Source organism: Perognathus longimembris, chromosome 6 (assembly GCF_023159225.1).
Source record: "Perognathus longimembris pacificus isolate PPM17 chromosome 6, ASM2315922v1, whole genome shotgun sequence".
NCBI classification, from domain to species: Eukaryota; Metazoa; Chordata; class Mammalia; order Rodentia; family Heteromyidae; genus Perognathus; species Perognathus longimembris.
The window spans coordinates 76,922,184-77,062,350 of record NC_063166.1 but is presented as its reverse complement, the minus strand read 5'-3'; the positions used below and the strand labels follow the sequence as shown (position 1 = coordinate 77,062,350).

Below are 140,167 nucleotides of genomic sequence, written 5' to 3'. Positions count from 1 at the left end.
GCTCCTGGGGCCACAGTGAAACCCACTGGGGAGAACAAGGTGGGGCTGCACAGGCAGAGAGGGAGTGCTGGCTGGGCCTCTACATGAAGAAGTGAAAGGTCCAGTCTGAGATTCAAACCTAGGAGCTGTGACGCAAGCCCATATCATGAGGATGGAGCGCGTGGCTTTGAACCTCCCATCCAGCAGGAACCCCTTTGTCAGAGAGCTGCTGTTTGCCTCCCTTCCCGGTCAGGCTGGGTGTGTGAACGTTGTTTTCTTTCTGTACCTGCAATCCGGTAACTTCTCCCCAAGGGCCATGCAAGAGGTGTGGGGAGTCAAGTGACCTGGATTGAGCAAGTCCTCGCCTCTCTCTGGACAGCGGGGGCAGAGGATACCAGCGGAGCCCAAGGCCAGGCCACAGCAGGCTTTGGGCAAGCTGGATGTGGGGGGGGAGGGGCAGTGCCCACTTAGTAAACAGCCACAGTGCCCCCTTTCCAGAAGCTTTCCCTCCCTCCCTGGTCCATCCTTCCTGGGTTTCCACCCCCCCTCTGCCCTCCCCAGCTCCCTACCGTCCTGTGGCCCAGGTAAGCCCACTGCACCTGCTCCCCTCCAATCAGAACACCAGCCCCCGCCCCCCCACAGCCCCCTGCAGGGCCCAGTGAGGTTCTGCACTAATTCCTCTTCCTCAATCAGATGCTCTTGTGGCCTCTCTGGCTGATTGCCCTTTGTTCCCTGCCAGGCTGCACCCCTAGAACACGCTCAGACCCGCCCACCGCAGGGCACCGCCCACCGCAGGGCTCCGCCCACCTAGGCCGTCCTCGCCTGTGCCCAGCCTGACTGCCCGGCCCCGCCCACCTGGCTTCGGAATGGAGCAGGGTCTAGACCCACAAAACCATCAGGAGCAGGGGACACACACACACACATTCAGAAAACACACATGATGCTAATTCAATCCACACACATGCACAGGAGAGAAGTATCAGCCAGCCTTGAGCAAAGAAGCCAAGAGCGAGCTGAAGGCCCTGATTTTAAGCACGCACGTGTGCATACGCATACACACACATACACACACACACACACAGCCAAGATGGTTCATATTTTGGTCTACAAGCTTTTTCTGTCATAAATACTCTTTCTGGAAGTTTCTTTCCTTTGGCCTGGATAGACTGAAAGTCATACTGAGGATACTAGAAGGGATCAAGACACATGAACAGCAGCAAGGTTCCTGGAAAGGATGGGCACACTCCCCAGGACACACATGCACACGCGTGCACACGTGCACGCACACACACGAATGTTCCAGCAGGAGCTCTGGGCTTCAGCCACCACCCCCCCTTCACCCCACTCCCAGCTTCTCGGATGGGCTGGTTGGTGCCCAGGGCCCTAGGCCTGAGCAAGCACAGATAACCAGGCAAATCTCATTTCCAGAGCCTTCTCGCCTGGTGTCTGGCTCCCACCCCACCCCATCAGTGAGCCTGGGGCTGCTCTCGCCCACTGCCCCCTTCCAGGCCCACGGCAGCAGTAGGTACCATGGCCTGGCCTTACCAGTCCTCAAAGCCACTGTGCCCTTCCTGGGAAGGAACAAGGGGAGAAGCCAGTTCTGCCCCATGGCCCCTGACAGCCCTGACCGCCTCCCCTGAAGCTGAAGTTCCTGGGGAGGCCTTCGGATCCCATCCCGGTCATCTGGCTGCGTCCACTCCCAGCTCAGTGCCCAGCGTGGGTGGAAGGGGTCCCCTGGGAGCTGCTCCCCTGGGAGGAGAGTAGGCACGATCTGGACTCTGGGCCTTTCAGCTCCTGCATCCGTACAGTAGTGGACCCCCAGAGGCTGTGGGAGCCCTGAGCTTGGAGGGAAGTCAGGAGGGTTGTCTCCCGGCCTCTACCCTGCCTCATGACCACAGCAATGCCCCAGCCCTGGCCCTCAGAGGCCCTTAAAACACCCACTGCCTCCTAACCCGATGGCAAGCTGGTGCCGCCCCCAGGCCCCCTGAACAGCCCCATCCTGGTCCAGTCCCGGAAATTGAAGAGTTAATACTCTGCACAGCAGGGGTTCTGCGAGGACCCTGAGGCCCAATGATTGGTAGCGGCCTTGATTCCAAGCTGGTAATTAAAGACAGAAGCCTCACTCTTGGTTCTGAGGTCCCCCTCCAACCCCCCCCCCATACATAGGTAACCTCACTCCTGTCCTCCCCTGGTCCCATGCTCTCTGACCTGGGAGCCTGGAGGCACAAGGGACTCCGGCCCGTCACAAGCTGGAGTCTTTCCCCCAGTTCTGGAGATGAGCGTCCTATTGGAGCCAGGCGCTCTGAGAGCCAGCGTCACCCCAGCCCCGGGAGAGGGAAAGCAGTCCAGCGGGGGGGTGGGGGGATTGGGGGGTGGCAGCTCTCTCACCTGAACCCTAGCTTCTGCTGCCACTGGGCCCCTGCTGCCCCACGGCAGCCCCTCCATCATCCACACAGACGTCCCACGACGATCTCACGGCTGCCCTGGCTCCAGAAGGGTGGATGGGCCAATGAGACCATTGTGAGCCAGCACGGAGCCCATGCATCTGCTGCTCCCCCATGATGCTCCCACGGAGCCCCCACATGTGGGGGGGTAGGGGTCAGAAACAGAGGGGAGAGGTGACTAGGCCCCTGTTTGTCTCCTCCTAACACTTCTTCTAGGGAAGAAGATAGCTTAAAAGCCTAGAAAATGGGGAGGAGGCTCTGCTCCCAAGGTGGGTGGCTTGGTTAGTAACCTTGGTTACTAACAAGGCTACTTTATCACTGGGCTAGTTGGCTGGCAAGGATGACCCACTTTTTCCCCCACTCTGCCCCACCCCAGTCCCCAGCCTTGAGGCTAAGCAGCCCACCCACTGAGTGGGCACTGCAACTGGCTGAGGGGACAGGAGAAGAAAGCAAGGCCCTCCTCCCTCCTCTGATTGGTCAGCAGGAGGCTTATAGACAGCCAGCTCCTTCAGTAGGGAGAACACACACATACATGTATGCACACACAAGCCAAACAGTAGCCCACCCATCAAAACACCTGCTAGGGAAGAGATCACAAATACGACAGCAGGAGCAAAACAGTATAGCAGAAAGGAGCATATGATTTGGGATGGAAGAGAGCCAGAGACTGGATTTTAGATCTGCTGTGTGGCTTTGGACCACTCACCCAACTTCTCTGTGCCAACTTTGTGTAGCTGGCAGGTTAGCCATACTGGCGCAAAGACTCAGGAGAGATGGGTGATCCTGGAACAGAAGGAGCAGCTCGAATCTACAATCCCTCCCCTCTGTGCGCAAACACGTAAACACACACACACACACACACACACACACACACACACACTGAAAATCTGGTTCAGCCCTCCTTCTATATCCCCCCCCAATCTCTAACTGACCTCTGACCTCTGACCTCCAGGAGACTCTCAGAATGGTGCAGCACAGAAACCCCTGCCCTGCCCTGGGTCTGCTCCCCGGGTCCCCCACCCTGTCTGTCTGAACACCCTCCCCTCTCTCACCCCAACCCCTTCCCTCAGGCTGCTCCTCAGGGTCACAGGATTCTGGTCACCAGGGGTGGGCTGGATGGCCCGAAGAACAGTCGCCACAACCAGAATAGGGCAGCAACCATGGCAGCCAAGACAGCCCGGGCGCTACCTCCCTAACTGGTGGGGTGTCCAGGGGTCACAAACAGTGCAAGTCCAAGCAGTAGGGGCTTAGGAGTAGAGTGGCTCCCTCCTAACTAGGCTGGGACCCCAGGCCAGCGGTAGGCTCCTCCCCCTGCCCCTCCCACCTCTGTGTTCCCTTTGAACATCAGCCTCCTGCCAGACTCCAGCTCCAGGCCCAGTATTTTATTCCCCCCACACCCGCCACCCCCATACTCTGCTCTGAGGCCCTCCGGTGAGATCCACACAAGGATCCAGTTCTCTCCACCCCCAAGAACCCCCAAAATTCAGGATGAGGCCAGGGGCTGGGAGAGGCTGCCCTGCCTGACTGTATCCCTTCACTCCCGCCCTAATTAGTATTCCGAAGAGAGCTGTCTCCAGCAGGCCCCAGGATTTGTTTGCCAGCCGGCCAATTCCCGGTCTCCCCAGTTCAGAGTGAGTAATTCTGTCCCTCCCAGGCCCATTTAAGGGAGTGAATAATTAGTTACATTCAATTAGGCCTCTTGCTGCTACTGTGGCTCCTGCCTGCCTCACTTGGGGGGACAGGCTGGCTAATGAGACAGCACGTCTGATACAGGGGAGCAAGTTAAACACAGCCAGTCCTCACCCCTCCACAGGGCACCGGCATGGAGGGGAGCAGGGAGGGCCCCACAGGGCCTTCCTTCCCTCACGGGCTGGCGGAAGAGAGACAAGATGGGGATGAAGGCAAAAGAGAAGAAGATGAGGGGCTGGGAATGTGGCCTAGTGGTAGAGTGCCTGCCTTGCATACATGAAGCCCTGGGTTCGGTTATATACACAGAAAAAGCCGGAAGTGGCAGTGTGGCTCAAGTGGCAGAGTGCTAGCCTTTAGTAAAAAAGAAGCCAGGGACAGTGCTCAGGCCCTGAGTCCAAGCCCCAGGACTGGCAAAAAAAAAAAAAAAAAAACCAAACCAAAAAGAGGAGAATGAAAGACATGGAGAGCAAATAGTGTAGGCACAGATTACTCAGGAGACTGAGATCCAAAGGATCGCAGTTCAAAGCCAACACCAGGCAGAAAAAAAATCCATGAGATTCCATGTCCAAAATAACCTGCAAAAAGCTGGGTAGAGGCATAGCTCAAGAGGTAGAGGACTAGCCAAGTAAGCAAGATGAATGAGTACAAGGCCTTGAGTTCAACCCCCAGGACTGCGAGAAAGAAAGAAAAAGAAAGGAAAGAAGCAGGGAAGGGAGAGAGGGAAGGAGGGAAGGAGGGAAAGGAAGGAGGGGGGAGGGAAAGAGGGAGGAGGGAGGGAAGGAAGGAGGGAGGAAAGAGGAGGAAGGGAGGGAGGGGAGGGAGGGAGGAAGTGGCAGGAGAAAGAGGAAAGGCAAAGAAGCTCCGGAAGAAGAGAGAGAAACTGCCTGTAGGTCCAGCAATATGGGAGTCCTCACATAAATCAAGATCCTGCCATACAAAGGAATCTATGCAGCGATTAAGAAACATGTTGTCGATCTATATTTATTGGCAGGGAGAGACAGAGATGTCTGCTGTACACAACTAAGCAAAGAAGGCTGCTTATCAAACAGTACATGTAATAATATCTCAGGTTTTAAAAAAAATTCTTTTGGCACCAACAGCAAGTCTGGAAGGACCATCACTTGTAATTGGCAGGATGGTGGGAGGCTTATTGGGGGGGGGGCCTTATTTTCCTGTCCCTGTTTATTGCTTTTGATGGGGAGTGTCTGATGCATGAGTATGTCTTTTGTAATTAGCCCAGACAATAACACTTGTTCCAAAGAGAGCACAAGTGAGGTGGAGGAGCTGGAGAGAGGAAGGAGGTGGGGACAAGGCAAGAAAGAAGCAAGAGGGAGAAAAGGAGGGGGGGAGGGGGTGCTGGAAGGCCAGGCAGTCACTGCGAGATGGAGTGAGCCCTGGGGCCCAGAAGGCTGGCAAGTAGCTGGGTACCCAAGGCCCAGCAGGAGGTGCCAGTCAACCGAAAGAGCTAGGGACAAGGAGGGCGGGCAACAGCATAAAGGCTGTATCCCTCAGATCTGCTCGCAGAACCCACCTGCAAACACACACATACACACACACACACGCACATGCGAGCACACACACGCACATGCGCGCGCGCACACACACACACACACACACACGGCTGCCTGCTAATCTCAGAGGACTCCCTCTGGAGATGCCTCCACCCCACCTCCCACCCCCAACCACAGCATGGAGTTTTCTATCTTTTCTTCCTGTTGTGTTTTTTTTTTTCCTTTAAACAAATTAAAACTGCATCTCCGCACCCCTGCCGCTGGTTTGTAATTTCCTGAGAGTCACCCTGGGGGAGAGAGGTCCTGGGGGCATCGTCTCTAATAACTTCTGCTGCCCAAGGAATCTGAGGCGCAGCGCGCTGTGGACGGAGCCTGCAGGCCGGCGGGAAGGCCGTCTTTCCCGGTGGGCGCACACGGGGCTGGAGCTTCAGGGGGATGGCTGTGGGATTCGGGACTCAAGTGCACCCAGCTTGGTCGTCCTGGGACCCTGTCACCCTGCGTGGGAGTGCAGCCTGTCTCCCCAGAGCGCTCTGCAGCCTCCTGGATGGTTGTAAAGAAATAGCCTGTGGGGGACAGTGCCTGAGCTGGCTGTGAACCCGCGGAGGGACCTGAAACGAAAGGGCTCCGCACGAGGAAATCCCAAGTCTTCCAATCTCAGCCGTCTCTCGGGCACTCACTGAGAGGCTTTTTGTTGTTGGGTTCTTTTATTTCTTAATTGTGGGATTCATGGTGTTGGGAGATTTCACAGAAGAAGAAAAAAATCTGAATTCCCAGCCACACTCCATCTTTCTTCTTCTGGGGTGCCGTGGAACAGAGCTGATGGATGCTGACCCCAAAGACAGCCGAAGCCGCTGCTGTCTGGGGCTCCCGCTGGCCTCCCTCTCCGAGCCCAGGGCCAGCATGGGGCTTGGATCTCTGCCTCCTCTAGAGGCTGGCTGCTCTGCCGGCAGCTTCCCTCCACTTGCAAGAAGCCACTCTTTCTTTAACTTGCTTTGTGTTTTGTCTTGAGTAGCAGAGGTAGCACCACAAGCTGCAGGTGTTCAGCCATGGAAACCATACCCCAGCCTTGTTGATTTGGGTTTTGAGATAGGATCTGACTGACTTTGCCTGGAGCCGCCCTCAAGCCTGAATTCCACCTCCAGAGTAGCTGGGATTACTGTCATGCACACCCCTGCCTGGCCCAGTCCTGATGGGCTGGCTGTCAACATGTGCCTGTTTTCCTACCCACTGAGTAAAACCCTGGGCTTCTGGACCCAGCTCCGCCTTGAGAGTGAGACCTTTGCCAAGTCATCGGGCCTCAAAGCCTGGTCTGTGAAATGGGTATTAGGGGACCACACGGCTGTGGGTTGTCATGGCGACTGAAACATCACATAGGAAGTTCTTAGGGCCGTGTCCAGCACTTAGTAAGCTCTTAGCTTGTCACCGTGCACTACCCTCACATGGGGCACACAGCTCGTGTCTGCTGAGGAACGTAGTGCTGAGAGAAAGACCTGCACATGGTGAGGCAGCAAAGGAGAGGCTGCAGAAGGCTCCAGTGAACAGGTGGGAAGGCCTCCCCTCCAGAGCCCAGGCCGGTGGGAAGCCAGCTCAACAATGCCGACCTCAGGACTGCCAAGTTGGTAGTCAGTTGTCTTTGGATGTTACTTTGGCGCCACCTGCTGGCTGCTGTGTGCCTCACACCACATCCCAGTCAGCACTCAGGCAACCCAGACATGGGGTTCCCTGTATTTTCAGGCCTGTGGGACTCACAGCTCACCTCACCTTCCTGGCACATGGGGGACCTTCTTGAGTCTACAGAAAGCTCCTGGCCCAGCCGCATTAGAGTCAGCACTTGCTCAAGTTACCAATTCCCCACTTCTTCCCTGTGAGACACACTAAGAGACACAGTGAGGCCTTCTTGGACGCAGGCACTGCAAACACAAGGGAAACTTCTCCCAGCAGCAAGAAGAAGAGGAGCTGGAGAGAGAGAGGAAACGACAGGGCATGGGCAGTGGACCGGAAAGGTGAACCCCAGTGCAGAAGGCCCACTACGGCAGGGGTAGGGGCTCAAGTTCATCGTTCGGATGCTCCTAGGGGACCTCTACCTGCCCTTGGGTGCCGAGTTCATGATATTGTTGTAAAAAGGAAGTAGGGGACACATGGAGGCACAAACCAGGAACATTTATTAGCAAAGCAAATATAGAAAGGTAGTAGTATACAACTTAGGGCTGGGGGGCCCAGAATTCCCCCCCCCCCAATTTGTCCCTCCAGAGGAGCCTGGGGTGTTTATCCTGCACCCCAGGTTGGTTGCGAACACGCTCCCAGGAACTCAGTGTCCCCGGTACACCCCAGGCGTGCATCCTCACCAAGCCTCTCTCACCAGGGCAGCTCTGAGCCCCACCATTCAAGGGCAGCCACAGACAGAAGCTACCTAGGCAGCCCCATGGAAGCTCAAAGTGTGATCCCTGGACAGCAGCCTCAACCACCCTCGGGGAACTTGCTAGAAATACACATTCTTGATCCCTGTCTGTCCCAGACTTGCTGAGCCAAAGCCCTGGAGGTGGGGCCTGGCAAGCTGCCCCCTAACAGGTGGCTCTGCTACAGGTTAAGGCCAAGCACCTCCGACCTAGGAGCAAACACTGGAGTGACCAACAGCCTCGGCTGGCAGCCGTTTTCCAGGTAAGGAAACTGGGAAGCAGAGTGGCAGCTGTGATCTCAGGATCCACAATCGCAGCTGCGGGGTCTGGGACCTGGGCAGATGAGGGCTGGTGCCTCTCTCTACCACACAGGCCTGAGCGCCACTTGCCTGGGATCTAGGTATGGGGGGGGGGTGGAGAATTAGGTCCCAACGTTCCCCTCCCCACACCTCTACCTGGCTCCACTTTCTGCACCAAAGGCCTCCACCTGGTGCCTCCAAATGGCCCTCAAAGCACTTCTGGGAAGCCTGCCAAGCTGGTACCCGTCTCTTGGCTCCCAGCTGCCCTTGTGGCCTCCACTGGGGCTAGTCCTCCTCACCCCTAGCCTCCAGGTAGCAGGGCCAGGGGAGAGATCCAAAGCAGTTTCCCACTGGGAAAGGCTGGGAGGCCTGGGCTAACACCCCCACCCTCAGTCTTTGTGCCTGGCCTTGGGATGGCACTTTGCATGGCTTACCCTCTGCCTCCTCCGGCCTCCTCCCCCTCCCTTCTGCTCCCACTCCATCTGCTGCTCCTCCTGACTAGGCTCCACCCCCTCTCCCCCCCCCCCCCCCCCGCCGTTGGCACAGTAGGAAAAGAGAACAGGATGGTCTATTTTTATCCTGGGATGTTGCTGGGGGCGGAGAAGGGGCACCATCTGACAGAGCAGCAGCAGCTCAAGGAGCAGTGGGGAGGTCAGAAGGCACCGGAAGTCCCAGCCTCTCCCGGTAAGGAGCTAGACACATAGGTTCCAGAGGGTCAGTCCAGCTCGGTGGGGGAGAGGGGGACGGCTTAAACTCAGGGCCTGGGTACTACCATCCCTCAGCTTTTTCACTCGAGGCAAGCACTCTACCACTTGAGCCACAGCTCCCCTCCTGTTTATGGAGAGGGCAATTGGGGATAAAAGTCTCCCACTTCCCCGCCCTGGCTGCCTTTGTGTGGTGATCCTCAGATCTCAGCCTCCTGAGCAGCTAGTCATAGGAAATGAGCTCCGGGCCCATCCCCTCCCCTCCTTCCCCCCCCCCCCCCCCGCCCGCATCTTTTCTCCCTCCATAAAAAGCAGCAGAGCTGCAGAAGCCCTCTGCCTGGGAAGGCTGACTGGGAGGACAGGACAGGAGGAAAAGTGGGGAGAAAGCCTTTTCTTTTTTCTTTTTTTAACAAAGCTGATACCAAATGTGAGCACCCACATAGGATCTGCCCCGAGGGGCAGCCGCTGGAGGACATTCTTTATCTCAGAAAATGCCCTCATTCTGAGCGGCTGACAGCAAATTAAACGGCTCATGTCACCCAGCACGTCCACCCCCGGTTTTCCTTTTACATGTTTGATGATTTTTTAATTACATAAGCATTATGCCAATTGACTCTCCTTTGGAAAAAATAATGAAGCATTATGGGAAAGCTAGGTCTCCCCTGGCCCAGACATTACTGCTCTCACATGTAAGTTTTCAGTGCATCTTTCCAGGGCCCTTGTTTTGCCTACATAAATTATATACGTTTTATATGTATAATATAGTGTATATAGTATATATACCCTATATATAGTATTCACATCTATGTCCACAGATATCCTTCTCTCTGCAGCGGTGTGCCCATGATACACCATGTTGCATACAGTCGTGCATTGTGGTGCTTTAAGTTTCCGGACTTGCCGCCTGCCTTCTTGACAGTGGGTGCAGTCCGCCCCCCACACGTGGTGCTGTGGTGGCATCAGGACCCATCTCAGAGCACTGAGCCGCTGGGCTGGGTCAGAAGGTTTGATGGGTGCTACCCGGTGCCCCCCCACACACCCTCCCAGTCTTTCCTCCACCTTCAAAAGCAAGTGGTGAGATTGGATGGCTCCAGGACAGGCATGGAAGTTCTAGAAGGTGAACTGTGGTCTGTGTCTGTGCTAGGGCCCCACCAGTGCCCGCCTGCGGCGACTCCAGGCTCTCCAGCCCTGTGCCCCATGCATGCTGGCGGGAAGGCCGCGTCCCGGCAGACCCGGCCTCACTGCCTCTCCTGCACTGAGATGCGGCTCTCTTTGCCATCCTCCTGGGTAACGGGCTGGCACCCGAGCAAGGTCTCCTGCACGGGGGCTGCAGGGTTGTGGCCGGGGATGTCCTCCATCTCCACGGGGCCCTTCCATGCGTCCTGAAGGTGGAGGGCCTGGGGAAGCCCAGGGGTGGGGTCAGCCCAGCCACGGGGCCACCCAGCCCACCCCTGGGAAGGGGATCCCCTCCCCCAAATGGTGGGGCTGATTCCTTGGGTGCTTCCTGCCCCCTGCTGGCCACAGAGCAGGCAAAAAGAAGCTTCTAGAGTGGGGGCCAGTGGATCTGCCTCTCTGGTCCTCCACACTGGACCCAGACACAAGATCCAAGGCAAAAGTCGGGAGAGAATAAAGAAGAGCCTGGGTTAGGCTCGGCCAACGGTGCCAGGGTCAGCACCATGGGGGAAGGTGTGTGTGGACTGAAGGATTCTAGGCTGGCCCGGCATGGCGGGGGGGGGGGGCGGGCAGGGGGAGCAGGGGCCAGTCCTGCTGCCACCCCACTGGCCACAAAGACAGACCCTGAACCAATTCTCCTGCTCGTCTTCCCAGGTGATCAGAACCCCGCCCAGGGCACTAGAGCTGACCTACCTTAGCCTTCGGCTTCCTGACCGCCTTCCCTAGAGGGAAAAGGAAGAGCTGGGCATTGGGAAGGCCGGAGCGGCCTCCCTCCCCACCCTCTCCCCACCTGAAGACTCACGGACACAGACAGCTGCCACGGCGAGGGCGCACAGGAGGCCCATCACGACGGGGATGGCCAGCAGGGCTCTCCTCCGCGACGGGGGGCCTGGGGAAGCAGAGACCTGAGCACGGTCCACCCACAACGGTTCCCGCCTCCCCTGCAACACCGCGGTCCCCTGTCCACCTCACAACCCCTCCGGGGAATGAGCTCACCCACGCCCGCTCCCGATGTCCGCCACGTCATCTCCCTACGTCACCTGGCCCTCCGGCAGGTTCATAGTGGCTGACGCCATTTTTTTTAATGCTTTGAGATAGCTAGCAGTATTTTTAGTTGGGGGGGGGACAGGAGGGTTCATGTTTTAAAAATCTGGACACTATAGTCTCTTACCAGTAGGAAAGGCCACTCTGGGAGAAGCCAGCACCCACGGGGAGAACTGAGCAGCCGTGGTTGGCCAGCCCACTTCCCAACACGCCCCCCCTTGGACACTGGGGGCAGCTCCACTTACGTCTGAACCGTTCCATTTGTTACAGAACAATAGAGGGGGAGAGGAAAGTATTTCTTCTATCCAATCAATAAACAGTGGCCCACAGGTGACGCTCCCCCCCTCCCCATGTTTTAAATAAAATTTTATTGGAACCAGATTAGAATGGAGTGAATGGGGCAGAGGTCCTGTAAATGCAAGGTTGGATCCTGTCTTTATTTATTTCCAATTCTGCTGTTCATTATGATTTTTTTCCTGCTTCTTTGTGAGTTTATTTTTTTTTTAACATCGCATCAAAATCTTGGTTACTGCATTTGTATGGCACTATCCTAAATGCCCTGTCCCAATTGCCTCTCATACCTCACCCTGGTTCCAGGCCTGCAAAGAGGAAAGTCCATCTTGAGAAAAAGCAAAGAGAACATTCTATCTCACCCATGACCTTTCCCACTCATGAAACGACCTGTCTGGGTCTCTGTCGTTAATGGAGTTTGCAGTCTGTGCTCAAGCCAGCCTTCCTCATTCTGAAATCAAAACTGAGGCTTATGGGGGGGGGGGGAGGGAGGGAGGGCAATGCCACAACCTGCTGCTATCTAAAGACGGGGTGGCAGGCGGCAGCCTTGGAGGGCCGCCGAGTTGCAAGAAGCCATGCTAGACGCCTGCACCAACCTATAGGAGACACTGTGCTCACCCCATCTCATAGATGAAGAAATGAGACTCCAAGTGGCTTGCCCAGGCTTTCAAGGTAAGCGGCAAAGCTGAAATACCCCGCCCCAACCTGCTTCCACTTCACCGACACACACCCCCCCCTCAGTCTCTGTGTGCCTCAGTCTCCCCTTCTCCCAGACTCACCACAGATAACGTCGGACTGCTTAGTTCCTTGCTGCAGCGTCACCAGGTCTCTGGCGTCACAGCTGTGCAAAGACACACGTGCATATGTGTTGGTGTGTGTGTGTGTATACACATGCATACATAAAAAGGAATAGTATGGTTTCCAACCAGAAGAGAGAGGCAGTCAATTATCAGCAAGTCCAGGTCCACTGAGCACGCATGCATTTCAGGCAGCAGCCCATGTTGGTTATTAAGGAATGCCGGGAACTCATAAGTGCATAGGAAAGGTTATTCTACATCTTAAAGAGTAGTAAATAGGAAAGTGGATAATGAATGCCAGCTCTGAATGAATGCCAGCTCTGATGAATGCCAGGATGAAGTTCATAGCTGCAAAGGCTGGAAGGGGGAGACCATGAGGTCTGTTTAAGGCAGGGCAGCAACAGCAGATAATTCTGTGTCAGGCGGGGTTAGGGGGACGGCTCTTCAGAGAATTGGAGGGTGCAGGACAATTGAAAGATGTCCAGCGGTAGCCAAAGCCGGAAATGTCCCACAGGAAGCAAAACTGGTTCCGGTCAAGAAGAGCTGGTTTAAGGGTCTTCTGGGAAGATTTCTGGATGGGAAGCTGTGTATAGAGAGTACCACAGGATGTCAAGCCGAAGTGCACCGCCGCTAAGTGGGACAGTGTGCGGGAGGGTGGGCGGGGGGGGGGGGCATGCAGGTGGCATGAGGAGTCTATGGGAAACCAGATGCTGATCTTCAAGCCAGATGACCTAACTAGTGAGGGGTCAGCAAGCTCAGGGAAGGAGAGATTGTAGAATGCCCCGCTAGGAGCTGCCACATGAAAGAGGACACCTGGAAGAATGGGGTAGGAGACAGAGAAGATTATGGCAAAGGAAAAACCATTAAAGGTGGGAGATGAAGAGGAGCTTTAAAGCACAGACTTCATTCAGCCTTACATAAGAGCATTTAGGTTACAAAATGTGCATGCTCAAATGCAGGGCCTTGTGCTCTTGCTTGACTTTTTTTTTTGCTTAAGGCTGGCACTCTACCACTTGAGCCACAGCTCCACTTGTAGCTTCTTGGTGGTTAATTGAAGAGAAGAATCGCATGGACTTTTCTGCCTGGACTGGCCTTGAACCATGATCTTCAGCTCCCAGCCTCTTGAGTAACCAGGATTGCAGGTGTGAGCCACAGTACCCGGCTTACAAAACATACTCCTATGTCTTCATCTTCAAGCCTTGAGAAAGGAAGTCATTCTCCTCTTCCAGATAAGGATGCCAAGGCTCAGAGGGGCGACAGTTGCTACCAGCAGCCTGAAGGTCAGTGTACATGGATCAGACCCTAGAATGGGAGCCTCAAGTCCCCAGGTGACTCTCACCAGTGAAGAGCCATTGAACAATGACGATGCAAGGCACTGATCCAGGTATAGGGGACAGATCAAAGAAAAGAAAACACCGTGTCTGAGACCAGATGCTGGTGGCTCACACCTGTCTTCCTAGCTACTCAGGAGGCTGAGATCTGAGGACCTTGATTCAAAGCCAGTCCAGGCAAGAAAGTCCCTGAGACTCTTATCTCCAAATAAGCACAAAAAAAACAAAAAAGCCAGAAGTGGGGCTGTGGCTCAGTGGTAGAGCACTAACCTTGAGCACAAAAGCTCAGGGACAGCACCCAGACTCTGAGTTAAAGCCCCAGGGTGAGCACAAAAACAAAACAAGTGGTGTGGTAGTGACTGTCATCTTAACTATGAGGGAGTTGTCAGTAGGACCACAATATGAGGCTGCATGGGTCAGGGGGAAGCACAAGACTCTATATGGAAAAAAATAACTAAAAGAAAAACATCTCAATGTGGGGCTCAGTGGGGCTCAGTGGTAGGGTGCCTGGGATGGAGGAGACGGAGCAGGACCATGCCCGAGAAATAGAACCACAGATGTGAGTGACCCGGTCCAGGGAGGGCCGGCAAGGCGATTAGAGAGGAAAGCCCAGAACAACGCCCCAGAAAACCAGTTAGGAAGCATGAAGGAAGCAGAAAGCTGAGGAAGGGAAGCCGGGGCAGGAGAGTAATCAGAAGACCCCGAGAACACAAAGAATGGGAGATCAGCAGTGTCAACTACACCGAGAGCAGACATGAGCAAAGCAGAAAGGGTCAAACGCAAGGTCACTCCACAGACAGTTCACAAGTGGGTGAGTGTGCGCAGCCACGGAGGAACAGAGATGGTAGAGCAGGCATCTGGAGAGACAAAGGCAGCTGGTCCTTGTACCTTGTCCAGGGGCGACACACTTCAGAGGCAGATGAGTCATTGGAGAAGAAGCCAGCAGGGCAAGGTTCACACACCGTGTCATCCATCTCTGTAGCTGGGAACGGGGTAGGAGAGTACATTAACCACCTCAGTGGCCCACGTGTCTAGCTCTTGGGGGAACCAGTGAACAGGCAGGACAGGAAGAGCTGCTGCCTGGAGCTCCTTGCCCCTCAGGGCTGCAGCTCAGCAGGGCTTCTCCCATCCCTTCCCTCTGCAGGCACCAATGCTTGGCTGGAAGCAGAAGGGAGAAGATCCCGTTCTCCGCTCAGGAGCCTCCAGCCCCTCCACCTCTGGGGCTACATGCCAACTGTGTCAACTGCCCAGATCGCCTTTGGGCAAGATCTCCTGGCTCTCATCTCCCACCCCTAGGGCTGATTCCCAGATGGGCCACTAACCAATCTGCTTGACGCCAAAGCCAGGGCCACACAGGGTGTGCAGGGCACAGCTCTCACATGCATGGCCCATACAATGTTGACCCTCCTCGCAGGTACAAACGGTGTCTGTCTCTGCTGTGCCTTCCTTCAGGATCCGGAGCCCTAGATCTGAGTAGAGAGCAGAAGAAAGGATGGGAACCCCTTTGCTGGGCTGAGTTTGGCTAGCTCTTCACAATGCCTTAGACCTTTTCCAAATACAGGTAACAACTTATTTAAGAAAAGATCCTGCTTAGCAGCTAACACTAAGCCCTGGACTCAATGTCTAGTACAGCCAAAAACAAAAAAAAGGAAGTCAGTCAAGCCAACCAGTTGACCAATCAGAACCGACTGGCTACTGCGATCTGAGTTGCTGTGTGGTCAGGAATATTAGCTAACCTGTAAGCCCCTCCCCTGCTAGCCCACCTACTGGAGTCACAGTATCTGTGCTGGTGACAGCGGGTGTCTCGGTTCCAGGCATCTGAGAATTCTCCTTGGCTGCATGGCTGGCATTGTGTCTCAGTGGATTCAGTGCATTCATTCACCACATTCTTTCCTGGAAAACATCAGGAACTATGGCATCTCTGGCCGCTCAATGAATCACATCCTCTACTGAGAGCAGGGGGCTCAGAGATGAATGTCTCCGACTCTCTGTGATCTGGTTGGGGAAAATGGAAGAGATAGGACCCCAAAGGAGAGAAGGCAGAGGTTTCCCTGGCAGAGAGAGAGCCTAGAACATTCTGACAGCTGGGCAGAGTGGGGGAAATGGGTTGTTTTAGACCCGAGTTCACGGTGGGTCTTCATCTGCCAGCAAACCCAGAGGGATCCCATTGTGGGCCTAGAGGGTTGGCATCTCACCTGGTGGGCACAAATCACAGCACTGGTTGTTCAGTAGGTACTGATTTTCTCTGCACGCAGTGGTTGGCTCTGCATAGACCTGAAAACACAATTGTGCAATTGGTAAGGATCTTGAAGTCTCTGCTGTTGCCTCCTTGGTGGGAAGGTTAAAAGTCAGCCAGGACAGACGCCGCCACCGATGCAGAAGTCCAAAGCTAAAAATGGAGCCCCGCAGAGTACCGGGTATGTTTGTTTTCATCTAAACTGTCAAAAGAATCTGACTGTGAAAGAGTCCAGATGATCATTCTGGTGTTTTACAAAAGCCATAGCACTGGATTCTCTAAACGAATGGAGCTGCTTAACTCCTGGGTCTCCTCTTCCCCAAGATCCAGTAGGACCTGGAGTCTTCAGTACCTCCCCCGGGAAGTCCTGAGGGCTAGCTGGCTTCAGTTCCACCTCCTCGTTCTTCTTCCCTTCCTTCCCTCTCCACGCTCGTCTCCATCTCCACATCATCGTTCACTCGGCCCCTCCCCTATAAACTGCTAAGATTGTGAAGTTAGAAAGGTGAACCCAGCTTCCGTTTTAGTGGTGAGAGGATGGATCTAGTGCCTGGAGTTCCCCTGGAACAGAAACCAAAGATCTTAACATACCCTCTTTTCTCCATCAACTTAGTTTAGACGTCATTTCAGTGACATCCGGGTAGCAATCATGCTATTAATTGTGCCTTGCTAATTTAATTACATTTCTTTTAAATGAAAGCCTTATATCTTTGCTAGTATCACTTCCCATAAATAAAAGGAAACTCTAAAAATAAATCCAGCAGAAACAAAACATTGACATTAAATCCCAGTTGGTTGCTTTGCTGGCAGAAAGTCAGCCCTCCACCTCAGCCTACTCTTAATTTTGGTTCTAAAAAGGACTCACAAGCCTTTGAGAGGTGTTAACTAGATTCTAGTTCCAGATTTCCTCCTTTAATAAATAAGAAAGAGCCTAGCTACTAAGGAGGCTGAGATCTGAGAGTCGAGGTTTGAAGCCTGCCTGGGCAAGAAAATCTGTTGATTAAGCAGCAACGTGTGTGTGTGTGCGCGCGCGCGTGCACGTGCCACACGCACACACGTGCACTCACACACAGTGAGAAATATTTTTAAAGAGAACTACACAGTGAGTCTGTGTTTTAGATCTAAGATCATCCTACACTCAGAGAACAGCCAATGAAAAGAGCAGAGAATCAGACTTTAGGTTCCAAACGTTGTAACACATACTAGTTAGTTTGTGACCCTCTTTTCCTTATTTCCTCAATGTGTTCCTCATTTCCTTATCTTTAGGATGGAAACAATAACATCGTCCCTGCAGGTAGGGTTGTAAAGATGAGGAACACTACACACACACAGCCTGGCACGGTGTTTAGCCATAGTAGGTGCTCATTCGCTGGCAGTTTGACTTCTCCTTACTGGGATGCCCAGCACCCTGGCTAACTGGCAGACTGCTAAGAATCCAGCTGACTGGTAGCTCTCTCGTTCAACTTAGGTTTCTGAGAAAATTACTCCATGCAATGCATCTTACCTCAACTAGGGAAGACTGCCTGGAGGGGGCATCCCAAGGCGCCACCCTCGGAACCAGAACTTGCCAACACACCTTCAGAGCAATCAAGTCCTTGGTCACATGAGAAAAACAGCAAGTTCCCAGACAACTTGTCATTTTCCACTCCTCATAGCTGTCTCACTGTTACCAAAGGCGTCAGGAGCAGGACTCCTGCCACATGACAGGAAGAGTCAGGAATCAGACAGATGTTGGCTCAGCCAGGCTGAACACTACCTAGCTAGGAGACCTTGGACAAAGCAACTCCCCTTTCTGAGCCTCAGGTAGCTCACCTGTATGAAGGAGTTGGGAGAAATCAGATAAAATAAGAGAACATTTGCAGTGTTTTGCTTAGTCTGATGTACAGGGAGACCCCGATAAACAGCACCTGTTACTGCTATCACAGCAATCTGGGTGCTACCTGCAGCCTAAGCTGGGGGGAAGGGGGATAAGGTCAGACTCTGCTCTTAAGGAGTCCTGACCACCCTTCCACATCTCCTCCCACAAGGCCCTTTGCTGCTTCTCTCCAGCTCCACCTTCTTCCGGCCTCCCTTCTCCCTGAGAACCACTGCCTGGAGTGAAAATGAAAGTTTGGGACCAGAGCAGTTTCCTCACTCACTTTTTGCTCACTACCAAATTCCCACACCAAGGGTCATTTTTCTGTCCAGGCCCCAGGCCAGAATCTATAGTCCCTGAGAGCAGGGGGAGGTTTGGGGGAGGGGTGCCTGGGGGCTAGGATGAGAAGGCCAGGTACATGGGGGATTCCCAGCCCTCAGAATGAGGAACTACAAAAATACATTTAAGCCCAAAGTGAGTCAATGTGAGCTTCTAAAAATCCCGGAGACATGCTTGGTTGGACCCCAGCCATTCTGGTGCTTGGAAAGACCCCTGCAGGTCTCTTAACCAAAGCTTTCTGTGGTCCCAAGACTTCCCTAACTCATCTTGAATTCAAGAGACAGATGCCTAACCTTAGAGATCTCCTCCTTGGTTTGGGGAGGAGGCCAGGTGTTAAGATCACCTTCCCTTCTCAAAAAGAAAAAGTAGCTGCGCCTGCACCCATTCCTTGTTTTCAACTGCCATGGAACAGGCAGCCCCAGCTGGCAAGGAAACGATAACCAGGAGAGACTGGCCTCTGTCCACAAGGGGAGAAGGGACTGGAAAGGGACAGGAAACAAGAGAGACCAGCCCCTTCCCTTGGCCGGCCTTCCTCCCTGCCCTCTGAAACCACTTCCAGGCTCCCTGCACAGCCCCCGAGGCTGCCCCAGAACCCACGCAGCTTGCTGATGGCACCGAGGTGGAGGCTCCACGCACTCCGCGGTGCCACCGTGGCACGGGCTGTGCCGGCAGTGCCCTCCCCACGGACCCTCTGTGGACTGCCCAAGATAGAGGGGAGGGGCAGCCTGTGTCCCGGGGACTCTGCCCAGCTCCCACGCCCCCAGGCGCTCCCCAAAACCATCGGGGACGTTCTCTTCCCCGAAGTCCTGCTTCTCCTCCCTTCCCACTCCCCACTCTCAAATCTCAGCCGCTCCCGGGGTGGCCGGGACAGAAACTACTCACCACTGTCAGCAAGCAGCACCAGAGGACGCCCTGCAGAGGCGGCAGCGGCGGCATCGCGGCAGCGGGAGGGAGGGAGCGCGGCCTGGGCGGGAGCGCGGCCAGGGCGGGGCCTCTAGTAGCCCCAGCCCCGCCCTGAGGCCCCGCCCCGGAAAGGGGCGTGGCCTGCGGGGACCAATCGCGGCCGCCCCCAGGTACTCACCGCTCGGGATTTCCCCGGGTCCTTCCCGGGAATCCGATTCTCCCCGGGGATCTTCGGGACGCGCTCCGCCCGGCTGGCCCCTGGCAAAGGTCAAGTGCCGGGCTCCTGCGGGGGGCCCCGGAGACTCCCGACCTCCCAGGGGGCGGGGGGGGGGAGGGGAGTCCGGTGGGTACCGGGGAGCCACCCAAGGGGACACCCCCTCCGGGTTGCTCCCTGCCTCCGGGAATCCCTGCAGAACCGAAAGCGCCCTGGCCGGGATAGAAAGGGCCGAGGAAGTCCCCGCCGCCACCCCGGGAGACGGGAAGGCCGCCGCTGGAGCGCGGGGAGGCGTTTCAAGGAAACCTCTGTCCCAGCTGAGTTTTGTTCTCTTGCGTAGGAAGTCCCCTCGCGGGGACGCAGCTCCTGGCCTCCGCGTCCACCCTGCCATGCATCCGTGTCCTTCCCAGCTCCCATCCTGTGCCCGGGGACGGGCACTTATTGCGGGGACCAGCCCTTGGAAAATGTCAGAAGACTCGAGCCCCTCCATGGTACCTCCATTTCCTCAGGTCCCTGTCCCCTAGTACTCCCAAACCATTCTTTTGTTTGTGTGCCTGTACTGGGAGCTTAACCCTGGGCTCTGTCCCTGAGCTTTTTCACTCAAGGCCGGTGTTCTACCGCCTGAGCCACAGCTCCACTTCTGGCTTTCTGGTGATGAGTCGAAAATAAGAGGCTCTCGGGCTTTTGCTGCCCAGGCTGGTTTCAAACTGTAATCCTCAGATCTCAGCCTCCTGAGTAGCTAGGATTACAGGCGTGAGCCATCAGCACCCAGCCCAAACCATTCTCGAACCAGTGCCACACAGATCGCATGGGTTCTGGTCCTGGCTTTGCCACTGGTGCACTGAGTCCGCATGAGCCTCTAGGCCTATCCTCAAAAAACCCAAGGAGCTCAAACTAGATAACCCTTGGGATGCTGATCCTGAAGTTCTAGGCCAAGTCAGGAGGCCAGTCTGCACAGACAGGGGAAGATGGAAGAAGAGAAGGGTCCCAAGGAAAGAACCCACTCCTTGGAGCCTTTGCTGCAAAGGCTGTGTGGGCAGCCCTTACGGATTCTACTGTGGATTCTAGCCACCATCTTCTGTCACCTCCACAACTGTCCTAACTCAGGACATCATCTTTCATCTTAATTCAGGACATCATCTCTCATGCTGCCTGAGCAGCTCTACTCACTCAGTGAGGAATTGAGTGGATTCAGTACTAGCCTCCATCACAAATTGGAATTGGAGGCATGGGGTACAAAGCTAGTGGTCTCAATCCAGACCTCAAACGTCAGTGGCCCCTTGGATAGAAAAGATGGTAGTCAGTTATAAAAAGGCCAGAAGCGCTTAACTCAGCACCTAGAGGCCTTTGTTAAAGCCACCCAGACATGCTCAAGATGAAGAGAAAATTAAACTATCTTTTCCTTTCTTAAAAAACCCCTTTGAAGAGAAAATAAAAAGCACATTTTTCATCCCCTTGGGAGAGGGCATTACTATAATCACTTCAGCTATTACTTATTCCTTATTTGCTTGATTCCAAAATTGGGCCCTTCACAAAACTGCCTGGGGAAGCAAGTACACAGAATTAAAACATTAATTATATTATATAAAACATATCATAGCAGCAATTAAAGCATCTTAAATTAATGTGTGAAAGAATAAATAGTAGCCTTCGGGTTGCCCCATGGGGCGCAGACCAGAGAAGAAAAAGGGAAGATATTTCCGTACTTGCACTTCCTGAGACACACTGGCAGCAAGGCCCTGGAAAACACAAAATACTGTTGGGCTGAGAAGTGTGAGGGAGGGAGCTGGGAAGGTGGCTAGTGGTAGAGCGCTTGCCTAGCATGCATGAAGCCTTGGGTTCGATTCCTCAGTACCATATACACAGAAAAAGCCGAAAGTGGTGCTGTGGCTCAAGTGGCAGAATGCTCGCCTTGAGCAAAAGAAGCTCAGGGACAGTGCTGAGGCCCTGAGGTTCAAGCCCCAGGACTGGCAAAAAAAAAAAAAGTGCAAGGGAGGATGACAGCTAGGAGATGAATTCCGGTGAGGGAGCCAATAGTTGAGAGTCCCATCAATCAGGGATCCCCTGAAGGATTAAGCAATACAAATAGAGCAAAGGAGTGAGGATTCTGACATCACAGAGGAAATGGCCAGGTGAAGAGCATGCCTGGAGGTCAAATGTCCACAGCATTACCAGAATCTGGCGATGTGTTCCCTCCCCTCCCCCTGGTTTGAATTGGCTGGCAACATCCTCAGTCTTAAGCTCACAGGGCTGCATAGCACCAGGCTTCCCGATCTGCATCTCTACCCAGCCACTTGGTGCTCCAGCCCTACTCCCTAGATACATACCAGGCCATTGCTTCCGACTGACGAGCCCATCTCCCTACACCTCATCCTTCAAGGCTTGGCTCAGATATGCCTCCCCTGGGAAGCCCTCTTCAGCAGGCTCTGTCCAAACCCCATGGCTGCTCACCAGAGTAAGGCCGCAGTTCCACTGCACTGTACTTCAATTATTCTGTTTATTTGTGGAACCAGTGTATTGAAGCGACTCAACTCCGTGGGGCATAATAATGAGCCTTTTTTCTCCTAATCTCTGCCTTCAGTCATGCTGTGTTGAATTTCCTTTTTCCATCCCTTAATGACATCTTGGCAGATTGCATTACTTTTGGATCACTTTGTGTTGTTAAACCTCCATCCTCCCAAACTTTATTCTCAAACTCAATTTAAATCTCATTTTCTCTTCTCCCCTATTCATCTAAGGATTGATTTGACCGAAGGTCTTATCTTCTAGGAGTAAAAAGCAGGGGAGAGGGAAGAGGGCCTGGTTGAAGACTCACTGTGGCAATGCACACCCCTCCTTGTGAACATGGGGGCGGGGAGAAGGAAATGGCAAATAACTCTGCGTTCAACCTCTCCCTCAAGAATGCTCGCTCCCCCGCCCCTCTCTGTGACCTTCTTGACCTTTCTTGTGTGGAGTTGCAAGGGTTGGCTTGTGGTTTCTATTGGTGCTGTCCCACTGTAGAGACCATCAGTTCAGGCCTGACTTCTCCTGCCTTGCCAGCCCATCCCCTGGGCACTGCCGCTGGTGGGTCAGCCTGCATGGGTGGAACATCAGAAAGGTGTTCCAGCCTGACAATGACTGTAGTGTCCACTTGACCTGCAGAGCATAGGCGTCCTCACCTTCACGACAGCCCATCTTCCCTATTCTCTTCTCCCCTGCTCAGATAGGCCTGGAACATAGCCCAATAGACCATGCGGGGACCTGCTTTTCAGACCCCCTTCTGGCAGTCACTCTCCATCTCCCCCAAGGGATTCCCTCCGGGGCCGCCCCCACATGCCTTTAATTGGGAGGAAAGGGGATTGCCTCTTGCTATTCTTCCCAATAAATCCAAGACCTCCCCACCCCAGGATGAAATCAGGTTTGGGCTCCTGGTGTAGGACCAATTCTGCCTCCTTTAGTTAACTCTGGAGGGAGAGGATCTGGTGAGATAGAATACAAAGTGCCAGGGCCTCTTGGCTTTAGCTGTGGGCCTTTCTGCCAATTCCTAAGTAACAGGCAACGCTTGCTCTACAACTTTTGGACGGGCTACTCCTCACATCTCACTTAACTTGTGAAAGGAAGGAATAGTGTTGTCCTGGGGCCTGCCCAGAGCTCAGGCACATGACAGAACTGCCCACATGTTTGCTGAAGGAATGCAGAACTATAAAGCAGCACTACTGAAGAGGAGACTCCGTCTTAGGGACTCCGACTCCATTTTTAATCATGACACATGGCCCTAGCCCATCCGGAGAAGATGACTCCCATAAAGTTAGAATAAACCATCGTAAACCTCTGACTACGTTCAGGGTTTACTGAGATAAATTCTCCCAAAGGGAATGAAGGCATTTAGTTATCTAGTTCCTCTTTTACTGACCACACCCTTCCAAGTGCCATGACTGCCCACGACCCTCACCCTTTCTTGTTTGCGGAGAGTAAATCTGTAGCTGTCAAATTGTAAGAACCCAGAAAATAGATCGTAATTTTTCTTTATCTGGCTTAACCACCCGCGCTGTGGTTTTTTGCTATAAAAGTTATCCTGTAAGGCTGAGTGGGGTGGCAGTTCAGTTCCCAAGCCTGACTGCATCCCTGGCCAGCCAAGTGTAGGAACTCTTTCAATAAAGTTGTTTTCCCTTTTTCAACTTTGTTGCTGTGGGCTCTTAGTTCCGGACGTCTATCTGAGGGCTTGCTGGCCTGCCCCCTGACCAGGTGGGGCTTTTCCCCACTACACTGTGAGCAAAAATACTTCCCTTTAGCTCAGCAGAGGTGGGCTGGGATTTGTCAAAGGGAACTAAGAAACTTAAGAAAGAACCCAACCAGGGGCTGGGAATATGGCCTCGTGCAAGGGTGCTTACCTCCTATACATGAAGCCCTAGGTTCAATTCCTCAGTACCACATACACAGAAAAAGCCAGAAGTGGGTGCTCTGGCCCAAGTTGGCAGAGTGCTAGCCTTGAGCAAAAAGAAGCCAGGGACAGTGCTCAAGCCTGAGTCCAAGCCCCAGGACTGGCAAAAAAAAAAAAAAAAAGAAAGAAAGAAAGGAAGGAAGGAAGGAAGGAAGGAAGGAAGGAAGGAAGGAAGAAAGAAAGAAAGAAAGAAAGAAAGAAAGAAAGAAAGAAAGAACCCAACCAGAAATTTGGAAAACCCAAGAGTCAACAAGACAGATTCGTGAGTTTGACAGTTTTGAATTTCTCTGTTGTAGTTTGGTTAAAACCACTTACTAAGCCAGGTGCAAGTAGATCACACCTGTAATCCTTGCTACTCAGGAAGCTGAGATCTAAGGATTGTGATTCACAGTCAACCTGGGCAAGAAAATCTATAAAACTCTTTATTTCCAATTAACCAGTTAAGGGCAAGAGGTGGAGCTTCGGTTCAAGTGGTAGAGGGCCACCATTGAGCAAAAAAACTAAGGGACAGCATGTAGGCCTTAGGTACAAGTCCCAATACTGGCACGCGCGCGCACACACACACACACACACACACACACACACACAACTATATGCTGACTTAGCTGATTCTGTCTCTCACACAGGATTCTAAGAACTTGGGTCTCCCCAAATTCTGGTTGCTAGAAAAAGAGATGGCTTGAGTTGCAAGGGAAAGGACCCAAACTCCTTACTGTGTTTGAGGCCCCTATGACTAGCCTTCTGTGGACCTCTCCCTCCACTGCCTGTGGGAACCCCTCATTTACAGAGCCATAAGGTAGACCTTAGAGAATTGGGATGCCATTCTCTGTCCCAAGGAATGCTGAAAGCGGCCCTGACAAGACCTATTGTGCTTAGCATTACAGTGACCACAGTTTCTGCCCTCCTGATAATCTGGATCTTCACTTGACCTTGGAGCTTTCAGGTGGCCTGTTCAAATTGGCCATTTACCACTCACCTTCACATCCGGTTTTCAGGAAGTCATTAATCCTAGGATTGCTCCCCACACTGTGGTGCTCTTATCTCTTAAAGATAGATGGCTACCTTGTTTTCTGCGTGTACTCTCTCCTGTTTTTGGTAATGAATAGCCCTGTGGATCTGTTGCTGGAGTGAGGCAGCAGGTCCCCTGGTACCCGAAACCAATTCCATGGTCCAGTCTCCATCATTGCTTTGCTCCTGGCCTTGCTTCCGACTGCAGCGGGACTAGGCACTCGGGACAGTTTGCAACAACTGCCCACTTCTTTGCTACCTCCAGCCATTCAACCACCCCCAGCTCACTCCTCAGAGCTTTGTCCGCATCTCCCCAACCCATCATCCATTCTCCTCCTCCCCAGTCCTCCCCAGTCAGGTGTAAGGCAAGTGATACCTCCTTGCGGAGATCTGCCCTGACCATGTCCCCGCTTTTACCACTGCCCTCCCTGAAGAAAAAGACAAAGCTCATGAACTCAGTTCATGGGATTGACAAGAAGGCTAAAGAGCCAAACTCAGACAGGACCTCAGGAGGTAGGAGAGAGAAAAGACAGCCATAGAAAAGTTCTTACAACCATTTCTGTGCTGGCTAGCCTCCAAGAGAGTTCACACACACACACACACACACACACACACACACACACACATTCATGATCGCTACCTCCTTAGTCTCCTCCCTCATTGTACCAGGGTTGGTCTGTAAAACCACAGAAGCCTGCACCAGTTATGGTAGTTCACTGTGACTTCAGGTATTAAAACCCTGAGTCTCCCTGCTCCTCTTTCTCCCAGATGCCTACAGCTGTCATAAAAATACATAGGAAGCTGATGAAGGAGCCCATGTGACAGGAACTGAAGCTGCCAGCCATCAGCCACATAGGAGACCTTGGAAGTGTTAGCATTTCCCTAGCCTCATGTCCTCAGCTCCTCCCACTAGCCCCCAGATCCACCCATACCTAATGAGCCACTCCTACTCTCTACCTACCTAATTCCCCTATACCCCCAGAGAGAGAAGCTGCCACCTGGATAAGGTGCAGGTGCCATGTAGCTCCCTCTCCCGTGGGAACTATGACCTCCTTATGAACCTTCTTCTCCTGTCTGTGATTACCTCCACATGGTCCCCTGGAATGGCCGGGACATATCCTTTCATTGGTGCTGAACCCAGGATAGGTTCCCCAGTAGATTTGCTTCCCCATTTCTGGGAGGGTCCAAGCTGCCCCCCGGGACCTAATCTGCTGTCCTAAGCCCACCCAGAGGACAACCGAGGTAACTTCTCCTGACCGAGTGCTCTACTTCCATCCACCACGACAACAGATTTGAACCTCCAACCAGAGTGAGTGATCATTTAACTGGGGGCTCTGATCCGACTTACCATAGGGCCACAGGGCCGTGGCTTCAGAGCCACACAAAGAGAACAGAAAAAAATCTTGGCGCCAAGTTCTGAGCCCCACTCCAGGCAACTGTAGCATCTGAGCTCGGTCTGGGACACAGGAGCTGAACTGGTTTCTCAAAATGTGACTTCTCCATTTCCTCGCTGGATAATCTGTGAAAATTTTTGTTTGCTGGAAAAGTTTTTTGTTTTCTAACTGATCACATGGTTCTAAAATATGGGCAAAATAATATCATTTTTCCGCTGTAATTCCAGAAAACTTACATGGCCAATTTAAAAAAATATATTCTAAGTGTGCCCCAAAGCTTGTGCACAACTGTCTGTATGTCTGTCTGTCTGTCTGTTGGTAAGACATGTAAAAACTGGCATCATGATTTCAAAATTACTTGCTTTTGACTACTATTTTAACTTACTTTAAGTCTTGTGTTAAACTGATCTTTGCAGCCTGTGGGTGGAGTCACAGTGAACAGCCTGGACACAATCCTGACTCTTATCACCAGACTCCAAGCCAAAAGAAAAAAACCTCAGGTTTTAAACCCAAGCTGATCATGTTTGGGTGCAAGCAAATGTGTCTAAGAAAAACTCCAAAAGGTTCAAATAGGCAGCATGTGGTATAAGTACAATGATGTAAAACCAGTGTGTTATTCTTTATGCTAAAAGTCAAGTGTACATCTGATCCTGACAATTCTTTGGTATAGACTAAGATTTTGCTTCTCCATTTTTCTCTCTTATGCTCTCATAAACTCTTTAAGATCAAGGGACCAGAGTCATTTTGGAACGAGTGTACAAATGTGGCTGCTAACCTCGATTTTCCTGACCCAGGATTGATATTTTGCTTTATAGGATGCAGGTAGACATGTGTGCTAGCTGTGTGGACTGTGGCAGCCTGTGGCTACAGGAAGCTGCCTCCACAGTCTGCTCCCAAACTGCCTGGTTTCACTACTAGTGATTCCTTATTCTCTCTCTCTTGCATGGAAAACTGCTCAGGGAATCTAGGAGTCACTGGTGGTGTTCCTGTGAAGATTTTGACAGGCCCAGAGTGCTCCTGCCCTGGCTCTGCCCCCTCCCCCACAAGATTAGAGTTGGGTTTATAGCAGGCCTATCATGACAGAGTTGTAACTGAGACTTACTCCAAGGTTAAAAGCATCAGAGTTGTGTTTGGTGGCCATAGGGTTGCATTGGGGTAGCATTGGTGTCTTCCCCCTCCATGTCTCAGAACTGTCATGGCTGCTGCCGAGAGCAGACTTGGTTGACCTTTGGTCAGGGCTTTATGGAGAAGTCAAAACAGCCCACTTGCCTTGCAGAATTCCTTCCAATTGCTGTCATAGTGTGGCTTTTCTACCAAAGATGGCATCTTCCTCCTTTCTCTCTTCTTCCTAAACCTAGACATATACCAGGCCCCACACCTAAAGAAGGCCCAATTATATGGAGGAAACAGCCTCAAAAGCCAAAAGTCTGATAAGTTAACCACTCCTAGCCAAGAGTGGTAATGAATGCCTGTAGTTCCAGCAATTAGGAGGCTTGAGGCAGGAGAATTGAGAGTTCAAGGCCAGTCTTTACTACATTCGTAAGTTCCACACAAGCCTTGGCTTCATGAGACCCTGTCTCAAAAGAAAACAAGGTCAAACAAAACACAGCTGATAGTGCACTGGCCTAATTAAGGACCTGAGTTCAGATCCTAGTACTACCAAAAATTAAATACAAATACATTGAACCCTGAAGAAAGACCCATGAGAAGTACATGCTTTCAGTGAATCAGTGGAGAAAACATTGGGACTCATGACAAGAGGCAGAATTTGCCATCTTTTCCTTCAGCTATTGCCCAGTGCCTAAGGATGGTTTTCTTACTTTCTGTTAAAAAAGAAAAACTCTTTGTCCTGTTCCTTATGTAGCACCCTACTGGCTCCCTGCTCTCTATCTCAAGCCCTTGTGATCTTTGGCCCTGGGGCCTTTTATAGTTTCAAGAGCATGTTTAGACCTTGATAGAGGCAGGCTATGCATGCCAGAGTAACCCCTGCAAGCAGCCTTCTTTCCACCAATGACAGAAAAGGAATTGGTGGATAAATGCCCCAATCCCCCCTCGCCCTGGGTGTCGTGGCTAGGAAGTGTGTTCTGTACCCTTTCCCCACGCAAGATGAAGCTGCAGTTGCTCCCAGTGTGACTTGCTCATTAGCCCACCCTGTGAGAACTTCTCTGTTTCACTTCCCCATGCACCCTTTATGGTTTCCTGGGGTTGCCTCCTCACAAATTACTGGTACTCAAGTCTTTGTCTCTGTTTCTCTTTCTGGGAGACTGCAGCTAAGACACTTTGATTTGCAGATGGGGAACTAGCAGTTGGAGGTGATGTGGTAGGTAAGACTGTGGCCTCTCACGTCAGAGACCAGGATCCAAAACCTTGTGCCACCAGCTGAGCCTTCAGTATACTCCTAGCCTCTGGTTGTTCCTCTGTGAAACAGATATAAGAGCATACATGGATATGAGGAATAAATTGTGTCGTTTTCTCATGATGTCTAGGAAAAAAATGATAATCACTGATACCAGAAAAACTGATTTCTAGAGAATATAGGTAGCCCACTTATGTTTACACAGGCACCTGGGACTCTACTGTCCCATTTTGGGAAGACTCTCCTGTTCTGTCTCCCATGGGCCTAGTGGTTTCTCTTGTCCTGCACTTTGAGCACTCCTAGACTTTTTTTTTTTTGCCAGTCCTGGGCCTTGGACTCAGGGCCTCAGCACTGTCCCTGGGTTCTTTTTGCTCAAGGCTAGCACTCGGCCACTTGAGCCACAGCGCCACTTGTGGCTTTTTTCTGTGTATGTGGTGCTGAGGAATCGAACCCAGGGCTTCATGTATACGAGGCATGGACTTTTGTCACTAGGCCATATCCCCAGCCCCTCCTAGACATATTGATGAATTAGATATTTTTCAGTGCTGTCCTACAGAACTTCCTGGGATAATGGAAACTCCATATTTATACCATCCAATATGGCAGCCATTGGATTATGTGTGCCTGGTGAACACTGGAATGTGGTGAGTGCAATGTGGATTTGTGTTTATCCTTACTTTTAACAAGTACAAAGAGCCACATGAAGCTATTGGACAGCTCAGGGCTAGAGATCGGGAGTTGAGAAATAGCAGACTGAATCTCTCTCACTTCTTTTCTTCTTCCCCTGTTCTCTCTCACTTCCTATCTCCTCACACAGCCTGAGCTATTCATCCCCTTCCTTCCAGTTCCCTGCCTCCTCTTCTTTTGTATGAGTCTGGGTTCCACAGAAGGAAGCAGCAGGGATGATCACACCCAGCAAGGTGAAACAAGTTCCTTTGTAATCCCTGAGCTGAAAGACAAGACGAGTACCTGCTATAAATACAGCTGAATAAAGATCTTTCTCCAGATGGCTTCCATTGTTCCCCTCTTCCCTTATAGTATTCGTGCTGAGATAATTCCAAGCTTCTCAGATCCTCCATAGTTATAAAACATACCATTACCTCATTTTCATTTCATTAGATTTACAGGTCACAAGACTACTTTGATCTAAGCCAAGTTCATCATTAATGGTTTCACAATAGCAGTTTCAGTATAAGTCCCCCCCCCAACTTCCTACTTATGAATTCTTTTATCTCCTGCTTCCTACTTTTGACTCTCTAGTCTAGACAAGGGGGGCTAATGGAGCTCCCCTAACGCTAGTGTGCAGTCTCACATCCCTGAGGATGTACCCTGCATCCTCTGCTAGCTTCACAGCAAATGCACTAAGTGTGGTCATTTCTTTCCAAGCCATCTCATCCCAATGGATAGCACAGAAACAGTTGCCTGAGTTATACATATGATCCACCATTGGCTCCCCATGAATGCATTTCCATAGTGCCTTTTATTAGCTGTAGGGTGCAGTGGAATATACGGGCTTCGGAGTCCCATAGACATGGCTTTGGATCCTGTGTCACTTAACAATAGGGAAACTGAGTCTCAGCTTCATCAGCTGTGGGGTAGAGGGAAGAGGCATTTTGCAAGGTAGTGCCTTTCTAAAAGAAGCAGGCCACTGGATTCATTAAGAACAAGGATGCTGGCTAGGTACTAGTGGCTCGGGCCTATGGTTCCTAGTTGCTCAAGAGGCTGAAATCTGAGGATCGTGGTTCAAAGCCAGCCCAGACAAGAGAGTCTATGAGACTCTTATTTCCAATTAACCAACAAAAAGCCAGAAGTGGAGTTGTAGTTCAAGTGGTAATGTGCCAGCCTTGAACAAAAAAGTTAAGGGACAGTGCCCAAGACCTGAGTTCAAGCCTTAGTAGCAGTCCTCGCACCCCTACTCCCCACCAATAAAAAGGAACAAGAATGTTGCCACAAGTGCACTTCTCTGTGGCCTTGGGTAGTACTTGGGCAATACCGCTGAACCTCAGTGTTCTCATATATAAAGTGGGCTGATATGACCTGTGCTTTCGGATACTGGAAGAATTAAGTAAGGATATAAAGTTCTCATCCACTTGCCTGACTCAAAGAAAGTACTCACCCCTTCATGTGGGCTGAGAGGACCTCTTACCCCAGCCATCGACTACTTTTTTTTTTTTTAAGCAGATTAAGTGTTTTATGTGAGGTGGATTTTTCTGGTTGTCTGGAGAATTCTATGGGCCCTTCTCAGAAACAAAAACAGACCTGTAAATGCATGAAATATGACAGTGTCACAAAGGAAACCACCTATATTGGATCTCATACTGCCATACTGCCTCTCTTCTTTTGAGAGCCAGAAGATGAAACTAAATTATCACCTACACCATGATTTGGACTGGTTCTTTTAGGTAATCTCTCTTCTCTCAGAATTCTGAAGCTCCCAATAAGGAGAATGACTGCTATGAAGCCCAAACTAGGGACATAGATCATCCCAAGACACCCTGGGTTGTGTGAGGAGAGGCCCTTGCTCCAGCCCCTTGCCACCCCACAGACAGAACTGTCTGCCTTTCAGCTGGAACTGCCTGACCAAGTCCTTTCTGATGTCCTGATTCCCAGAAATCAGAAACAACAACAAAAAAAGAAAACGGTGGATTTAGATCACTTCGACCACTAAGGTTGAATCCGAAACACACATCCTTGAGATTCAGGCTCTTCCTACCTGGCCGGTTCCCCAGTCATAAACTGCACAAGGGAGACTTACCATCTTCCGCTTTAGTTCCTGTGAAGGGCTCTGAAAGTTAGTGACACCTGGGAAATGGCTTTTTGCTATGTTATCTCTGCAATTTTAATTACCCAGTCCAGTGGTTTGCAAACCTTAGAGAGCTATTTTGGGGGAAAAAAATAGATTCTCATGCTCTCGTGCTCATATTTCTAGCACTCAGAAGGCAGAGGCAGAACGGTGGTGAGTTGAAGGCTAGTCTGGGCTACATAGCAAGATCCCATCTCAAGCAAAACAAGCAACAGCAGCAAAATACATTTTCTCCATTTCTGCCCAGGAGTCACAGAATTAGAATCTCCTAAAAATCTCCAGCAAGCACCAACTTGCTGACCTGTGTTGTTCTCTGATACTATCATTTGCTTCTCTGTGTGATTATTTGCTGAAATTCCACAACAAAGAGACAAATTAGGCGATTGATTTTTGGAGAATTTCAAAGGAAAGGGGCATTAATCAACTTGATCTGGTCATCTTAATAGCATACACACAAGATAATTTTCTTTATCCTATAATAATAGACGCTTATGATCCTAGCTACTCAGGAGGCTGAGACCTGAGGATCATGTTCAAAGCCAGTCTTGGCAGACAAATCCAAGTAATTATTATCTCCAATTAACCAGCAAAAAGCTAGAAGTGAAAGTGTGCTTCAAGTGATAAGAGCCCCAGTTATAAGTGAAAAAGTCAAGCAAGAGTGCAAGGCCCTGCATTCAAGCTCTAGTACTAGCACACACAAAAAATAAGTTTTGGGGAAAAAAAATTTCCCAAGTATATTTCATGCAATTGTTGAAACAGAATGATTGAATGATTTATCAAAAGTAACAATTAGCAAAACCATATGAATTGCTTCAAAAAGTGGGTGATATTATTGCAACAATAGAGAGCCCTAAATTTGACCCTCTTTTAGAAAAGAATGCTATATGACAAAGAGCCAATGCACACACTTGGAGATCCAGGCCTGATTCTGGGAGCTTTGTGTTGTGATATGTGCATACTACCTCCTTTTAACATACTTCTTACTGCTGAGAATATGGCCTAGTGGCAAGAGTGCTTGCCTCGTATACATGAAGCCCTGGGTTCAATTCCCCAGCACCACATATACAGAAAATGGCCAGAAGTGGCGCTGTGGCTCAAGTGGCCGAGTGCTAGCCTTGAGCAAAAAGAAGCCAGGGACAGTGCTCAGGCCCTGAGTTCAAGCCCCAGGACTGGCAAAATAAATAAATAAATAAATAAATAAAACACTTCTTACTGACCTCATGATGCATGCACTATTCTTACCCACTCTCTGCAGCTGAAGCAAAGGAGTGGTAGAGAGGTTAAAGAATAGCCAAAGTTTTCCCAGCTAGGATGTGGGGGAAAGGAGAAATGAACCTAGACTATTAGGATCAACACCTTAGGTTTGAATATACCAAGATATTATAAAATGATAAATTCTCCCCCAGAGACTTGAGTCAAGGAATTCAGAGCAATGGAGATCTGTTTGCTTGACCCACGAGCTAACCTCCCTATTAAAATGAGAAGCACAGGCAGGTCCTAGGGGGCTGTCCAGTCCAGTCGAGCTATAGTCCTCTGTCTCCACTCTCCTTGCCTCTCTCGGCCAGTCCCATGGTCCAGGACTCTCATCAGAGCCAGCACTAACAAATGTGGATTGCCTTGACTCTTATCAGTTCTTATGAGTCCTTTGAGAATTAGATGTATTCATCTTTCTGCCTAGAAAAATGCATCTATGTGCATAATGTTGGAGCTGGGGGTGGCTAGTCAAGAGTAGCTTTAGAAAAATAAATTCTGGCTGAAAATCAAAACCACAAGGAAAATTTTCAATCTAATAAGAATAGTTATTATCAAAAAAGATTAGAAAAAAACAAATACTGGTGAGGATGCAGAGAAAAGGGAACTTTAATACTCTGTTGGCAAGAGTATAAATTAGAACATCTATTACAGAAAACAGTATAGAGATTCCTCAAAAACTAGAAATAGAACTACCATTATCAGAAATAGAAATCCCATTATCAGGCATAATCCAAGGAAACTTTAATCATAGATCCATCTGACAGAAATCAGGTAGCATCTACCGCAGCTGAATTTCATTTTATGTCAAACTTTGAGCCCCCCAGTGAAATGTTAGAAGCTACACAATAGTAGAGTATCCTTAGGCTTGATGAGAACTCCTTATCCCGGAAGACACTGCTAATTGTGAAAAGCACATGTCTGAGCACAAAGCTACAAAGTTTCATTATGGGCATGTAACATACTCTCCATAGGACCACGAGCAAATTAAATGATCTCATCTTCCGCATCTGTAAAATTGGCATCCAATACATAGGGCTATTTTGAGACTCAAATGAGATTTGTAAGGGATTTAGTGTAGGGTAGGCATACAATAAATGTTACCTATTGTGTAAAGCAAACATCTAAATGGAAAAGCACGAAGTCTGAATGTGTATTTCTATGTAACACTCTCTCCCTATAGACCTAACCAGCTCCTCTATCATCAAAGACTCATCACATATTGTGTTATTATGACATGTTTAGCACTCATATTCTCTAATGGATTGTGAGCTCCCTGAGGACAAGAATTTATCTGCACAACCAAGCACATAGTAAGCACTCTTTAAATGCTTATCAAGTGGATCAATGAATGTTTTAGCTTAAATTGATGACTCAAGTGCAAGAAACCAACCATATTTTGAACTGAGCTCGATTATCTTGATAACCTCATGGATTTTCTTAAATTTTCATACTCTAGGATCTATTTTACAGAAGAATGACAATGAACATTTTGGAGCATCTATTTGTCTTTGTACTTTCACAGAGTCTATTATAAAACAGTCATTTCGATGACCATCTTACCTGTGAGGAAACTAAGGTTCTAAGTCACTCTGAGGGTTCCTATTTCTTTCCATGACAGCACTTACAGTTTGCAGTTACTCAAGTATATATATATTTTTCAGTACTAGAGTTGGAACACAGAGCCTTGCTTGCTAGGGTAGCTCTCAATCACTCAGTGACACACACTCCCAGACTTTTTATGCTTTAGCTGTTTTCAGATAGAATCTCCATTGCACCCCTGCAGGGCTTGGACAGCAACCCTCCTACTTATGTCTCCCCTGTGGCTGAGTTTAGAGGCAGGGTCATCGCACAAGACTGTTTTGGTTTGTTTGTTTTGGGGTTTGTTGGTGTGTTTTTTTTCCCCTAAATTCTATCTTTCCGCCAGACTAATTTCCAAGAGAGCAGCCAATCAGCTAGGTAAGCACATTGCCATGAAAAATGCCTATCAACTAGGTGGATAACAGTAAAGTTACAAGGCCATTAGAGATAAAAACAAACAAACAAACATTCAGTGGGTAAATGAGTGAACCTATGAGAAACGGAGCCTCCGTAGTTAAACTTCCACAGCCAGAGTTTTGACTCTGCACGCGCTGCTCAAAAACCCTAAGACTCTTATGGAGGTCTGGGGAGTTTCCAGGCCTGCCTGGTTCACACAGCCATGGCTGTGATTACTGGAGTGCATTTGGGATTGATTGAGAAAATTTCATTCCCTGCGACGAACACACTCTATAGACTGACTGGGGGGGGGGGGGGGAGGGAGGACGACAGATGGGAACACAGCGTTTTACACGCTTGGCGGGGGTCGGCAGTGACATTCTGGGGAATTCGCTTCTGACACTGGACCCGACTGTTGCACGGAGAAATAACTCGAGGAGAGCCCGTGACCGCGTCTTCAGAAGCCCGGGGCCCGGCGTCCGGGGGTGGGTAGGGCGTCCGGGGAGCGCGCGGCCAACGCAACCCATTTAAATGTAAATTGAACCACGGCTTCCCTCGCTCCCTTTGTCCCCGGCCAGTCCGGTTCCCCGACACGCACCGGTGCAGCAGCGCGGGGTTGTGTTTTCGGTTCGACGCGACGAAACCCAGATATTTTGGGGAGGGGGGGGGTTAAACGTTCCATTTCCACATTTTAGGAGGAGGCCCGCTCACTGGAAACAGAAGGCTCAGCCCAAGTCCGCCGAGGGGCGGGCGGGCGGCCAGGGACGCCGTTACTAGGCAACGGCCCGGCGTTCCCAACCGTCCCCCGCGGCCTCCCGCCGTCGCCCGCGTCGTCAAGGAGACAGACGCCTCAAGTCCGTCTTGCCGTAAACACGCGCGCTCTTGCGACACCGCCGTGCCTTCCGCTGCGTGCGCGCCCTATATCCAACACCCCCCCCCCACCGTCACTCTCCGCCCTGGCCGCCATTGCCTCGTGCCCGCGCCGGTCGGTTGGTGGAGTCTTTGTCCTACGGCGGGCTGAGGCGACAGCGACAGCTGAGGGCCTGAGGAGACGGAGCGTCCAGGATCCCGCCGCCGTGCTGGTAACGGTGAGTGCCGGGAAGCGGTGGCCGTCCGCCGAGGCGTAGGGTTGACGGGCCGGCGGTTGAGGGGAGGCTGAGGCGGGAGGGCCGGTGGACGCGCGGCCGCGGCCTCTCTTCTCCCGGGCGCGCGCGGGGCCTGCGCATGCCCGGAGCGGGGCGCGGCCGCCGCCGCCGCCCGCTCCCGTCCGGCCCAGGCCCGGAGTCGGGCCTGCGCTGGCAGTCCGCGGTGGGCGGAGGTCGGCGGACGGCGGCGCGCCGGCGGTGCGCGCGCGAACTGTCGGTGGGACCCCCGGGTCTCCTGTGTCGAGCCGGGCCGCGCCCCTCCTCGCTCCCTGCGGACGCGCGGCGGTGGCGCAGGCAGGGTTCGAACCCGCGCTTGGCGGCGGCCGGTTTCGGGGTAGCGGGGGTGGGGGGGGGCGTGGGGTCACTGCGCGGCGTCCTGGGAGAGCTGTCCCCGTCACGTCGCCGCCTCGGGGAACTTCCCTGACGGCACCCGCGAGGCTTCGTCCGGTCGTGCGACACCCCGCCTACCCCGAGGACGGGACGAGGACCTGGGTCACACCCCGCTGGCTCCCCCGGGGTCCCGACGCGGGCCCCTTGCGCTCCCCAGTAACGGCGTCTCCCCGGTGTCGGCCCCTCGCGTCGCGCCCCGACGGTGACCCGCCACGCACGGCTCGTTCCTTTAAGCGGACCCTCCCCGTGGCTTTCTTAAACGCATGTGTTGAGAGCGGGAAAACTTCCCTCGCCAGTCCCGTAACGGGAAGCCCGTGATCTCCCTCATGCTCGTAAACAAAACGATAATAAACACCTGTCTGTTAAAACCAACACTGCGTCCTGGCTCCTCTTGAAGTTCCTCCGCACCCCACACCTTGGGAAACGCTGCCCTAGCAGTTCCGGGCTGGTTGTGCCGTCCCTGTGGCTTTCATTCATTCGGTAAGCCGAATTCCCCACATCCCCTGCGGCGTAGCACATCCCAGGAAACGGTGAAACGGCATCTCCGGGGTGGGGGGGGGACATTTCATAAACCTGTTATTGCTGACTTGGAAATGGTAGCCCCCGGGGGAACTGCAGGAACTGTCCCCCCTGATGTGACGACTCCTGGGTTCTTCCTACAGCACTGTACGTACAGCAGTTCCACCGATGGTTGACGTTTCTGGCGACTTTGATGGAGTTTGGGTGGTTTTATTGGGTTTTGACGACTCTGGATTTAATGTCCTCCGTGTGAGTCAGCCTGGATGTGAGCGCTAACTTTGTGTCACCTGTGCCTACCCAGGAAAGGCCAAGCTTTGCATTGTGGAAATGGTGGAGGTCACTTGGCTATTTGTTAGGGTCCGTTCTTTCCTTCATTCTGGTTTATTTGCTGTCCTTCAGCTCATCTAGATTTTTTAAAAAGCCAATCTTAACATAAAACATAGAAACGCCAGTTTTCTTTTTCATGTGTGCTGGAGAAATATTGTAAGATTTGGCGAAGTCTTTAGAGATGCAGGCTACTCAGTGCTTGTGAACACACTTAAAAGTAGGCATTGCTAATTTGTAAATTAGTCGTGTGTTCTTAAGCTCTGTTTTTGTGTGAGAACACATTTGCTTGAAATTTGTAAAGGAAATTGAGAAAAAGCAACCCAGACCATCACTCCCTATCCCCACACACATACACCATAGTCTGTTTTTTGTTTCAAGTTGTATTCTAACGTGATGCTTATATCCCTATAACTTCAGGTGGAAACCAGAAGGATCAAGGTTCAAGACTAGCTCGGGCAAAAGTTAGTGAGACCTCCATCCCAACACCACCAACAAAAAAACTGCATAGTGGCTGGCTCCTGTCATCTCAGCTGTGAGCTCGCAAGTAGAATTTGGTCCAGGCTTGTTGGGACAAAATATTCAACATCCTACATGAAAAATAAAGTAAAAGGGGTTAGGGGTTGTGGCCTAGAAAGTGCCAGGCCCTGCGTTCAAATCCATTACTGCCTCCTCTCCCCAAGAAGTCATATTCTTAAGTTGCTACCTTGGTATAATAACAAAGTAGGACTTGTATAAGAATAAGGTATTTTGGGAGGCTGGGAATATGGCCTAGTGGCAAGAGTACTTGCCACGTATATATGAAGCCCTGGGTTCCTCAGCACCACACATATAGAAGAGGCCAGAAGTGGTGCTGTGGCTCTAGTGGCAGAGTGCTAGTCTTGAGCAAAAAGAAGCCAGGGACAGTTCCTAGGCCCTGAATCCAAGCCCTGGGACTGGCCAAAAAACAAAAACAAAACCAAGAATAAGGTATTTTTTCAAGGGCTGGGAATATGGCCTAGTGGCAAGAGTGCTTGTCTCATACACATGAAGCCCTGGGTTGGATTCCCCAGCACCACATATATAGAAAATGGCCAGAAGTGGTGCTGTGGCTCAAGTGGCAGAGTGCTACCTTTGAGCAAAAAGAAGCCAGGGACAGTGCTCAGGGCCTGAGTCCAAGGCCCAGGACTGGCAAAAAAAAAATAAATAAATAAAAGTATTTTTCCAAAGCACTTTTGTATAGTGGGGAATTTGACTTTACTCGAGTTCAGTTCTAAACTCCAACACATGGAGCTTTATCTGCCAGTGCTCAAAGCTAAAAATAAACATCTTTTAGGAAGGCTTGAGAAGCCTCAGGAGAAAAAGTTTGATATGAAATTTCATTTTAAATAACCATTGCAAGCATACCATGTCTGTGGCCTGCAGATGGCAGTGCTTTTGTAAGCTTGTTGCTATAGAAAGACTGGGAATTAGTTGTATTTTTGAGAGTAAAAACTTTTGAAGTTTTAGCAAGGATTTAGTAAAAGGATTTGTCCCATCCATCCCAGGGGACCATGCGGAGATAGTCATGGACAGGAAAAGGTTCATAAGGAGGTTTATTAGTGGGGCCATATCTCCCATGGGAGAGGGAGCAACATGGCAGCTGCATCTTATCCAGGTGGCAGCTTCTCTGGGGCTAAAGGGGAAGTAGGTAGGTCTTAATGGGGAATAGAAGTGGCCCATTATAGTTCTAGGGCAGGGAATTTAGGTGTGCATCGGGGGGCTAATGGGAGGAGCTGAGGACCTAAGGCGGGGGAAATGCTAACATTTAGTATAATAATATAAAGTAAGGAAAAATGAAAAAAAATTGTTGTTCCCCGTATATAAAGTGGGAGTAAAGATTCAAATGGTGGCTTATACTTAGGGACTTTATACTTGCCGAGTTGGGAGAATTCGCCCTAAATCTTAAGAGCTTGGTTTTGGATTGGTAAAGTGGGTTCTGTTTACTCTCCTAAAACATGGAGTATATGATTTAGGGGGATAATAGGTGATTTGGGGACTTTTAACAAGTATGCCTTCCAGATCCGGTTATCTGTCTCTTTAACCATCCTAAAGAGTTTATAGCTTTGAGTGTGTACCAACATACACACCAAGGCTTGAATTCAAGGCATCTTACTCAAACTCAACTTGTTTGTTCACAGCTGCCTCCTTCAATCTGGCCTTTTTGCTGGTTAGTTTGTGATGGAATCTTAAGGACTTTTCTGTTGAGCTACCTTCAAATTTCAGTCCTCTAGGACTCAGCCTCCTGGATAGAAAGAATTATAGGTGTGAGCCCCCAGCACCCAGCTTTTTTTTTTGGAGGGGGGGTAGTGGTCTTAGTATGGAGCTTGAACCCAGGGCCTTAGGTTTATTAGGCAGCTATTCTACCACTTGAGGCATATACCCAGAGTTTATAGCTTTTTAATATATCACAAGAGTAGGTAGATGTAGACAGCCTCTACTGTCTTTTATTTATAACTTAATATCTAAAAGTAGGTGTGGTTGGAAGGGAACTAGTTAGTCTAAAAAGCCCGTAAAAAGGGAAAACCTTCAGAGGAAATATATTTAGCTTTTAGTTCCCTTCATTTACATTGTTCTCTTGTTTTTGAGTCTCTTCATGGAGAGTAGTACCTCTATTCCTATAAATTCTTGGTTGCTGTTAGTTGTAGTGATAGAACACACAGCTAGCAGTACATACAATAAATGTCAATGCATTTGCTCTTGCCAGTCATCTTGTATCAGATAGTAAACACCCAGGAAAGTAACAACTTAGTGTTTTCTTGTCCTGTTCCCCCCACATTTAGAAGATCACATATGTAGTAGAACATATTAAAGAGAAAATTATTGATGATAAAAGGAAAATTAGGAAATGTTGAGGCACAGTGGGTGTCCTTACGCCAGAACTTCTCATAGGTGTTTATATGCTACAGATTATATGCAATGTGCATGTCCAAGGGAGTACAATCTTATTATGCCTTTTTCTCCCATGAATGACTTGAGATGATAATGCTCCCCCAAATAGACTGCGTTCTACACCCTTATTTACTCTTTGTACCTTGTGATTTATTGATGATTATCATGTGTCTGAAATAAGTACTTTTAAAGCTCAGAGTTACCTTGTGCTGAAACATTTGTCCTATGAACAACATATACATTTGTCTAGACGGTCCATTCTTTTTTTTTTTTTTTTTTTGCCAGTCCTGGGCCTTGGACTCAGGGTCTGAGCACTGTCCCTGGCTTCTTCCCGCTCAAGGCTAGCACTCTGCCACTTGAGCCACAGCGCCGCTTCTGGCCGTTTTCTGTATATGTGGTGCTGGGGAATCGAACCTAGGGCCTCGTGTATCCGAGGCAGGCACTCTTGCCACTAGGCCATATCCCCAGCCCCAAGACGGTCCATTCTTAAACTGTTGAATTGAAAAGGCAGTGCCCAGGGGCTAGGAATATGGCCTAGTGGCAAGTGTGCTTGTAGCCCTGGGTTCAATTCCTCAGCACCACATATATAGAAAATGGCCAGAAGTGGCGCTGTGGCTCAAGTGGCAGAGTGCTAGCCTTGAGCAAAGAGAAGCCATGGACAGTGTGCTCAGGCCCTGAGTCCAAGGCCCAGGACTGGCAAAAAATAAATTAATAAAATAAAAATACCAGCATATCTAGGCACTGGTGGCTCATACCTCTCATCCTAGCTTCTCAGGAGGGTGAGATCTGAGGATCAGAGCCAGCCCAGGCAGTAAAGTCCATGAGACTCCAATTAAAAGTCCATGAGATTCCACTAGAAAACCAGAAGTGAAGCTGTGGCTCTAAGTTCATAGAGCAAAAGAGCTCAGGGACAGCACCCAGGCTTTTGAGTTCAAGCCTCACAACCACCAAATACATACAAATGCACATGTACACACACACATATACCGGCATACCTGCTGCTTTTAAAATAGTGGTTTTGTTACCACCAGATATGAATATAGGATTATGGTCATTTTCATTCTTTATCCTATCACTTTTTTTAAAAAAAAGGAAAGAGCTAACAGGTCAGGTGACAGAACAGAAGACACTGTATGAAAGGAAACGTACTCATTACTTGACTCATGTAATTGTAATCCCTCTGTATATCATCTCTATAATAACAAATTATAGATTAATTATAAAATAAATTTCCCTTCTAAGAACTAAAACTTTTCCTAACCATAAGACTGAACTCTTGTATATAAGACATTATTGACAAACATACTTAAGTACTAGCTGCTTAGTTAGATTGGATAACGAATGTCTTATATCTTTAGTTTTAGTAGTCCCTACTTTGCTTCTGTATTGGTTGCATTATTGAATATTAAATCAGTGCTGTAGCAGCTAGTGAGCAAATACTGAGAATTTTGTGGGGGGTTTTTTGTTTGTGTTTTTTTGGTTTTTTTTTTTTTTTTTTTGGCCAATCCTGGGCCTTGGACTCAGGGCCTGAGCACTGTCCCTGGCTTCCTTTTTGCTCAAGGCTAGCACTCTGCCACTTGAGCCACAGGCACCACTTCTGGCCATTTTCTGTATATGTGGTGCTGGGGAATCAAACCCAGGACCTCATGTATATGAGGCAAGCTCTCTCACCACTAGGCCATATCCCCAGCCCCAATACTGAGAATTTTGAATTACAAGTAATTTGACTTTGAGTATAGCCAATTATGCAGTTGGACTTGGAGATACTAAAAAACACAATTTTATAGCATCTGTTTAGGGTGAGAGATGATACAAGAATCTTTTTTCCAAAATTTCATACCAAAAGAAAAAATATATTAGAAAAACAGGATCTTAAAACTTTTAAAACATAGAACTATAAATATATAATCGAATCTCTTGTAGCCACTGAGAAACTAACCTTAGGGCAGCACTTAGCAAACTCTGACCAGTCTCTGGGCTTGGGAATATAGCATGCATGGGTCCCTAGTTTCAGTCTCCAGCACTATAGGGAAAAAAGGAAGAAAAGGAAGGAGAGAGAGAGGAAGGGAAAGAAGCTGGGGGGGGGGTGTGTGACATACACTACTGTGGGGTAAATGTTTCCAAAGATATGGGAACTTTTTTCTTCCTGCATGTATTACATCCTGCATGTATTACTTCACACTACCTGGTCAAGTGCTCTGCCACTTGAATCATACTTCCTGTTTTTGTGATAGTCTTGCTCAGGCCAGCCTGGACTGGGGGTCAGCTTACTTGTGCTTCTTTGTGTCACTAGGATGCCCAGTTATGTATCACAGTGCCCAGCCATTGTGCCTCCTAGGTAGCTAAGACAACAGGCTAGTTCCACCCCACCCAGCCATTGGTTCTGATGGTAGCTTACCAACTCGTTACCTGGCTAGTCTTGAATCATGACCCTCCCAGTCTCCGCTTCCCAAGTAGAAGGATTACAGGCCACTGTAGCCCTCAAGAAGCAAGACTTCAAGCCCCATGTGCCAAGCAATACTGACAGCTCTGTTTTGCAAAATTTACAACTTTCATTAGCTAAAGAAATAGATAGCATGCTATCAAAAAGAGACAAACTCGATTAGTATTTTTTTCTTCATTTTTGCAAACTGGATAATTGGAAGAAGCAGTTTAACACTTGGGGTGGGGGGTGCACATTCACAGGTCATGGGGCTTAAACTCAGCCTGGGCACTATCTCTGAGCTTCTTTTGCTCAAGGCAGTGTTCTACCACTTGAGCCACAGCTCTACCTCCAGCTTTTTCTGAATGGTTCATTGGAGATAAGTCTCACTGACTTTCCTGCAAGGTCTAGCTTCAAACTGAGATCCTCAGATTTTAGCCTCGTGAGTAGATAGGATTACAGGCGTGAGCCACTGGTGTCTAGCCAGATTACTTTAAAACATAATCAGATGAAATTAAAGTGGTAGACTGCCCACTCCTGTGAAAAGAGAATAGTGACCTTATAATCATTTATTATTAGTAACTTTAGTACTCTAGAAACATTAGTTGATGATTCCATTTCCTCTGGAATTAGCAGTGTGCTTATACTTGTTATACTGTTTGTTTGGTTTTGTTTTTTTGCCAGTCCTGAGGCTTGAACTGGGCCTGAGCACTGTCCCTGGCTTCTTTTTGCTCAAGGCTAGACCTCTACCACTTGAGCCACAGTGACACTTCCAGCCTTTTCTATGTATGTGGTGCTGAGGAATCGAACCCAGGGCTTCATGTATACGAGGTGAGCACTTTACCACTAGGCCCTATTCCCAGCCCCACTTGTTATACTGCTTAAAGGGATTACATGTTTACAAATTTTAGTGATTTTTTGTGACATTTTCTTTGTAATATGGATTACTTCCTTATGAGCACTTGTTTAGGAAGATTACTAATTGGTAGACCTAACTTATAATGTATAAGCTAAAGAATAAGTAGGTAATAGAATAATAGTTCCTACGTGGATCACCTGAGAAATTTGTTAAAACTACAGATTCCTAGGCTTAATATTCAGATTCTATAAGTTTGAGATAAGGCTTAGAGTTTGATTTTTTTTTTTTTTTTTGGCCAGTCCTGGGCTTTGGACTCAGGGCCTGAGCACTGTTCCTGGCTTCTTCCTGCTCAAGGCTAGCACTCTGCCACTTGAGCCACAGCGCCGCTTCTGGCCGTTTTCTGTATATGTGGTGCTGGGGAATCAAACCTAGGGCCTCGGGTATCCGAGGCAGGCACTCTTGCCACTAGGCTATATCCCCAGCCCCTGATTTTTTTTTTAACTATCTTTGCAGATGGTGAGGATAAATCTTCACTATATATGTGTGTGACTGAACACACATACACAGGTATGCATGTATGAGTAAATGAATGAAGAGGAGTAGAATTAGTTTACACAACCATGCATAAACTAATGAACTGTACATTTAAAAATAGAGACAATGGTGGGGGTATACGTCAGTAGTAGAGTACTTAGCAAGCTTGAGGCCCTCACTTCCATCTCCATCTCTACTGAAAAAAGGGGCAGGTGATCATTTTTTTTTTTGTTACATACTCTTTTAAAAAGAATAAGGAAGAATAGTTTGCACTTTCTTTCTGACTGAATAGTAGATTGAGCTAATTGATGGATGGCTATTAGTTACTGGCTCCCCTGGTCACTAATCCATTTTACATCCTTTTATTAAAGGTAAAATATGACCTTTTATCATTTTTTCTCGCCTATTTTTTCAGTATCAAACTAATTTTCTCTTAATAAAATTACTATAATAGGAAATATTTTGAGTAGGTTAAATATTGCCTCTGACTTTTAGGAAACTATACATACGGTAAAAATTCATTAATTTGGCTTGTCCAGTATTCTTTGGTAATTCAATCCATAGCCTTCTAACAGGCCCTCTTCCACCAATATCTTCCTTTTCTATAGCAAAGGGTTTTGCAGCCTACATTTAGTCTTATTTATTTATTTAGCCAGTCCTGGGCCTTGGACTCAGGGCCTGAGCACTGTCCCTGGCTTCTTTTTACTCAAGGGTAGCACTCTGCCACTTGAGCCACAGCGCCACTTCTGGCCATTTTCTGTATATGTGGTGCTGGGGAACCGAACCCTGGGCTTCATGTATACGAAGCAAGCACTCTTTGCCACTAGGACATATTCCCAGCCCTACATTTAGTCTTAACATTCACTTCACTTGCCATCCATTTCTCTTCTTCCTATCCCCATGTTCTCAATTAAACTTATAGTTTCCTGATTTACTATGTCCTTCACACCAGCCCGTACTTTTGAATGTACTAGGATGACTTTTTCTGATAAACTATTTATAATCAAGTTTTAAATGTTACTTTTAGGCCTTCTCTGCATCATCCTCAGATCACACATATATGTTCTTCACAGTCTTTTTTGTGCCCAGCTCCTCTCCTCTGCTACATATAAACAAAATTAGCCCTCATTATCTCTGCCATAATCCTCCTTTGTATTGTAATTGTTCTGTACATGAACCTCTAGCTCATTCTCACTTTCACTCTCTCTCTTTTTTCTTCCCTTTCTTTTTCTTTTTTTTTTTTTTTTGCTGGTCTTGGAGCTTGAAACTCAGAACCTGGATGCTGTCCAGAGCTTTTTTGTGTTCAAGGCTAGAGCCCTATCCCTTGAGCCACAACACCCCACTTTCAGCTTTTTCTGAGTAGTTTATTGGAGTCTAACTGACTTTCCTGCCTGGGCTGGCTTTGAACCTCTATCCTCAAATTTCAGCCTCTTGAGTAGCTAGGATTATAGGCATGAGCTACCAGCACCCAGCTCTACCTCTCATATTAAACGTGAACTCCTTTAAGTTAGGGACGTAAGCCAATACTTGTTATCTTCATGTATCTGAGGCCTAGTACTGAAACAGAATTAGGCCCTGGGCCAGTCTGTCCTCTCAGGGCCAAACCAACATGTCCCCTGCCCTCCCACACCAGGATTTAGCTCACTCCAGTCACCTATGCAATCAGGCACCTCTGGCCAGGAGCACATCTGCACACGCACCCAGGCTCAGGTCTGGCAGATGTGCACATAAGGGACTTAAGAGGGAATTACAATTTTCCTGTCCCAATTTTTCTTGATCTCCTGTAAGAGCTCCCGTGTACTTAACAGTTGTACTTAAAATCAGTGTTCCAGGTTAAGGCAAAGCTGAAAGGCAGGAAGACTGCCTTAGTTCAGCTATGGGCTTAATAAAGCATTTGGTTGTTTCAATGATTATAAGAGGTCTTTATCCCTTTGAGAGGCATTAGCTCTTAATGGGCTAATTCATTCTACCTTTTTCCACACTTACTAAATAACCAAGTATCACCAGTTTCAACAGAGATGTAATCCTTTTAAGTTGTTCCCTTTTCCCTGCCAGACATGCAGATTCTGATTCCAGAGTTAAGGCTTCTCAAAGTGTTTACTAAAAAGTTACTTTTTGGTGTATGAAAAGAAACCAGTTAGCCATGTGGTTCAAAGCCAGCCCAGGCCAGAAAGTCCCTATGAGACTCCTATCTCCAATAAGCCACTCAAAAACTAGAAGTGGTGCTGTGCTTCAAGCCTTGAGCACAAAGGCTCAGGGACAGTGCCCTGAGTTCAAGCCCCACACTGACAGAAGAAAAAAAGGAGAGACAATTCATTAGAAGTTGAGATCCTAATTCCCACTAAACCTTTTTTCAGTGTGCCTAGTAGCAACTGAACCTTCTAGTCTGCAGGAAAGTTCAGGAAACTCCCGCAATAAAAGGCTGGGGAACCTAAGTGCCAGTGGCTCCCACCTGTAATCCTAGATCATTGTTTGACTGGGCAGCCCTCACAGCAAAGTCCATGAGGCTCTTATCTCTACTACCAATAAGCCAGAAGTGGACCTGTGGCTCAGGTGGCAGAGCACTAGCCTTGAGCAAAAGAACTCAAGGACAGTGACCATATACTGAGTTCAAGTCCCAGGACCAGCACAAAATAAATGGGTAAAAGGCTGGGTAATTGCAATGATTACAGGGGACACCCCCTATAAAATCACTGCTTGTTTATTCATTCTATTCATTGAGATGGAAGAAAACATCTGTATTTAAGAGAATTGGGTTAAGGATTCTTTTTTTTTTTTTTTGGCCAGTCTTGGGGCTTGAACTCAGGGCTGAGCCCTGTCTCTGGCTTCTTTTTGCTCAAGGCTACCACTCTTCCAACTTGAGCCACAGCGCCACTTCTGGCCTCTTCTATATATGTGGTACTGAGGAATGGAACCTAGGGCTTCATGTTTATGAGGCAAGCACTCTTGTCACTAGGCCATATTCCCAGCCCCGGGTTAAGGATTCTTAGTAAAAGGAATTTACAAGGGTATGGGGTAGAATTTGCCCAGAGCAATCATTGCATTTGTTTATTTTCTTCCTTTCCAGGCACAGAAACAAAAAAACGGGAACCATTACTAGTATTCCTGGTGATTCTCCATTAAAATGTATTGTAAAGAATTGGAACTTTAAGGAAGAATGATTAAGATAAATAATGTGTGGCCAAACAAAAGAGTAAAATGTTCCAAAATTGGGCCTTAAAAGAATCCAGTTGGGAGCCATTGTGGTGGTTCAAGCCTATAAGCCTAATTACACAGAAGGCAGAGATTTGAGAATCCTGGTTGAGAGCCAGCCCAGACAGACAAATCCTGGAGACTCTCATCTTGAAATAAGCAGCAAAAAGCCAGAAGTAGAGGCGTGGCTCAAGTGGTAGAGAACTAACCACAAGTGGGAAAAGCCTAGTAAGAATATAAGGGCCTGAGTTCAAGCCCCAGTACTGGCAAAAAAAAAAAAAAAAAAATCCTGTTGCACCTTTGATATTTTGAGCCATTAATGCACTTTTAAATTGGTTTCAGTTTCTGCAGTTTTTCTCAGAGAAATTTGAATTCTGTATTGGTAATCAACAAGTAAGGAACATTTCTGCAAGGTTTATCTCAGTATACTCCTATTTTTGTATGTCATTTTTGTGTTTGTCTATTAATAGTCTTGTGTTTATAATTGATTTAGTGAAGGCTACAATTTTTGACACTGTGGTAACAGTCCTATTAGATATTTAGACTTGCTTGGTTCAGCCATCAAGATAACCCTCTAACATAATGAGTCCTAAACAGCATTGGAAAAAAATCTGCTACTGGATTCCAATTTACCTATTTTGCACTTAAATTGGTGAGCCTAATTTTAAACTTTTTTTTTTTTTTTGGCCAGTCCTGGGCCTTGGACTCCAGGCCTGAGCACTGTCCCTGGCTTCTTCCTGCTCAAGGCTAGCACTCCGCCACTTGAGCCACAGCGCCGCTTCTAGCCGTTTTCTGTATATGTGGTGCTGGGGAATTGAACCTAGGGCCTCGTGTATCCGAGGCAGGCACTCTTGCCACTAGGCTATATCCCCAGCCCACTAATTTTAAACTTTTATATGTATTGTATGTATATTATGTATGAATATCTTTGGAATGGTTAAACTTTGGTTATAAAGTTAATGTGAATATTCAGGGTTAAAAAAGCAGGTATTCATAGTCACAAAACTGGCAACTCATACCTGTAATCCTAGCTACTCAGGAGGCTGAGATCTGAGGATTGTGGTTCACGGCCGGCTCAGACAGGAAAGTCCATGAGACTTCTCTCCAGTTAACCACCCAAAAAGCCAGAAGCAGAGCTATGGTTCAAGTGATAGAGCATAAGCTTTGAGCAAAAAATCTCAGGGACAATGCACAGGCCCTGAGTTCAAGCCCCAGGGGCCAGCAAATAAATACTCCTTTGTAACATTTACAAAAAAGAAAAAAAACTGGATTACAGGAGAGATTTTATTAAGATAATTGTTTACATTTGCTGCCAATTTATCAGGATTTTGACTATTTGGAAAACTGTCCTAACTAAATCACTTAGGACTGATTTAAAGAAATGATTTAAGTACCTATTTATATAAAAGTCTTTTAAGTGATTTTTAAATTTTATGTGTTTTATTTTCTGCTGGTTTTGGGGCTTGAACTCGGCCTGGGTGTTGTCCTTGCACCTGTTTGTGCTCAAGACTAGTGCTGTACCACTTTGAGCCACAGCTCCACTTCCAGCTTTTTCTGAGTATTTTATTGGAGATAAGAGTCTCAAGAACTTTTCTGCCCCACTGGCTTCAAACCACGATCCTTAGATCTCAGCCTCCTGAGTAGGTAGAATTATAGGCATGAGCCACCTGTGCTGACTTGAGTGATTTAATATATTTTAACACTCTACTAGAAATCTGTGGGCTCTGTGAGTTAATTTTTTAAATGTTGTGAAAAAAGTTTTACAGGGTTTAAGATGTATAAGTTTAAGTTTAATACATGCAAAATGACCAGCATGTGCTCTCTTTAGTATGAAACCCACTTGTACATTATAAAATAAGCTCATTTGTAGTTATCAACATTATTCCCTTAAACTTGTAAGAGATCTAGAAGCTTTGGTTTTTGTTAGTGCTGCAGTTATCTCACCTAAGCCAAAGATAAAGCATATGTACAAAGGATATATATATGTGTGTGTGTGTGTGTACACACATAAAGGTAATCCATATATATACATATAATGTACAATACATATATATGTGTATACATTGGCTACACAGTATATCTGTAATAAATACTTTGTACTTAAAATTCATTTATTCTGAAGGCAAAAATAAATGGGGCCTTATATATTAATGACAAAATAGGTAGAGATATAAATCGTTATTCTTCATACTAGAATAAGAGCCAGGTGCTGGTGGCTCACACCTGTAATTCTAGCTGCTGAGGAAAATGAAATCTGAGAATCATGGTTTGAAGCCAGCCTGGGCAGGAAATCCATGAGATTCTTATCTCGAATTAACCACCAAAGAGCCAGAAGTGGAGGTGTAGTTCAAGTGGCAGAGCACTTGTCTTGAGTAAAAAAGCCAGTCAAAAGTTCAAGGCCCTGACTTCAAGCTCTAGTGTACACACACACACACACACACACACACACACACACACACACACACACACAGAGAAAACAAAGATATAATTATTTCAATTAGAGAATAGACTATAGATAATCAAGAGGAAATGTATGGTATTTAAAGTGGGCTAACTTAAAGGATTGATTTAGAAACAGAGCAAGCATATCCTTTTCTTATTCTTGTTTTATTTCTCATTGCAATATCCTTGATTTTGCAGTATATCATCTGTCATCTTCATGAACACAGCTTAAGCAAGCAGCCCTATCATTTTCCCTCCCAGTTTTGGGAGTTTAATTAATGTGATACCTGTTGTCTTTATCAGTTTGGTTTTCCATGGACATTTTTATCTTCATGTAATTCCAGTTTAGTTATTCATTTCTGGTTGTTAGTTGGTTTTGAGCTAAGCCTTTTGGAGAGCTTTATTTCATTTGTAGGCAGCTACTGAAAGCTTACAGGCTTCTGGATTCTTTCAACAGTCAATAGTGGTACTATCATTTAAGCATTGTGATTCATACTGCTTTTGTTTCTGACTTCACTGTTTTTGGTTGCTGTAGCCTGTTTAGTATAAAATGTAGTTTTCAGAAAAGAGAGTTGTTTTATGATGTTAGAGTTTTAAAAAATCAGAGCCAGGCACCATATAATCTTAACTGCTATAATCTTAACTGCCTATCTTAACTGCCTAATCTTAACTGCTTAACTGCCTATAATCTTAACTGCTCAAGAGGCTGACATCTGAGGATTGCAGTTCAGAGCCTGCCCAGGCAGGAAAGAAAGTGAGACTTATCTCCAGTTAACCACCAGAAAACTGGAACTGGCACTGTGGCTCAAAGTGGTAGAGCATTAGCCGTGAGTGAAAAGGCTCAAGCCAGGCAGGCCCTGAGTTAAAACCCCATGACCCACCAAAAAAAAAAAAAAAATCAGGCGAAGCAGAGTTCTTGGTACTATGAATGAAATGTGTATTTTTATCCAAAGACCATTGGATGAACTCTGGCATGGTCGTCTAAAATAAAATTGTGAATTAGGTATTATGTCATTCTTTGACAGTTCGTCATCCCTTTTATGATTTTAACTTGCTCTATAAATTTCCTTTAAAGCACCATGTTTTCTAGTTTGTTTTCCCAGTTTCTTTCCCTTTATGTAAATGCTTACAAAAAACTTTAACCGAAAAGGGCATTTAACTTGTCAGACCAAGGTTATGCATCTCTTGATGATTGTGATTATTTTGAATTGCATTCAAATTTCTAATGTAATTACTGAACTTGGAAGTATCATCCAGGTTAAAGTGAAGAAGACACTGAGACTGACTTTGGGTCTTAGAAGCAACTGACCACAGTATAGTAGAATTGGGAAGAAACATCAGTTCCCCATTTCTCTTTGAAGAAGGCATTCCATCTCTAGTTAGAAAGACTCTCAGATTGCCACTGCCTTCTTGTTGATTATTTCTCCAATCATACTTCCCCATCTCATGTATAGGAAGTTCTTCAAATTGTCTTTCCACTTTCCTTGCTTTTACATTAACATCATTTTTGATGGTATCAATCATTGAGGTTGATTATATAGCTCTAAGAATTTTAGAAGGAAATAGTGATTAGTACAAAAGCTTCTTTACTACTAAAAGTATTTGCATTTTCAAAGGAAATTTTGTTTAAATGAACCTCCAATTGACAGGAATTCACGTTTTCTAAAAGTTCTGTTTGTACATGTCAGGATTTTGATGGTGATGTTGATTATTGCATTTTCACAACTTCTAGCCAAAAACCTCCCAACCCTAACTTGAGCAACCCTCTTGAACAAAAATTCATACCAAAAAATTGCAGATCTCATTTTTAACCAAGTCTCTGTTAAAATGGATATCAAAGGAGCCCTTAAATTCAAGTCAGACACTTGACATAGCATACTGAGTGTGCTAACCTCTAAAATAAAGTTTCAGGGGTAGAGATATGGCTCAGGTAGTACAGGGTTTGCCTAGTAGTACAAAGCCTTGAGTTAGGTGTAGAGATCTTCAGGTTTAGAATGTAGCTGAGTGGTAGTGATTGCCCACCATGTGCAGTGCCCTGGTTTCTGTCCCCAGTGCTACAAAAGAGAGGAAGGGAAGGGAGCAAAATTGCTAGTATTGAATATTCTTTAATAACCTTTCAAGTTATTGCAGAAAAAAATAACACTTTGAAAGTAAAATATCTTTATTGTTAGAACCAGTTTTGTCTCAAAGACATATACAGTCACTTTCGTCTTCTAACTCCAATATGGGACACTCATAGAATTGGAGACAATGTAATACTTTAATGGGCAGAATCAAATTATTGTATTAAATGTAAACTTACCAACTAAAGTAGTGCTATATGGAGCTGGCACACACCTGTAATTCTAGCACTTGGGAAACTGAGATAGGAATAGTCTTTTTAAGGCCAATGTGGGCTACATAGTGAAACCCATCTCAAAAACAAAACAAGGACTGGGATTGTGGCTTAGTGGTAGAATGTTTGCCTAGCATGCATGAAGTCCTAGGTTCCAGGTACCACATAAACAGAAAAGGCCAGAAGTGGTTCTGTGGCTCAAGTAGCAGAGTGCTAGACTTGAGCAAAAGAAGCTCAGAGATAGTGCCTAGGTCCTGAGTTCAAGCCCTAGAACTACCCAAAGAAAAAACAGGGGGCCCATGTATTCTGTGTTCTTACCTAAATGCCTACTAGGTCTAAGCAGTATTTAGATGAAAGCCAGGTGCTGGTTTCTCATGCCTATAATCTCAGCTACTCAGGAGACTGAGATCTAAGGATCGCAGTTCAAAGCCAGCCCGGGCAGGAAAGTCCATGAGACTTTTATTTATTTTAATTAACCACCAGAAAACTGCAAGTGGAGCTGTGGCTCAGAGTGGTAGTAGCGTACCAGCCTTGAGTGTAAAAACTCAAGAGATGATGCCCAGGCCCTGAGTTCAAACCCCCCAAATGACAAAAAAAAAAAAAAAAAGATAGACAGATAGAGATGAGCTGCTATTATTTTTGTTTAATTCACAAGATCATTTAATAATATATAGGATCAAGCTGGTGAAATACTTCTTTAAAAGAAATGATTATATATCCAATGTATTTCAGTGATACTTTGAAAGCCATTTTAATCCAAGATAATATGTTTTGCTATGAATCATAGCCATTCTATATTGGAGGGTAGGACAAAGCCAGTGACTAGACTAGACCTGTAAACCTAAACAGGTGTTCTTCACAATTGCAAGTAAAATAATTAGACCCCATAATACTTGTCTTTATGTAGCATTTAATTTGGACATTTGTGAGCTTTAGAGTTGTACATTATAAAACCACCTTACATAGTACCAAAGCTGTGGTCAGATATTATTGGCCAGTTTGGGGTGGTTTTTTTGTTGTTTTTTTGTTGTTGTTGTTGTTTTTCCCCAGTCCTGGGGCTTGAACTCAGGGCCTGAGCACTGTCCCTGGCTTCTTTTTGCTCACAGCTAGCACTCTACCACTTGACCCACAGTGCCACTTCTAGCTTTTTCTGTGTATGTGGTGCTGAGGAATTGAACCCAGGGTTTCATATATGCTAGGCAAGCACTCTGCCACTAGGCCACATTCCCAGCCCTGGCCAGTTTTAGTGCAGAAAATATTGAAGAAAGTAGCAGTTTAGGTAGAATATACTTTACTGACTATTTAGATTTAGATGAACTTCAGTTTTACCAAAGCTATCTTTTTCTTAAGCATCATAACAACTTCTGATTTAAAATGGAAATGTAAGTCATTCTCACTCAAAAGTTGGCAGTATAGCAGGGTACAGTCTATTCCAGACTACTAAGTTGTTACTGATGTGCCCTTTTACATGATAGGAAACTGCTTGGGATATTTTTAATGCATAATTACTATTTTAAAGCACTCCAATTATTTGAGTGTTGAGTATCATTTGAGTCATTAGAAATGCTATTGTTTAAGACAGAAGAGGAGCAAAACTACAGCAGGAAGCATTTTGTTTTGTCATTCATCTGAAATATGCAAGTTTTAATGCTTTCATTTATTTGTAAGCCTATACAATTAATCAGGTTGGGGGGGATGGATTGGCATATTTCCTTAAATACTGCATTGATTCTTAAAACATGGTGCTTTTTTGTTTTTGTAACATATGGTATGCTTTTGTTTCTTTTAGCAAAGCAGGCTTTAACTATAAGCTTGTAAGATTCCACTAATCTCTCTCTCATCTAGTTGTATGTTCTGTAGTTTTCTCTAATGAAAACTTCTTATGAGGAATGTTTTATTACCTAAGTCTACTTTACCAAATACCAATTCTTTCTCTTAGGTACTTATCTGTGAAGATTATAGATTTTAATAGGTCATATTCTTTGATTACAAAAAAGTTAATTTTCTTCTTTCCTTCATCTCATTTTTGAAGATTCTAGCCAACGGAATTCAGTGCAAGACATTAAAAGGAGGTCCTGCTTCATGAAATATTGAAAGTTTTAAGACAATGGATTTCAGTTATTTGTAACATAAAGGAGAATTATTTTCCCTTGCTATTTTTTTCCAAACCCTTTTTTTCTTTCTCCCCCCCCCCCCAAAAAAAAAAAATAACAAAAGCTTACATGTGGTTTTCCAGTACTTTAGAAAACAGCCTTTTCCTCTCTTTGGATGGGAGATGTTAGGTTTAGAACTTTGCAGGGTGTTAAAGCTTGACATGGTCAATTTTATACAAATGTGTGTTAGCTAGAAAACTGAGGGACATTCTTTACCAAGCCATGATATTGTAATGCCTTAACTTAATAAAAATTGTTTAAATGTGTCTCTGCTGAATGGATTTTCTTACACCATCTGGTTGTTGTTGTAGTTTTTTTTGTTGCTGTTATTGCTGTCATTTAAAATGTGCTGATGATCTTGTTTTTATTCCGTAGCATTGAACAGATGGGTTGATTATTCTTTTCAGATATTAATAAGGCAGCGGAAAGAAGAAATATGAATACGGCTCCATCAAGACCCAGCCCCACACGAAGGTAAAGTACCCTGAAGCAGTGAGTTACCTTGGGAGAGTTGGGCTCTGGGGAGTTAAGCCCAACTTCGTACATCAAGGGTCTTTTCTGCCCCCCAACAAATCAGAAACGCTCAAGCAAACAATAAGAACATGAACCTGTGTGAAGGGCCTTGCTCAAGCTTTTTTAAAACATACATCAGGAGATGCAGAGGAAGCTTTGTGTTTTCCGTGGCAAGCCCAGCAAGTTCAGCTTGCAACATGAGTTGCAGGCAATTGGAAGAGGATAAACCTCTGTCTTTGCCCTGTTCACCTGTCAATGGGAGCCTCCAAAACAGTAGGAATGCCCCAGGGTCGCTGGTGTATGCCATGCTGCATTGCAGCAGGCAGCAGAGATTCAACTCTTCATTCCAAATGGCTGCCGGTCCAGATGTTAACCCGGGTTTATTGGAAAGAGCTGCCTAAGAGATTGCTGCTGTGCCTGTGCTGCAGATCCCCTGTGCTTGCATGCTTGGGTTACTTGTTTGAGGGGAAATAAAAAGGGCAAAACGTTCTACCTCTTAAAAGTCTCCCTTTTTCTTAGTTTTCCTGGAAATAAGGGACATTCCTGGAATGTACCCTTCCTTCAGTATATACAAAAGGTAATCCCAGTGTGTTCTCTCAACATACAAATCAAATTGGCCCTTTCTTTCATGGAAGAACATTACCAATATTGCCATTTACACCAAAGAGAAGTCTATTATATCCAAACTGGTTCATAACAACATGCAAGTGGATGCAGTATGTGCAGTTGGGTGTGGACTACAGATATGTATGATGTGTCATGTCTGGTATCTCTTCAAGGCTTAAGTGAATACTCAATATGGATTTTGCCTCTGCCCAGTAAAATGCCATTTTCTACAGAAACTACATACCTAAATTATATCCCACAGAAAATTACATCTCCTACAGTGAGCTAGCTAAACACTGCAATGCAAAACAGTGAAATCTCGGTACTGATATTGTAACAGGACTTGGGGAAATACCCAACTAACTAAGCACACATAATATATAGCTGTTTGATTTTTATAAAAAAACACCTACTTTTTTCACCTACTTAGACAAAAGAATGACTTGTGCGATTCATGTATATACTCATACTTGGATATGAAGGGAGGGTGGGTATTTTCTAGTTACAAAGAAAATGTGTGTGTTCTGCAGAGTTTGTGCAGGAAATGCTGATTTCAGTTGGATTCTTTGTTCTTTCTGCTCACTCAGAAGAGTTGAACTAACTATATCTGTAGTAACACTACAGCTTTCATGTGAATGCCCTGTATCCTGGTTTATTGCAGAAGTGAGTGTATACATTGGTATATTTTCTAACACCATGAAGTATACCTGCAGCTTACGATACTATACTGGTTGATTTGTTGGTACATATCATTAGCGGAATAGTTCATAGAATGTCTGCTTCCATTAGATCACATCTAATTAAGCTGCAAATTTAGGGCAGCCCTGTCTGTATTGTTCCTCTTTGCCCCAGTAAACATGAAATTGGGGGGCTAAGAGTACGCATCTAATGGTCAGAAATACAGGGCTCCTGTTGGAAGCTGCAGTAGCCAAATGAGTTGAAAAGAAACTTGATGTGTGTCCAATTTTCAAAGAGCACTAATGTGTAAATTTTTCTTAGTGAAGCAAGAGGAGTTATGGAATTTCTAACTAACAATATAAGTGACTCCATTAGTAAAATCTTCCCACTCTGTTTTCTCTGTAGTGCATGTAATCTGTATGTAATATTATTTGTGTTTTTGAAGAAGGAAAAGTAAATTAGGTCTTTATTTGGACTGGAGGCATGGTAGAGTACCAGCCAAAAGCAAAAAAGTGTAATGAGAGCAAGAGAGGCCCTGAGTTCAAGCCCTGTACATACACATGCACAAACATACACACACACAACACATTGCTACTTAATTGTAGATACTCAACAAACATTGCTGTTTTAGAAACTCTCTTGTTACTAGGATATTAATCTAAAAAGATTAATTTTAGCCCAGCCTAAAGTACAACTCCTTTATTCATCTATAGGGGAATAGCTTTATGCTTTTTTACAAAAATGGCTCTCCACAGGTAAATAGGCATTGGAGAAGATCTTTTCAAATGAGCTTCTTACCAGATATTACAAATATACACAAGTCATTTATGTACTTCTCAAATGTTGCCTTACTCAGAACTAAGTATGAAAGGAGACCATTTAGATTTGGATAAAGCAGTGGCTTCTTTTTATATTAGCAACCAATAGAAGGGATAGCTAGGCTAATATAATTCGATCAGTAATCAGTGTTCCCTTTGGCAATATGTCTCTCTGTTCCTCAATGTGTTATTGAATATGATGAAGTTCCTTACAGACATACTTATTTACTCTAGGGAAGAGGGATAGTCACATATAGTAAAATTTGTTCTGAGCAAGGTGTCAAAACGAAAACCCCCGTAGTACTAATTGATGTTGTTTAAAAAAAGGTAATAGGGGGCTGGGGATATAGCCTAGTGGCAAGAGTGCCTGCCTCGAATACACGAGGCCCTAGGTTCGATTCCCCAGCACCACATATACAGAAAACGGCCAGAAGCGGCGCTGTGGCTCAAGTGGCAGAGTGCTAGCCTTGAGCAGGAAGAAGCCAGGGACAGTGCTCAGGCCCTGAGTCCAAGGCCCAGGACTGGCCAAAAAAAAAAAAAAAAAAAAAAAGGTAATAGGCTGGGAATATGGCCTAGTTGTAGAATGCTTGCCTCGTATACATGAAGCCCTGCGTTCGATTCCTCAGCACCACATATATGGAAAGAGCCAGAAGTGGTGCTGTGGCTCAAGCGGTAGAGTGCTAGCCTTGAGCAAAAAAAAAGTCAGGGACAGTGCTCAGGCCCTGAGTTCAAGCTCCACAACTAGCAAAACAAAACAGAAAAATGTATAAAAAGAAAAAACTGTTCGGAGTAGAAGGTCTTTGGTTTTTACCATTATAAAACACCTAGGAGCCAGGCATTGGTGGCTCATGCCTGTAATCCTAGCTCTTGAGGAGGCTGAGGTCTGAGGATCATGGTTTGAAGCCAGCCCAGGCAGGAATGTCTGACTGTCTCATCTCAGATTAACCACACACACACACGCACAAAAAAAGGCGGAATTGGAACTATAGTTTAAGTGGTAGAGTGCTAGCTTTGAGCAAAAAACAAAGAACTCAGGGACAGTGCCCAGGCCCTGGGTTTAATCCCCAGGAATCACATGCGTACACACACATATACACAGCTGGTATGCTGTTGAACAACTACAATCCCAGCTACTTGAGAAGTAAAGACAGGAAAATTGTGATATTGAGCCAGCCCCAGAAAAGCAAGAATTGGTAAAATGCTTAGCATGTGTGAAGCCCTAGGTTCAATCCCCAGTATCACAGGGGGGAAAAGTCCAGACAAATTGAATATTGTATTCAAAGTAAAGGACTGTCTCAGCATGGTAGCTCAAGCTACCAAGCTACATGGGAAGTAGAGATGGAAGATTGTTGTTCAAGACCAGCCTGAGCGTAAAAGTTCTCGAGACTATCTTAAACAAAGGCTTGGTGCATTGATACACACCTGTTATCCCAGCTAAAGGGAAACATAATGCCTGGACATAGTGTCATGTGCCTGTACAGCCCCTTTAACATGGAGAAGTGCAAGTAGGAGGATCACCTCAGGCATAAAATGTGACCCTACCTCAAAAGCTTGAGGAGGTTTGTCTCCAGTGATAGAGCCACCGGACTAGAAAAGGTGGGACCCAAATGGTCATTTCTCTGATTATACTTTGTCTTGAAATACTCAGTACCCCAATAGAACAGAAGTAAAATGCAACAAGTAGGAAAGATGGGTGACTGGTTAATGTGGAAGGGGCAAATCACTTATTTGAGGGTGTACTATCTATTTGGATGCTTCCCGTTAATGCCTTGAAGTGATTATGAATGTACCAATAACACAAATGCCTTCATTTGGCAGCCCTAATGAGTGTTGTGCGCCCAGTCATAGGGGATGCCTTGTTCATAGGAAGAAAAAAACAAAAAATCATTTGTCTGTGACAGGTATTTTCTTAAGATGTGCTTATGTCTCAGTGCTTCCTACTCTTAATAACAAAATTTTGTCTTTAAACATACTGACAAGACCTTTATATCGCCTTGGTTTACTGGACTTTAACGTAGAGTGTCAAAACGCCTAGATATATCCTTGGGAATTTTCACAAGCTTATCACCTCTTCAAGTGTCTCTGTAAACCACAGTTCTGCTGGCATTGCTCAGTGATGTGCTTCCCTAGTGACTCCAACTGCCAAAGTTTAACTGTGACCGTGTTGACCCAACCTAGCACAGAACTCTGCATGAGGGATCCCTACTGGATCACATTTTAGCCTGAATTCCTAATCATTTAACCCTTGGACTACTTGATAGACTGCTTTGTTTATACTGCGTAGTTACCTAAGTACCAGTTGTCTCACGTTGATCCTGAGTTTCAGTATTATCCTAATAATGCTGAGTCTTTATTCATCAAATCATGATTCTGGTTATGTCTTAGACATTCTCAATAGCTATCTTCAGTATAATACTGTGGCAAACTCAGTCTTATATCATAACTATATGCATACTTGGCCTCTGAGTATTAGAAATAAATGTATTTCCCAAACCTTCCCATATGACCTACAGAAGAACAAGTTGAATTTACTTGTCTGTGTCAAAGCCCTGAAGAGGATTTGAAAGATGTTAAACATTGCGTCTCTGGTGGAAGTCAATGGGGATTGGCTCACCAGAAGTAACATGGACATGTTTCCATCATGGCTTCAAGTGCTTGCTACTTGTCCATAAGGGCCTTAATTCAACAATTCCTTGCTTCTTGAGTGTGAGATAGCCCTAACAATAGATGTGCCTCACTATGTCCCAGGCTATGATTGCTCTACAACAACACTTGAAGAATCAACAATTGTCAGCAAGTACCATCTCCACCAACAGAAACATCATATTTGGACTTGCCTGCTTCCTAGGGAAAAGCATGAGCACTTAGAAGTTTTGGATCTGGGGGGCTGGGGATATGGCCTAGTGGCAAGAGTGCTTGCCTTGTATACATGAGGCCCTGGGTTCGATTCCCCAGCACCACATATACAGAAAACGGCCAGAAGTGGCGCTGTGGCTCAAGTGGCAGAGTGCTATCCTTGAGCAAGAAGAAGCCAGGGACAGTGCTCAGGCCCTGAGTCCAAGGCCCAGGACTGGCAAAAAAAAAAAAAGTTTTGGATCTGTGATGTACGCCATATGCCACCTGTGTCTCATGGCACAGTTCTGCACAAATCGTATCTCTAGCAGCATGGAGCCATCATGATGAGAATTCAGCATCACATAGCAACCAGCCATTTAGTTAATATTTGTGGACAATAACTGACAGAAGCTGGAAATGCTAAGAAAATACTTTCTCAGAGTCAAAAACTTGCCCTCCAAAGGAAAATATTCCAGTGAACAGAAAGGAAGAACGGACAACCTGTCCTCAGAAAAGAGAAAAAAATGGAGGAGACCTTTCTCCCTGACAAGTACAGCCAAGGCCAACCACCTCCCTGGATCTGAGGTTTCAGAGGCTTGATGAAGAGCAGCTCCACAGTCTTCTAAGATGACTGTCAGTTCTTGGTCTATAAGCTCTCAAATGCCTAGTACTCAACAAGCTCCTTTAGTTCCCAGCAAGAGAAGCACACCTACCAGCCATCTGAGCCACGGTTTTTCCTTCACCTGTTCTGCCTTACCTCTAAAATGTTTCCCAGTGATATACCTGTATTTTTCTCATAGTGAAGAACATTTTACTCTTTTTCCCCTGCTGAATTGATAGGAACTTGACAGCCAAATTTTACTTGTGTTTGTTCAGTTTGTGGACTGTAGTGCTGAAATTAACTGCTGTTCACTTTCCTTTTAGCTTTTAGTTACATGGTACTTGAGGATATGCTACACTGGTTTTCCTTAGTAATGCACCTCCTGTGATGATACTGTGAACTGTACTGTGCTCCAGAGACCTGTTTGTAGCCTACTTAATGAGGTCAAATTTCTCATGCAGGGCGCTCTGTCCTCTGCGCACTCAGCATCCTATACAGTGTGCCACCCTTTTCTTAGCTGTGTTCTTGTTTGGAAAAGATGGTAGGGTCAGTAACAGGAGCTGTTTTCCTCTGAGAAATTCTTTGTTTGGTTCCCAAAGTGACCCTAAAAGGATTTTTGTTTGCTTTTTTCTCCAGAACAACAGTATGGAAGACCATTTTACATCTTTTGGAGAAAGGAAAAGGAGCTTTACTCTTTCATTTTAGAGCGTAATTATCTTCCTTGACCCTATCTCCACTGTTCCTTTGGTTCTTTTTCCTTATGAATATCACTCCTTTCTAGTTTTACCCTGAAGGCAACTGAAAGAGAATTAGTGGTTGAGTTGTACATGAACTTAAGATACATTGAGGGTCTTGTTTTGACATAACTGAAAACATGGAGTCAGACTTTCTGAAAACTGGGTATGGTCATTCTACAGGGATAGACTCCTGACAGGTAAGTAAAATTACAGGCTCATACCTGTAATCCTGGCTACATAGGAGGCAGAGATCTGAGATCATGGTTCAAAGCTTACCCAGGTAGTCTATGAAACTCTTACCTCCAATTAACCACCAAAAAACCACCCTAAATGGAGCTATGGCTCAAGTGGTAGAACAGCAACCTAGAGGAAAAAGGAAAAAAAAATTAAGGGACAGCAACCAGACCTCTATTCAAGCCCCTATCCTGGCACAAGACAGAAGCATGGTGTTTGTCTTTGCAGCTCAATCGTAGAGTACTTGCTAACATGTATGAAGTTCAGTCTCCAGAAAAGAAAAAATAAAGAGAGCAGCATGGCATTTATAATTGTCCTAAGTCTGTGAAAAACGTGCACTGACATGATATTCTTAGCCATATTTCTAGCAGCCCAAGGCTTTGTGTATGGTCTGTGCTCTGTCAGGTTCATGATATTTCAGGCCTGATTGCCAAGAACACTTAAAATCTGATTTCACCTCTGATGACTACTTCCAGCTGTTCCCTAAAGCAAGTTTATCCACTGATCATTAATAATCCAAAAATACTTACCACTTGTCACTTTTTATTGGATCTTGAATATTTGCCCCTACTGTACACTACATCTTATGTTACATATGTTAGGGTATTATTGGATAGAATAGGGATAGTTGGAACAATCATTAAGAACTAATGTTTACTGTCTTATTTAAATCCCCTGGTCTGCCATATTTGCTCCAAACCAAGAGTAATAGTGTACCTTCAAATGTGACAAAAGTGTGTGCCTGTAGTGCTAGCTGCTTGAAAGACTGAGACAGATCATCTGACCTGAGTTCCAAACCAGCCTGGGCAAACATAGGACCTCCACCTCTAATGAATAAGTAAGTGTGTAGAAACAAGGACTTCCCCCATAGAAGTGAAATTGGCATTTTAATTATTTTCCTGTACCTGTGAAGGTGAAGTTTTCCACCAAGCTGATGACATTGTAAAGAATTCCCAGTATGTATAGTTGTGGTAAATGACAAAAGAACAAAATAGTGGCTAGTGGCTTATAACTTAGAAAATAATTCAGTTTATGAAATATTTAATAATGCCTTCAAGAGAATTACTGTTTGGTAGGGAAGTAGTGGAAACAGTACAGTTGAGCACTACTTAATGAAGAGAATATGTTCTGAAAAATAAGATGTTAGACAATTCTGTTTTGTGAACATAAAAGGGTATGCTTACACAATTACAATGGCTACATCACTAGGTGATACATAGAAGCTCTTGAGCAAAACATAGAACATAATTACAAGACAGTCTAATAAGTGCAGTGTTAGAAGTATGTACAGACATGAGCTTCATTTAGCACATTTATAGAGCATCTCTTATGTGTCAGAAATACTGCTACCTGGTGGATTTGTAATGCAGAAATGACCGCTTCTGTAGAGCTTGCAATGTAGTAGGATAGACTACTGAATTAGGGAGTAAATGAGTAAATTATATTTCTGTGCCAAGACCTGGGAAAACTGTAAATTCACTCCTCCTGCTCAACTGAAGAAAGTGGGAAAGATCTGACTATTCATAAAGGAAAGGCTCCTAAGATAAGAAAGTGGTGAGCTTGGGAGAGGGATGTGAAGTTGGAGAAAGTGGGAACTAAGATCATGAAGGACTTACCTAGACTTAGAGATTTTGGGTTGAATTCTAAATTCTGGGAAAGTAAAGAATGGTTTTACATTGGTTTGGGAGTAAAGTCATTGTGAGTTTACTATCATTGTTACCAGTGGAGGTAGCAGAACTGATAGCAGTTTGGGAGAGAGAAAAGAAAACAAAGAGGGAAAGTAAAGCCTGAAGAGAATGATGGCATATAGTTCTCTAGCATAATCCACTGAATATACCATTTACTGGGGTAGGAAGGACAAGAACAACCTATTGGGCCAGGCATCAGTGGCTCATGCCTGTAATCCTAGCTACTTGGTAGGCTGAGATCTGAGGATCTTGGTTCTGAGCCAACCTGGACAGAAAATTCCCTGGGAGACTCTTCTCTCCAATTAACCTTTCAAAAACCAGAAGTGGCACTGTGGCTCCAGTGGTAGAGTGCTGTCCTTTAGCACAAAGAGGCTCAGGCACAGCACCCAGGCCCTGAATCAAGCCCTACAACCAACAACAACAAAAAGATTCAGGGCAGGTTTTACAGAGGAGGTATTCTGTAAAGTAGGTCAGACATAAGACATTATACAAAGGCAAATAACAGATCAAGATGAGTAATAGAGATACCGATTCTCTGAGAATTGAGCAAGAAAAAATCAGCAGTTACTAAGAATTGGGAAGATTGCCTAGAAGACATACACTTGTCCATGGAGATTGCATGATGTTTAGACTAGGAAAAATATTCCAAGTAGAAAAACCACATGAATAAAAATAGAGACTATACGTTGTATGGACCCATAAGAATACCCTATGTAAAACAGAAGATTGAAACAGGAAGGGATAATAGAAATGAGCCAGATTTGTTATGGATTGGTCCCTGGGGTTATGAGATACGCTAAGGGTACAGGTGGAAATGAACCTTTTAGATTTGTAAGTAGGTATTCATGTGTTGAATGAGTTGGAATCCAGATTAGTTTTTGATGCAGTGGTATTTGGAGCTGTGGTACTAGCATAAAAATAAGAGCCTGGACTGGGCATATAAATCTAGAGGGGATGGAAAGAAAAAAAAATGAGCAGAATTCAAGTGACTGAATGGGAACAGGGGAGCAGGAATCAAAGTGAACTTCCTAAGCCTTGATAACCAAAAAGATTTTTAGCAGATGGGAGAAAATTAGAAATGAGGCTGATTAACTTATAATGGGAAATTTTTTATTTTAAATGCATTAGGAAAAGTTTCCAGTAGGGTGAAATGTCTCATTAGAACATTGAAGTCAGCAAGGCACACCTGTCTTTGACTTTCAACACTTTAAAAGAAACTTTGGCAAAAAGGAACTAGGTTCTATAGGGCCTTAGGTTGAGACTACTATTCAATAAGGCTGCAGGACAAGAAAAATTGTTCATGATCCTTTACTGTGTGTAACATATTGTGCTTGGCTTGGTTTCTTTTTCCTTCCTTGTCCTGCTTAGATACTTTTGAGTGATTTAAGGATGGCTCCTTGGATCACTTTATATGAGATTGTGCCTTTTGTTCTTTTTCTTCTTTTTTCTTTGAGTGTTGGCCCTTCCTGTGTGCTTCTCCTTTGCAAAATCTCTTTCAGACAAGTCTAATGGGAGAAAATAGAATTTGGGGAAGGTCACTTTCACTCTGAAGATCTATTAAAACATGATAATTTGATGTGTAAATACTGAATTACTCCTTGGACCCTGAACAATACTATGACCCCAGTCAAATCCTTTGGGATTTGTTCATGTATTCTCTCTTTGATGTCAATCTTTTGAAATTCTAGAATGTTCTAAACCTTATTTTCTGGCCAGACAAGTTACTCTGCCTAAAATTTCAGTCACATTCTCATTGCCATGTTTTAGAGGAAAAATGTTTGGAGGGTGGAGACTTTACTATAAAAGAGCTCAAAGGTTGGCTACTTTCAATTTCATTGTCTTAGCATCTTCTTGCTACTTCCCACAGAGATCCATATGGCTTTGGAGACAGTCGAGATTCAAGACGTGATCGATCTCCAATTCGTGGAAGTCCAAGGAGAGAGCCCAGGGATGGCAGGGATGCCCGGGATAGAGACGTTCGAGACTTACGGGACCACAGAGACAGCAGAGACATTCGGGATCACAGAGATAGCAGAAGTATGCGTGATGCTCGGGACATGAAGGATCTCAGAGGCTTTCGTGATCTAAGAGACTCTAGAGATTTTCGAGATCACCGGGACCCCATGTATGACAGATACAGAGACATAAGGGATTCCCGAGATCCCATGTATAGGTATGTGCCCCGCCCCCTGAGCTGCATACTTTTCTGTTCAAAGCTGTATGTGTGCGTTGCTAAACTGATTAAAAGCTCATTAAGGGCAATGACATGAGCCTTGTATTTCCAGTGTCTATGAAGTACTAGATACAGTGCTTAATTTTACTGGACGTGAGAATGGTTGATGAATTATGCTTAGTCAATGAATCTGGATCTCTGTGACATCATCAAATGAAAACAGAAACGGGGGGGGGGGACAACAACAAAGCAGGGAGCTAATAAATACATGGAAGACATTCAACAGCATTAGTCATCAAGAAAAGCAAGTGAAATTCCTCTTCACACCTAGGATGGTTATCTTTTTTTTTTTTTTTTTCAAAAAACAGTATTAGCAAGATATGGAGAAATTGGGACCTTCATATTGTGAAATGTAAAAATGGCAGATAGTCACTTGTGGAAAATAGCTTGCCAGTTGCTCAGTTAAAAGAATTGAAAAGAAGGACTCAGTTACACATGGATATGTGTACATACAGAATTATACATATAAGCTAAAGGATAGAAACAATCTGACCTCTCTGAAAAGTAAAGCAAAAAGGGTTGGAAGTGTCACTCAAGTGGTAGAGCCCTTGCCTACCAAACATAAAGTCCTAATTTCAAGCTGTAGTACTGTTAAAAAGGCAAATGATTGTTACACGTTTTACTACAATGTTAAAAACATAAGGAAGCCAGGTGCTGAGACTCACACCTGTAATCCTGGATACTGAGGAGGCTGAATTCTGAGGATTACTATTTCAAGCTAGCGTAGACAGACAAATCAAGACTCCTCTCCCTCTGCTTAACCAGCACGAAGCTGGAAACAGAGGTATGCTTCAGGTGTTAGAGTGCCAACCTTCCTCAAAAAAGCCCAAAGGAGAGCTGAGTTCAAGCCTCAGTATTGGCACCAACAAACAAAAAGAGAAGGGAGCATGAGATGTTCCTCCATAAATATAAGTTATTCTGCATTTATTACATGTCATAGCCGGGCTGGCAATGTGGCTTAGCATTAGAATGCTTGCCTATCATGCATGAAGTCCTGGGCTTGATTCCTCAGCACCACATAAACAGAAAAAGCCAGAAGTGGCGCTGTGGCTCAAGAAGTAGAGTGCTAACCTTGAGCAAAAAGAAGCCAGGGGGACTGGGGATATGGCCTAGTGGCAAGAGTGCTTGCCTCGTATACATGAGGCCCTGGGTTCAATTCCCCAGCACCACATATACAGAAAATGGCCAGAAGTGGCGCTGTGGCTCAAGTGGCAGAGTGCTAGCCTTGAGCAAAAAGAAGCCAGGGACAGTGCTCAGGCCCTGAGTCCAAGCCCCAGGACTGCCCCCCCCCCCCAAAAAAAAAGAAGCCAGGGGCAGAACTCTGGCCCTGATTCCAAGCCCCAGAACTGGCAAAAGAACAACTACTACATGTCATAACCACAGAAATGATAACTAATGAGTCCCAGATACAAGTCTCACTTGTCTAACTCCAGAATCTTGTGTCTCAGAGGGACCTAAGTCTTAAAGAATTCTCTTGGTTTTATAGACTAGGATAGAGTTCTGACTTGGTGAACATTTTCTGAACTTTTCAGGAGAGAGGGCTCTTATGACCGATACCTGCGGATGGATGACCATTGCAGGAGAAAGGATGACGCATACTATGACCGGTACAGAGACAGCTTTGATGGACGAGGCCCCCCTGGCCCAGAAAGTCAGTCTCGTGCAAAAGGTAAAAGAGGAGAAATACTCTGTTTCTGTCACCGGTAGGACACTTTACAGAAGAAAAGGATGTAAATAACTACTTGGTTAATGACTTGGCCAAACAAATGCATTAAAAGAAAAAACAGGGCTCTGCACTCTGGTTGCTCACACCTATAATCTTACTTGGGAGGTTGCAATTTGAAGCCAGCCGTGGACTCCCATCTCCAACAAAAAGCAGATCAAGAGAGAGGTATGACTCAAGTAGAAGAGGCCCTGAGTTAAAGCTCCAGTATGGAGTTTTATGAAGACAGTTATGTGCTGCTTTTTTGCCCAAAGCTAGCACTCTACACTTGAACCACAGCTCCACTTCTGTCCTTTTTGTTGCTTACTTGGAGATAAGATTCTCACAAACTTTCTTGCAAAGGCTGGCTTCAAATTGCAATCCTCTGAGTTCAGCCACTTGAGTAGCTAGGATTATAGGCATCAGCCACCAGCTCCCAGATCTTTAAAGATTTTTATATTATTTCATATATACCTGGCCAAGTAGAGATGTTTAAGAGCCCCATTTTTAAAAATTTTTTATTAAATTTTGTCGACAAGGTATTGTGCAAAAGGGGTACAGTTCCATTTTTTTTTTTTTTTTTTTTTGGCCAGTCCTGGGCCTTGGACTCAGGGCCTGAGAACTGTCCCTGGCTTCTTCCCGCTCAAGGCTAGCACTCTGCCACTTGAGCCACAGCGCCGCTTCTGGCCGTTTTCTGTATATGTGGTGCTGGGGAATCGAACCTAGGGCCTCGTGTATATGAGGCAGGCACTCTTGCCACTAGGCTATATCCCCAGCCCCCATTTTTAACTAGTTACAAAAATTTAATCACTTGCATTTTGGTTCAGATTAAATACAATAAAATTTTGTCTTTTGGGACGGCGGGGAATGGTCATAAGGCTTGAACTCAGGGCCTGGGTGCTGTCCTGAGCAACAGCAGCGCTGACTAACATTTAAAGAAATATGCACTGATTGATCCTCCTTCCTTTTTTTTTTTTTTTTTTGGCCAGTCCTGGGCTTGAACTCAGGGCCTGATCACTGTCCCTGGTCTCTTTTTGCTCAAGGCTAGCACTCTGCCACTTGAGCCACAGCTCCACTTCTGGCCATTTTCTATATATGTGGTGCTGGGGAATCAAACCCAGGGCTTCATGGATACAAGGCAAGCACACTAGGCCATATTCCCAGCCCTTTCTTTAATTTTTATTTATTTAGTTCCCTTGGTTTTTTTTGTCTGAGACAGGAACTTTAACTCCGTATTGGATGCTTTCACTCATTGCCTGGCACTCTGCCACCTGAGCCACACCTTTAACCTCTGTTATTTATTTCTGCCACTTCTAAGGCTTGAATTCAGGGCCTCACACTCTTGCTTAGCTTTTTTGCTTAAGGCTCTACCATTTGCGCCACACTTCCAAGTCCCAGTCCTTTTTTAGGTATAACTTCATAGCACTTTCTAGAAATCAGTTTGGTAGTATATATCAGATAAAGAATGAAAGTGACCATGCCCTTTGATCCAACAGCCTCCTTTTAATGAGTTTATAATAAAACAGTAATAATAGTCATTATGATTGGGAAGTAGATTTGAAGATTGATTCAGAGTCCTGTGACTAGTTTTAAAAAGATAGTCTTATAGTAAATAAGATAGTCTTCATTTAAATTTTCTCTGCTGATGCCTTGCAGAGCGTTTGAAACGCGAGGAACGGCGTAGAGAAGAGCTTTATCGTCAATATTTTGAGGAAATTCAGAGGCGCTTTGATGCTGAGAGACCTGTGGATTGTTCTGTGATTGTGGTCAACAAGCAGACTAAGTAAGAACCCTTTGCCTAGTTCTAGTAAGGAGAGGCGTCAACACAGAAATTCAGGTTCCTACTTGGGCTGATATTACTCTTACTATAAGGTAGAGTTCTTGGAGCTGTTGGTGACAGAAAACCCAATTCAAATTGGTTTTAGCCTCAAAGGAGAAATTTTCAAGTTTGCTTAACTGGGAAATTGAGGCCACATCCAGTGTGAGACTGTGTCATCAAGACTTGTTTTCTCCTAGTACCTCTGTCTGGCTCCCCTGGTGTTGCCCTCATTCTCATGCAAAAAGCAGAATGGCACTGACCTAGTGTGTGTCATTGTAACTCAGCAAACACACTGGAAAGAGAGCTATTCTTTCCTAGTTGTGCTACTGAACTCCCCTGGTTTACTTTCATCCGTGATCCTGTCATTTTGGCCAGGGGCAAGTCCTGTGCCTATCCCTAGAGCACAGGTAGGCTTGGCCATGTAGAACCAGGTGAGCTGTGAGTGGGAATGGGGGTAGCCATTATCCCAGAAAAGCAGTAGCTCCCCCTTGGTGGGGCACCTGAGATCCCTCATACTTTGAAAGCACGCCTCTACGTTTGTTAGCCAGGAAAGAAGCCTGCTTTCTAACAGGCCTTGGCCTTGCAGAAGTGTGAGGTGACCACGCTAACCAAGCAAGAGTTTGTAGCACTGTTCCCTTCCACCTCTTTACATTCTCTCCTTGAGGTCATAAGGGAGAAGGGGGCAGAGCAGTTTACAGGCTTTGTAGGTGCTATGTTCTCTTACCGAGATGGTCAGTAAATAAATTCATGTGTGTTCTTGTGGTTTGGAGTCATAGAGCTAATTTCAAGGCAGTGACTAGGGAAATAGGTGTTGAGACACCAAGCAGCGGTGGAGTTCACAAACTCTGGCTTGCCTTGTTCAGAGACATGTTATTTTGAATATAGGTAGCCTTTTCTGAGCACATGACAATAGCCTTCATTTTCTGAGCCCTTTGTACTACCCCATGCTAGGGACTTCTATACAAATTATTTTTAATCTTCACAGTAATTATATTCCATGGTATAATGATTGGTACTGGAGCTATAATAGTAATAAGCAGACACACACAGCGCCTTCCACTTTGTAGAACTCAATCTAATGGAGAAGATGACAAAAATAAGTAGGGAAAGAGTCTTAATGAGAAGAGAGTATGGCGATCTGATTTAGATTGGAGGAAATGTCAAGGAAATGACATAGGAGCTGAGTTGTATTGTTCCTATTTGGTTTAAGACAAGAAGTACAGCTGGTAAAAGGAAAGGGACTTGCTTAAAGCTTGACAGCATTGCAAGCAAATATTAAGGCCAAGATCCAAAGCTGTCTTTGTAGCACTGAAGCCAGTGCTTTTTGAGCTGTACTATGCAGTCTCCCAAAGATAGGGAGCCACAAGTATTAATTAGGCAACAGGTTTGTGTTAAGGGAGGACTAACCACTGGACCAGAGAATGAAGATCAAGAAGGTTATTAAATACTGTGCCACTGGAAACGCCTGTGTGAGCTTGGGCAAAGTTCTAGAAGCCTAGAATCCTTGGAGCCTCACGAGTGCATGGACAGTGGGCTAGAGTTTTTCTCCGTGGGAGTGTTTGCAGCTGGCACAGTAGCATAGAGATTGTCGGCCAGGGACTGTTCACCTGTAACCTGTTTGTTCTTACAGAGATTATGCTGAGTCTGTCGGGAGGAAGGTACGAGACCTAGGCATGGTTGTGGACTTGATCTTCCTAAACACAGAAGTGTCACTGTCACAAGCCTTGGAGGATGTTAGCAGGGGAGGGTCTCCCTTTGCTATTGTCATCACCCAGCAACACCAGATTCACCGTTCTTGTACAGTCAACATCATGTTTGGAACTCCACAAGGTATGAAGGCCCAAGTAGGTCAGAATCCTAGAAGTTGTTACTAGCACATTAGTTCTGTACCATATTCATAAGAAGTAGGTTTAGGACAAAACTTGTATATTTCACTAGGAATATGGTAGGGTCCTTCTCTGTGTGCATTCAGAGGTATTCGCATAGTCATTGACTTGTTTCACATCCTCTGTGATGCAGTGCTGGTCCTGCTGGTCACTCGTCCTTAACAGTGTACAGTAAGTATGCTGGGAAAGTAGAACAACTAGTTTTTGTATAAGGTAAGAGTTGTAGCATTTGCTGATTTCTGTGGTGTAAATATTCCCACTGTCCCGTTTAAAGCTACAACATGAAGTCACTGAAGGGAGAGTTGGAAAGCAATGCACACAGTTTGCTCACCTGTGGTATTCAACTCTGGCATGCCTCGGCGCACATCCCACCCTGAACAATGGAATCCTTGTTTTCACAGTCTACTGGCGAGGAGAACAGAGGCGCTGCGAGAATAGGGGGAGGTTCCGAGCTCCTAAGAGGCACAATTTTGAGGACAGGTCCTCCAAAGTAGCTTTTAGTGTTTTGATCCTTGAGCAGTGAGATTCAATCATCTCATACCTTACTCAGTGCTCCTCCAGGCTCCTCCAGCCCAGATATTTCCTTTCACCCCACACCCAAACTTTGGGTGTGCCCATTGTGCCTGGATGTGGCCCTAGAACGCATAGTGATCTCCAGGGAGTTGTTTGCTATGGCTGTATGAGCGCATGCATGGGTCTGGCCAGAAGCCCTTTGACCACTGGTGGGAAAGGGAGTTTTTTGAGGGCCACGGGTGGATTTTAATCTGTGACTTTTGAACTAATGAATTAAAAAACAGTAGGGCAGATCTCTCCCAAGGAGCACAGTGGAGAGCCAGGCTTTGCAGAGGGCTGTTTGCCTCCTGCTGCTGGTCTAGAGACTGCCGGGCCTGCTTCCCGCAGCTGCTCCCCACATGGTCTGTTTGAGTCTGCAGGAGCCTGTCATGTTTCTTTGGTTTTTACTACAAGTCTGTGATCTAGGAATTTCCTCCCAAAGAAACACCTCTGTACAAAGGCTTGAGTGCTCCCCACCAAAGCTTCCAGCTCCCCTCTCAGCTCCTTCCCAGCCCCCTCACACCCACCCCATACGGCCATTGTCACTGCAGTGGCTTTCCTTCCAGTCTGAGGAGGTTAGGAAGGGCTTGGTAGAGGGCAGCATCTGGGCACTCCTATCTCCTGTCATGAGAGGAAATCATTTGTGTCATTTTTCCCACAGAGCATCGCAACATGCCCCTGGCAGATGCCATGGTGCTAGTGGCCAGGAATTATGAGCGCTACAAGAATGAGTGCCGGGAGAAGGAACGGGAAGAGATTGCCAGACAGGCAGCCAAGATGGCTGATGAGGCCATCCTACAGGAAAGAGATCGAGGAGGCCCTGAGGAGGGCGTGCGTGGGGGGCACCCTCCAGCCATCCAGAGCCTCATCAATCTGCTGGCAGATAACAGGTACCTCACTGCCGAAGAGACAGACAAGATCATCAACTACCTGCGAGAGAGAAAGGAGCGGCTTATGAGGAGCAGCACCGACTCTCTGCCTGGTGAGCTACGTGGCAGGGCCGAGGTGAAGTTCTGACTCTGCATTTCTCTAATCCCCAGGCTCTGTTGGGAGGGTGCCAGCCCCAGGACTGTTTGGGTGGGGAAGGGAAGGGAGCCCATCTTTTGGGTTCTCCTAGGGGCCATCCATACTGATACAATTACTGTAATGATAATAACTGTAGATTTGGGTCCTGAATTCTCATCCCTGTATAGTTATTGTGGCAGTGGAGTGGATTAATGTTGCTGGCTCCTTGATAGCCAAGAGGAATGCCCTGATTGATGGATGCCCTTATTTAAAGACAGTTCTCCCAGGGAACCAGGCTGCTTTCTGTAAACAGTCGATGCCATAAAGCAGCCATTTTTGGAAATTGATGTTATTGTCTGTACTGTGTGATTGATGTGACTCTGATTATTGTTCTTCCCTTGGCTACTAGGCCTCCTGCCCTTGGAGGTGCTTTCAACCCGATGCTTCCCTTCTGTCTTCTAGGCCCGATTTCCCGCCAATCACTCGGGGCGACCTCGGGTGCCTCACTGAAGACACAACCAAGCTCCCAACCGCTCCAGAGCGGCCAAGTGCTCCCCTCTGCTACACCCACTCCAGCTGCACCCCCCACCTCCCAGCAAGAGCTTCAGGCCAAAATCCTCAGCCTCTTCAATAGTGGCACCGTTGTGGCCAGCAGCAGCTCTACATCCCCCTCAGTTGTTGCTGGAAACACCCAGAACCAGAATTTTTCCACAGCAGCAAACAGCCAGCCTCAGACAAGATCACAGCCCTCTGGCAGTCAGCCTCCACACATTTTGGGACAGACAGGATCTGCTCGGAACATGGGCCCCCGGCCTGGGGCTCCTTCTCAAGGGCTCTTTGGCCAGCCTTCTAGTCGCCTGCCACCTGCCAGCAACATGGCTAGCCAGAGGCCCGTGTCCTCCACAGGTATTAACTTTGACAATCCAAGTGTACAGAAGGCTCTAGACACTCTGATCCAGAGTGGCCCTGCTCTCTCCCACCTGGTTAGCCAAACTGCAGCACAGGTGGGGAGGCCCCAGGCCCCCATGGGATCTTATCAGAGGCATTACTGAGGCCCCTCGTGGGGGCTGTGCTCCAGGATTCAGCTCCACTACTTCAGTCCCTTGGCCGCCACCCACTTTGTTCTAAGTAGAGTTGTTTGGAGGATGTTCTCTGAGCTCACCAGGTCTACATCAAATGTCAAGTTGCTACCACCTGCTCCCTCTCCTGTCCAAGGTTGCATTGCTTATTACTTACAGAATCCAAATTTATACTGCAATCGGGGGTATATTGTTTTTGGTTATCTGTGGGGTTGCTTGGGCAGTACAGGTGTGTGCACTCAGTTTCTGTGAGTTTCTCCAGTCCCTGTCTGCTGGCTTTGGGAGAGGAAAGGAAGAATCAAGTCCCAGCAGGCTATGTTTGGAATGCTATGTTGGTCACCACCCTCTTTGTTCACTTGGAACCTGCCAAGGCTTTCTCTCCTCGCACACCCAACAGAGCTATGATACCCACATTGGCAAAAGAGTGGTGGTCTCGGCAAGCAAGATGGCGCTGCTCCCCAGGACTCAGACCCACTGCCTGGAGGCTGCAGAGGAGCTCGTCTGTCCATGTCAGGGTGGTGATTGCTTCAAAGTTGTTTGGAGTCTTTGTTTTATTCTTTATGTTTTTGTTTTTTCATTTCTTTGGAGAATCTCCAGAGGACTGAACAGCTCCATTCACCAGCAGTTGGATAGGAGCTGTGCGTCTGGGCCCACCCCCTCCTCCGTAGCCTTCTGTTGGCCCCCGGAGGAGCTGGGCTGAGAAGAAGGCTCTAGGCTTCTGACAATGAACATCCAACATTTCAGTGATTTGAGCTTTTGGCTCAGAACCTCAGGCTTGGGGTTCTTTTTCTTACATGTATTTTGAGCAGGGTAGGGACCATTTTGATGTCAGACTTTGGGTACTTGGACATGTTTGTGATGAAGATGGTGTCCATAACTTTTGAGCCAGAATGAGATTGTTAAAGAGGATGGCTAGTTGCTGCTCTGAATGGAGCCAAAGGAAGCTGCCTGCCCCCGGGACTGCTGTGCGCACTGGAGCCCTGTGGATCCGGCCTTGGAGGCCGTGGCGGGGCGAGGGGAGCTGTGGCCACGCCGAGTCCCTAACCAGTGGCTGGGCAAACAACGGTTTCTAAATTCAAGACCCCCCAATGCAGCAGTTCATGTTCTGACCTGTTTGTGTTATATAGTGGGTTACTCCACCCCCTTTGGAGCCCTTGTGTTATTTTAAAAGAAAGAAATGAAATGATCACTTTTTAATTAAAATGAAAATGTCAGAGCTGTGTTCATCTTTCTTGCCTCGGTGCAAGGTACTTTTCCCAGCCAGTGCCCCTTGTCCTCAGCCTGGGGTCAGCCTCCTTGAGCCTTCGTGTTGACAGCAGAGGCCTGTGGCCCACCGTGGTGCGGGTGGACATGCAGCGTCCCGTGCAGGTCCTCTTCTGAGAAGAGAAGACAATTGTGAGAGCCTTTTCTGGATGAGCTAGGCTGGAACCTTGCTTGTACTCAGTGCTCCCTCCCTGCTTAGCCACTGTATAGGCAGAACCTCAGAGAGCCCTCGAGAGCCTTTACAATAAGGTTGGGGTTAGGAAGCCGTGTTGACAGCAAGGCTGGGCTTCCCAGAGCCTCCCGGGGGATGATGACACATTATGACTTGGCAGCTAGGAAGTGCCTCTGGCCTAGGAGCTGCTCCAAGTCAGGGCTTGGGCCCCGTCGGGGGGGGGGGGGGGGGGAGGCACACACCTGGCAGCAGGGCTTGGAGCTTCTCCTGGAGCCCCTGTGGAGTATCCAAATACACCTCAGGCCATGAAGGGTATAATAAAATTATTTTTATTGCATTTTGTGCAGACGGGAGTCTAAAAAATTAATACAGTAAAAGCCTCAAAGCATTAAATGGGAGCATTCAACAATAAAGGAAAGAAGTGAGCCTCTCCTTTTCATATTGGCACAAAGAACACAAGATCAATACTGAGGCAGGATGCGGAATACTGAAACACTGAAAATTAAAGGCAGGCCTAATAATAGTAATAATTGTAATAAATACTCTTGATTTGGCTTGCAATCTCCTATTTACAAGGGTTTTCAACTTCGTTGCATTGCCCTGCACATAGATCATCTAAAACAAAAGCAACACTATCACTACAAGGCTATTGAAATATTGCACTCAGAATAAAAGTCACTTGGATGGACATGAAACATCTAGCTACAGTGATTATTAGAAAGATAATTTGATGAGTGACGTGATAACATTCATAACAAATATTGCACATGTAGCACAGAGAACTTGGGTGTTTGTGGGATGTTGGTTTCATCAACAGAAACTGCTCTTGCCAGCCAGACAGTCTGGGCCCAGATAGTGCAACTTTGGTACCCTAATTGGTGTTGATAGAGCTCCCTCCCTTTTGCCCAGCCCACCGCTTCAGCCTAGAAGGCAGGCCTCCTGGTTCTCCAAGGGAGGTCTTAAAGGATGCAGGAGGCTGACAGTCACTTCCGACGTTGCATCAGTCTAGACTGGTCAGGTCTTGGGCCAGCGCTGAGCCGCAGACCTTCACGCCTGCCTGGCCACACCTGACCAGTCTAGGTGGCGGTGCAGCGCCCTGCCTTGGGCTCAAAGGAAAGAAGGTGGTGAGGTCAGGAGCAGACTGTGGCCCCAGCTCTGGAAAGTGGGCAGGATGTCTAACTAGGTGCGTGGGTCAGGGCCCTGGGGCTGGAGGTACTGTACCCAGTCCCAGAAGGCGCTGGAACGAGCATGCAGCGCCTGTCCCCCTCGGTAACCGTGCCCTGGGGGAAGGGGACAGGCCAAAAGCCGCCTCTAGGCTGGGCAGAAGACGCCTCCACAGGCCCGCGGGCGGCGCGGAAGCATCAAGCACTCGAGTTGGCCGGAGCCAAAGGCCTTGGGTCCTAGGTCAGATGAGGGTGGAGCCGCGCTGAGAACCGAGCGCCGGGACTGCAGTCTCCCCCGGCCCGGTGCCTGGGAGCCGGCGCCGGCGGTCCAGGCTCGGCCCCACCACACCAGACGAGCTGCAGCCGGGGGCCTAGGCCGGGGCTTGCGGGGGGAGTCGAGGGGCGGTGCGGGGGGGCCTCCGGACGGGGGAGGCCCTGACACCAGACTTGCCCCCTCTCCCCCTGCGGTCCAGGGGGCGCCCTGGGCAGAGGGCGCCCTCCAGCTCCGCAATCTCAGTCTTTGGCGAGGAGCCGCGGGGTAGGGGGAGCCGGCGACCGGCCACCCGTGGAGCGACGCCGGCTCCCCCGCGAAGGCACCAGGGCGGGGCTTCCTCGGGGCCGCGGGCGGCTCTCGGTCCCCCGCCCCTCCCCGGGCCCCAGCCGGGCTCCCTCATCTCCCCTCGTCCCCCCACCCCCCTTGCCTCCGCCAGGAGCTGGGGGGAGAGGGAGGGAAGCCGAGGGCGCGCCGGGGACGAGGAGGAGCGCCTGCGAGCGGGCCGGGGGACGGCCGGCTCGGGACCCCCGCTTCCCGGGGCCTCCGCCGCCCGGGCGAGAAGGGTGGAGTCCGTTGCGCCTCTGGTTACATAAACATGGGGGGCGTTAAAAACACACGCGATGTCTCCTGTACACTATGTACAGGCCCCGTCGGGCTGCGCCCGCACCCGAGCGCCGAGGGGCGCAGCCGGCGGAGGGTGGGGGGCGCCGGGAGCGGGGCCGCGGGCCGGGGGCCAGGGCCGCGTGGACGGCGCGGGGTCCGGCGGGGCCCCAGCTCCTCTCCGCGCCTCCCCCGCCCCGACCTTTATTGCAACGTCTCCTGCTGCGGGCCGAGGCCGGGCTTAGAAAAAAAGGGCGGCGCGCAGCCTGGGCCCCGCAGACCCGCGGGCCGCGCTGGGGGCTCGATCCGCGTCAGCCCCGACGGGCGCGGCCGGCCTCCGGGCTCCCGGCAGCGGCGGGGAAAGGGACGAGGGCACGGGCACGGGGGTCTGTATGTAAACGGTGACAGCGGCGGGGGGCGCGGCGAGGGCTCCGGGGCCGCGGGCGGGCGCGCTCGCCCGGGGGGGAGGGGGCAGGTCCTGGCCCTCAGGAGTAGATGGTGATGACCTCGCGGCCGCCGCCGCGGACCAGCATCACCCGGTCCAGGTGCTCGGTGAGGACCTCGAGGAACTCCATGTCTGCGCGCCGGTCAAGGACCCACAACCGACGACCCGCCCGGTCCTCCCGCGGGAGGGGTGGCGCGCGCCCCGGGCCCTGTCCGCGGTGCTGATCCTGGCGCAGGCCCTCCCTCGCCCACCCCTCCCGGCTCCCCCGACGGACGCCTCCCCCCCTTCCCCATCTCGGAGCCAGGATACAGTTTTCGTCGCCATTGCGGTTGCGGGGAGGCCCGGGCATGTTGAGCAGCACGAGCTTGGCGTCCCGGGATTTCTCCACGATGACCTCGTTCAGCCGCACGGCCGTGTGCATGCGCCGCACGTTCGACTGGTTCCTGAGGGAGGGCGGGGGGGGGGGGGGGCAAGGCCGCAGGGCGGCGCGTGAGCCCTGGGAACGAGGGCCGGGACCTCCAACCCCCCTCACAGCCCGCGCCGCGCGGCTGGGGCCCGGCCGGAGCCCTGGACGGCCCCGGACCGCCGACCCCCATCCTTCCCAAGCCTATCCGGAGACCCCAGAAGTCAGACCCTTGGAGGTTCATGGGAGCAGAGACCAGGAAGAGAGAAAATTAAAAGAAAATTCTGAGACACTTACAAGTTCTCCCATTCCCTTCAGGAAACACAAGAGAAGCAGAGAGAAAGGGGGGGAGGGGGGAAGGCGGATCAGAAAAAGAGGCTGGGTCATGAGCCATCTCCCTGCACCCTAGGCGACCCCCACCCTGCCTCCCGCAACCCAGCGCCTTCACCTCTCCACCTGCCCGCCCCCAGCACGAGTCCCCCACCCTCAGCCCTCGGGCCCAGCCCCCAAGTCTCCAGAGCTCGGCTCCGGTTCTCTAAGGACCCATTCTGGTCGCTGGTTCTGCCAAGGTGAGCCTCACCCTCCAGGCTTGCCCCCACCCAGCCCTTCACCCCCAGGCCGGCCCGTACGGCTTCATGCTGAAGAAGTCCTTGATGCCCTCGGAGGAGACAGGACTGGGACCTTTATTCTTCTCTGCTACCGACTTGTCCTTGGTCCAGGTGAGATGCACTTTCTCCGGATCCGTCTCCCCCTCCCCCTCGGGCTCCTCCCCTGGGGAGGGTGAACTGCTCGGGCAGCTGGGAGCACTCTGGTCGTGGATCAGTTGCACCTGAGGGATGAATGAAGGGCCGGCAGGAGACGCCTATGGTGGGCCCAAAGTTCAGCTCCCAGCACCTGAGGCCAAACCACCCCAGCCGCACACCTCTTCCTCCGGCTTCTCCTGGCTGTCTCCAGCCGTCTCTTCTGGAACGTTGAGGCGGAGCCGAGTGTTGGCTGGATTCTTCCTCCGGATCGAGCCGCGAGACTCATCTGTGATGCTCTGGATCTAAGGAGTGACAGCAGTTGGTGCCAAGTCTGCCGGGAGTCCACACCCATGCCCCCTGTCGAGAGCTACCGCCAGGTCAGCCAGGATGTACACATTCCAGAAATGGAAGGTGGTTAAAGACGGTACCAAATAGCTACCGCACCTCGGACCCCAGCACTCCTCTCCAAATGCCCGGACCTCCATGCAGGCAACAAGCAGGGGGTTGGCACCTGGCCCGGCAAGGCTCATACAGCCCTGTGGTCATGGTGCTATACCAGAACTATGACCAGTTCTGGCTGGTCAGATTTCTTTCTTGTCGTTTTGGTTTGGTTTGGTTTTTTGCCAGTCCTGGGGCTTGAACTCAGGGCCTGAGCACTGTCCCTGGCTTCTTTTTGCTCAAGGCTAGCATTCTGCCACTTGAGCCATAGTGCCACTTCTGGCCATTTTCTATATATGTGGTGCTGGGGAATTGAACCCAGGGCTTCATGTATACGAGGCGAGCTCTCTACCACTAGGCCATATTCCCAGCTCCTCTTGTCACTTTTTTTGGTCCTTTTTTTTTTTCTTATTTGGCAGTACTATGGATTCGAACTCAATCTTATGCCTGAGCCATACCCTTTGGGCCCTTTCTCACTTTTGTTCTTCTTGGATACATCTTGCTCATGGTTTGCCCCCGAACCCCAGTCCTCTGACCCTCCTCCCGCGTAGCTGGGATGACAGTGTGAACTCATCTCCCTGGGATCGCATGCCACTCGCTCCTTACCATTTCGACTAAGCCTGAGATTAACACCCCATCTGCAGGGAGACCACCCTTCCCTGGCTCAAAGGGGCCCCTGACACTTAGCTCCCCGAGAGCCCATCAGCCACATTCTGAGAAATAGATATCCACGCTTGGGATAAAACCCACACCCATAGCATCTACCCCCTCACTCCCCAAGCACCCCACTCCTGGCGCTCCTCTGTCCCCAAGCCTGGAGCGCCATCATGCATTTCCCCCAAGGGCTCCACTCCCTGGGGTAGATCATTCATTCATCCACACCCCAGGGGACCAGTGCCTGACACCAGAAAGAGCTCACTCCACAGGAAGCGCATCGCCATTAGCCCTGAAAGCCCCTCCGTCACCCCCCAGGAGGCCTGCCCCTAACTCCTACCCCTCAGCTATGACTTTATCCATCTGTTACTCGCCCTCTGAGACCATCCCATGAGCCCTTGTCTCCCACACTGGCAGCCCACACCCGTGGGGACTCATCACCCACACATATTTAGCATCCACGGTTCTCTCTTGGGCCCCAGAGGTCACAGAGGGTAGAATCTGTGGCGTGTGCCAAGGTCTCTCTGGCATGGGTAGGGGGCTTGGCAGGGGCCATGGTTGTGTGCACTAACACGGCCGGATGCCCCGTTCCACGGGAGGTGGGGGTTAAGGTCTATGTAAGGAGGCGCTAACAGTGCTGATGGGCAGGGTGCCGGGCTTGAGCTGCCCGGTGCCTGTGCAGACCCCAAGCTGACAGTAGCCATGCCAGGGCGGCCTCACCTCCCGCTCCCGCTCGTTCTTGGTCAAGTGCATCTGCTTGAGGATCTGGGAACGCTGCTCCATCACCAGGGTCTTCTCATAGGTGTATGCTGAAATGTCGCTCTCGTGCTGTGGGGAGGTGGGGTGGGGTGAAAGGAGGGAGGGAAGAGGCGAGGGAGGACAGCATGAGCTCAGGTGGGTGGCGGGACCTCCCTCATGCCTGCCTGTGCCCTGACATCTCCAAGGTTGGCGGGGTAGAAAGCAAGGATGAAATAGCGAGGGCATCGGCCTGGGGACGCAGCCACTTCATTCCCTGATCACCCCAACGAGGATCAGGGGCGTGAATGATGAAGAACTGAATGAGTGCATTCATTACCCCAGTGACTAAAGAGGAAAGGCTTTTCAAAAAGAACAAAAGGATGAATGAACATGTACCCGGGTGAATGAAGCAGTGGGTGAATGAATACATCCATGAACATACAGGCAGGTTACTGAACACACAGAGGGCCAGGCGGATAGAGAGTTAACGGAAGGAGATCAATGGATTGCAAATCCCAGAGCCAGCCCGTCTGGGTTTAAATCCTGGCTTACTTACCACTTACTGTGTGCTGAAGGGCCAGTTACTTAACCTCTCTGTACCTTAACATTGTAATCTATAAACAGAAATCCTGGTAATTATATCTGTCCCATTGTTGGTTGTGTAAATCAGTATTTATCAGGAACATGGGACAGTACCTGGTGTCTTTTTAGACATGGCTATTGTGTTTTCTTTTTCATGCACAGTTTCAAACTGCTATTCTTGTTGTTGAAGTTGTTGTTTTGTGCCAGGAACTGGGGCTTGAACCCAGGGCCTGGTTTCTGTCATTTGCCTTTTTTGCTCAGGGCTGGTGTTCTACCACTTGAGCTACACTTCCACGCCCAGCTTTTCACTGGTTAACTGGAGATGAGAGTCTCATGGACTTTTCTGCCTATGCTGGCTTTGAATTGCAGTCCTCAGATCTCAGCCTCCTGAGTAGCTGAGATTATAGGCATGAGCTATTGGTGCCAAGCGTCATACAAGTATTCTTATGAAAAAGAACAGGTTGAGTGGATGAAGATGTGAGAGGTGGTTGGGGTCAGGGAGCTGGGTGTTGGGCCCCAACATGGGGCTGGGGCCAGGAGGAAAAACTTCAAGGGAACAGTTGTTGGGGAGGGGGTGCTCACCATCTCCACCACCTCCACCTCGGCAGTAATACGTAAGTGGTACAGAAATGTGGTCAAGTCCTTCTTCATCTGGATGCTGTTGTCGTCCATCTGCGCCACGGTGAAGATTCGCATCTTGCACTTCCGCCACACCTACAAGGGTTGAAGGAGACCCAGGAAGGCTGAGCCCAAGGCAATGATGAGACCCTTGGCGGGTGAAATCAGTGCCTCCCACCTGTCATCCTAGCTACTAGAGGGCTGAGATGTGAGGATCGTGGTTCAAAGGCAGCCCAGGCGGGAAAGCCTGTTAGATTCTTATCTCCAATTAACTACCAAAAAAAGCCAAAGTGGGGGGCTGGGAATATGGCCTAGTGGTAAAGTGCTCGCCTCGTATACATGAAGCCCTAGGTTTGATTCCTCAGCACCACATACATAGAAAAAAGCCGGAAGTGGCGCTGTGGCTCAAGAGGTAGAGTGCTAGCCTTGAGCAAAAAGAAGCCAAGGACAGTGCTCAGGCCCTGGGTCCAAGGCCCAGGACTGGCCAAACAAAAACAAAAACAAATAAACAAAAAAAAAGCCAAAGTGGAGTTGGGGCTCAAGTGGTAGAGCACCAGCCTTGAAAGAAAAAGCTGAACAGTACCCAGGGGCCCTGAGTTCAAGCCCCAGTACCACTGAAAACAAGAAACACCTCAGGCAAAGGAGCCTGTCCCCTTCCACAGGCCCCTCCCACATACTCACCGACCTGAACCCCCCCACAAGGACTCCCTTGCCCAGGCCTGAGGGTCCCCCTATTAAAGTGGCGCGTCTATTTGCTCGGGGTGACCATTGCTCTGTACTTGCGATGCACCTCTCAGGTTAACGCAGCAGCTCCTGACCTCCGGGATGAAGGAGGCGCTCAGAGCTCAGAGCTCTGGCCCCAGCCCTGACCCCGCTCCCAGGCCCGCGCAGGCGCGCTGGAGCAGGCAGGTGCGCGCAGGCGCAGTGGCGCGGGGCTCCCACCTTGTGGTGGCGCAGCAGGAAGGGCAGCAGCATGAGCATGCCGCCGTCGTGCACGATCCACCAGACGTCGATGCTGCCCTCCGAGAAGCGCTCCGGGTTCCCGGGGAACATGGACACGTTCTTGGTGACCAGCAGGGCCAGGTGGCCAGCTGTGGTTTCCCGGACCAGTTCTGGGGAGGTCAAGGAGGTAGAGAGAGGAGGGTGACTCCGGGTCCCCACCCCACCCCGGCCTAGGCCTTGGGCTGAGCCGTCAGCATTCGCCCTGTTCACCTCAAGTAGCCGTTGTTTGGATGTAGAAAAGCCTATCCGCCTCTCTGAGCCTCAGTTTCCCGCCTGTCAAATGGCAATAACCCCACCTGGCTATTGGCTGCCAGGAGCCCACCATGTGTGGGCTCGCTGGATCCTTCCTTAAAGGAGACACAATGGCTTGGCGTTACCGACGCCACCTCTTGTCTGTGTGATCCAGACAGGTCCCTTCATTTCTCGGTGCCCGTGTGGCTCTGATAAAATGGAGATCCCAGTGCCTGGCTCTCAGACGACTAATGGGGAAATTAGAGAACGCCTCGACTTGTCTGGCGTGCAGAAGCCATTCTGCCAATGTCTGTCGCACTGCTGTTCTGTGTGGAATACTACTGTCAGAGAATCTGGTGGCCCGCCCGAGGGGGGCACAGCCACTGCTGCTGAGATGGACCAGTGCGGAGACCCCGACCCCTGACTCTCAAGCTGTGTCTCCCCCATGCTCCGCCCACCACCACCACCACCCCCAGGGCCATGCTGGGGGGGTTCCATGCTGGAACCAAGACTGTCCCGTTCACAGCTGACTCCCAGCGCCAGGCACCCGTGGCCGGCTTTGATGGCCTCTTGGGCTCACGCTGAATCCACTCATGTGCTGGGCTTGGGGAAGTCCTCAGGCCCCAAGAAGCCCACGGCCAGCCCACTCCCTCCCCAGCCCACGGGGATTTACCAATGAAGTTTCTCCAGGTCTGATGGTCTTCCTTCTGCCGCCAGTTGCGGGGCCAGCCAACCAGCACCGTGTTGTGCTGCAGTCCCCCGAGCCCCCCGGACTGGATGAGGTGGGACACGCCATCACGCAGGTTGGAGGAGATGACCACCTGGCAGAAACCCTTCACCTTCTCTGCCTCCATCAAACGCCGGATAGACTGGGGAGTGGTGGCGGGGGGGGGGGGGCGCGGAACAGGACCAGCCTCAGCCTCCTGCCAGTGCACTGTGTCCCTAGCAGCCAACTTCCCTCCACGCACCCCTATCTTCCTGAAGCTCAGCTCTGGCATGATGCAGGTCTCCCCATCACCTGGATCCCCGTGACTGCCCCCTCCCTTCCCTCAACCCTGCTGTGGCTCACGGAGCCCCCCCCCCCACCTGCTGCACCTGCTGTTCGTTACATCCTGCCTCGTCCCACCCAAATGCCACCAGCCTCCCGTTCACTCACATGAGAATTCAACTGGGTTTCTCTGCATGGCCAGACAATTGAACCATTTTTTTTTTTTATGAGCCATTACTGGGGCTTGAATTTGAGGCCTGGGTGCTGTCCCTTAACTCAAGGCTAATGCTCTTCCATTTGAGCCACAGCTCCATTTCTGGCTTTTTGCTGGTGAAATGGAGATAAGAGGCTCATGGCACTTTCCTGCCTGGGTTGGCTTTGAACCACAATCCTGACATCTTCGCCTCTTGACTAATTAGGATTACAGGTGTAAGTCACCCGCACTTGACCAAAACCATTTTATGTTAACAATAATGATAAACTCTTTAAGGACATGTTTAGTCTATACTAGGAGAAAAGTGTTTTTCCTTATTCCCATTTCATCAGTGAGGAAATTGAGGTTTAAAGACAAATTAAGACTTGCTGAAGGACACGTGGCTGTTATTGCAGGGGTTCTGGTCCAGGAAGTCTCATCCACCCCTAACTCTCTCAACCAGGGCCTTGATGTCAAACAGAGAGAGGTTAATTCCCATCTCCGCCACCTCCTGGCTGTGACCTTGATCAGGTCATCTAATCTCTATCCTTATCTGTCAAATGGGGGTCACGACAGCCACCCCACTTAGGAACAGGGAGAACGATAGGACACAGCGCATTCGAGGACTTGCCACGCCGTCTGGCATGTTGCGACACTAAACCATTGCACGGCCCCACTGATGCGAGCCCACCTCAGCTCTCAGCAACAGCCAACAGCAGCGAGGCCTTCTGCAAACCCTCCGTCCTCTCCATCGGTGGCTGCCTTGGGGACTGGCACTGAAGCTTGAACTCAGGGCCTCACATCCTCCCTTAGTGTTTTCACTCAAGACTGGCACTCTACCACTTGAGCTCCAGCTCCAGCTCCAGTCTCCCAGACCTTCCTGCCTGACCTGGCTTCAGACTGAGCTCCTCAGATCTCAACCTCCTGAGTAGTTAGGATTACAGGTGTGTGCCATTCGTGCCCAGCTGGCACTTGCTCATAAACATCTCTCTCTCCCTGGTGCCTCACCCAGTGCCTGGACCACACTCGGTCACTGCATGTCGAGTTATACTGACCAGTCGGGGGCCTGCATCTCTGGGCCCTGACAGATTGGTGTGAACAGCTCAGTGAGGCAGAAGCAGCAACTGTCACAAGCCATTAGAGGTGCCCCCCCGTCTCCCTCGGTCTCCCTCAGGCCTTCTCTTCTCTTTCTACTCCTAGTCACACCCCTGAAGGGAGAAAGGCCTGAGCGGCAGGCCGGAACCCACCAGGTTCCAAAGACCCCTCGGTGTTCTGTATGCAGACACCGGCTGCCCGGGCCCACAGTGGCCTGGACCCAGTGGATGGAGACAAGAGTAGGGGACATGGAGCCAGGGACCTGGCTCTTCCATCTCAATGGTGCAAGGAAGGAAAGTATAGACAGGCAAAGACTTTCCCTGGGTGTCCTGGCCTCCCCCAAGCTGCCAGGGTCCTGCTCACCTCCTCGGCCCTCTGGGCCTGGGGGTGGTTGTCCAGAAAGGTGCCCTCCAGGACGGAGCCCACGATGGTCAGGCCCTTCCCGGCCTTGAGCTGGGAGGTCAGGGAGAGCAGCTGCGGGTGCACCACATTCTGGTCCTGGTCCACGCGCACCAGCACCAACAGCTGGGGCCTGAAGAGGGGGAAGTCGTGTGACCCACAACCGGCCGCCCACAACACACCCATCACCGGTTCACCTGACCACTGTGCCCTGTGTCCCGGCCACCTGTGCCCAACCCCCACCCAAATACCTGAACATCCTGCCTCCATTTTCCCCGAGCCACAAGCCATGTATCCATCCACCCTCCCCCACCATCTCTCCATCCACCACGCTCATCTGTCTATCCATTCAGCCACCCACTCACCCATTTTGTCCTTCCATCATTCACTCACATCCTTATTAATTTACCTCCAGTGTGTTATTCTCTCAATCACCCACACACCCACCACCAACCATGCATTCACGCCTTCATCTACCCCAGCTAGCTACCCTCCCATCCACATATACACTTACACATCCTTCCATAGTATTCACTTACCCAACACCGTCCTCCAACCCCTCCCTCAATCTAATAACCTTCTCCAAGAACACTCTCCAGGCTAGCCCCTGTGCTGATTATTTGGGAATTGGAGCCCATAACGCAAAGCCCAATGTCTGGAAGTCCCAGTTTGGCCAACATCAGGACAGGCAGCCAGGTCCTAGGTAAAATCCAGAGTTCCGCCATTCTCTTGGCAAGATGGAACCTGGGGGGATGGATGGAGTTCTGGGCATGGAGGACCGAGCAGAGCAGCCAGTGGGGAAGTATCGGGTAAGGTAGCAGAGAAAAATTCTGGTCCTCTCTGGCCTCTGATCTTCAGGTAAACAAAATGGAGCGATGGGTCTAGAATCTCTGAGGAGAAAGACACCTCCCCGCCCAATTCTACATGTTCTGATATGTCTCTGTGGCTGGTGGAACCTTTTGCACAGATCTGTGTGCTCACTACATTCCCCAAGAAAGGAAGGGGCTTGCTATAGGTCACGCATTCACAAACTTCCTGCGCAAAGCCTGGTGGGGGGAGGGCGGGAAGGATGGCATGGTGAGTCCATTCAGAGGAACGATGTCTAGAAGTCAGTTCAGCCTTGATATGGCCGGGAGAGGCCAGGATTGTATTATTTCACTTCAGCGAAACAAAGCAAGTGGAATAAGTATGGCCCTTGCTTCCAGCCTGCCTCTGCCTGAGCCCCCTACCCCAATCCCCTCGCCACTGACCTCCAGTTCTTGGTGTGAGGAGGCCCTTCCTCCAGGCGCAGGAGGGCATAGCGAGCAGCACTGAGAGACAGGCCTCGGATCCCATCGCCCCACTCCTTCTCCGCCCTGGAGAACAGGGAGGCGATCACATGAGGCCAGAAAGCCAGGGAGTGGCTGAGGAAAGCATCCACACAGAGCCAGCCACCACTCCAGGGTGCCCTGAGGGTGATCATGTTGCTCCTGCTACTTGACGCAATCAAGTCTTAGCTGTTATCTTCGGAAGTCCTTTCTAAATCTGTTATCTTAACTCCCCAAAACCTCTGTCCCATACCCTAACCCGCTTCAAGTCACTCATTCCCTGACACCCAGCACCCTTTTCGGGTCCTCCCTCCGCCTCCTCCCCTTCGGCCTTGCAGGCCCCATCCCGACACCTACCCGCGGTACTCGATGTATTTGTAGATGAGGCCAGCGATGAGCATGGCCACCAAGGCGTAATACCAGGAGCAGATGAACATGAGGGCCAGGCAGAGGCTCATGCCCAAGAACGAGAGGGTCCTAGACAAAGAGAGACCAGACTCTGAGCCCCGGCAGGGCCATGGCTGGAGTAGAGACTTGACTAACAAGAGTTGGGAGTGGTTGCTGGCCACGATCTGGGTGACTACAGCCAGGTCTAAGGGATCTCACACTACTGTCACCATGAGACAGCACAGATGGAGCACTGTTCCACCCAACTCCACAGTCTCCACAGCCCCTTGTCCCATGTCTTGACTCCACCAGGGAACCCCAGCCAGGTGTGCTCTGAGATCGAGCTCTAGAGATGCTACAGGAAGCCCCGGGAAGAAGCCACCGGCAAAGCAGAAGCTCTGGGAAGAACAGGGCAGCCCTGCTGTTGGCCACGTTATCCCCCAGTCTTGCTGGGTGACCTTGGATCAGTCCCATCCCCCATTTGAGTTCAGTTTTCCTTTTGTAGGATGCATGTCCAAGCACCAAGCCATTAAGAAAGACCTCCAGCTCCTTGGGATAAGCTCCCGACCCCAGGAAAGCAGGACAGTGACCATGCCCACTTCACAGGCGAGGAACCTGAGCTTCGGGGATGCTACAGCTGCAGCCCAGTTCCTTACAGGCAGGGAAGAGGACATCGTGTCTTGAACTCAGGTCAGGCTGACTCTTACCTCCGTGCCATCTTGTAAGGGGCTGAGCATCAGAGACAGGAATGGCTGTTTCTGATTGTGTTGTGTTATTATTTAGAATTATAAGATGCTCTCCAGGGTCTTTCTCATGCTAGTTGGCTACAAATGCTGGAGAAAATGGGACGCCACGTTTAGGTTCAGAGTCCTAGGGGACACGGGGCCCTGGGTGGAGGTGGGAAACGATTTTGAGGGTGGGAGTGGGGGGAAGAAGAACCCACCAGTGGTAATATCGAAAGCGTGGTCTCCAATTGGGCGTCCGTAGCAGCGTCTGCACCGCACAGGCCAAGTTCACAAACATGTAGCACATGAGGAAGAACCTAGGATACAGGAAGACCTCAGGAGGTGGGTTACAGACACAGAAACAGAGACATGAAAGGGAAGGGGGGAATAAACTAGAGGGTGGCTAATCATACTCTGGTATGGGGGTTCAAAGGTCATGTCTCCTTATAATACATCCTGGGGTTTTTTTTGGGGGGGGAGTAGTACATCTCTATAGAGCAAAGGATGGGCTTCTATGACCAGCAACGGATTTCCTGGGGTCTTTAAGGAGTTTGGGGTGGGTTGTCCTGAGTCATGGTTGGAGGGCATGAGGACAGAAACGCACATGGAAAGGATGGGGGCGACCTCGTCGAGAGAGGCTATGAGGATGCCGATCTCACAGATGCAGGCCGTCAGCAGCAATGCCCAGGTTGGCTCTCCATTGGCTTTGCCATGCCCAAAGACCTGGGGACAGAGCAACCACCATGAAAGGGCTGTGGCCTTAAGGAAACTTTGTCTGTCTCTCCTAGGCTTGCGAGTCAGGGAACAGAGAAGGCTCTGCTGTGCCTTGACCACTTGGGCATGAACAGCCTGGTGCGACGAAGCTCAGATGACCCCTGAGGGGGAAAGATGCTCCGCTGAGGCAGATGGAAGAGGAGCCATCAGGAGTTCAGTTAGTGGCCATGGCTGTGTGCTCACAGATCATTTATTTTTGTACTGATACTGGGGCTTGAACTCAGGGCCGCTCGGTCTCCCTTGGCTTTTTCTCTTGAGCTCCATCACTTGTGCCATTCTTTCACTACTGACTATTTTGATGGCTAATTGGAGAAAAGAGTCTTTTAGATTTGTCTGCCCACACTGACTTCAAACCAGCCTCCTAAGTAGGCCACCCATACCAAGTTATCAATCTTTTTTTTTTAAGCATCACCTTTTTGATTGCCTCTCTGAGTCCCTGACTAACACTGGAGCTGGAAGAGGCACATTTATTTTCCTCCCAAGAGGAGAAAATGCTCAAAGAGAAGGCATTGACCATGGGCCAAAATCCCAAGTAAGGTCTACCCATCCGTGTCTCTGAGTGCAGTGCTGAGCAAAAGTGCCCAGGAGAGGGCTCAAGGCTAGTGGTGGCCCCCCTGTTTGCGTAGGGTTCTAGCTGGGTGATCTTCTGGGGAACCTGTGTTGTCCTGCCCACACTGACCTGCAGGAAGGGCACAATGCCATCCCTGGAGATGGCCTGCAGCAGCCGCGGGGCCCCCGTGAGGCTCTGCAGCCCAGCCCCACAGGTGGAGAAGAAGGAGCCGATGACGATGACCCAGGGAGATGGCCAGGCCAGCGTACCCACCACCAGGTTGCCATTCACAGCTTCACCAAACCTGGAATAGAGCGGTAAGGAGCAGGAGATGCCGAGTGAGAAACGCCACCCAGCTGCCAGGGTGGATCTCCCCATCCAGTGGGACCAACAGTGTGCCAACCACAGGCTCGGGGTCAGAGGAGACACACAGCCCTACACACCTTGGTCAAGTCTTGTCTGTGGGGCCCTGGGCAAGTCAGCCCTTCTGAGTTCTAAAACGAGATGATTATAAACCTATCTCATGTAGGGCTGGGGATATAGCCTAGTGGCAAGAGTGCCTGCCTCGGATACACGAGGCCCTAGGTTCAATTCCCCAGCACCACATATACAGAAAATGGCCAGAAGCGGCGCTGTGGCTCAAGTGGCAGAGTGCTAGCCTTGAGCAGGAAGAAGCCAGGGACAGGGCTCAGGCCCTGAGTCCAAGGCCCAGGACTGGCCAAAAAAAAAAAAAACCTATCTCATGTAACTGGTGTGAGAATAAAGGATGTTATGTCAAACCTTAGTACCATGTCCAGAAAAAGGGACTGTGACTGTAGTAAACGTCGTTGTTGTTTTCCATTTATCTGGGTGTTGTTGTTGTTTTTGGTGACAGTCATGAGGCTTGAATTCAGGGCCTAGGCACTGTCCCTGAGTTTCTTTTGCTCAAGCCTATTGCTCTACCACTTGAAGCAGAGCACCACTTCTGGCTTTACCTGAGTAGTTTATTAAAGGTAAGAGTCTCATGGACTTCCCCGTCCAGCTGGCTAGGAACCGAGATTCTCAAATCTCAGCCACCAGTACCCAGCTAGTAAATGGTTATTGTTAGTGTTATGTTCTCCTGGGCAAATCTCAACTCACGGGCAGGTAAAAAGTAGGGGTTCTGGCCTCATTTTCTGATGGTGTAAGAACTAACTAAGGGGCTGAGGATATGGCCTAGTGGCAAGAGTGCTTGCCCCGTGTACATGAGTCCCTGGATTCAATTCCCCAGCACCACATATATAGAAAGTGGCCAGAAGTGGCGCTGTGGCTCAAGTGGCAGAGTGCTAGCCTTGAGCAAAAAGAAGCCAGGGACAGTGCTCAGGCCCTGAGTCCAAGGCCCAGGACTGGCCAAAAAAAAAAAAAAAAAAACTAACTAAATAAATAAACCATGATCATCTAACAACAATACTACTTCAAAAAGGATGTAGAATGTAGGATGAGGATGGCCAGGCACAAGTGGCTGACATCTGTAATCCCAGCTACTCAGGAGGCTGAGATCTGAGGATTGTGGTTTGAAGCCGGCCCAGGCAGGAAAGCCCATGAGACTCTTATCTCTAATTAATTACTAAACGGTCAAAATGGCGCTGTGGCTCAAGTGATGGAGCACTAGCTTTGAGCACAAAATCTCAGGGACAAGCAAGGCCCAGGCCTTAAATTCAAGCCCCAGTACCAGTACACAAAAACAAAAATTATAGCATTTGCCCATAACCAAAGCAATTCTCCTGCATCGTTGAAGGTAATATCTAATTCAATAGAAGTGCTACATAAATTGTTGTTATGCTGTGTTCTTTAGGACATAATAGCAAGGAAAACAGCCTGTACATGTTCAATACAGGTGTCATTTTGTCATGTATTTTTCATTTGGAGTGGTGGAGGAGGACTCACTACAATGCCACTTCCTCTCCGAAGCTTCCCCAGGCCCCTTAAAAAGAGAAATGTGGCTGGGGATATGGCCTAGTGGCAAGAGTGCTTGCCTTGTATACATGAGGCCCTGGGTTCGATTCCCCAGCACCACATATACAGAAAATGGCCAGAAGTGGTGCTGTGGCTCAAGTGGCAGAGTGCTAGCCTTGAGCAAAAAGAAGCCAGGGACAGTGCTCAGGCCCTGAGTTCAAGGCCCAGGACTGGCAAAAAAAAAAAAAAAAGAGAGAGAGAGAGAAATGTGTCTGGTGCCAGTGGCTCACGCCTATAATCCTAACTACTCAGGAGGGTGAGATCTGAGGATCACAGTTCGAAGCCAGCCTGGGCAGGAAAGTTTGTGACACTCATTGCTCCAATAAACTACTCAGAAAAAGGCAATGTGGCTCAAGTGGTAGAGCACTAACCTTGAGCACAAAGAGGCTCAGGACAGCACCTAGGCCTTGAATTCAAGCCCCAGGATTGCCCCCCCCCCTGGAAAAAAAGGAGAATGTAAGATGGGTGTGGTGTAAGACGGGACTGGCCTCTACTCCCCTGAGGCTGTCACCCCGTGTTCTTCTTTAGGGCTACGCCTATTGTCTGTAAAGGCTGTTTGCAAATGTGGTTACAAGTCCCCAAAGGCCTTCTTTAGGACAAAACCTGTACTATTTATCTTTACACCTCCCCCCCCAGAATCCTAGACAATGACAAACCCAGAGACATCTAGAAGTTGTTAAATAAATTAATAAAACAATAGTGCTTAAACTTAGGGGAACTGTAGTTCTCTTAATGAAAATGAGACACCATTCAAGCAACCTCCAACTGAAGTGACAGGAGAAAGAACATAAGTAATAAGAAAAAGATGAGGCTGCCAGGAACCCCACAGGCCCTTTCTCCCCTCCCAGCTTGTCTCCCACAACTCAGCCTCCCATGCCCACCCCCACCCCCAAACACGATGGACCCTAATGTCTTTCTTACTTGTCCCGCAGGACGACACCTTCAATGCAGGCTCCAAACAGAACCACGGAGCTGATGTCTGTAGCAGAGGATGAAGGAGAATCCCGGAAAATGGAGGTCTCCCCCCCCCACACACACACACCCCTCCTGAGCCCACCGATAAGGCAGCCTCGCCCCCCCTTCTTCCCACCCAGGCTGGTCTCAAGCCCAGCAGTGCAGGATACAGACTGCAGATGTGGTGGCGATGGCCAAGATGGTGCCCGTGGGGATGGACTTCTGCGCGTCCCTCAGGTCCCCAGAGCGGTTGGAGCCAGCCATGATCCCTGTGAGCAGAGCACCGGCTCAGACAAGGGCCAGGGCCGTGGGGCACCAGACAAGGCTACTGACTCATGGAAGACCTTGGGTTCTTCTGGACCTTGTGGGGTTAACTCCCTTGGCATGGTCCAGTTTCAAACAAAGACTTGCCAACCTCCCGGACTCTCGCCTCCCATCCGCTCCCGAGCAGAAGCCCGCCCTCTCTGAGCTCCCCTTCACCTGTGACGGAGGGGAAGTAGATGCCAACCAGCAGGGTGAAGTAGGAGGTCATATCGCTGAAGACATAGGGGTGGTCCAAATCAACAGGGACGCTGTCTACCAGGCCCACAGAGGACATCCCACGCCTCTCCACAATGACCCCCTTGGTCAGGTAGGAGCTCCAGAGGTTCTCTGTGCGGGGAGAAAAGTGTGCTCAGGAGAAAGGCCAGAAGTCAGCAGATCAGCGCTTTGGGACCGAGGGGAATTGATGGGCAAAAAGTAAAACTCAAGGCTAATGAAATTTCACTCTCCCTTGGACTTGGTTCTATTTTCTTTCCAACATTTCCTACGCTCTTGCTTGGGGTCAGGCCATGTGTAAAGATTTCATAGACACATCTTGTGATCAAGAATGGATATATGGGGCTGGGGATATGGCCTAGTGGCAAGAGAGCTTGCCTCGTATACATGAGGCCCTGGGTTCGATTCCCCAGCACCACATATACAGAAAATGGCCAGAAGTGGCGCTGTGGCTCAAGTGGCAGAGTGCTAGCCTTGAGCAAAAAGAAGCCAGGGACAGTGCTCAGGCCCTGAGTCCAAGGCCCAGGACTGGCCAAAAAAAAAAAAAGAATGGATATATGAAGACCTATCTTAGACTGAGCCAATATGTTCCCATTGAGATCACCACTCCCCCTCCCCCTTGAATAAACAAACCTACTCTTTGCCTCTTTTCTCAGTAATGGCACCAGCAGCCATTTGGATGCCTTGATGCTGGCCTCAAAAGATCTGTACCTTCTGCCCACTTAATATGTTTACACATGCCCCTTCCCTCCAATCTAGGATCTCTCTATCTTGGCCCTAGGAACATATTGGGCCCCATGGTTGTTTGCTATGGTGTGTTATCCAATGGCACTGTAGGAGTTTAGCAGCATCCTAGCCTCTGCCCACCAGGTATTAGAGCACTCCTCTAGGGTTTTTTTTTTATTTGTTCCTTTGTCTGCTTGAACTCAGGGCCTCATACTCTCAGTCAGCTTTCTTGCTCATGGCTGGTGCTCCACTATCTGAGCCACATCTCCAATCTGACTTTTGGTGGGTTCATTGGAGATAAGACTCTCGTGGACTTTTCTGCCCAACCTAGCTTTGAACCTCAATCCTAAGATCTCAGTCCCCTGAATATCGAGGATTAACCAGGGGGCCTGAGGGCTAGGTGTAGCAGCTTGACTCGTGTAAGATCTTGGACACATTCCTTGACTTCTCCTGGACTTAACTGTCCCATGTTGCCAATGGGGACGGACTTTCTGGGGTGCGCACTATCAGCCCCTACCCATTCCTCCAGTTGGATGAACAAAATGATTGCCCAGTATAGCCAAGTGTCTGCTGGGTAGAAAACCAGCTCTGATTGAGGACCCCTTTTCCATTCCCACTGAGACCCTCCATCCCTCAAGCTCGGCCCATCTCTCCTGCGCCCATGGTACCAGTGCCCTCTTGGACTCCCACTGCCTTAGGCAAATGCCCTCAACTCCTCAACATGGCTGCCAGGGCCAGCCACAATCTGGCTCATGCCAGCTTTTCCAGCATCACCGCTTGCCCTCCTTCCTTTGCACTTTATGCCCCAGTCACACCAAATTACTCGTGGTTGGGAGGACACAATATGCTCTTCTGTGTCTGCATGTGTTACGCAAGCTGTTCTTTGGTTTTCGGTACCCTTATTCCTTCAGTATTATTGACAATCTCTTATTTGTCCTTCAAAGCCCTCCCAGGTGTGCGCATAAAGCCTTGTGTTGTCACTTCGTAGACACGAACACCTCCCCTGAGACATCTCAGCTCGCTGAATACACATCCATGCGAAGCTTCATTTATTTATCAACACATCTATCTTTGTCACTATACTCCTTGAGGCCCAGGACTGTAACTGACACATTTTATAGTCACAGTACTTGGCACACTGTCGGTCCTCAGTAGGTACTCAGTGAATATGAATCAAATCAGTGGCTTTCTTTCCTACTAGCAGTGAAATACTTGTCATCTCTCCTCCCATCATAAGGACAGAACATGGCCCAGAGTAAGTGCACAATTAAAACTAATTGAATTCAACTGAGTCCCAAAGAGGACCCTCCCCCCCCAACCTTAACCTGACCTACAATCCCTGCGGTGCCCGCTGGTTGCCGGCCCCCCCCCCACCCTCCCCCAGACCTTTGATGAGGCCACTGGCAGCGCCAGGAATGCCCTGGATCTCGGTGACATTGTTCCGGGTGAAGTACTCATCGCAGGTGGCGTTGAGAAAGCGGGAGGAGCAGAAGAGGCCCCAGAGCCGTGTGGTCACTGTCTCATTCCCTTCCCAGGCCAGCTTGGCACAGACATCAAAGCCATGGCGAGACAGAGTGCGATTTCCCAGGAGGCAGATCCTAGAGAGAAACAAGCGAGGGAGACGGAGTGACACCTCACCTTGTTCTGCCTTTACACAAGAACCACCAGGGGAGCTTAGAGAAAGAACAACCCCAGCTGCCAAGGCCCCACGCCCAGAGGTGCTGGCTTGATTTGGAGGGAACCTGGACATCAGCAGGGGGGTGGTGTGTGCTGTTTGATTTTGCTTCTGTGGCAGCATGAGGGCTTGAACTCGGGGGCAAGTACTGTCCCTTAGTTTTTGTACTCAAGGCTGGCACTTGACCACTTGAGCCATAGTTCCACTGCTGGTTTTTGCTGGTTAACTGGAGATTAGAGTCTCATGGGCTTTTCTGCCTACACTGGCCTTCATCTGTGATCCTCAGCTCTCAGCCACTGCAGCTGTCTGTTCCATTCTTTGGGCTTGAACTCAGGACCTGAGCACTGTCCCTGAGCTTTTTGCTCAAAGCCAGCACTCTACCACTTGAGACACAGTGCTACTTCCAGCTATCCTTTGAGTAGTTTATTGGAGATAAGTGTGTCATGGACTCTCCTGGTGGGGCTGGTTTTGAACCACAATCCTCATATCTCAGCCTCACGAGGAGCTAGGATTAAGCATGAGGCAGCAGCACTGGCCTGTCAATGCCAATCTAGCATGCTGATGTAGGAGAATCAACACCTCAGTGCCTTAGTGTGTTTCTGCACCGTGGCCAGCGTCGCTGGGCATTGACCTCCTGGCCAGCGGGATGCAGAGGTCTCTCATCTTAGGGAAAGCAGAAAAAGCAACAGGGATCTGAGCCCTGGGCCTCCTTCTAGGTGTCCTTTCCCACCTCGAAGATGCCCAATAGTAAGGGTTTCTCACAGTCCAGGAGGTTGTTCCATCCAGGAAGGTCTGTAAGACCACAGAGTACTCATCCCTTCCAAAGTCCTTTCCAGTTAGTTCTGCCTCTCAGCCCATGCCCGTGAGAACGTGCTTGATCCTCCAGGGAAAGTTCCTCCAAACTCCAGGGAAGTCCCCTACCCTGACAAGGTCGCTCCCAAACCAGGAGAGATTTTTCCCTCCTCACAGAGGTTGTTCTCAACCCAAACCACCCCAATTACGAGAGTCGGGGCGAAGAGACATTGCTAAAGACGAATGTACAGGCCTAAAAAATCCGGACGGGGAAGTGGGGAGGGAACAAGGCCTGAGGCTCAGAGAGCCAGCACTCACGGGAAGTTGGGTGGGTCGAAGGCCGACTTGATGACCCCAGCATAGATGGCCAGGATAGAGAGGATGACACAACCCAGGAAGACCAGAGCAAACTTGTTGACATACTTGACACCCACAAATACCACGGTGGCCATGCAGGTGAGCACACACGTGCCGTACACACGCATGTTGTTCAACATGGCAGCCGCCTCTCCACTGGCGTCTTCCGCCTTGAAGATGGCCATCGCCGGGAAGAGATACGCCTGCAGGAAAGGAGCAAAGCGGGGCGGGGGGCAGGAGTGCCAGTGAAGACCCGCTGAGAATCGCCCCAGGGAAATCACCCGAGGTACAGGCAGGGCTTTGGGGTAGTTAGAGAGAGTAAGACAGAAACCAGCACAGTCTAGTTTGAAAAACAAATGGCACCTAAGGAGCAGTGGCTGTAACCCAAGCTACACAGGAGACTGAGATCTGAAGACAGTGGTTCAAAGCCAGCACAGGCAGGGAAGTCTGTGAGACTCTCATCTCCAATTAACCACCGGAAAACCGGAAGTGGCACTGTGGCTCAAAGTGGCAGGGCACTAGCCTAGGCAAGAGAGCTCAGGGACAGCACCCGGGCCCTAAGTTCAAGCTTCACAACTGAAAAAAAAACAAAAAAAATAGCATGGTGCAGATGGTAGGAGCAATTAGTTGTATCTATTATCATTGCTAAAATTATATTTTTTTCTGGGGCTGAGAATATGGCCTAGTGGTAAAAGTGCTCGCCTCGTATACATGAAGCCCTGGGTTTGATTCCTTAGCACCACATATATAGAAAAAAAATGGCCAGAAGTGGCGCTGTGGCTCAAGTGGCAGAGTGCTAGCCTTGAGCAAAAAGAAGCCAGGGACAGTGCTCAGGCCCTGAGTCCAAGCTCCAGGACTGGCAAACAAAACAAAACAAACAAACAAACAAAAAAACAAATATTTTTTTCTGTGCTGGTACTGGGGTTTAAACCCAGGGTTTGGGCACTGTCCTTAGCTTTTCACTCAAGGCTGGTATTTTACTTCTTGAGTTACACCTCCTCTACTTCTGGCTTTTTGGTGGCTAACTGGAGATAAGAGTCTCATAGACTTTCCTGTCTGGCCTAGCTTTTGAACTGAATCCTCATGATCTCAGCCTCCTGAGTAGCTAGGATCACAGGGTTTATGAGCCTCCGGAACTTGATGCTATAAATTATATTGACTATATTGTTTTATTATTTCTTGTAGGAATGTAGAAAGAAATTACATGTTTATCACTACAGCTTGTACATAAATCATGATATTCCCACATAAATGAGAGAGCTGTTATGAAAAGACATCACAGAATGGGGATACAGTTCAGTCATAGAGTATGTGATCAGAGTACACACAGGACATGCTAAGAAATTTCTAGCATCAAGAAAAAAATATACGGGGGCTGGGGATATGGCCTAGTGGCAAGAGAGCTTGCCTCATATACATGAGGCCCTGGGTTCGATTCCCCAGCACCACATATACAGAAAACGGCCAGAAGTGGCGCTGTGGCTCAAATGGCAGAGTGCTAGCCTTGAGCAAAAAAAAAAAAAAAGGAAGCCAGGGACAGTGCCCTGAGTCCAAGGCCCGGCCAAAAAAAAAAAAAGGGAAAAAAATGCATATACCTAAACTGAATGACTCAAAACCTACCCATGTTATATTAGATGAGCACAAGCAAATGTTATAAAAAATAATGTGTCTTATGACCTTTTTTTTGGTGGTACTGGCATTTAAAATCAGCACTTGAATCACACCTCCAGCCTTATGATCTCATTTTTATAGAGTTATCTGTGAAGATAATTTACAAATATGTATATACATGAGTGTGTATATCTTGACAAGTACAGCAAAATGTCAATAGTTGTTTTCCCTGAATTAATAAAATCTGAATATTATTAGTATTATTAATATTATAATCCAAATAATATTATTATCCAAATAGAATACGATTTTAGAAAATGAGTCTTTATTTTTTTTTATTTATTTTTTTTTTGGCCAGTCCTGGGCCTTGGACTCAGGGCCTGAGCACTGTCCCTGGCTTCTTCCCGCTCAAGGCTAGCACTCTGCCACTTGAGCCACAGCGCCGCTTCTGGCCGTTTTCTGTATATGTGGTGCTGGGGAATCGAACCTAGGGCCCGTGTATCCGAGGCAGGCACTCTTGCCACTAGGCTATATCCCCAGCCCGAGTCTTTATTTTTTATTTATTTACTTATTCATTCGTTTCTTTCTGTTTCCAGTGCTAGGGATCTAATTCAGGCATGGTAGGCAAGTGCTCTACCGCAAAATGTGGATAATATTATCCTCTTTGCACATCTGCATTTTCTAAAAATTTTTATAATAAACTTAATATGTTTACAGTGAAGTTATTTTTGCTTGTAAATTATTTCTGCAAAGGGAGCATTTAGTTATTCATGGAAATGTTTATGACATGGAGTTATATTTTACAAAGACAGAATACATAGACAAACAAAACCAGGAGGAAATTTACTAAAGTGTTTATGGTGATTTTATTTGGGTGATTTCTTTCTCCTTTATTTTTTGTTTGCTTTGATCCTTCCTCCCCCCTCCCCCGCAATTTTATGCAGTGACCAGGATTGCCTTTATACTACATTTAAATTTGTGTGTGTGTGCTTGTGTGACAGTACCGGGGTTTGAACTCAGGACCTGGGCACTGCCTTTTAGCTTTGTCTGTTCAAGGCTAGCACTCTCACTTGAGCCACAGCTCCACTTCGCCTTTTTGGAGGTTAATTGGTAATAACAGCCTCATAGACTTTTCTGCCTGTGCTGGCTTTGAACCACAATCCTCAGATCTCAGCCTCCTGAGTAGCTAGGATTACAGGTGTGCTCCACAGGCACCTGGCTTAAACGTTCAGTTTTCAATCACGTGATTCTCCTCTCATTATTTGCCTCCCTGTGTTTCCTATTCTCCATCTTCCCCATCCTGATTTATTATATGTTACCCTGAGCTAGACACCCTGGCACCTTGACTTCTAATTCCCCAAGGCTGTGCAGTAGAGGAGGCACGTGCAGGCCTTCAAAGTCACAATGACAGTTTCCCATCCCTCTGACACGCTCTTCAACTCTCTGAGCCTTGCTTTCCTCATCTCTAAGTGGCCATCTTCTAACTCATGAGAAACCTGTCAGGATAAAATAAAACAAGAGGCTGCCAAGCCCTGGGGCCTGCAGAGGGCCGGGGCTTGGGAAATGTCAGCTCCATTTGCCGTAAAACCAGGAAACCCTACAGGAAGGGCAGGGACCTAAGGAAGCAGAGACCTAAGTCAGCATCCCTGTCCTTCAAACAGTCCGGTGACCTGCTTTCCTCCCGTGAGTCCTGAGCCCGACACTGGCTCCTCCTGTGGTTCTATCTTGCGATCAAGGAGCCATCAGGCCTCTACCACTGACATTCCCAAGCACTCAGCACCGTTCCTGGTGTGTGCAAGGCAATCACGAAATGGTAGCTATTGTATGGCAGTGCTCTCCTTATTCCTACCCTTAGTTTAACCCCGATCAACCCCCTTCTGACACCTCCCTGGCCGCTGAGTGACCTTGAGCAAGTGATCTCACCTCTCTGAGCCTCTCATTTGTAAAATGGGCATTGGGACACTTAAACCTCTCAGGATTTGAGATAATGACTGGAAAGCACTTGGAACTGCGCTGAGAGCTCAGTGGGTGCCTGATAAACCACAGCTGTTTGTGTTACATAATTATTGTATCTTGTCTCCCCAACTAGACTGGGAACTCGTTCAAGACAGACCACATCGGATTCCGCTTTGGCCTTATGGAGTGGCTTGGCCCTTGGGAAGTAGCTAGGGATCATGGGTGAACTGGCCAGCAACCTGGGACCTATCCCCCGCCATGCTCTCGCTCTCCCCTCCCCCATGCCTCCTCCCCAGCCCCTCTCACCAGCAGGATCTCGATGGTACCCAGGATGTACATGGCCCCAGCAAACGTCGTACCCAGGTAGAAGCAGAGGCCCACGGCGCCCCCAAACTCTGGGCCCAGAGACCTGGAAATCATGTAGTAGGAGCCACCAGCTGCAGAGAAAACCTAGTGTCAACAAGAGGGTGGAAGCCAGGCACTGGTGGCTCACGCCTGTCATCCTAGCTACTCTGGAGGCTGAGGTCCGGGGATCACAGTTCAGAGCCAGCCTGGGCAGGAAAGTCCATGAAGACTCTTAGTTCCAATTAACCACCAGAACACTGGAAGTGGCGCTGTGGCTCCAAGTGGTAGAGCATTAGCCTTGAACGAAGAAAGCTCAGAACAGCACCTAGGCAGTGAGTTCAAGATTCATGACCACCACCACCAACAACAAAAAGGGTTGAGGGGTACTGTGTTGCTCCAGGGGGGTGCAGCTTCAGGGGGTGCTGCTCCAGGGAGTGAGAGACAGGGGGCAGAACAGGGCTGCCCGGGAGCCTCAGGCTACAGCCCAGAAGGGGACTGTGGGAGACCCAACCAACCAGTACGTATAAAAATTTCAGCACTAATTATCATGTTTCCGCACTAATTACTATGCTCACAGGATGTGACGAGGGTCTCGGGCTGAGGGAGGGCAGGTGGACGCTACCCCGTTCAATACTAGGCACTGTCTCACTCTCTGCCACTCCACAACAGGCTGCCCCCCCATCTCTCCCCGTAAATGGCCATAGCCCAATAGCCCAGCCTCCCAGCGGTCTGCAATACGGCCCCTCCCCTCCGCGGGAGCCCTCCCCCCAACACATACCAGGCACTACGCCATTGGTTGCGATCGCACTCATGGAGATGGCGGTGAGCATCGTCTGTGAGGAAAGAGTATCAGAGTGGTGGCTACTGGGGGCCACAGTGGTCTGGGCCAAGGCCAAGCCAGATACCCCGGACACACCGGCCAAACCCACAGGATTTCTCCTGCTCAGCTTCTCCCTGGGCCCGTTCCAAGTTCTACTTGTGCCAGCTCCTTCTCAAGAAAACCTCTTGTTCACTGTGTGAATGGGAAGAGCAGAGCCACTTGCGCCTGAGGACGCTGCTTACCGGCTCCCACCCCCAGCTGCCACGACCTGAGACAACACCCACTGCTTCCCCTCTCAAACCCGGTTGGCATAGGTGGTGTGGTCCAGCATGGCTGCCCCACACACAGAGCCGTCTCGGGGTTTTACCCGGAGAGAGCACAGCCAAAAAAAAAAATCCTCAGAGAGGATGAGAATCCAGTTACAATGCTATTCGTGACACAATCTCTTTTTTTTTTTTTTTTCTGTCGGTGGGGACCTCGCAAAACGTGAACTATTATTGAGTGACAGGTGACTTTTCGTCTCTGCACTGATCATTTTCATCAATGAATTACATTCCTTGTGTAATTACACACACACACACACACACACACACACACACACACACAGATCCAGGTGAAATCTGGTTTCTAGCCATCAGGGACAAGCTTGTGTGGAGCAAGAAGATCAAGTCAGACCTAATTTTCTCCCCAACATCATAAGCCGCGGCTCCTATAAAAAGCTCAGGTCTCATGCTTCTACCCTCCCCACCTCCCACCCCCAGGCCTCTGCCAAGACCCAGCTGTCGGGGACGGACAGGGGAGGGGCCTCACTCACGCAGGAGCAGCAGATGAAGACCATGCAGAAGGACTCCATGATGCCTGCGATGCCCACCACCCAGGTGAGCCTCAGGAAGAGAATGACGCCAAAGATGTTCTGCAGGCACGGGAGGTACACGCCCATGAAGGTGCCCATGCGTGGGGCCTGCCAGGAAGGCCTGCATCAGTCTCCACAGCCGCAACTCATTACCCACACGCCAGCCTACTCTTCCTCCATCCCCCCCACCCCATGCGCCAACCCTTCATGCTGCTTCCCTCCTCCAGCCTCCGGCCCCACCCCTCTTCCTCCACCATTCCTGGCCTCCCTCCTCCTCTTCATCTCCTCCCTCATCTCCCACACCTCCCCCTCCCCCCTGCCCTGTCATCCCTCCCTCCCACAGAATCCTCCCTCCCCCCTTCTCTCCCCCCACCCCCAGGCCCCACCTGCACCGGCTTCTTTTTTCCACCCTCATTGTTTTCGGCCTCTTCGTGCTCCCTGCTTCCCTGGGGAAGGTTGGTGTAGTTGGCCAGGCCACTGAGCAGGGAGGACACCATGGGGCTGGTGTCCATCTCCTCCTAAGGAGGAAAGGCATCCATGTGAGGAAACTGGGGGACCAGATTTGGGGGCAGGGGGGTGGGTGTAGGGTAAAGTGGGTGGTAGGAAGATGGAGGCCAAACTACTGAGGTTGGGATGAGAGGGGGAGGAATTGAGGGGGAGGAACAGGAAACATGGTGACATAGAGGGAGGGGAGGTGGTAGGGGGAGGGAGGGATGGAGAGGAGGCTACTCTTCCCCGGCAGAGAGGGAGCAGCTTATGAGCCAGGGTGCCTATCTGCAGATTGGGGTTCAGCAGCCTGATCAGCCCACCTCAAACAGGGCCATGTTCTTGCCATCGTACTCCTTTCCCTTCTCTGTGTCGGTGCTGTTGATGAAGGGACTGCTTTCCTTGGGGTTACCATCACCTGAGAAAGCACACCAGTCAGTGGCCCAGAACCCACTGTTTGTCCCTCACCACCCACACAGTCCTGTGGCTTCTGGAACCCTGGGCCTGGCTGGGTCATAACTGGAGAAAGGGGCCACCGTCTTTGGAGCTCACAGCATGTACACGGAGCCCATGCCCTGCCTGGTATGTTCTAGGAGTGTAGTGGACAGGTGAGCGTTTTCCTGTTCCTGTGGGTTCTATGTCACCGGGGGACAATCAGACTCCTCAGAGTTCTCTTCCTGGACATAACTGCTGCTTGGGGGCAGACACGTTCTTCCCTGGGGAGGAAGGCAGAGGACACTGCAGCCTGAAGCCCCAAGGACACTCGCTCCACCTCTTGGAGATGTGACCCCTCTGTCACCTCCATAGCCATCCTTGCCGTCATCTAGATTTCTTCCATGTGCCAACACAGGAATGGAGAGGGAAGAAAACACAGAAAAGGACTGGATCTGCCCTTAGGAAATCAGACCAAGGCCAGGGAGCCAAGCAGTAACCAGGAATTCCCAATCCAAAGTGATAAAGTCCATGTAGAAAGATGAATAAGGCACTGTGGGAACGCAGGAGGGCACCCAGCCCGGGCTGGGAGGTCACGGAAGCCTTCCTAGAGGAAGTGACGTGTCAGCTGTGAACCGAAAGATGAGTAAGAACTAGACTGGGAGGGAGGCGGGAGAGTGTTCCAGGCAGACAGAACAGCAGAACAGCATGTTCGATGGCTCAGAGGTGAGTTGGAGATGCTGAACGAAGTAGGATCTGGCTGAGTCTGAGGAAGGGGGTTGTTGTGTACGGAGGTGAGGAAGCAGCTCAAGAATGACCAATGGATTGGCAAAAAGACCTTCCTGAGAAGGTAAGGTGCAGAACGTCCTTAAAGAATGAGCAGGCCACATTAAAGAATCGAGACCTCATGCCTGGATGGGCAATCATGGACTCTTCCAGAGGCGCTAGGAGCCCAGATATGTTTTAGAACAATACAGAAACAGAAAGGAATGCAAAGAGTTTCAGGAACCCAGGCAAGGACAAGTGAAGAAGATCAAGACCACAGAATTGTGGGACAATGGATGGGTGGACTGAAGAATCACCGGCACTTTTCTATGCCACATGTCTGGGGAGAAAAGGAGGAATGACAGGTAATGCCTGGGGTTTCTACCATGGGTGAATGAGTTGGCGATGGTGGTCCTTAATAACCTGGAAGGCTAGAAGTCGGGGTGAGGAAGATGCCAAATTTAGTTGAGGGTGAGATACTTTAAGGTCCTCAAGCTGACATGTCCAGAAGCCACTGGGTATATGGATGGGATCTGCCTAGGCTGGGGTATGCAGAAGGTGAGGGCGTGGGATAAGCCGTGTATCCGGATGATCGCTCAAGGAGAAAGGTCCGCAACAAGGGAAGGGTCCTTCAGAAAGATCTGAGGCCTCGGTGGATGCATCTTCTCGGCCACAGGGCTGAACACCAGCAGTCGACATCTCCCCGGAGATGCCCCTGGAGAGATTCCTCACTGACAATCCCAAATGGAACTTGGCATCTTTGATCTCTTTATTTCTTGGCGCTCCTCCCCATCCCTATTCAAATTCTCTGCATCCTCCTCCCTGCCTCCCAGAGCCCTGCCTCCGTCACTCAGCTAGGGCCCATCTCCAGAGCATGACCACCCAATCCCACCCTGGCTACAAATGACTAGAAACAAAGCAGCATCGATTCCAGGGAAGCTCGCGGCCACCCAGCCTCCTGTCACCACCTCGCTCGCTCATCCAGGCAGATACACCTGGTTGCCTAATAGGGGGTCACTACCAGCTCTTTTTTCTCACATGGGACTATGATGCATCCTCCCCTGATAGATGCAGGAAATAGTCTTTAGATGTGAATTCTCTAAGGTCTCCCTTCATACTCCAGGGCCTCAGAACAGCTGTCTGGGGGCCAGACAACAGTGTTGAAGTAGGAACGTAAGTAGGTTCTCTCTCTCTCTCTCTCTCTCTCTCTCTCTCTCTCTCTCTCTCTCTCTCTCTCTCTCTCTCTCTCTCTCTCTCTCTCTCTCTCTCCAGAGCTTCACTTGTAGCTTTATGGTGGTTTATTAGAGGTAAAAGTCTCATGGACTTTCCCACTCAGGTTAGCTTTGAACTACAATTCTCAGATCTCAGTCTCCTGAGTTGCTAGGATCACAGGCGTGAGCCACCAACACCTGGCTTTTTTTTTTTTTTTTTGCTTTGTTTTCTGTTTTGTTTTGTGCCAATACTGTGGCTTGGATTCAAGGGCTAGGCACTGTCTCAGCTTTTCCTTCAAGGCCGCCACTCTATCACTTGAGCCACCGTCCCCTTCTGGCTTTTTTCTGGTTAACTGGAGGTAAGAATCTCAATGATTTTCCTGGGTTGGCTTTGAACCATGATTCTCAGATCTCAGCCTGCCCAAGTTCTCTCTCCTTTGAAAATGCTGACAAGGTTTCTCCTGTTCTTGATGCACCCTGTAGGAACTAGAGAAGGTGCAAGGGCGTGAGGTGACAGGAAATTTCCTAACAGCTAAGGGAAAGGGCTGGAGTCCCGGAAATCTAGGTCCCGAACCTAGCCTCGTTGCTACGTCTTCAGGTCCGGCCAGCCACAGTCTTCTTTGCAATGGGGTGTCCATTGTGCGTAACTCACAGCGTGAGTGGTTAGGGGGTTCGCTGGGATAATGCACCTTGGGTGTGTGCCCACCCCTCCGCGGGTAGCTATTACTGTCACTATGACAAGTATCTGGTGCACAACCAACCGGTGCTCCTCACCCCACACCCATCCCCCACTGCAAGATGTAGGGGCTTGCCCTGTTTCCTTTCGGTCTGGCTCCCCTCTCTTAGAGCCGGCATCTCTCCGGGACCAAGGACCACCAACTGCAGAGCGCCTCTCCTCCGCCTGTCACACCTTTCTCCAAACCCTCCTCTTTTGCGGGGGTAGGGCCGGGGGGAGGGCTAGGGGCGGGAGGTGAATAGGTGGCGAGAAGAAGAAGGGCATCCTGGCCGGAGACCCCAGAACTAGGCAGCCCGACTCTGGTCTCCATGGTGACCGCGCGGGCCGAGAGCGCTGCGCCGAGCGAGCGGAGCCGGCCACGCGCCCGCAGCCGCTTATGTAACGCGGCGCGCAGCGCAGAGCCAGACGACAGGCCCGATCCCAGCCAGGAGAAGAGGGCAGGGAAGGGGGGCGGCTCGGTAAGCTAGTCCTGGGTCCCGCCTTTCCATCCGCTGTCTGGGCGGGACGCCAGGCTCCTGGCCTTGTCACCGCCAAAGGCGGATTTCGTCCCCTCCCTGGAACGCCGGGCGCACCAGTTGAGGGGGGCGGGGGGGGGGGGTGTGGGGAGCCTGCTTCTGAGTTCTCAAAGGAACAGGACAGGGAAGGGGAAACTCTGACTCCCCAGAGCCCGGAGTCAGGGTGCTGGGGGAGGGCCGAGCGGCCCGCCCAGGGAGAGAGGCCGGGCCAGACTGAAGCTGCGCCCTCCCCGCCCCCGCCCCCGCCCCCTGGGAGCTCTCAGCCCGAATCGGCTTTCAATTAAGCTGTGGCGGCCAGGGCTCCCGGGGAGGAAACTGGAGAGCGGCCGCGAGGACTAAGGAGCCGCCCCCCTCCTCCGCCCCCCCCCCCGGGGCCTAGGGCTGGACCTGGGGGAATCCCGAGGCCAGCCTGGAGAGGCAGAGGGGGCTCAGACCTCAAGGGAAAAGGAGAAGTGGACCCCGGGGACAAGATCCTTGGGTCCTTCTGTGGCCCCCAGAGAAGACCTCTTGTGTGGGCCACTCCCTCCTCCCTGAGGTCAGCATCCAGGGCCTTCCATCCAGCTCCAAGAGTCTAGATTCCAATTCCAGGGGCTTCTCCGATCTCTCTTCAAGCTCAGAAAGTCTTCAGCAACTCCTACCACTTCCTCTAGGCTCCCTGGAGGCCTGGGCTCTCTGGGACCCGAATGCCTGACGCAGATCCTGGCCACTCCGGTTCCAAGTCCTGGACCCTATATATAGAAAGGTCTCCAGATGGGCCCCTGCTGCCGTGTTTAGGAACTAATAGGGAGGGATGAGAACCGAAGAGTTCCTCATTCGACTGCTATTGCAAACACATAGATGCCTCTTGCTAGGACTCCAGAGCCCCCCGTGGATATCTAGAGGCCCACTGAAGCATTGGTAAAGGAAGCAGGAGCTAGAAGATCGGGCTATATGGGGAGGGGGGGGCGGGGAGCCGAGAGATTACCTCCCAACCTGAGCCCTTGTCCCAGAGTGGAGTCATGGGAAGGGGGTTCCAGAAGGAAACGACACCACCTTGTTCCTTGGGCGCTGCGTTTGAGACTTCTGGAGCTGCTGCAGGCAGGATTTTGGCAAACCCCCTCCCCCTACAGCTGAGGCCGCGGGTGGAGACGGCTATGTGATGAGGTGACCTCAGGGTCACCGGAGAGATGGATGAGCTGGTCAGCAGGGCCGTTCTGGCTCCCGTACAGGACCCGGCCTGGGGATGGATGGGGAGGAGGGGCTCTCCGGCAAAGGATCTGGGCACCTTGATGTCCTAACCCTTTCAAGCCCCCATTTGGCCCTGACTTGGGATCCAGAATAGAGGATCTCAGAGTCAAATCTCCCAGTGGCTGAAAGATCACGCTTTTTTGGCCCTTGGGGCCCCTTCTGCCATCCCTGCACCCAGAAGTCTGCGGGAGTCTCGGCCCAGAGGGTCAAGCAATGCCCAAGGGAGCGTTTGAAGGCGCTGAGCGCAGACAGCAGGCGCGGGAGGTGCGCTACTGCGCAGGGGACGCAGCGCCACCGGAGGGTGGGGGCTGGGGGCGGCTGACAGCCGTGATGGATGGCTGAGGCCGCTGGGGGGCGGCGGGGGGCCTGGGAACCCGAGGGGGTGGCTGGCCCCAAGACCTCGGAACAGGGAAGCCGCGGAGGAGGAAGGGGAGAGAGCAGGAAGCGCAAAAGCACTTGCTCAGAGCACCTTATCTCCTGACCAATCTCCGCACCCACCGCAGCAGCGCGGTGTCTGCAGTGCCGGTGCCGCGGAGCCCGGGATTTGATCGGTCGGTCGTGGGGACCCCGTGTCTGAGGCCTCCCGCCACGAAAGCTAGGAGAGCTACCTAGAAAGACTCCTCCCTACCCCGCCCTGGAAACCACACTGCTCTGGCCCCAGGATACCAACAGAAGGGGCAAGAGGGAAGAAAGGAGGGTGGTCGAGCTTCTAGTCCTGCATAGGAACCCACGGGGAAACGACAAGGAGAGGAGATTTCGCAAAGTAGAGCTGAGAATCTAGAGGAGGTCGCTTCAGAAGGAGGTCGGGACTCGGGAAGCCTCGGGGGAGGGGTCTGGACTGCACCAAGTGTCCCCCTAGGGGACACCTCAGCCCGGACGGGGGCTGTCACATGCTCCCCAGCATCACAGCCACCTTTCTCCCACCTTCCATCTGGAAGGCTCCGAGCAAGGGACTGCAGCAGAGTGCGCCCCCAGGCCCCACCGGTCCCCGCTCTGCGCCAGGACGCCCGGGTCCCCAATCGGGGAAAGGAGCCATATCCCCCCACACACACACCCGTCGAGCTGCATGTCAGCTCATTCTAGATCTTCCATCCCCTTCCCGCTGCTTCCTCGGCTCAGTTAACCCAAGTGGGCAGCCCCAGGCCGCTGATCACGACCACCCCTCCGGCCCAGCTGGCCCCCCGGGCGCGGCGCATTCCAGCACCTCGGACAGCGCCTGGCGCATTCCAATGGAGCGGGGCTCGGGGCTCCGGGCGCCGCGCGTCCCTGGCCCGGGTCTTCGGCAGGCGGCGCCCCCCCCCCCCCGCCCCGCTCCGCCTCTCACCCGGAGCCGCCCCCTCCCCTCCCCGCCGCCCCCGGACCACTGCTTACCGGGGTTGGCTCCCCCATCGCCGTCCTCGCAGTCCGTCAGGTTGTTTAGCATGGTGGCGGCGCGGTTCCGGGCCGGGGATGGCTGCGCCGCTTCGCCCGCACCCCTCTGCCCGCCTTCGCCGCGCTCGCCCGCTCGCTCGCTCGCTCGCTCTCTCTCTCCCTTGCTCGCTCGCTCGCTCTAGCTCTCGCTCGCTCTCCGCTCCACGGAGGAAGAAGCTGCAGTGCCCGCCCGCCCGCCCGCCCGGCGCACACACACTCGCGCGGACACACGCTCACACCCGCGCGCGCCCCCTCGCAGCCGCGGCGCGGCTCACCTCATCCCGTATGCAGGAGGCGTGAGCCACTGGCGGGCTGGGGGGAGCCCGGGGGAGGAGGCCGGGGGCGGGCCGCGCGAGCCCGACGGCCCCCCGGCAGGAGCACGGGGGCTCGCGCGGGTGGGACGAGGGGAGGCTGCGGGGGGCGCAGCCCTCGCCTCCCCCGAGCAGACGCAGCTCCCCCCCCCCCACTCCCCGGCGCAGGCGGGGCCCGGCACGTGGGCAGGTGCCATCCCGCGCCCTAAAAATAACGGCAGGGAACTAGGTCGCGGCCGCGGGGAGGCGGCCCCGCAGCGGCTGCCTGGCTGGGGGGTCTGGGGCGACCCCCAGGGGGAAGAGGAGGGGGACTGAGGCGGTGGGGGGGGCGCTGCCCTGGAAGGTGGGGCCCTCGGGAGTCTGTCTGCCAAGCTGGAGAGGCCTATCCTGCAGGGAAGAGAACCAGGAGGCCGGAGCGGGAGGGATGCAAAGTCCAAGGCCTACATGGGACGCGCTGGGCTGCGCCCCGAAGGGGCTCGGGTCACCGGGCTGTCTGGCCCCTCCTGGTTTTAAATGGGTGAGTTACAGAGAACTCTCTCCTCATGCGTAGCCGGACAGGAGGAGACTCCGCATCTCACCCCCAAGGCAAGTCTCTGGACTCCACACGGGGACTTCCAGGCCGGGGAGAGTGGTCCTGCGGTGGGAGAGGGGGCAGCAGTGGGGCTTGGGGAGAATTCACTTTCCACCCGGGATGGTGCAACCTCTAGGGAGAGCGTGTGCTCGCCCCAGGCTGGCCAGGAACCGGGTGGGGGAGGGGGAACTGGGCCGCCTGTCTGTTGGGGACCAGATTTTCTCCTGGGGCGGGAGTGTCTAATCCCCTAATCCAGGATTGCTTTCTGAGGCTTCCAGAGCTGACATGCTCTCGGTGTGTCTCCCCCCCCCACACCCCTGCTAAAACCAGTCCCTCCCCCCTCCACACACACACAGGGTTTTGATCATCCTCAGATGCTTTGGCACCCCTAGAATCCAGGCAGGAGCTGGTGATGGAGACTTCTCGGGAAAGGGGCATCAGAAGTGTGGGCCCTTTGCATCTCTGGCAGTTAAACATATGAGGGCACGAGTGAATTAAGGGAAAATGTCTTCACAGTCGGCCTCCTTTCCAATGCTGGTCCTCTCAATTCCAGGGGCTGTAGGATTGGGTGAGGATGGGCTATAGGACTGGGTCATCTTACCTTTTATAGGTGCAAAAAAAAAAAATGAAGAACCAAAGAGGGAAGATGTTTACCTATAGACATAACGCTAGTGAAGGATGGGATCCAGCCTAGAACCCTACTCCTTTTACTCTAATTTAGGACCTTTCTCCTAACAGGACCCCCTTTTAAATTAGTCTTGCCCTTGATTAAAAGAGCCCAGTATAGTAATATACCCCTGTAGTCCCAGCATTTAAGAGGCTGGAACAGACCGATCCTGAATTCAAAGCCAGCCTGGGACTATATAGCAAAACCTGTCTCAAAATGGGGAAGGGAGGGAAGGAGGGAGAGAGAAGAAAGGAATGGGAGGGAATGGAAGGTAGGGAGAGCGGGAAGGAGGGTCACCGTGAGGCTACTCAGCAGCTTCTCCTTCTCCAGCTCCTAAAAAGAAAACATCAGGGATTGAGTCTAAGATGAGCTTCGCCCCCTTTGATGCTCAGGCTTTGGATCTGCAGGGCCAGGGTGGCCTCTGGCCTTTCAACTGAAGGCCTTCAACGGTCCCCAGGCGTCAGTCACCGCCACGGCAACCTGCATGACAGGATGTTTCAGGACTATGGACAGTGCCCACCATTTTTTTTTTTTTTTCCCACACAGATTTATGAATGGTCTAAGGTTGGGTCAGCGACGGGGTCTTCTGCGGTGGGGGGGAAAGGGGGGAGGGCACCCATGAGATGTCACTACCACGTAGCTTTGTGGACACCCCACCAACACTTTAGACTCTCCCAAAGAGTAACACACACACACACACACACACACACACACACACACACACACACACGGTGAGATGGTTTTGGATTGGTGATGGGTGCTGAAAGGATAGCAGTGGAAAGACCATTTCCCAACAATTTCTCAACACTCCAGCAGCAATGTGGTCTTCCATTACTCTGCAGATATGCGTAACACAGTAAAACATGTCAAGTATGTTTGTTTGAGAAATACTGTGGAAAAGGATAATTGCCGAAGTTCTGCAGCAATTCCAGGTCTGAGGGGTTCCTTGGGGAAGCATTTCCTCCATTTGTGTCCCAGAGCTAGTGCAGCTCTGACCCACTCAGAGAACAACCCAACATGGGGGAAACCTAGCTCTCTAGGGGGTTGGGTGAAGGCAGAGTGATTCCTCTTGCCTTTGAAGCTCTATCCATCTTCCCTCACTGGAGTTTTGATCTCTTGAACTATCTGGGACTCATGAATTGTGGTTCTATCCTGGATTCCCCCTCAGAAGTCTGCACACCCCTGGACAAAATGCAAGTCCCCCTCTCTGGGCCTCAGTATCCCTATTTGTAAACTGAAAGGGCTAGGCTACAAGATCCTATGCAGTCTGACAATGAGTCTCAGGCTAAAAATCACAAAGTTCTTCCTTTGGATCCCAGGCCAAGTATGATACAGCCCCAGGGGAAGACCCCAGCCCCTCAACTAACACCGCTCACCTCTCAAGGAGACTGAGTCCTATCCTGGGCTGATACTGTCTGTGGTGAAGCTATAAGCAAGTGTGTGGCAAGAACCTCCTATAGTGCCAGCATGAGCCTGGTCAGCAAGAAGAGGCCCTCAGCTCTAAGACCCGGGCATATGGCTGTCCACAAAGTACTTTCTCCAGTCACAGTTCTGGGGTCCAGAGCCCTTGGGAGATGCAATGCTAACAAAACGCTCTCGTTAAAGCAGCACAACATGCAGAGCTGGGCAAGGTCCTATTTTTGAACTCTGAAGCGCTACAATTTATACCCCCTCCCACCTTATGCTTCTCAGAGAGGGGGAAAAAAAAGCTCAGAGAAGCTGTTTTCCCTTGATCAGGATTTGAGACCTGAAAGAGACTTTATACATTTTTTTCCCACTCACCACTTATAGTGACATTGGAGTCTGGAAATGGAAGTGGAACAGAAGGTATGTTCTTCATGGAGTAAACTTGTGGCACTCCAGCACCCCAACCTCTAGCCCAAGGCCTCATCTACTGAATCAGAAGAGGGGGGCCATCGGAGAAAACTGCAGTCAGCTGACTTGGTCTTCCTTTTCCAGCACGAAGTGTACGTTCTCTCTGATGGTTCAATCCCTACCCACCCTTATCTCCATGGCACTACCTCACAACCTGCCCGCCCACCCTCAGCTGTGGTCTCATGGAGCAAAGGCCCCAAGCCCTCTCTGTCTTCCAATGTCCCCCCATCTGCATGCCCCATCCTCCAGACCCCAGATCCTAGCAGTGAATTGATGAGTCCAGTGCATAGCACACCCCCCCACACACACACACGGGGCTCACCGTGAGCACGTCAACCACCACCGTCTCCGTGGCAACCGGGGGCTTAATTAACAGGCTGCAGACCTGTTACCATGGCAACAGAACCCCAACAGCCCCCCTATTCCCCTGCAGACTCAGCCTGTCTTCCCCCTTTTCCCAATCCAGACCCCCTCCCACTGCCCTCAGCCCCACCCCCATCCCACCTGGAGAGCGAAGGCCTGCAGATCACTCTGGTTCATTGAGAAGACAGAAAGCGGAGAGGAGGGGGATGAGAGAGAGAGAGGGAGAAAGAGGCTTGTCACCATGGCAACTGCAGCCCCGTTCATAACCAGTTTGTTGCTATGGAGAATCCTAGGGCTCACCTTGGGCTGAGGTACTGGGCAGTGAGGTGCCGAGTCCTGTGAAACTGAGGCTACAGCAACTAGAAAACTTCTTGGACCGAGATCTCCAGATTGTGTATTGGGGGGGGGTTGAGGGAGGGAGGGAGGGAGGATGACAACAGTGTCCTTCCCAATTTACAGATTGAGAGACTGAGATGTGAGGTTTCCACATGTTTATGGGGGATGTGGACAGCTTGACCCTTCTAGGTCATCAGAAACCCTGTGTGTGTGTGTGTGTGTGTGTGTGTGTGTGTGTGTGTGTGTGTGTGTGTGTGTGTGTGCTGACACTGGGGCTTGAATTCTGGGCCTGGACACTGTCCCTGAGCTCTTTTGCTCAAGGCAAGTGCTCTACCACTTAAGACACAGCTCCACTTCCGGCTTTTCTGGTGGTTCATTGGAGAAAAGAGTCTCACAGACTTTCCTACCTAGGCTGGCTTTGAATCTTGATCCTCAGATCTCAGCCTCCTGATTAGCTAGAATTACAGGCGTGAGCCACCTGCACCTGGCAACTCTTAGTATTTCAATGGCTGGATGGGCCATTCCTGTCAACTCCTTTCTACCACATGTGGTTAAACTGAGGCCTGGGGAGAGGAGCAATGTGCCCAAGGCAACACCATCAGAGGGGCTGAGCTAGAGCACAATGGCTCCAATGGCTCTCATTGGTCCTGCTCCGTCCCCCCAGCCTAAAATATAATCCCTTTCCCTCAGCGTTGGTCCTGTCTGTCCTATGGCTCTTTCCAGTTTCCTACCTCCTCTCTGAGAAACTGAGGCACAGTGTGGGACTTAAAACGAATGGGGGAATATTTCAGCATTGTAACAGTTGGTCCCCGGCCCACTTGTGTCCAACCAGATCACCATCAGCCTTCTCAAGGAACAGGTGAGGCAGCCAAGACACAGGTGGGCTGCAGCCAAGGGTTGATGGTGGGTCCAACCAGAGGTCAGCCTCTAAATGGCCTCTTCCATCTGCTATGGGGTGGGCAGCAGCAGCCCAGGGTTAATGGTGGGTCCAAGGCTCAGCCTCTGACTGGCCTCTTCCACCCTTGGCAGGTCACACTGTCCCTGGGAGCTGCTATTTTGGCAGCAGAGAGCGTCCCAAGGGACAAGCTCCATTCTCTAGGCCCAGAGTAAAAGCCAGTGCTCACACACCTGTGCCCTGAAGTCCCCCCCCCCCAATCACTCTCACCCCTCCCTACGGACCTGAGACAAGAGGTGGGAGAGCATCCCTCTGAGACCAGAAGGCTGACACAAAAACAGCTGTGGAAAAGGCACCCCAGAGGCTGGACTCCCCTGGACGCCCTGGGCTAATTCCCCACAGTGTCTGTTAAGGAGGAGATGATTGAGGCTTCCTCAGGGCTTATGAGGTTAAAGATCACTCAACCCATTCCAAGATGAACTTCCAGGGCAAGCTTACACAAAGGTGCCTATCCCATGGATAGACACAGAAATATATTCACCAGTGTGCCCACTGACATACTGGCAATACACATAAGCTCTGAGCCACTGAGGTGCTCACACACACACACAGACAGAGCCACAAGCACATAGTATTATACACATATCCATCTTGCACACACATCTGCACACTCAAAACCTGGCACTACGTTTTACTTCAGCTGTGCAGAAACTTGACAGTACGAATGGAAAGACTGCACAATCACCTTGGGACACAGCACATGGCTATCTTACTTCCAGGTGAGGGGGTAGGGTGCAGAACCACCTTCTTGTCTGTAGAGCCCTGAGTATCCGACTAAACACCAGGTTCTGGGCCTGGGCCTCAGAACACAAAGATAAAAGGAGACAGTCCCTGACCTTGAGACGCTCTAATAAAGAGACACACAAGCAAATAACGGCCATCCATTGGGATATGTGCTCCAGTGAGTGGGCTGAAAGGAAATGGCCACCTTTACCTGGGAGGGAGGGAAGGTAGGAAGGACTCCCAGAAAGGATGAAATGAGCTATAATTCGTAGGAGGAGTCTTCCTGGTGTATGGAGGTGGTAAATTGACAGAGATAGCTATAACGGTAAAGAATATGAATGACAGACTGAAGGGTTGGCCTTTAGTCTACAGTGATGGGCGCCTTGTGTGGGGGACGATTAGAGCAGGCCTGGAGGTAGGGATCACAGCGAGGAGGCTGCGGCCATAGCCCTGTGAGATCTGGAAGGCTTGGACCAGGAGCACCGTGACAGGAGAGAAATGCAGACAGATTCTGGATCCTTTCGGGAGGTCAGTGGCCAAGCCATGAGGACCAATTACATTTGGTGAGAGAAGAGGAGGCGGGGAGGATGCCTCCAGATTGCTGACTTTTTTTTTTTTTTTTAAATCTGGAAGGCTGATAGGCCATTCGTGAAAAAACGCCAAAAGGAATAAGACAAATTCCAAGACAGATAGGCAGGGAAAGGAGCACACATGCACACACACAGCCTCCCAGTGTCCGCATCCAGGAAGCGGTCATTTCATAGGACCGGGCCGCCCCCCCCCCGGAAGTGCAGGCCTCGATTGTTCATCTATGCGGTGAAGAGCTGGCGGAGGAACCCCCCGCCCCCCCCCCCCCACCGGCCTGGGGTCTGGACGCTGGGGCTTGCTTGGGTCGGGGCGAGCTCACCGGCGGCTCGGCAGCGACCCCTGGCGGGCCCGGGAGGCACTTTCTCCTCCCCGCGCGGGGGGCGCTCCGAGCCCATGGGCCTGGTTCCTTCCAGTCTAGGGGCGCAGAGCTAGGAAGGGGGTCCCCTCCAAGTGGCCCCCTTCAGGAGAGATTCTCTGCGCAGCCGGGGCCGGAGGATCCCCAACCCCTGAACGCTGCACGTAACTCCCATTACCACGGCTTCGGGCTGGTGAGGAAGGCGCCCCCGCCGCGCCCGTGCTGGCCTCTCCCTTACCCTCGCGGGGGGGCTACGGGAGACAGGACTGGGGGGCTACCCTAGACCTAGCTGCTCGGGATTCAAACTAACTTCTCGGCCTACCCTTCCCCCAGGCGTCGGGGGCTCCTTTAGAAAGGCAGAAGAGCGGGGGACCCACCAGGCACCAAGGGCCCGCCCACCTGGCACCTGCCTCGGTGACCTCAATTCCTGTCCCTCTCGCCCCCGGCCCTCCCGCCACCCTGGCCCGTTCCCACCTTCCTTGTCCAACCGCTCCCCGCGGGTGGCGCTTTCTGGGGGTCTCCAAATCGACCGAGCCCCGCCTCCTCCCCTCGGATCTGGGCCCGCCCCTTAATCACATACTCCCCCAATTCCCACCCCCCACCCCAATCCCGTCTCCCTCCCTCTGACGTCTCCTACTCGAGGTAGCTCGCCCCTTTATGGTCCTCTTGGCCTATTTCCCCGCCGAGACCCCATCTCCTCCACGGCAGGATCGTCGCCCTCCTTCGCCCCCCTCACCACCCGCCGCCCCCCGCCACGCCCCAACGCTCCTAGGCCCCGGTCCGCAGTGTGGCCCCGCCCACATCGGCTATGGCCACGCCCCCTCTCACTTTCCGCTCGAGCGCCCCTAGTCCCTTGGTGGGTCCCCACGACTTTCTCTTCTCTGGGGGACCCTCTCTCCAGTCCAGCCCCTCGGCTCCAGGCATCAGGCCCGCCCCGGCCCGCCCCGTGCGGCCCCGCCCCCGGCATGGCCCCGCCCCCGCAGCCCCGCCCCCGCGGTGGCCCCGCCCCTGCGGTGGCACCGCCCCCCTGCGGCCTCTACCTTTGACGTCTTCCCCCGGGAGGTGGCGGGGGTCCGCGACTGAATGTCTACGCGACTCGGGGTCCGGGGTGCGGGCGGGCGCCGCGGCGGGCAGCGAGGTGACGGTGAACCTGCGGCTCATGGCGCGGAGCGGGGCCGGCCGGCGGCGCGGCCTGGATCGCACAAGTGGCCGCAGTGGGGATCCGGGAGCGAGACCGAGCGGCTCCCGCTCGCCCGCCCGCCCGCCCGCCCGCCGGCCGCCCCCCGCCCCGCGCCCGCCCCGCGCCGCGCAGGGTCCTAGTGCCCGCTGCGCGGGGCCTCCCGAGCCTGGCCACTGCTCTCCCAGGCCCTCGGCTCGGACCCACCTGGGGAGCCCACCCACCCGTGAGTCATTCCTCGCGGGGAGGCCCAGCTCTGCCGGGATCTCCCACACACCTGGGCCCCCGTGGACTCACCCATTCATTCAGCAGGTTGATGGCCTCCAGGCAGTGGTGCCAGGCTGGGCCACTGGGACAGAGCCGTGAATGAGATGAACTGGCTTCTCCTCCTGTGGCCCATGTTCTAATGAGAGAGGGGAGGAAGAGTGTGAGTGAGCAAACACGCGGTCATACATATTTGTTAAGGAATAAAGCAGGATCGTGGGATGTGGCAGAGTGTGGAGGTGGGGGGGGGGGTGAAGAGCTGCTTTCGTGGGTGGCCTGAGAAGGGCTCCCAGAAGATATTTCCACTCAGACCCCACAAGAGAGGAGCCAGCTGTGCAAAAACCCAAGGGTGAAGTAGCAAATGCAGAGGCCTTGCGGGGCCTGCACAGATCAAAAAGGAGCAAGATGGCCATTGTGTCTGGAACAGAGTGGAGGAGAGACTCATAGTAGCTGAGGGAGGGGAGGGAAGCAGATCAGATGGCTTTTTTTTTTAAGTCTTTGGGGAGGAGCCTGGGTGCTTAATTGGAAAGGGATACCACTAGAAGTTTTAGTCTGGGTAATGACATGATGTAATTTGTGTGTGTGTGTGTGTGTGTGTGTGTGTGTGTGTGTGTGTGTGTGTGAGGGAGAGAGAGAGAGCACATTCTGGTCCTAGACGTTGAACTCAGGCTCTTGGCACTGACCCTGAGCCTTTTTTGCTCAAGGCTAGCACTCTACCACTTGAGCCACAGGTCCACCTCCAGCTTTTGGGTAATTAATTGGAGCTAAGCGTATCATGGTTTCCTTCCCCTGGCAGGCTTTGAACTGGGAATCTTCAAATCTCAGCCTCCTGAGTAGCTAGGATTGCAGTGCCCAACGCTGCAATTTCTATTTTAACAAGACTGGTCCCTCTGGCAGCTAAGTGAACACTGGACAGTAGAGAGGGAGTCCAGTAGAAGTCTAGGGAGGAGCACCATACAGGCCCCCAGGAGACAGTGACCGAGACTAGAGGTGGCAGCCACCTGCTTCTAGAGAAGATATGGAAGTAAGGGCAGCAGACGCTGCCTGGCATGTGGGTGAAATCCAAGAGGGCCCCTGAAAACTCTAACTGTGGTAGAGTGTAGGGCAGACAAAACCACTTCAGAAAACAGTTTAGTCGTGTGTGGCGATGCTGGATGCGGGCATACTCTCAGCCAAGAAATTTCATTCCTAGGAACGTACCCAGAATGGCTGTCCCTGTGCTGTGAAAGCCCATGTGTTTGTCTATGTATTGTATTTAAGAGAGTCTTCATAGTGGCGTTAGTCACAATGAGCCTTCAACCGAAATCTACCCAAATGTTGTACCCATAGTAAAAGATACCATTTGTGGTATGTTTCACACAAAATGTCATCTAGCACTAGGAATAAACAATCATCCTTTACAGAAAAATATGGATGAACGGTTCAAATAGAACACTGAACAAAAGAATCCAAAGCTGGGCCCTGGTGGCTCATGCCTATAATTCTTGCTACTCAGGAGGTTGAGATGTGAAGATCCCAATTTGAAGGTAGCCCAGGCAGGAAAGTCTGTGAGATTCTTATCTCCAATTAACTACCCCAAAAGCTGGGAGTAGAGCTGTGGCTCAAGTGGTAGAGCACTAGCCTGGAGCCAAAGAGTTCAGGGACAGCACCCAGGCCCTGAGTTCAAGCCCTAGGATGGACACACACACACACACACACACACACACACACACACACACAGATAGTCAGTGACAACTGAGCCAGAGGCCAGTTGCTCACACCTGTAATCCTAGCTACTCCGAAGGCTGAGATCTGAGGATCATGGTTCGAAGCCAGCCTGGGCAGAAAAGTCCCTTGGGAGCTATGGCTCAAAGTGGTATAGTGCTAGCCTTGAGCAAAAGAGCTCAGGGACAGTGCCCAGGCCCTGAGTTCAAGACCCATGTGTAGCAACAACAAAAGTGGAACCTGAGATTTGATTTGGGGCCTGTTAGGTAGAAATATCTAGTAGGTGTCAAAGCAGTGGTGTGAAGAAGCAGCTGAGCAGAGTCTGGAGCTTAGGGGAGCAGCTAAGGCTGGGGTGTCAATTTTGGAGTCTCTAGCATAGAAATGCTTCTCAAAGCTGGGGTGGAGGGGGCAGGTGAGATCACAAGGACGGAGTGGACACAGAGGAGAGGAAGGATGCAAGAAGTGTGCTTTAGAGTGCCCTGCCCTTCGAAGGTAGGAAAGGGTAGCCAGTGAAATGTGAGAAGAACCAGGAAGTGGGAATGTTCCAGAGGCCAAGTGAGGAAAGCATTTCCAGAGGGCAGGGTGGACTGTGTCCCATGTGCTCATAGGGGCTGTACAGCGGTCCTAGTGGTTTCGAAGACACTGATTCAGGCATGGCGGATAGGACCGAGTGGGTGGTTAGCGAAAGAATGGGAACTGAGGAAGTGGAAGAGAAGTTTGTGAATGGGGTGGGAGTGGGGGCAGGGAGTTGAACAGAATCTGGGGGGAAATGGTTGAGAGGGATTTTAAACAAACTGTATTAAAGAATGCTTGTAGGTCTGGGGTATGGCTCAATTGATAGAGCACCTGCCTCGTCGTAAGTGTGAAGCCTTGAGTTCAAACTCCAGTACCTCACATTAAAAGAATGCTGGACGGGGCTGGGGATATAGCCTAGTGGCAAGAGTGCCTGCCTCGGATACACAAGGCCCTAGGTTCGATTCCCCAGCACCACATATACAGAAAACAGCCAGAAGCGGCGCTGTGGCTCAGGTGGCAGAGTGCTAGCCTTGAGCGGGAAGAAGCCAGGGACAGTGCTCAGGCCCTGAGTCCAAGGCCCAGGACTGGCCAAAAAAAAAAAAAAAAGAATGCTGGAGCCAGGCACCAGTAGCTCACACCTATTTAGGAGGTGGGGAGCCAATAGTGAGGGGCAAACAAACTAGAAGAAAGGGGCTCTCTTTAAGCTCCTTCCTGGGCTCCAGATCCAAAAGCTGGAGCCGGAGCCAGTCAAGTCCCTGACCTCCGCTCACCCACTGCTCCTTGTGCTACCCGATCTGTCCTCCTCAGCCTGGCTTTGGGACCTTCTCTCATCTTGCCAGGGGGCCTCCTATCCTGACCATCCCAGAATTCCCTCTGCTCCCCTCTTACCTGCCTGCTGCCCTCACACACTCAAGTTGGGAGCCACCCGCAGCTCCCCAAACACCCCTGCTTTTTTTCTCTTCTCCCAGAACTTGGGGCGCCCACATCAGGCCCCACCGTCACCAATTACTCACTGAGAGTTGCCATCTGACACGCAGCTGTAGTAATAGTGCACCAGACATGGTGACTCACACCTGTAATGCCAACTGCTCCAGAAGCAGGGATGAGGAGGATCACAGAGGCCAAGCAGCTGGGGCACAAAAAGTTAGTGAGATTCCCCTCTCAACCAATAAGCTAGGAGCCAGTCACACCTGTAATCTCACCACTCGGGAGGCTGATGTCTGAGGATCTTGGTTGGAAGCCAGCCCAGGCAGACAAATCCATGAGATTCATATAGCCAGCATAATGCTAGAGGTGGAGGTGAAGCTTAAGTGGTAGAATGCCAGCCTTGAGTGGAAAAAGCCAAGGGAGATTGTGAGGCCTCTAGTTCAAGCTCTAGTACTGGCCCAAAGGGAAAAAAAAAAATGTTGCCGGTCCTGAAATCTGGATCTAAGCACTATCCTTGAGCTTCTTTTACTCGAGGAGAACACTCTACCACTTGAGCCACAGCGCCACTTCCAGCTTTTTTGAGTAGTTTGTTGGAGATAAGAGTCTCATGGAGTTCCAGGTTGGCTTTGAGTCCCCATCCTCAGACCTGAGCCTCTTGAGTAGCTAGGATTCAGGGCATGAGCCATGGGTGCCCTGCTAAGAAAAAGAATATTTTTTTTTCTTTTTTTTTTTTTTGCCAGTCCTGGGCTTGGACTCAGGGCCTAAGCACTGTCCCTGGCTTCTTCTTGCTCAAGGCTAGCACTCTGCCACTTGAGTCACAGCGCCACTCCTGGCCATTTTCTGCATATGTGGTGCTGGGGAATCGAACCCAGGGCTTCAAGTATACGAGGCAAGCGCTCTTGCCACTAGGCCAAATCCCCAGCCCCAAAAAAGAATATTTTTAATAAACTAAGTATGTGATGCCTATAGCTCCAACCACTGGAAGCCATAGATAGATACATCATGGCTCAAGCTGGCCCCAGGCAAAAACAGGAGACATTATCTAAAAACCAAATGGCCCCAAAGCTAAAAGGGCTGGGTGCATGGCTTCCATACCACAATAAATACTTACCTAGCACGCTCAAGTCCCTTCATCCAAACCCAATACTTCCATTAAAAAATTAAAAAGAAATAAACAGTAGTACCTACAAGCCAAGCATGACAATGTATAATAATCCCAGTCTGAGAGAGGCTGAGACAGGAGGATGAAAGTTTGAGGCCAGCCTGGGCTATAAGGGGAGAATCTGTTTCAGCAAACCTAATCACAAAACCATCCCTCTGAGGAGTTGTAGTGCCTGCCTCACAGGATTGTTTGAACCCACACAAAGCACATGGAACAGGCCTGGCTGGAACAAGTGCTGTACAGGGACTCACGCTGCCATCTATGGAAAGCCCTATTTGATCTCCGTTACCTCAGCCTTAAGTTTTGTGTCAGTCCTGGGGCTTGAACTTGGGGCCTGGGTGCTGTCCCCAAGCTCTTTGGCTCAAGGCTAGCACTCTATCACTTGAGCCACAGCTCCACTTCTAGGTTTTTGGTGGTTAATTGGAGATAAGTGTCTCTTGGACCTTTCTGCCTGGGTCGACTTTGAATTGTGATCCTCAGATCTCAGGCTCCTGAGCAGCTAGGATGACAGGCGTGAGCCACCAGTCCCTTGCACTTTAGCCATCCTTTACCCACGGCCTGCCTGCAAGGCACTGAGGGCTTTGGCAGGTTCTCAGCATATGAGAAAGATGCTGCAGTCAGCATACTTACACGTGTTCACGCACAGGCACGTGAGGATTAGTTAGAGTGGGACATTCTCAGGTTGAAGGTTTGGATGGGTTATCTTCTGGAGGCTGGCTCACTGAACCAGAAGAGGCTCTTGGCCAGCCCTCCCATGCCAGTCTAGTTGAAAGGTCATCTTGCTTAGGAGCATTTGCCAACCTCCAACGCAACGCACTGTTCAACCTCTCTGCCTCTCTCTGTCTCTCCCACCATCTCTCTCTCTCTCTCTCTCATTCACATACATGTAACACACACACACACACACACACACACTGCTGTAGGGAGTACAGCTGACTCTGTCTTGACTCAGGGAAACATGGTAGGAAGTGTTGGGGGGAGTAGATTAGGTCAACCTGACCCCAAAATTCTGCTTCTGTAAATGGCTTGCTTAATTTGTTTGTTGCATGCTCTACCCCCTGCGTCAACCCCCTACATCTGTGCTGCGCTTTTACCTTTATAAACCCCAATTTGAGGACTGCTCGGGGTCACAGTGTCAGCGCCCGAGTCTGCACTGTGTCCCTGGCCAGTCAGCCCACTTTTTGCTTCCCCAATAAATCCATCTTTTTGCTTGAGACTGCCTCTGAGTGGTGGACTCTTGGAGGGACGTGGAATCTCCTCCCTCAAGCCCCATAATACACACACACACACACACACACACACACACACACACACAAACATGACCCATTATTGTACTCTTAGCTGGGCACTGGCGGCTCACATCTGTAATCCTAGCTACTCAAGAAGCTGAGATCTGAGAATTGCAGTTTGAAAGTCCATGAGACTCTTATTTCCAATCAACCACCAAAAAGCCAGATGTGGAGCTGTGGCTCAAGTGGCAGAGTGCTAGCCTTGAGCATCAAAGCTCAGGGTTAGAACCCAAGGCCTGAATTCAAGCACCAGGACCAACATACACACACACACACACACACACACACACACACACACACAGCAGGGACTCTCCAAGCCCAAAGCCACTGCCACTAGCCACAGAATCATCCCCTCTCACTAAGTTGCACTCTCAGGACTGGAGCGGGGGATCTGTGTTTGTAACCCTGTGAGAAGCTCTAGCATTTGAGGACCGCTAAGAGGTTCTTGAAGGCAGGTCTGAAGTCCAGTTCATTTCTCTCCTCCCAGTGTCTCACCTGGATTCTGTCTCTACAGAGGGGCTCAATGAATGGCTGATGAACAAATAGCGTAGTCATTTCCTCAGCCATGCAAGAGAAATAATCACATGACACCTTCCCAACAGGAAGTAATCACACGACAGCTATAGGAAGGACTGTGTATGTCAATATTTATGAAGAGCCTAGCGCAGTGCCAGGCCCATAGTAGCGCTCTATCAATGGAATACGTACGCACCGATGAACAGGTATACATACATAAACACAAACTACTCTACAGGTTACACCATCTATATTTATTAGAAACAGACCAACAACAAAGGAAGGAGTGAAGAGAAGGCCCAGCCCGCCTCCACTCCTCCCGGCCTCCAGAACACGTCACCAGTTTGTATCCAGCAAACTGGCTCGTTCCTCCCCACGAGAACGGTCCCGGCGGAGACCGGCGTGGCGCTGCTGAGGCAGGACGGGAGCCCTACTCCTCAGGGCACTGCAGGATGTCAAAGGTCACGTAGCCCACTTGATCCACCTGGTTCACCTCATTCCGAGAACTCACGCGCCAGAAGAAGCGGTCCTGACAGAAGTAGGCTTTCTCTGCAGGGGACAGGCAGGGGACATTACAGAAGCCATCCCTGCCTGCCTGCCGGCTGACACCCACTAGAGACAGGAGCAAGAGCTCCTGGACTTTCTAGAGCTTTCTAAGGTTTTCACATCACACTTCCATCTCCACCACCTGCCTGGATGATGTGAAGGATACAGACCCCGTTGCTCAAATCACAGGCACAGAGCCTGGCACAAAGTAGGTGGTGCTCGGTACCCATCTTGTGAATGAACCGGCAGATGAATGGATGGGTGTTCTATCTTAGTGCTCAGGACAATTCATTGTTCATTCACTGAACAAACCCATTCATTCATTCATTCTCGTCCACATTCACTGAGTGCCTACTATGTGTCTAACAGTGCTGCAGGTGGTTAGAATACAGCAAAGAAAAATGCAGGCACAACTCAATTCTTTTGGAGCTCACCGTTTAATGGGGGCAAGAGAACACACAAACCCAAAAAGAAATGAGATTGGTGTGACAATGTACAAAGATATGGAGGAAATAGAAACAAATAAATAGATTAGTATCAGAGACAGCCTATGAGATGGTGGAGTTACAACCTGAAGGATGAGGGAGAAGAAGAGAGAGGGGGAGAAAGTGACGGAGAGGGAGAGGAGATGGAGAGGGAAAGGGAAAGGGAGAAAGACACACACACACACACACACACACACACACACACAGAAGAGAAGAGAGAGAGAGAGGAGAGAAGAGAGAAGAGACTGATGAGAATTATGGAGAAAGCTTTCCAGAGGGAACTGGCAGAGGCTCTAAGCTAGGAATGACCTTGATCTGTTCAAAGGGCAGCCAGTGTAGGTAGAGCAGAGTGAATGCCAGGAGTTTGAAGAGGAGAACACCAAGGCCAAAGTACACAGTGGAAGGGGAGGTCAGATCCTGCACTTGCATATTCTCTCTCTCTCTCACTTTCTATCTCTGTGCTGATACTGAGGCTTGAACTTAGCCTTGTGCTCTCACTTGGCATTTTTTGCTTAAACCATACATAGTTATACTTCCAGCTTTTTGCTGATTAATTGGACTTTTCTGTCCAAGCTGAGCCACACTCCTCAGCTCTCAGCCTCCTGAGCAGCTAGGATTACAGGTCTGAGTCTCCAGCACCCAGCTCAGATCCTGGCCATTGCTTTGACCTGAGAATGGGCTTGGGGACACCTGAGGACTGTGGCCCTCCAATCCGAACACCTCTCTATGTTCAGAGAATCCATTAAAAGTTATAGAAAAACAGTGTGGTCTGGGGCTGGGGTGTTTGCAAAGGCACTGATTAAAAATGATAGATGAAGAAAAGATTAGAATCACCACACCTTCTCAAGTGATGGGTTTGGGCCAGTGCAAAAGAGAAAGAAAGTTTAACTGTCATCTCAAATTTAAAGATAGGGAAACTGATAGTGACTTGTGTAAAGACACAGCTATGAAATCTTATCTCTGGGCATATCCCTGCTGGCTGCCCTGTGCCTGGCATACTATAGGTGCTTGGTAACTACTGTCTAATGCAAGAGATGAGCCTTGCTGGCTCACGCTTGTAATCCTAGCTACTCAGGAAACTGCGATCTGAGGTTCGCAGTTCAAATCCAGCCAGGTCAGAAAAGGCCCCTGAGACTCTCCAATTAACCCCCGAAGAGCAGAAGGGGAAGCTGTAGCTCAGATAGTAAAGCACTAGCTTTGAGCAAAAAAAAAAAAAAAAGCGGAAGGGCAGAGTCCAGAGGCTGAGTTGAAGCTCGGGACACACATGGAACCAGTCTGTCGATCCCATGGCCCAGGCCAGAGGGGAACAGCTTGCAGCTGGGGATGCAGGAAATGGGGTCCTTGCCCTGTGCCCCTGGCTGTATACCTCTTGTCCTGCTGAGAATCCGGCCCCTCTCTAAGGCCTGGGCTCCCCAGCAGAAGGGCAGCCCCCTCCCTCGCCTCCCTCGGGGGCCTGCACCCTCACCTCGGTACTGGAAGATGTCGTGCGTGTTCCAGGGCACCCCGGGGAACATGGTGTCCAAGTCGGCCGCGCTCTGGGGGTCCACCTTCTGCATCTTCAGGTCCAGCCTGCCAGGAGGGGGCGGAGGGATGGACGCGTGCGGGGGGGGGGGGGGGCCGCGGGCGGCGCTCGGGCTCCCCCTGCCGGCGGCCGGCGGAACTCACCTCCAGAAGCGCTGGCCCGAGAAGAGCAGCGCCTTGCCGGCTCCGCGGGGGAGGACCCCGGCCACGCGGGCCACCTCGGGGCCCAGGCCCAGCTTGTCCAGGCGCCGCGGGCCCAGCACCGCCGCGCCCGAGTACACCCACACGTGGCGTCCTGCGGGAGGAAGGGCCGCGTGGGTCGGGGGCGCGGGGGTGGGGGTGGGGAGGGGGGCTCGGCGCCCAGGGGCGTCACCGTCCGCCCGCCCGGGGAGGGGCACTGACCCGAGAAAAAGAAAATCTTCCTGGACAGCGGGTCCTCAAACGCGGAGTCCAGCCTGGCGGGCAGCGCCGGCCAGGTGTCGGCCACCTGGAAGGGACCCTGCAGCCGGCGCCCTCCGGCCTCCGACAGCCGCCAGTACCGCCTGGAACGCGGGGAGGGGGGGGGGGCGGAGCGCGGGGGCGCTGAGCGAGGGCCGCAGGGGAGCCTCCCACTCCCTCCCCGCCACCCACCACCACCCTCCCCCGTCCCCCTCCCGCTCACCCCTCCTTGAAGAAATGCAGGGAGCCTCCGATCTCCGCGATGGCGTCGAAAATCTGCACCTGGCAGGGGTCGTCCGCCGGATCCAAAGGCGCCGTGGGAGCCTGAGAGGGGCCAGCCGTCGGGGGGCCGGTAGGGCCGGCCGTGGGGGGCCCCGTGGGGCCGGCCGAGGGGGGCCCCGTAGGGCCGGATGTGGGGGGCGCGGTGGGGGGCGCGGTGGGGCACACTGTCGAGGGCGCCGTGGGCCGGGGCTCAGGTGCCGCGGTGGTTGGAGGCCTTGGGCTCGGGGCAGGGCCAGCACCTAAAGGGAGACAGCGGCTGAGACGCCCCCATTCTGTGTTTCTCTGCCCCTCCAGCCTAGACGGAGCTGGCACCGGTGCCCCCTCCTCTCTCAGAGGCTGGAGCCTGCCTCCCCCTGTCGGTTTCCCGTGCATTCCCTAGGCTTTCGTTCCCGCTGTTTGTTTTTTTTTTTTACATATATATCCAGTTCTGGGCTAGCGAGGCCTGGTGGACGGAAGACAAGCAGAGCCCTTCCTGTCCCCTTGCAGGCGGGGAGAGAGCGCGTGTGTCTTTTGACTGCTCACCATGTCATACGGTGCTGACAGCTTTATAAACTCAGAGTGCCTCCTTTGATCTTCAAAGACAGACTGAATGAGATGCTTCCATCGCCCCACTTTTTGAAAAAGGAGGCGCTCATACCAGGTCACGACAAGTGATAACAGCAAAAGCACCAAGCATGTGATGCCTACCGAGTAGCTATGATTACAGGTGTGAGGCAACGTGATGCCTGCTTTACGCCAGACATCCCTCTAATCAAGATCCTGTGAGTCCGGACTACTTATTATTAATCCTTACGCCCACTCTGCAAATTAGGAAATCAAGAGGCAAACTGAGGGCTGGGGATATAGCCTAGTGGCAAGAGTGCCTGCCTCGGATACACGAGGCCCTAGGTTCGATTCCCCAGCACCACATATACAGAAAACGGCCAGAAGCGGCGCTGTGGCTCAAGTGGCAGAGTGCTAGCCTTGAGCGGGAAGAAGCCAGGGACAGTGCTCAGGCCCTGAGTCCAAGGCCCAGGACTGGCCAAAAAAAAAAAAAAAAAAAAAAAAAAAAAAAAAAAAGAGGCAAACTGATAGACCCTGGAGTAGCTGGACTCTCTGGGATGGGAGAAGGGTTAGTTTTGGTGTTGGGGATAGAACCCAGGACCTCCTGCACGCTAGACAAGGGCTGTGCTGCTGAACTAACCCCTTGAACCTAGGTCTTACTTTCCCTTGAACTTGGGGGTTTGGGGAACTCAGAGCTTCAAGCATGCTGGGATTGTTTGCTCACAGCTGTAACTCTACCACTTGAGCTACACCTCCGACTCAGATTTTTTTTGGGGGGGGGAGGGGGTTACTCATGGAGCTTGAACTCAGGGCCAGGGTGCTGTCCCTGAGCTTTTTTGAACCACAGCACTCCTTCTGCTTTTCTGGTGGTTAATTGGGGCTAAGAGTCTCACAGATTTTCCTGCCTGGGCTGGCTTTGAACTGTGGTCCCCATAGCTCAGCCTCCTGAGAAGCTAGGATTACAAGCGTGAGCCATCAATACCTGGGTAGGCCCGAGTTCTTTAGCCAGTACCATCTCCAAGTCCCAGAAAGATGATCCCACACACCCCTCCCTTCTCTTCCCCACTTCCATCCTCCATCCTGTGGCTGAGCTACACCCTTCCCGCGGCTCCCTCCATCGGGGCTCACCATAGAGATGCTGGATGCCCTTTACATCGTCCTCGTGCAGGGGGGAGCCCTCGAGGAAACGGTACATGGGGTACATGAGCGCCTCTGGCACCGACGAGTGATCTAAGCCCAGCGCGTGTCCAAACTCATGGGCTGCCACTAGGAACAGGCTGTACCCTGGAGGGAAAAGGGAGCCCGAGGCTTGAGCTCTGCCCAGCCGAGCCGCTCTACCACCACCACCATCACCCCTGTGGGAAGAGGGGCTGCAGCCTCCAACCCCGGAGCCTCAGAACCCCACGCACCTTGGTCAGGGCAGAAGCCCCACTTCTTTTCCTTGTCGAAGTTGGAGGTGGTGGCACACCAGAGGCGCCCGTCCCTGCGCCCCTCGCTGGTACATGTGGAGTACTCCTTGCCCAGGAAGATGAAGGGGAAGACACACAGCTCACCAGCCGAGTTGCCCCCGATCACAGTGGAGTCAGCTAGAGAGACCCAGGGTCTTGGGTAAGTGGGGTAGGTGGATCCAATAAGGTTCCAGGCAAGGCAAACTAAGAGCTAGAGAACCTTGGTGATGTGTGTGTGTGTGTGTGTGTGTGTGTGTGTGTGTGTGTGTGTGTGTGCGCTGAGGCACACACAGCCTTTTGCCCTCATTGGGCTTTTTTGCTTAAGGCCGGAGCTCTACCACTTTGAGCCACAGCTCCACTGCTGGCTTCTTGGTAGTTAATTGGAGCTAAGAGTCTCACAGACTTTTTCTACCCAGGCTGGCCTCAAACCATGATCCTTAGATCTCAGCCTCCTGAGTAGCTAGGATTACAAGATGTAAGCCATGTCTGGCTCAGTGATCTATTTTTGTTTATTTATTTTTCTTTAGCTATTCATTTGTTTAATTTCTGAAAACAAGTCATAGAAGGGTCTATTTTTCTCTTTTGCCAGCCTTAGGGCTTGGACTCAAGGCCTGAGCACTGTCCCTGGCTTCTTTTTGCTCAAGGCTAGCACTCTACCACTTGAGCCACAGCACCACTTCTAGCTTTTTCTGTTTAGGTGGTGCTGAGGGAATCAAACCCAGGGTTTCATGCATGGGAGGAAAGCACTCTACCACTAAGCCACATTCCCAGCCCCAGAGTGGTCTACTTTTAAAGCCCTAGGGCCCTGTGGAGCATAGCTGAGACCAGGAAATACTAAAGAACGGGGACTGGGATCAGATATCAAAGAAGAGGCCTCAGGCCGAGCAAAAATGGCCAGGTAATCAGGAGTCAGAGGGGTGGGAATGGGGTCCGATGGGGCGTGGAAACCCAAAAACGAGGAAGGGAAGAGTCACGTTTCGGGAGCCACGTGGGGTGGGAGGGCGGAGGAGGAGGCTCGGGGTGTGTGTGGGGGGGGGGGGGGTGAGGTACCTCGAGTGGGGCAGAAGCCGTAAAGCTTGTCCTGGTCGTAGTTGGCGGTGGTGGCGCACCAGCGGTAGCCGTCGGAGCGGCCCGCGGTGGTGCAGGCGGAGTAGGAGCGGCCCTCGAAGATGAATGGAAACACGCAGGGCTTGCCGTCCGCGTTGCCGTGCTGGGTGTAGAGCCCTGCGGAGACCCCAACGCTGACCCCCAGGGCCCGCCCTGCCATCCCTTCCTCCCCCCGCTTTACAGAGGAGGAAACCGGACCAAGAGGAGAGTGGTTAAGGTGGATCTGCACCTAAGATCCCCGCGCGCCCCTCCCCTCCCCTCCCCTCGACGCCGCCGCACTCACTCTCGCTGGGGCAGAAGCCGAACTGGCCGTCGGTGTCGTAGTTGGCCGTGGTGCTGCACCACGGGGCGTCGTCTTGGCGGCCGTCCGTGGTGCAGGCCTGGTAAGAGCGGCCCTCGAAGGTAAAGGGGAAGTGGCACGGAGCGCCATTCGCGTTTCCAAAGTAGGTGGGAACCACTGCGGGAGGAAGGGAAGGGGGGTGAGGGCGGGGAAGGGACTGGAGGGGGGCGTGGGGGGCCGCGGGGGGAGGAGCGCCAGGGCGGCCCCGCATCTCACCGACGCCCTGGCCCAGGGTCCACAACTCCTCGTCGTCGAAGTGGGCGTCTCCCTGGATGCCGGGGCCGGGAGGGAAGGCGTGCGCCAGGAGCCCGTCCTTCCCGTCGAAGGGATACCCGTCTCCGTGCTCTGAAGAAGCGGATGGGGTTGGGGGGGGTGGGGGGGGGTCAACCGTGGAGTGGGCGGCGCGCAATCCGAGGGCGCGGGGCCGCAATCCGGGCGCCCCTGTGCTCCGCCCGCCCCTCCCGGGGCGCTCCGGCCAGGCGCAGCCGGGGCTGCAGCCGCGCGCACGCGCCGGGACGCTGGCCCAGCCCCCCGCCCCCTGGACGCCCCACCCCACCCCACCCCACCCCACCCCACCCCGGGCGGGCGCGGCGGTTCTCACCCGCCACACCAAACTGGATGACGATGTCGGCTTCGCGGCCGTACACGCGCGTGAAGCTGAGCGGGGTCACCGCGCTCCACACGGCGAAGGCCCGGGCGAAGGCGTCCTCGATCACCTCCCGCGGCAGGTCTTCCGAGTAGTTCTGGATCCTGGAAGGCGGGAGAAGCCGGGTCGGAGGGGGAAAGCGGGGGGGGGGGGGGGGGGGGGAGGGGGGAAGGCTGGAGCTCCGGGCCTCGCCACATTCCTGTAACCCGAGGTCTGAGGATGCGGAGCGGGGTTGAAGCCCAGGAAAAGTCCAGGGGGGCCTTAGATCCAAGGAGGCACCGGAAAGTCAGCGGCGCGCTGTGGCTCAAGGGGTAGAGCGCCAGCCTTCAGCGAAGAAGCTAAGGGACCCGGGCCCCAGGGCCTGACTTCAAGCCCCGTTATTGGGGAGGGAGGGGGGAGGGAGGGAGGGAATCGCACAGGTGCAGGCCCGCCTCCGCCTCCCGCCCCAGGTCCCCGCCACTCACCAGTACGTGATGTTGCGATGGTGCCACTTGAGGTCGCCCTCGAAGGTCTGGAATTTGCCCAGGTCTGGGACACCACAGCGCGGGGCCCGAATGGCCTCCAGGGTTTTGCTGTCCAACTCACCCGTCTGGGGCAAGGACAGCTGCTTCTGGAGCAGCAGCAGCGCCGGGCGCAGGTTCAGCTTCTCCCCTTGCATCTCAGCTACCCGGGTGTAGCCATAGCGGTACAGGTATTCCTGTGGATGGAGAGGCAGAGCCATCCGAGAGCACCCCCCCCCACCCCCCTCTCCACACCTGGGGCCAGGACTGTCCCCCCCCACCGGAAGTTTAGGGGCCATCCATAAAGTGTAACCTAAAACACCAATGCACATCCAAGAGTGCTGCCTCCTGCACACACCTTCCCTCCTGAGGGATCTGGGTCATGCCAACCCCAAAGAGCCCTTAGATTTATCCCTGCCACTACCAGCCCATGCCTATTCTAGAATCCTCCATAGCACTGGTATACACACACACGCGCGCACACACACACACACACACACACCTTTCCCACTGTGCCTTCCTGGCCATGCCTGCCCAGATCCCCCAACATGTTCCTGAAGCATCTCGGAGGTCAGTGCCTTCTTAGAGACTCTGGACACCGGGCTGTCCAGTCCCCCCACCCCCGGACTCCCCATGGCAATCTTGGTCTACCTGTGCCAGCTGGGTGTCAGTGAGGTTGGTAGTCCTCAGGTCCCTGGGGAAGACCACAAAGGTCGGCTGGCGAGGGGCAGCGGAGCAGCAGCCCAGCACCAGGAGCCCCAGCCACAGGGGCTGCGAGGGACCCATGGTGACAGTGGAAGTATCTGGTGGCAACTTCTCTTGCGGCACAGGGGCTTTAAAGAGGCACTGGGACTGAATCAGTGACCCCGCCCCTCCCCAGTGGGCGGCTGCTGACTCAGTGTATTGGGGTGTGTGTGTGTGTGTGTGTGTGTGTGTGTGTGTGTGTGTGTGTGTGTTGGGTACTTCCAGCGTGAGAAGGCAAAGAGAAGGCTTACATCACCCCCTCCCGTCTCCCCTGCCCACAGTCCTCCCTGCCAAAGTCAGGCAGGACCCTGGGCCCGCAGGAAACCACAGCACTCTGGGAAGGAGCTGGCTTTTGCAAATCGCAGCACTTGTGGGTGAGAGAAGGAGAGGGACCAGGGCCAGCTCAGGGAAGGGCTCATCCTTGTAATTCTGCAGCACTCCTTCTGGCCAGAGCTCTGCCTGAAGCCCCCCCATTCCCATCCCCCCACCCCCGCACTGCAGGCTCTGTCCTCTCCTGGAAAGCCTTCCTGACTCAGCTTCCTCTCTCAGATCCATGGTGGGGGGGGGGGGGTCTGCCAGGCAGGAATCGGGGAATTCCACCCTGTGAGCCCTGGTCTCAGGCAGGGTGACTCCTTGCGGTGGTAGTAAAGGGAAGAGTTGGCATCTGTAAATTAGCAGATGAACTTGTTCAGGCCTCAGGCAAATGTCCTCAGTTATAGCAAAAAGAAAGCTTTTGTCCCTAAAATGAGATCAAAGGCACAAAATGCCTAATGCGGCATATGTAAATCCCCAATAAAAGGCGGTCATTGGTGCCGACCATGAAGGCCAAGGATGAAGGATGGGGGGCAGCCCGGGGCCAGGAGACATAATGTGAGTGTATGCTTTGAAACTGCCCTTATTACATTCATTTATTTTGTGATAGTAGAGGTCAAATTATTATGCTTGCTAGGCAAATGTTCTATCACTTGAACCATACCTCCACTTCTGACTTTTTGCTGGTTAATTGGAGATGAGTCGGGGCTGTCTTTGAATCTCCTATCTCAGCCTCATGAGTTGCTAGGATTACAGACATGAACCCCATTCCCTGCCCTGCCCCTCTCCGTGCGTGTGTGTGTGTGTGCGCACACGCGCGTGCCAATCCTGGGGCTTGAATTCAGGGCCTGAGTGCTGTCCCTGAGTTTTTTCACTCAAGGCTAGTACTCTACCAATTGAGCCACAGTTCCACTTCTGGCTTTTGTTTTTTCTTTTTTGGTCAATTGGAGATGAGAGTCTCACAGACTTTCCTGGCCTGGGCTGGCTTCCAACTTCGATCTTCAGATCTCAGCCTCCTGAGTAGCTAGGACTACAGGTGTGAGCCACCAGTGCCCTACTAGGCTTCAGATTCATTACTTGCCCTTCTTCTGCAGCCCTGCTCTAACTAGGAAAGCTTCCACACCAATTCTCACCATTTCTACCAACAGCCAGCTGGCTTGCCCCTCCCAACCACCTGTCTAGACAGTATAGGCAAGGCCCCCATTTGCCCCTGCCTTCTGCAGCACGTTAATTAGACAACAAATGGATGCTGTATTTACTAGGCCTACTATGTGCCAAGTCCTTTACGATCGCAACCTAGAAAGTGAGACTGGGAGGTGAGACAGGAGAAGAGGGAAATGGAAGTCTGAGGCTCCCTCGTGGGTGCTTGCTTGGGAGTCACAAAGTTCTACGTTCAGTCCCAGCTCTGCCATCCAGCCATGTGACCTTGAATGGCCACTCCCCTTCCAAGCCCTATTAATAAAAGTGTCTTTTTTTTATACTTACTATGCTGTGCACTGTAGTAAGATTCTCTATCAGCTTCTCATTTGCTCCATTTTTATTTTTATTTGTGTGTGTGTGTGTGTGTGTGGTTCTGAGGATCAAACCCAGGCAGGGCCTTGCACATACTAGGCAAGTGCTTTACTATATTCCCAGCCCTTCATTTGTTTGTTTTTGAGACAGACTCTTACTATGTAGCCTAAACTGTCCTCATACTCCTGATCCTCCTACCTATACTACCTCTCCAGTGCTGAGATTACAGGCATGTGCTACCGTGCCTTGCTTATAGGGTAGTTGAGAGTAATCTTCCTTTTCCAGAGGAAGAAAATGAGTCTCAGAGAACTTAGGAGACTTGCTTTGGACCACATGGTAAGTTTTCATGGACCCAGGATTGAAGGCTTGGGTTGCCTGGTTCTGAGGCTTTCCATTTTGGTTGCCATATCTGGGGAACTGAGAAGACTAGAGACTAGAGTGCAAGGAGAAAGGGGATTTGTTAGGGAGATGTGTGAAGCCTGAACCCTTTTCCTCTGAGCCCCTGCTGCCCACCTAAGAGAAGAGAGGGGATGCAGCCTCTGGAGAGTGATGTGCTAAGACAGAGCAAAGCAGAGCCACGGTCCATGTCCACACTCCCACACTTGGGAGTGTGCAGCCAAAGATCTGGGGTGGGGGAGGAGGGTATGTGTATAGTGTGTGTGTGCCACTCTCTATATATAGTGTGTGTGTGTATGTGTGTGTGCCAGTCTAGGGACTTGAACTCAGGGCTTAGGTTCTGTCCCTGAGCTTTCTTTTTTGCTCAAGGCTGGTGCTCTACCACGTGAGCCACACCTCTACTGCCAGCTTTTTGGTGGTTAATTTGGAGATATGAGTCTCATGGAGTAGCTAGGATTCCAGGTATGCACCACTGGCACCTGGTTCAAGAGCAGCATGCTTTGGGGAATGGAAAGCCTTCCCAAGCCTGGGTTCTGTCTCTGGGTGGAACTGGGCACTGATCCGAGTGTGCCTTGGCTATGCGCATATGCCGTGTTTCTGAAACGTGCCACGTTTGCTATTCGGGGCTGGATCCTTCCTTGTTTGGAAACGCTGCCCTGGACAGCGGAGCACGTCTAGAAGTGTCCTCAGCCACTCTGCCCAGGAGACGCCAGAAGCTCCTCCCCCTGCCAGTTGTGACAACCAGAAATGTTGCCAAACATTGCCAAATGCCCCCTGGGTGGGTGGGAGGGGCAGAACCACCGGTACATGTTGAGTTCTTTCTTTTTTATGTTTGTAAAGAATCCAAAGCTTCCGTCAGATACCCACAGTATCGATGATGATCTCCCACCCGTTTAAGGACTATTCACTCAGCAAGTATTTGCTGACCTGTAGGGACCAGGCTCTGAGCTTGGCTTCGCAGTGGGACTACAGTAGGGTCCAAGATAGCCCTGGCTCCCTCACTCAGGGAGCTGAGCCCTGGTCCCCTCACGCATGGAGCTGAGCCTACTAGGGGTGAAACCGGATGAGTAGGTATTTACCAGAAAGGTAACCATCACACAGAGAGATGCTTCATCTTCTCCAATTACCTCCATTGTACAGATGAGGAGACAAAGCTCACCATGGCCACACAGCAATATGTGGACAATAAGGAGCAGTGGCAAGAGCTCCCACTCTTGAACCAGGCCATCTACGTTCAAATCTCAGCTCTACCAGTCACTTGCCTGGGCAATTAACCCACCACCGGTGCCTCCGTTTCCCCATCTGCGAAGCGGGGGCAGTAGTAGTACTTCTCTCATCAGCCCGTATTCTAAGGGCCAAGGTTAAGTCGCTTGGCCCATGACCCGTGTCCAAGCGGCTATTCAGGACTGCTGTCCTTCAGGACAGCAGCTGGCTTTATGAGATCAGAGAGAGAACACCTGCCAGGGACCCTAAGGCTTGATCCCTGGCATCGACCCAAGCGAGAACCCTCCTCTCCCCACTCCCAACTTCCTCCTTCCCCCCTCCCATCCCCCCAGACCTCATCAAGGGGGAACTTGGGGGAGCTTGCCTTTCAACACTGCGGTGGCAGGAAGTGGTGCTGGTTACCACATCCCCTTCCCCACTTCCCTGCCCCCCCCCACCCCGCAATACCACAAGAGAGTTCAGCCAAGGAGGGGAGGCCAAGAGCAAGCCTTTTCCCTTGGGGGAGAGGGGGTCATCCCAACCCCAATGCCCTGACTGAAGTCGTGTGGACTCTAAGCCCTTCACAGGTGCAGGCCCTGCGGGATGGAGGGGGGCCTGGTCCTGGATCCTGAGTCACAATCTGGGTGACACAGCCCCACAGGCTGCTATTAATAACTCTAGGCCCTCAGACTGGGGACAGCCTCAGGGGATGAGGAATCTCTCCCTCTGCCTAGCATGGGGGAACTCCAAGCCTGCTCCTCCCCAACCTGGTATAGACGGCCTGGGAGGCTCTGGCAGGATAGAGAGGAGACACTCCCCACGTCCAGGAGGAAGCAGAAAGGTGTGTAGACACAACACTGCTGCCTCGGGCGCGAGATCACTCAGTACCCAGTTCCCACCACACACACACACACACACACACACACACACACACACACACACACACACACACCCCTCCTATCCCTAGCCCGGGGCGGTGGCACTCCCCACAGTGCCGCCTCCCTCGCCTGTGTGGAGGGCCTTCCCCAGGAAAGTCAGTATCCACTATGGAATCCGACCTCTCCGTTCAAATTCCAGCTCCTACCACTTAACTGGCTGTGTGGCCTTAGGAAAGTCACTTTGTCTCTCTGGGCCTCCAGTTCCTTATCTATGAAACCGGGGGAAAGCTCTGTGGTGGAATGTGTGCCTAGCATGCACAAGGCCCTGGGTTTGGTCCCCAGTAGAAACAGCACCACCACCACAGTTAATTAAGTAATTACTTAATTAAAGTGGGGCAAAGAATAGTCCTCACGTCACAAGGCTGGAGATTTTTTTTTTTTTTTTGCAGTATTGGGGATTGAACCCAGAACCTTTCTTTTTTTTTTTGGCCAGTCCTGGGCCTTGGACTCAGGGCCTGAGCACTGTCCCTGGCTTCATTTTGTTCAAGGCTAGCACTCCCACCTGAGCCACAGCGCCCCTTCTGGCCGTTTTCCATATATGTGGTGCTGGGGACTCCAACGGAGAGCTTCATGTGTAGGAGGCAAGCACTCTTGCCACTAGGCCATATTCCCAGCCCCAACCCAGAACCTTTCACAAGTGTTCTCTCTCTTTCTCTCTCTCTTGTGCCATTCCTAAACTTTGATTCCAGGGCTTGGGTGCTGTCCCTGAGCTTTTGTACGTGACTAGCGCTCGCTCTATTACTTGAGCCACAGTGCCACTTCCAGCTTTGGGTAGTTTATCGAGATAGAGTTTCACAGACTTTCCTGCCTGGGCTGGCTTTGACCCATGATCCTCACATCTCAGCCTCCTGAGTAGCTGGGATGACAGGCGTGAGCCACGGGTACCTGTCATGCTCTTTCTCTCTCTCTTTTTAGTAGCTTATATTAATTGCACAAAGGAGTCTCATTGTGATAGCTCCATATATGCATAAAATGTACTTTGATCAAATTCATTCCTTCTGTTATTCTTTCTTATTCCCCTGGCCCCTCTTCCTTTAAAAACATTTTTAATGGGTTTCATTATTCTATTTTGCACATCCAGATGAAGTACTTCAATCACACTCATCCCCCTTCCCCTCCCCCACCGGCTCCGGGCCCGAGATGGTGCCCATGTTCTACACTCATCATTCTTCTTTTTTTTTCAAGTAGGAAAGGATTTTAATAGAATATTAATACTTCAGTATTGCCTATTTAAAACAAATATTTCCCCATCTGTTAGTGAACTATTTTTCCTCTTTCGAATACAAACGTTCCATCACCTCCTCCCCCACGCCCTAGCATCCACCACCCACCTGCAAACACCATGTACTGTGGTCTCAGGATACCCAGGGTGCCAGGGGACGTGCAGCCCAAGTGCATGGTGGTGTCAGAGGAGGGGGCCTCTCTCTCTCTGCTGTCCACAGCCTGGGCTCGTCATGGGCTAGATGCCCTGATTCTCCTCAGCCCCCCCCCATGAAGGCCACAGTGACAATGGACACAACAAGACAACTAGCAGGGGTCATCCCTGCTGGACGAATGGATGCCCAGTGGGCCCATAGGCACAGGTGACACTGCCTGATACCTGGGAAGGGGAGGGTGGATGGAGGGCAGCCATGAGCCACCCATGCCTGGCTGTTTGGGGCGGGGGTGGGGGTTGAGATAAGGTCTCACTACGTAGCTCAGGCTGACGTAGCACTTGGAATCCTCCTGTCTCTGCCTCCCAATTGCTGGGACTACAGGGACATGCCACCACACCTGGCTCAGCCAAGTGCTTTAAGTTGCTCAAGGTCACACAGCGGGTGAGTGGCAAGGGCTCTTCTCGAGACCTGCTGACTCCAGATCCCGTGCTAAGATCCAGTCACTGGCTGTGGCCAAAAGGAAGTCAGGGAGGGAAGCCATCTGGGCAGGGAGGGGCCGCTGCTCAGGGGCCAGGCTGGATGGGGCAAAGCCCTGTGGGACATTTGGCTGGAATGGGGGGGGGGGAATTAAACAGGAAAATAAATAATTAGGAACCCCTCCCCACAAGTGTCCCTCCAGGCCAGAGGGTCCTACCTCCTCAAAAACTACAGAGATGAGGTTTAGGAATAAAGAGAGGCAAGGGTGGACCTGGTAATAAGAATGGGAGAGGTCCCAGCCAAACAGGTGCATCCCAAAATACATCTTCAAAAGACTGCCTTTGATATTTGAAGGAAAAAAACCCTTGCCAGGCGCCAGTGGCTTGCACCTGCAATCCTAACTACTCAGGAGGCTGAGATCTGAAGATCCTGGTTCAAAGCCAACCCAGGCAGAAAAGACCGTGAGACTCTTATCAACAAATAACCACCAAAAAGCCAGAAGTGGAGCTGTGGCGCAAGTGGGAGAGCACCAGCCTCGAGTAAAAAAGCTAAAGGAGAGTGCCCAGGCTGCATGCGTGTGCGCTCTCTCTCTCTCTCTCTCTCTCTCTCTCTCTCTCTCTCTCTCTCTCTCTCTCTCTCTCTCTCTCTCAAAGGGGACGGCATTTGAGAAGTCAGCCTTCAGCTAAACTTCCTTATATGGTCAGGTCAGGGTCCAGCGTTGTGCTTGGAAGAACGTTCAGGCTGACTCGGACCCCGTCCTCAGGGGGAGGTGGGGAGGCCCTAATCCTTGGAATACCCAAGGCTGGACACTCGGGGGACTCAGTACTCAGTACTCAGAGGGCAACTGGTCCACGGGGCAACTGGAAGCAGATTTTGCTCCTTCCCCAAGCCTGTGCTGATCCCTCACATGTCTTCCCATCTGGTGACTCCCCAAGGCCAGTTCCTGGGCCCGAAGAGCAGCACCTAAGAACTTTCTAGAAATGCACACCTTTGCCTGCACTGCCCCTGCCCCACATACGGCTGCATGAGCGTTCTGCTCTAGTATACCTTCTTCCCTATACTTGCGACCAAGGCAAAGCCCCTCTTCTTAACTCCATTTCCAGATGAGGGAAACGGAGGCTCAGAGGGACAAAGCCACTTACCCAAAGCCACACAGCTAGGACCCGAATCAGTGGACAACCCAAGCCTTTCTGGCTACAAAGCTGACACTCAGCATAGCATTATCTAGCTGGGTGTCAAGTGTTTCGCACTCAGGGCTGTAGGAGCCCCCGATGGATCAGAACTGACTACCTTAGGCCCAGGAGTCTGGGGATGAGGTGGAGTGCTGGAAACTGCAATGCAGCACGGGTGACAATCAGGTAGAGAAGAATGTCGGTGTTTTTACGCCGCTGCTGCTGTACTCGTGCAGGCCAGCTGCATACTGATCCTGGCTACAGACCCGTGAGGGCTGGGCTATAGATAGCCCAGAAGAAAACCCAGGTCCAGCCGGTCCAGCAATGCTTCTCAGATGCAGCTACCTACTGAAATCATTAGGGATTTCCTTTCTTTCCTTGGTAGCGCTGGGGTTGGGAATCAGGGCCACCCGCAGGTGAGGCTAGTGCTCTACCACGAAGCTGTGCCCCCAGCCCCCTGCCCGAGGTGGTCTTGCCCTCCCTCGCTTTGCATCCCGACCTGCAGCCTGAACAGTGGTATATTCTTTAAAAGCTCCAATGACTCTATCATGCAGTTGGTGTTGAGAATATTGCTATACACACACACACACCCTCGAAAAGATTCCAGAAAAACCCCCTGATTTACATCAGCATTTGCCAAAGTTGGAAGCTTGAAAAAAAAAAAAAAGAAGAGAGATTCTGATTCAGTAGTCAGTGGGGGCCGGAAGTGGGTGTTAGTTAGCAAGATCCCCTGGTTTAGAAATCACCACAGGGACAGCCTCCCCCAGGTCCCCCCCCGGCCCCTCCCCCCCGGCTCCAGCTAGCTGAGGTCTGGAGACTTCACCACCCCAACATAACTGAAGCAATTGAGAACCCTTGGCCAGGAAATATCCAGAACCAATTTCCGCAGCCTTTCCTTCCCCTGGGCTGACGACACATTGCTTCAAAGAGCAGGCTTGGAGAGGGAGCCTTCCCACTGTGGCACTGCAAAGCCCTAAGCCGGGCTGAGCCTGCTCTGATTGCCCGTTCTGCCCATTAATCCCGGGACACCCTCATTTAGATGCTATCTGCATGCATTTGCATAGTGAGTTCCAGCGCCGCCTCTCCCCCTCCCCAGGCCTGTGGCGTGTGAAGGGAAAATGAGAACCAGGATGTTCACAGAGCCTGCTGCGATGCGCGGGAGCCTGAGCCGACTCACCCACACCTGAGCCAGGGGTGCGGGGATGAAGGGAAGATGGCGGGAAGGCCTGTGGGGCAGAGGCAAAGCAGCCGTTCCAGGCCTGCTCCTGTGGAGGGGCCCGTGGGAAATGACGCCCGTGGGAAAAGAGCGTGTGAGGGGGAGGGGAACACATAAGAGACCACCCACAGGCCGGGGAGGAGGAAGGGCTAGCCTGGGATCTGGTACCCTTGGACTTGGACTATGTGACCTTGGGTCAATGACTTTCCTTCTAGGAGCCTCAGTTTCTTTTCTTTCTTTCCCCCCCCTCCCCCACTGGGGCTCAAAACTGGGGCTCAGTCGCCGGGCTCGGTCCCTAAGCTTTATCTCTCGCACAGCTGGCACTCTACCACTTGAGCCACAGCCCCCCTGCTTCTGGCCTTTTTTTTTTTGGTGGTTAATTGAAGATGAGAGTCTCATGAACTTTGCTGCCTCAAACGGAGATCCTCAGACCTCGGCCTCCTTTAGTAATAGGGTACCCGCCCCCAGCTCAGGAGCACCTCTCGCCCAAGATTCCAAGCTCCGGGTAGGGGCTTCCTCTAGCCCCAACCTGCATCCCCATGGGAGGGGTCCGGACAGAGAGCTGCCTCTTCCTCCTTGCAAGGTTAAAGATGTCTGTGGGCTCTGGAATGTTCTTCCATAGAGAGTTGATTTTACTTCCCTCCTGTTGTCTGTTACTGTGATGGCCTGTAGAATATGGTGACGATGACACCGTGCCAGCGCCGGGCCCAGGCTTAAAGGGAGCCGAGTGCTTTGATCTTAGTGAGGAAGCCCCGAGCCTGTCTGCAGGTTGGCTGCCTGGAGAGCCACCCCCCCCCTCCCCACCTCCCCTCTGGAGGTCCTGAAGGAGCCGCGCCCAGGGGAGCCCCGCCTTCCAGCTGGCCCTGCCCAGCACCCCGTGTCTTCAACTGTACCTGGGGTTTTATTCTATTCAGGCAC

At 50.7% G+C, this 140,167-nt stretch overlaps 4 protein-coding genes across 9 annotated transcripts; 1 reads left to right on the top strand and 3 right to left on the bottom strand.

Moving 5' to 3' along the window:
* Positions 1-9,444: 9,444 nt before the first annotated feature.
* On the bottom strand, positions 9,445-19,026 carry Cd40 (CD40 molecule). The gene is made up of 9 exons (XM_048349539.1): positions 18,968-19,026; positions 15,854-15,932; positions 15,426-15,551; positions 14,981-15,127; positions 14,547-14,640; positions 12,310-12,371; positions 10,998-11,084; positions 10,889-10,917; positions 9,445-10,419 (listed from the first exon to the last, which is right to left on the bottom strand). The coding sequence occupies exons 1-9, from the start codon at positions 19,019-19,021 to the stop codon at positions 10,261-10,263; spliced, it is 837 nt and encodes a 278-aa protein (XP_048205496.1). The 5' UTR covers positions 19,022-19,026; the 3' UTR covers positions 9,445-10,260.
* A 16,338-nt stretch (positions 19,027-35,364) lies between these two features.
* Positions 35,365-73,836, top strand: Ncoa5 (nuclear receptor coactivator 5). Of its 4 annotated transcripts, none has more exons than XM_048349535.1 (8): positions 35,365-35,499; positions 54,044-54,110; positions 64,214-64,519; positions 66,112-66,248; positions 67,938-68,064; positions 69,731-69,930; positions 71,200-71,520; positions 72,006-73,836. In XM_048349535.1, the coding sequence occupies exons 2-8, from the start codon at positions 54,073-54,075 to the stop codon at positions 72,593-72,595; spliced, it is 1,719 nt and encodes a 572-aa protein (XP_048205492.1). In that variant the 5' UTR covers positions 35,365-35,499; positions 54,044-54,072; the 3' UTR covers positions 72,596-73,836. The 4 variants fall into 4 exon arrangements, with proteins under 4 accessions (XP_048205492.1, XP_048205494.1, XP_048205493.1 ...); XM_048349537.1 differs by having other exon boundaries at positions 71,200-71,543; positions 72,006-72,199; XM_048349536.1 differs by lacking the exon at positions 35,365-35,499 and adding an exon at positions 46,925-47,358.
* A 2,477-nt stretch (positions 73,837-76,313) lies between these two features.
* Slc12a5 (solute carrier family 12 member 5) lies at positions 76,314-115,701 on the bottom strand. Of its 3 annotated transcripts, none has more exons than XM_048349534.1 (26): positions 107,710-107,842; positions 101,776-101,870; positions 101,353-101,484; positions 100,928-101,074; positions 100,072-100,126; positions 99,255-99,385; positions 95,343-95,584; positions 93,944-94,155; positions 91,775-91,945; positions 91,465-91,563; positions 91,262-91,319; positions 88,496-88,670; positions 87,647-87,765; positions 87,261-87,359; positions 86,288-86,407; positions 85,874-85,978; positions 84,588-84,756; positions 82,622-82,817; positions 81,658-81,827; positions 80,680-80,811; positions 79,498-79,605; positions 77,865-77,987; positions 77,572-77,771; positions 77,240-77,254; positions 76,849-76,982; positions 76,314-76,671 (listed from the first exon to the last, which is right to left on the bottom strand). In XM_048349534.1, exons 1-26 carry the CDS (start codon positions 107,759-107,761, stop codon positions 76,580-76,582), a joined length of 3,351 nt encoding a protein of 1,116 aa, XP_048205491.1. In that variant the 5' UTR covers positions 107,762-107,842; the 3' UTR covers positions 76,314-76,579. The 3 variants fall into 3 exon arrangements, with proteins under 3 accessions (XP_048205491.1, XP_048205490.1, XP_048205489.1); XM_048349532.1 differs by lacking the exon at positions 107,710-107,842 and adding an exon at positions 115,533-115,701 and having other exon boundaries at positions 76,488-76,671; XM_048349533.1 differs by lacking the exons at positions 77,240-77,254; positions 107,710-107,842 and adding an exon at positions 115,533-115,701 and having other exon boundaries at positions 76,442-76,671.
* A 6,579-nt stretch (positions 115,702-122,280) lies between these two features.
* Positions 122,281-130,689, bottom strand: Mmp9 (matrix metallopeptidase 9). Its single transcript, XM_048347486.1, has 13 exons — positions 130,555-130,689; positions 129,868-130,100; positions 129,359-129,507; positions 128,974-129,102; positions 128,701-128,874; positions 128,361-128,534; positions 127,272-127,448; positions 126,991-127,146; positions 125,261-125,558; positions 125,002-125,141; positions 124,744-124,894; positions 124,544-124,647; positions 122,281-122,596 (listed from the first exon to the last, which is right to left on the bottom strand). The coding sequence occupies exons 1-13, from the start codon at positions 130,687-130,689 to the stop codon at positions 122,478-122,480; spliced, it is 2,139 nt and encodes a 712-aa protein (XP_048203443.1). The 3' UTR covers positions 122,281-122,477.
* Between the last annotated feature and the right edge of the window lie 9,478 nt (positions 130,690-140,167).

Bases quoted from the DNA above. Each gene is read 5' to 3' on its own strand.
- Ncoa5 (XM_048349535.1), top strand. From the start codon at position 54,073: ATGAATACGGCTCCATCAAGACCCAGCCCCACACGAAG. The intron at 64,520-66,111 runs GTATGTGCCCCG...TGAACTTTTCAG, and splicing joins TCCCGAGATCCCATGTATAG to GAGAGAGGGCTCTTATGACC. The intron at 66,249-67,937 runs GTAAAAGAGGAG...GATGCCTTGCAG, and splicing joins AAGTCAGTCTCGTGCAAAAG to AGCGTTTGAAACGCGAGGAA.
- Mmp9 (XM_048347486.1), bottom strand. From the start codon at position 130,689: ATGGGTCCCTCGCAGCCCCTGTGGCTGGGGCTCCTGGTGCTGGGCTGC. The intron at 125,559-126,990 runs GTGAGCCCCGAT...GTCTCCCTTTAG, and splicing joins GGGCATCCAGCATCTCTATG to GTGCTGGCCCTGCCCCGAGC. The intron at 122,597-124,543 runs GTGAGGGTGCAG...TGTCCCCTGCAG, and splicing joins CGACATCTTCCAGTACCGAG to AGAAAGCCTACTTCTGTCAG.
- Slc12a5 (XM_048349532.1), bottom strand. From the start codon at position 115,653: ATGAGCCGCAGGTTCACCGTCACCTCGCTGCCCGCCGCGGCGCCCGCC. The intron at 100,127-100,927 runs GTGAGTGAGGCC...CTTTCCTCACAG, and splicing joins TCTTCATCTGCTGCTCCTGC to ACGATGCTCACCGCCATCTC. The intron at 88,671-91,261 runs GTAAGAAAGACA...GCTCTATTCCAG, and splicing joins GGTGTCGTCCTGCGGGACAA to GTTTGGTGAAGCTGTGAATG.
- Cd40 (XM_048349539.1), bottom strand. From the start codon at position 19,021: ATGCCGCCGCTGCCGCCTCTGCAGGGCGTCCTCTGGTGCTGCTTGCTG. The intron at 15,128-15,425 runs GTAGGTGGGCTA...CTCTCTACTCAG, and splicing joins GCACAGATACTGTGACTCCA to ATCTAGGGCTCCGGATCCTG. The intron at 10,420-10,888 runs GTAGGTCAGCTC...GGGCTTCCCCAG, and splicing joins TCAGGAAGCCGAAGGCTAAG to GCCCTCCACCTTCAGGACGC.